Source organism: Leuciscus leuciscus (assembly GCF_965113295.1).
Source record: "Leuciscus leuciscus genome assembly, chromosome: 1".
Classification (NCBI taxonomy): Eukaryota; Metazoa; Chordata; class Actinopteri; order Cypriniformes; family Leuciscidae; genus Leuciscus; species Leuciscus leuciscus.
Window position 1 is genome coordinate 65,164,823 of NC_138725.1, and position 144,179 is coordinate 65,309,001.

Here is a 144,179-nt window from a genome sequence, read left to right on the forward strand (position 1 = left end):
ATATTAAATACACCTAAAAGTGACATTTTGCATTTTCAGTATAGTGGCCATTAACTGTGTTCTTCTAATGTCAGTTCCCTTTCAAAGGGAACTCGCGCTGCGTCGAGAATCAACACATTGGGGAATGCCTTCAGCGTGACGCGTCTGAAGTCTGTATAGAACTAGTCCAATCTTGATTGGTGTTGCGTCATGACGTCACTCATGACGTCGCATGTGATGGTGATGCGGAAGCTGTAAAAGGACGCCGGCACATAACAGCATCAGCTTCTGTTCTTCAGCAAGCGTTCTCTGTGAAACTGTCTTATTTGGTGTTGTTTTGTCTATCACACACAAGCACACACACATATATATATATATATATATATATATATATATATATATATATGGAACTGGATGCCATGGTGCAGGCGTGGACGAGGCGATGTCTGTACGCATTTCCCCCGATCGCTCCGCTCCCAGGGGTTCTAGAGAGGGTCCGGCGGTACGGGATCAGGCTGCTACTAGTAGCCCCGTACTGGCCGGCCCGAGTAAGGTTTTCGGACATCATAACTCTTCTAGCAGGCCCTCCGTGGTAAATCCCGATCAGGAGGGACCTTCTTTCTCAGGCCGAGGGCACAATATTTCACCCTCGGCTGGAGCTATGGAAACTGTGGGTCTGGCCCCTGAGGGGGACCAACTCATAAATGCTGGTCTCTCAACTGAGGTTGTGAGACCATCCTAAACTCTAGAGCCCCCTCCACGAGGAAACTGTATGCATTAAAATGGAATGTATTCAACTTATGGTGCAGAGAACATCAGTTGGACCCAGTTAACTGCCCAGTGGCTTCAGTGCTGGAGTTCCTCCAGAGTCGCTTCTCTGACGGGCTCTCCCCGTCCACGCTTAAGGTCTATGTGGCGGCCATAGCTGCCTTCCACACGCCTTTAGGGGTGGGCACCCTGGGGAGACACCCACTTATAATATGTTTCCTTCGTGGAGCAAGGAGGATGAGGCCTGTCGTCCAGTCCAGGGTCCCCACGTGGGACCTGGCTGTGGTTCTTGAGGGGTTATCCCTGGCACACTTCGAACCATTGGACACGGTGCCTGAGAAATTTCTATCTTTAAAACAAGCTTTCCTGCTCGCTATTACTTCCCTGAAAAGAGTCGGCGATCTGCGGGCGCTATCCGTTGCTCCCTCTTGCCTCGAGATCGCTCCTGGCAGAGTAAGAGTTATTCTCCACCCTAGACCCGGCTATGTGCCTAAGGTGCCTAGAAATGTGGCACGGTCTTTAATTCTTCAGGCATTTCATCCTCCACCGCATGTGTCCGATGAGCAAGCGAAGCTATATCTTTTATGCCCGGTCTGAGCCCTTGAGGCCTCTGTTCAGAGAACCTCGAGCTGGAGGAAGTCGGATCAGTTGTGTTCTTTGGGTCACTTAAGAAGGGTTCCCCTGCCTCTAAGCAAACTATCAGCAGATGGATAGTAGAAGCTCTTTCTTCAGCTTACGAGGCGCGCAGCTTGCCTTTGCCTCTTCTAATAAGAGCCCACTCAACCAGAGGATTCGATTCTCGATGCAGCGCGAGTTCCCTCGAAAGGGAACGTCTCGGGTTACGACTGTAACCCTTGTTCCCTGAGAAGGGAACGAGACGCTGCGTCCCTCGGCCACACTTCTCGTGCTCCTGAGAACGACTTGCTTCGACCAATCAGAAGCTGACGCTGTTATGTGCCGGCGTCCTTTTATAGCTTCCGCATCACTGTCACATGCGACGTCACGAGTGACGTCATGACGCAACACCAATCAAGATTGGACTAGTTCTATACAAACTTCAGACACGTCACGCTGAAGGCATTCCCCAATGTGTCGATTCCCTTCTCAGGGAACAAGGGTTACAGTCGTAACCGAGATGTTTTCTTTCAGGTCCATCACTATCTTGGAGAGTCCTGCTGACCAGGTTAAAGTTAGTTAAACATGTTTATAGCTAATTAAATAATAGCACATTCAGCTCAGATTTTTGACATAACTCTGTTGACCATTTGAGCACTGAGCACTTTAAATATGTGCAGTGGGATGAAGGCTGACGAATCTAGCCGTACTGGACAAAAATATACACTGTACCTCACTGGGTGTAAAATTGAAAGTGACTGAGTTCTTTTCTCCGGGCAATTGTGCACAAAGGAGAACGGGCAGATGGAGAGAGTGTGAGACCGAGAGAGACAGACAAACAGAAAGAGAGAGAACAAGAGATGGGGTCCTGCCTTTTGGTCACACAGAGGTAACACCCAACAGCACAATGACATAACGACACATAAAGCAATGCTCCCAGGTTGAGAGAACCAGCTCTAATGTAGAGAAGGTGTGCATGTGTGAAGGTCGGCCCAGTGGATTTATGACAGAAAACACTGTTAGTACTAGCGAAGTGTCTGCAGTGCAGTTGAGCGGTGAGTCTTTAAGTGTCCTGTGTTTCATGGTCTGTCACTGAAATGCACTCCAGACAGATGAATGCGATTTCAGATTAAAAACCCTGTTCAGTGAGCCTCTACTGATATTTATAGGAATTATGTCACTATTTACTCATCATTTTACCACGAGTATTGTTTAAAGTATTATTTTTGTTGAAGCACAAACGTATAAGTGTTAAAGGTCTCATTTCCATACAATGACTGTGGCAAGGGATGCTGGAGAATACAGCCCTAGTGTAAAAGAAGAACATTTTAGCATACTTAAAAAAAAAAAAAGAGTACTCACATTAACATTGCTAAAACTATTCCAAAAGTTGTCATGATCGAAATTCTGTTAGCTGCACTTTAGAGTGTTTTTTTGTTGTTGACACAATTAAGTGACTCAATGTGACTCAAGAACACATTTATATGTAATTTCATTATTACTTCTATTGTTTTTGAAATATGGTTAAAGTATCCTCTTTTTTAAAAGTGTAGGCCTACTTACATGCAAGTGTGTTAAGAAACAGTCACGAAAGTGTACTCTCATTAAGTACACTTATGTGGTCTTTCATTAATAGTATATTATTTGCCAGTACAAAAAAGCTAAAAAGCTTAAAAAAAATGCTATAAGTTTACATTAAAACCTCTTAAAAGCTATAAGTAACATTTAAAGTATACATTCAGTACAATTAAGCACACTTCTTTTTCACAAGGGACTAATATTGAAAAAGTTCCAATAAACTGAGTTTACTGTGAATTCATATTTACAAATGTGAACTAACCTACAACATGTGAATTAGTGCTAAAACAACGCGCACAGTGTGTGCGCATAAACAGTGCTGTTGGTTGCCACAATTAATTGTTATTGATTTACATTTTTTGTGAATTGTCTAGGGTAAACCAGGGCGTATGGTCACTCTATTTGGATCACAGTTAAGATTTCATTAGCTATCGTATTGCTCTCATGTTCACTTGATGAGTTACAATGAGAAATTTGTTAATCAGTCATTGTACAAACTGTCACTGGAGTGGTAATGAACAATAATGCATTCAACACACTGCTTACGGTATTACCTCACAATGACAGCAGTCACTGACATTTCTCTAGGGACCAGATATCAAGCAAATTTACAATTAATGATCAACCAACACAACAGAACAAACTCAGCCCACTTTATAAACAAAGAGTCAAATTAGGCCAGTTTATCTCAGAGAAAGAGGTTTAAGAGCATTATGTGTAAGAAGCGCCCCATAATCACATCATGAATGAGTCCATTAGGCTCTAATGGAACTGATAACAACCTGAGAGGAAGCAATGGTCCCATTATGAGCAATATTTATAGCCGAAATAAAATTGCCCCTCTATCATTGTCATTATAACTTTTGACAATTATGTCTGTACGTCATGAGCATAAAGAAATAAAGGGATGGAAATTGCACTTCACGCCGCCATTTCCAATATCATTTGATGGAGGGCACGGCTGCTCGTATTTATGCTATTTTTACCAGCAGCTGTAAACAACAGCTCTAAGTAAGCGTTTAAAGCTTTGTTCATCAAGGCACAGATGAGATTAATCAGCACAAATGATTTAAGTGCATAATGTGTGAACACAACAATTTCAGTTAAAGTTAATTCATCCACTTTTGTCCCTCAAGGGCTGAAATCTTGCATTAGGCTACTTATAAGAATTACTTATTAAATTGATGTGAAGTTAGGCTTCAAAGGAGCACCAAAAGTGAACTTAACGTTTTGGAGACTGGCTTATCCTTAAATCAAACTGAAATCAAAATTTGCTATTCAAAATCTGCACATTTGCCTGGAATTGACTGCACTCATTGGTACATCCACTAAATGGCAAAACTCACATTTGGGACATTCATGTTTAAAGGGATACTTCACCGTTTTTTCATATTAAACCATGTTATTCCCTTAACTAAGACGAGTTGATACATACCTCTCTCGTCTCAGTGCGTGCACTCAATCGCTCTGGCGCGCGGCGACACTTTGATAGCACTTAGCTTAGCCCAGTTCATTCATTAGGAACCAAACAGAGATAAAGTTAGAAGCGACCAAACACCTCCACGTTTTCCCTATTTAAATACAGTTACACGAGTAGTTACACCACCAAATATGGTGACACAAAATAAAACGTGGCGCTTTTCTAAGCGGGTAAAAAGGATAACTATAATGTATGGCGGAATAGCACTTGGGAGCACTTCGACTCGACGTAGTAAAAAGTCACGCCTGAAAAATCCTCTCCCTCTCACTTCTGTCATTAGAACCAACGTGACTTTTTACTGCGCCGAGTCGAAGTGCTCCCAAGTGCAATTCCGCCATACACTACATTATAGTTATCATATAGTTACCACTATAAATGCTGTATGTCACTGACATGGTGGTTTCCTCATTTTTATGGTGTTGTGATTAGTCTGTTGTGTAATGATATTCATATGTAATGACATTTGAACACATTTGTGGCATGAGGTACCGAATCCTTCATCTAAGCATATAGTTCAAGCGACTGCAATCCTGTTCCAAGTGCCATCTGCCCACAAACACCAGTAGAGCATGATGAATAGTGTGGAAATGATGTAGGGCCCGGTGGACAGAAGCGCTCAATAAAGGACCACCTCATTTGGATTACAGCACTCTTGAGTAGCAGTGCAGTTGCCAGGATATGCCAGGATAGAAGCAAACAAACAGTGTGGTTTGAAAACACAGAAAAGACTAACTAGACAGTTATGAAACAAGATCTTCCCAGCCACACCACATCAGACGACTGTGTGTTTCAAGCATTTCATTGGCCTCTAATAGTGAATCATAAATCATGATGTGAGGCGAACCAGTGTGGTGATATGATAAATGATGATTCATGCTAGCATTTAAAGCAGTATGTGATAACAATGCCCTTATCAGGTAATATTCCACCATCAGTCTCACATAAGCACAACAACAGTTCTCCAGAGCATCAACACCTCGACACGTCTGTTTTTCCATGCTGTGCCTCTTTCCCCTGCGCAACCAAGCTATAGAGGTGGGAAGCCTATGGTGAAACGGACAGGTTTGTTTTGTTAAAGGCAGGACAGAAGCTTGGCCTACGGCCTCAAAGAGGATTGAGATAAATAAACGGATTAGAAAATCAAGCACTGATGTACCGAATGGATTCATGTCTGCTTAACACTCCAGCCCAGTCCAAACACAGCATTTGTTTAGGCAGGTTTACAGCACTCGCTGTACTGAGAATATTAGAACATGGTGGGCTACATTTTCTAGGTGTTGATAAATATTTGATTGGGTCGTTGGGTTGGCTGTCTCCACTATTCCTAACCCTACTCTCCCAGAACACACTACCAACATCCTAGGAACCCCTCATATAGCTATCGTACCACTCAGTTTGAGCATGGTCAGTCGTAAGTATCAAATTACATTCATAATCAGCCTTACAGTCATTTACTGCCTTCCAACCAAACAGTACTCCCTAGCAACCACTTAGCAACCACCAAGATTCTCTTAACAACTGCCAAGCAGCCACTCAGAAAATCAACACCTTATGCTGGGCACCTTATGCCTTAACGACTAGCTGAAACATTCTAAGACTGAACTGAACACACTTACAGACTGTTTCCAATGACTGGAGCAGATTTTAAACACCGACTGTGAATACCGACTGAACCCGACTCGGTGCGTTTGAGCAAGATCAGTCGAAAGTATCAAATTACATTAATAATCGGCCTTACAGTCGTTAAGTGTGTCCCCAGCTTTAGAAAACTCAGAAATGTCCATCAACCTCTTAGAACACCTTAACTTCCCAACAGCGTTTTCTAAAAAAGTTTTTCCAGTCAGCGGCAAAAAATATATTTTAAAAAAATTATTTTCACAGAACTTTGATGACCCCTACAATATTTTGTTGTATTAATATGTAAACGTTGAATATATCTGAATAAAAACAGAGCCCCTGATTTTCTTTTGTATCAACAATTGAATGCAGATATGTTTCATAAAAAAAAAAAAATATATAATAATAAAAAATAGCTGAGAAAATTTGTAGATTGAGTCCATCAACACTCCCAAAGCTTCACAGTCCTGTACCTCTTTGTGGGTTTGACATTTCGTCAGGCAGTTTTAAATGTATATGCTGTTGAAAGTTTGATGATCACTGTAGAGTAATTGTGTGTAATAAATCTTCTATCTGCTCCTTCTGGTTTACGCAGATCTTCTTCTTAACTTGTTTTTGGATCTGGAAATGCTGAACTCTTTCAGAAGATGTGCAATAGCGCCCCCTACCATTTTACAGTAAAAACATGGAATGCCAGAAAAACACATCAATGGCGGGGAAAGAGTTAACAACCACCTAGCAACGCTTGCAATCCCTTCAAACTTGAAATAGTTTTTTTAGAGCTGCCTAATTGTCCAAATTGCACAAAGATTAGAGGTGCAGTAAGTGATTTCTGAGAAACAATGTTGATATCGGAAATCAAGCTACACAAACACCCCTCCCTTCATTGCTCCGCCCCCAAAATGGCGGCCTCAGCCTCTGATTCAGTCCCTCCAGCACTGGAAAGCTTTTCTAATTTTAAAGCAGGTCCTAAAGGTCTTGCCTTATCATAACCCTTCTTGTCCCAGTGAGCTTTTTTCTTTTGTAATGTCTCTCAGCCATCTCTCTTTCTACAGTCTTTCTTCAATTGTCCCTCTTACTCACTCTCTTTCCTCCCCCATCATGAGTGGATATGCCCCCTACTGTTGATTGGCTAACTTTCTTCATGTACTTCATTATAAGTACATGAAGCCTGTAGCGTTTATACGCCCACGTATAAATATAATTAATTATTATGCATAACGGATTATGATCAATAATCAATAATTTAATTATTTTCAGAATTTACTGTAGCAGAATCAATAGTATGATCATTTTATCAGTTCATCCAAGGAACAGAAAGCATAAACAATTATTAACTTTAGGAAATATAATATCTTCCTGGCCAAGAAAGAATAATCCCCAGCTAACAGTAAATAAAGAAATAGCCTAAATCAAGGGTAACCGCATAGGTAACTTAGATCGAAGTTCAAGACAATAAATTCGTAAGCACATAACACAAGTAACACTTCTCTTTAAAATACAAACAAGACTTTATTGATTATTCTAACACATAAAACTAATATCTAACACAAACACACGCACACACACATTCATACGAGTTGCAGAAAGGAAGAGAGTGAGGAAAGAGTGAGATGATGAGTGAGATGATGAAATCGCAAGATTCTATATGCACTTATAAGACATGACCCGAACGAACCATCAATCATTAATTAACCCTTCTATCGTTTCTTAGACAGGTTATTAAATTTATATCAATACACCAGTTCAGTTCAGACAAGTTACTTGCTTGTCTTTTGCTTTGGGGATTCCCTTCGAAGTTTGTTACGTGAAAGGGGTTTCCCAGGTCCGTTGGTTGGTGTCCTCGTGCTTGAATAGATGTCTGGGGCGGCCAATCACGTGGTGTTGGCGGATGAATGAAACGTCTTTGAAGTTGAAAGCGTGCGTTGCAGCCGTGAATCGCGGACCGAAACTTTGCAGCAAAACTTAACTTAAAACCGAGACTTTCAATCGGAAAAGAAAAAAGGAAAACTCAGAAAAGAAAGAAAATTGAGACGAGAGTAGTAAGATGGCTTGAATAAAGCTGTTGAACCCGTTCTTCTGATCTTAATTTGGGTTCGTTGTCTCTTCGCGTCTACATGGTTACTTGTCTGTCTTAGATCTTCATCTCCCGCTGCATTTTTGTTCTGCTCTCAACATTGTTGCTTTTTTCTAAGAGCACGCAGAGAAAGAGAGCGAGCTTTGTTTCGGGTCTAAGATTTTAAACTCAAAAGTTTGTCCCACCTCCTGAGGAGATCAGACCAATTAGACACTGGCTTTATTTGTCTCATCGTAAATCATGCATTATCTGGGATCTCCTTAGTCTCCAAGCTCTAGCAGAGAGTACAGAGGCCACAGTTTAGACATCATTACTATTATAAGAATACGAAACATTTTACACAGATTTCAATCAAGCCATCTTTTGAATTAAGAACATACGATCGTACTGATAGGAAGCACGACACACTTTCATTCAAGCATCTAATAGTTATAACAATTACATGACTTACATGGGATCTAAGCTTATTAAAAATGCATATAATTGGTAGAACAACGTAGGATTATGTTGTTGCATGAGGTTCGATTATAAGTCCATCGAAAATTGATCTTGAATGATTTTATGTATAGTTATAGGTAAAACCTCAGTTCTGTGGTTTGAAAAGATTTTACACCCTGAGGTCATTCAGAGGTCCTTAAGACAGATGGGGTCTGTTTTGTTCATTGCTCATGGGACCTTGATCCTTAAGAAAGACAGGGTCTGTTAGTCGCAGGGGTCAGGTGACCTCTTGGTAGGGCCCTGAGCAGTACCATTTCTGAACAGATCTGTCTTGCAAAATTATCAGACGTTGACAACGTTCTTCCTTAAAGTTAACCAATAAAAGTCTTTGGTTAGCCGACTCTCTGGAGCCGGTGGGTGATTTATGGCTCTGGGTTGCTGATTTGAGTTTGGAATGTGAAGACTCTGTGTGGGACCTTGGTCTCTGTCTTTCTCTTAACCAATCAGTATTCGGCAACAAAGAGAGTTTGAATTAATCTTCTGGAAGAAGATTAATCTGTGTTTGGTTCATACTCGCAGTCGTTACAAGCCGATGTAAATTTTAAACTAACCTTCAAACAGTGCTAAACATCTAGAGGCTTTATTAACCCAAAATTCACAGTACAAACCAACCTGATCTCATGAAAAAACAAGTGTTTTACGAGTTTATGCAATTTTGAAGGAATTTGTACGATGTGATTTGCATGGAAATGTACATGTTTAAAAAAGCAAGCATGAAGGTTTACCCCCTCAGTGCTAGTGATAACTTGACTGGGTCAATACGTTTTTATCTTTCAATGGCGAAAGGTTGTCTATCACAGCATATCGTCCCCTTGGAATTATAAGGTTCTATCTGACATTTTTGTCAAAATTTAGTTATTCACATATTCTTATTCTGTGACCACTTCTTTACATTATATGATGTTGTTTTTTAAGTTGTGTACATTTTGGAACTTTTTATTTAGAAAATAAAAAGGTTCTTTCTACACAGTCGAAACGAATGCAAAAACTTTAAAGCTCAATATCTCAAAACTGCTCAGAACGCAGATAGAACCTTATAATTCCAAGGGGACGATATGGTAGGATTGACATTCTCTACTGATTTGGTAACAGTGAAAGACAAACCACAAATACTTTTTTTACTTGAATTTATTTATTCACCACCTTCATATCATAATTAATGAAAAAAATTAAATAAAAATAAAAAACATTACACAAGCACATATTTTAATCTACAGCATGGCAGGCCTTCTCTGCTACACTCCCTGTCTGGCCAGCCATACTATCAGCCCACCTACAAAGCAAGCAAGCTACACAACACAACACTAGAGCACACCCGTTACAATGAGCAACGCTTCCACACTGTTCATTTGCTTTCATTGTGTCTTTGATTATAATGGGAGTGCTCTAAATGTACTGTTTTGCATCAGTCATTTGCAATGTAGCTGAGGTGTATGCTATGAAACACCAACACTGTGAAAAAAATTTAAAATAAAAATAATAAAAAAAACCTTGGGGAATCCTTACCGAGGAATTCACAATACATTCAACCAAAGACACTGCAGTCAGAGAATAGAGTGTAATTCAGGGGCAAACAGGATATTGTTATATATTTTGCAAGATGATTATTATTTTTTTTATATACTGGCATCTTTGTTTTTGAATTTTGCCAAAAACAAAACTTAAAAGGAATAGTTTGCTCAAAATGGAAAATTCGTTAACACTTTATTGTACACTGTCCTTATTACATCTTACATGTACTTATTATATAAATATCAGTAAATGATGCATAATTACATGCAAATAACTGTAAACCAAATCCTATTCATAATGATAAACCTATAGTTAAGTACATATTGTTTGATATTAATATTACAGAGTACTTAATTGTATAATTACACTGTAACAAGGACACTTTAAAATAAAGTGTAACCGAAAATGCTGATGACATTCCAAAACAAATTTTTTTCTTCCATATAACACAAAATGGGACATTATATGAAACGTCCAAGCTGCTCCCAAAAGTAAAAAGCACCATAAAAATGTGTCCATATGTCCATATGTGCTCTGTTCATGAAGCTTTCTGAAGTCATACAGTATGGCAATTTTGTGAGAGCAACACATTTAATATTAATATTCTCTTCTACATCATTGATCCTCATGTGTCATGTGACCAATTGCGACCCAATCTATTCAAGCTATTTAATATTGACTTTGTCAACATATTTAAATTTATTGATGTGACCTTATTACCGTTTAGAGGCTTAATAATCGGTTCAATTGATACAATGCATGTTTTGTTACATAGATTCAGCTTTCCATGTCTTCTGCATCCAAAGCATGGCTCTGGTTCTCCTGGGATACTTTTTGCAAGTTCATTCCTAGACATTGCAAGAGGGTCTGAAGTTTGAATGCAGATAGAGGAGCATGACAGGCACTTTGCTTCCCTCACTGAAGAATTTGGCATCCCTTCAGTTTGGCTGCAAGAAACAGAGGGCTTACGCTCACATGGAAATAGAAGACAGACCCATGCATGCATGATTTATCGACTTCCGCGATTACTCACATGCTTGGATAACATTAGATGATGGCAATTTTGAAAAATCTGTTTGAAATATTCAACAGGATTGTTTTGCTTTGGCAGACAACCTCAGGCAAATAAGATTGTGGCCTTTGATCCCTTGTGGCGATAAAGTATTTCCCTTTTTGGCAAAAATTCAACTGAATTTTCTAATGTTCTAGTCTTTCACCTGCAATTATTACAAATTAGCCACTGCTACCTCATCTTTAACTCAGAAGGACTGATTTATCTTAGCCAGTTTCACTCAAAAGGCAAACTGGTCTTGAGTGTTGCAAAAAATGCCAGCAATTCTTCTTCTAAGTTGACTGAACACTAAACCGGAACCTAAATATTTTTCTTACTCTCCACAAAGCACACACAAGCACAAAATACACACCATGTGCACAAATAGCAGACACCACAAAACAAAGTCATTACAAATCTCAACAGGCATTTACCAATATCTACAACAATTATAAATTAAAATTGTGCAAATTGCCCCACATAGTATCTGCGATAATTGTCGTCATGATCATCATGTGTTTGATGATCTAAAGAAAATATAAATGTGCATCATTATGCACACAAATGCCACAATATGGGGCATCAGCTGCTCATTGTCATTAAAGGTGAAGTATGTCATTTATACGCCATTATCGGCACTAAACAGAATTGCAAAAATGACAAATTTCAAACTCTTTTCAATATCTAGGGGAGACTCATTCATTAGCATTCTCATTCCTCTTAAATGCAGTTTCTCGACAACTATCATATAATAAAATATTTGCAATAAAAATGTATTTTGTCAGAATACACAGCTTCGTTTGAATGGCCGTCAATGAGGAAAAGAGCTTTTTTCCTTCATAATGATGTAGTTACTGGATTTAACAGAGCAAACTGCTGATATTAACCAGACAAAACTTGACCCCATGGTTCAGACAGAGAGTCCCACCCCAAACTCAAGGTATTGGTTGAATCAATGTTGTTATGTCCCAGTTGGGCCACTCAAACAAACGGTTTTAGTGGTGTTAATGTCACAGAAATTACACACTTAACCTTTGCCGCAACCTCATTTCAGTGACTTGCAGTTGTGTATTTTTATGGCATATCCTTGATCTGAGCATTAAAACATCCTCTGAGTGAGGAATCATTTTGATCGATGTCTTATGTTGGAATTTGTTCTAAATTCTGTCTTTGCTTTCTCGCTCTCGTCCTCTCAGTTCCTCCTACACATCCCGAAGCTCTATGGCAAAGGATTTGAATGCCTATTGGGAGTTGAGAAGTATGCGAGAGAAGAAGCAGTTGCTAACTAACACTGACTCTTGTACATGTCTTGTGGACAGTCATCTCCTCTGACCACTGACACAAGGGAATCAGATCTGGCATAATACTCCATTAAGGCACTGACCCAGACCCTTTGAAGTCTTCAACATATGGCTGCATTTTGCATGCTTGAGTATACCAAGCATGTTTCCTTGAAGGGAGCACATCATTAATAGTGATTAATAGTGGCACATTCATCTAATGTGTGCATGATATCCAGTTCACAATACAGAATCTGCTTTAAGCAATGTTCACCTCTGAAGATTGAGTCAGTGACTGATGGATTTGTACTTCACTTACTTTGTTTGGTCAATCTTTAGCCGCGTTTCCACTGTCTGGCCAAACCGTTCTTGTTACTTAACCGTTTTCCATTCTATGGTTTCATTTTCCACTGTGGGGCTAATGACAGAGCTCTTTGGAATATAATACAAACATGTCCGTCGCTACCTTGGTAATACAAGAGTTTACAGACGGTATGAGATTTAAATAGCGACCACATTATGGAGAATGATCAGATGTTTCTTTTAATATTATTATCAACTTGTATTTACTTTGCTCAAATGGCGTGCTTGGCAAGCTACAAAGAAACTAGCAGCCAGTCAACAACAAAGTGACCAATCCTGAGTGGCGACGTCACTGCATGCATTCTAGCCAATCATTCCGGTCTGAGAATGGTTTGTAATCGTGCCGTGTTGAACCAAGCTCAAGTGAAATATAACTGGAACTGTTCCTTACCATTATTATTATTTTATTTTTTTGGCCCAACGGTGGAAAAGCGGCTTTTGTGTTTTTGCTTTGATATTGGGGTCTATGACCTACAGAAAAAGGCACATGGGCAATACAGGGCTTGATCAGTCTATATCTATACCTTGCCTTGGCAATTCATTTCTAACAAATCCAAAGATGGTTTTAATGAAACTAAACACAAACAGCTTTACTTGTTACGTGTACCCAAAAGCATCAATTGATTCCAAAATATATGCAAACAAAAATGCTGGTGTGCTGGTTTCACCACAAGGCTTTTTCACTAACTTAACCAGCAGAATGTCCTTCACCAATCAGCTTCACCCGAAATATTTTTGCCGGTGGACAGCTTGGCTTTGCTGGTCCACCTGCCCCAAATTAGCATAAACTTGCATGGAAATTTGTGTAGGGTTCCTTCGGTTCAGTCCGAACTCACACACTTTGTAACGCATTAACCGGTTTGCTTAAGTTTTTGATGAGTTCAGTTAAGTGAATCTCTAATTTTCTGTCCATCCAGAGACACTGGTTGTAGATGTTTTTTTGCTGAACCGTTGCTGGTTCCATTTGGACCCTGCAGTGCAGATGGGTTTTTTCTACTAAATCATCAACATCACAGACAGCTATATTGTATAACACTAGAGTTAAGACTCTGTTTTCATCAAAGGGTTTGTTAACATGTACATTTGTGCAAATCTTTGTTAACATATGTCCACCTTCTGCTTGCCCATGTAACATAAGTTTTCTGCTGAGCTTCAGAGAGGGCAGCGCTCTCACAAACTCACACGGGTGCCAGGGACACACACATACATACACACGCCTCTCGCTCCAGCCAGGGCAAAGGGTTCAGGGCCCTCAGCCAGAGGAAGTGAGAGTGGTCGGGCCATGGGTCTTTCGGTGAGACACCTGGAATCTACTTCATCTCACATGTTTCTCTCAGCATTTCCCTGTGGAACGCTACAACACTTTCCTCTGTCCACCACCATTATTTCCTCTGTTATTGAACTGCAGGTGGAGCCATCCTGGGGTGTGGAGGTGAACTGCAGGCATCCCTGCCCAGTACCCATACCGTTTTGGTTGTTGGACACCAACATCTGCTTCTCTTCTGGACTCCCAAGCCGGGAGGTAGTGGTAGCGATATCAGGCAGCCGAGAGAGGTTGGAGGAATGGACCAGGATGCTGCCACTTTTCATCTGAATGGTCTGGCTGTAAGTGTGGCGGTACTCCTCCTCAATGTCCCTCCCAAGCTTCCAGCGTCTCCATTTCTTCAGAATCTCAGACTGAACCTGACCAATCAAGAAGATGCACAGAATGGAAAGGAAACATACTTGTGAATCCAGAACTACCTTTATGAAGTTGTGTACATTAAAGAAAAGAGTTGAACTCACCTCCTTGTTGACGAAGCAATATAAGATTGCTACCAGCAGCCCCTGTGAACATGTCAGAGCATGAATAAGCAAATCATTTATAGTCACCATGAAATCAAAACTGACAATTCAAATTTTTGCTTATTATAAATCCTTGCACATCATATTTTTTTCATTCATGTGCCCTCATTGTCTTTAATCAAAATAACTTCCTCTCCCTCTTGTAGCAACATCTCTTATTCTCTCTGATGACGTGTTTACTGGCGAGATGACAGGATAAACGATCGCAGCAATAGCAAACCACAACCATCCAATCAATTCCCCATGAGCACAATCATTTTTTCTTGTTCGAGAAGTGTTTCACTTCAAAAGACTATCAGAACTTTCATTTCATGCCGAATTTAAGATACACCTACAACAAGGTGGTATGGTATAAATGCACAACCTGAAAAGACCAGGGTTGTCGCTTAACTAAAATAGTATTTTGCCATTTTGAAGAATATGGGTAACCAAACAGTTGATGGACCCCATTGACTGCCATCAACTGTTTGAATGTACCGACATTCTTCAAAATATCTTCTTATATGTTCAGCAGAAGAAAGAAACTCATACAGTTTTGAAACAACTTGGAGGTGAGTAAATTGTGACAGAATTTTCATTTTTGAGTGAACTATCCCTTTAATGACGTCATGCAGGTGGTGGAGGAAAAACCTCTTCTAATGAATTGATACATATTTAAATATTTTGTACAAAAGCATGATAAGCATTACTTTTTAAGTCCATGTCATGCTAACAATAAACTAAGCTACAAACCATAGGTCGAGGGCAACATTCCTACAAACCCCGACTCTAACCCTACACTTAACCCTAATTTAAACCAGAACTAACAACCACTATAAACCAGCCTGGATTAGCAATTCAAGCTGTTCTCAAGGTGTAGCTCGACTAGTACAGTAAAATTAGCAATGCTAAGTTTATAGGTTTGATTCCCAGGGAACACACACTGCTAAACGTATACAATGAATGTCCAGCTTTTTTTTTACTGCAAAAACCCAACTAAACATCATGTTTTGTGGTTGTTCATAGTCAAACATTCTGTAAATAAAAACAAAGTGTTTTCAAAAATCTATAAAAGTAATAATCAGTCTATTTTGCGAATGAGCTAAACATGACAATATGAAAGAGACTTAGGGTTCAGTTAGTGCCATCTGCAGTAAAATATTCAAAAGCCAATAAGCATGAAGTGTCTGCAGATGGATAAATAACAGTCAAGCTTTATGTCCTCTCTCTCTCTTTCACTGAATCTTTACACATGTGAAAAGTCTCATCAGGGCAATTCCTCCAGGCAGATGATACAAACTCAACGCATTGCAGCTGTGCTCCACTTGAGTGTCATTATCAGTTTGTCAAAGGGTGAGTCAGCCAATTTGTAGCGCCTGCTCTCTCAAAGCAATTAGTCCTGACACAGTAAAATAAGCTACAAAATGTCTTTTTTTCTTCTTTTTTTTTTTTCTTTTTCAAAGCTGCTGCCCGATCAAGGGACATTTGAATGCATTGCTGATTTGCAGCATATGGGGCTTTCAGGGAGATTTTGGCAAGGTGAAGTGATTTCTCTCTGGCATATCAAGAACATAACAATGTTTCATTTGTTATTACATCTGAGCTTTGAGCTTGTTATCCATCTTTTTGTTGTGCATAATTCATAATTGAATTGAGAGTGCATCAAATTTCAATTAAATTCCTCATTTTGAATTGAGGTGACAAACAAGAAACAGAATTGTAAGATAAATAACATATTAAAGGGGAACATGGCAACTCTAGCCATTTATTTACTTTATCTGAATGAAATACATACACCTCTCTCACGTTTGCTTGCATGCCTGAGATAAACCCTCTGCGTGCCAGTGTTAGCACGCATGCCTTGGGTTGCCGACCCCTGGCATAGTGGATGTTTTGTTCCCATAGCATCAACTCATGATGCAGTGTAGAGTTCCACTTAGAAAGGTAACGTCTCAGGTTACAACTGTATACATGGTTCCATGAGAAGGGGAGACACTGCATCACTTTGCCATACTTTCGGGCATTCCTGTACATCTTCCTTCAAACAAAGCTGTTGATGTTCTTTCTAGCCGTCCTTATATACTTGAAAAGCGCAGATGTAACATCACATGACTGCAGTAGCCAATCAAGATTGGCACGCAACACATGCTTCAGACACCGGCTCACGAGCAGCGTTCCCGTAGCATCAACTCATGATGCAGTCTCGTTCCCCTTCTCAGGGAACCATGGTTACAGTCGTAACCTGAGACGTTTTTCTAATACTAATAAGCCTATAATAACGCCTCGGTTACGACTGTAACCTCGGTTCCCTGAAGAGGGAACGAGCGTTGCGTCGAAAAGCTGACGCTATGGGAACGCTTTGCGTGATGACGTCTTGAAGCACATGTAAAATCAGTCCAATGGTGTGGCGGAACGTCAGAGGCGAGTGACGTCACGTACCAGGAAGCTATAAAAGCCGGCCCGAAACAGAAAACGAAAGCTTCGTAAAGTCTGAAGTCGCGCTGACAGGCATGAAGGAGATATGGCAAGGCGACGCAACGCTCGTTCCCTCTTCAGGGAACCGAGGTTACAGTCGTAACCGAGGCGTTCCCTTTCAAGGGAACTCCCGTTGCGTCGAAAAGCTGACGCTATGGGAACGTCTATACCAACGCCTCCATAGCTACAAATGTCTGTCCTGTGTGTAATCATGTGAGCAGCACTAAGAAGACAAAACATGAGACCCTAGAGTAGAGTCTAAATCCAGAGAGTAGAACCTGACGAAGGTGTGCGGTGAGGACCAGCCTGCCGCATCACAGACGTCCTGTAACGATACTCCTGATATAAGGGCCTTAGAGGCCGCCATACTCCTAGTAGAGAGCGACCGGACAGCCAAAGGAGAAGGCTGTCCAGCCGCCTCATAAGCCAGTGAGATAGTCTCAACCACCCACTTGCTCATCCTTTGCTTAGACACTGGACCTCCCTTGTTAGGGGAGCAAAAGTCACTTTTACGCCACAGGGCAGCTCTGTGGACATACGCGTCTAACGCCCGAACAGGGCAAAGCAAATTATTCGCCTCCTGGTCCGATTTCGAAAGGGAGGAGGACCTCCAAGTGCCACGAAGGAAACGAGATACCAAGGGGTCTTTCCCCACAGACATTCCACCCAAAGGACTGTGGTAAGCACCTATGGCCGCCACATAGACCTTTAAAGTGGACGGGGTCAGATCTGCAGTGAACCGTTCCTGCAGGAACTCCAGCACTGTACCAATTGGGCAGTGGACTGGGTCCAACCGACGGTCACTACACCAAGAAGTGAATACTCTCCACTTCAGGGCATAAAGTTTCCTCGTGGAGGGAGCTCTGGACTGTAGAATGGTCTCAACAACCTCGGTTGAGAGACCTGACTCTATGAGCTGGGCCCCCTCAGAGGCCAAGCCCACAGGTTCCACAGTTCTGGCCGAGGGTGAAATATCGAGCCCTCTGCCTGGGACAGAAGGTCCCTCCTGACGGGTAACTCCAGAGGATGCCCGTCGAGGAGGGACACAATATCGGGAAACCATACTCTGCCCGGCCAGCGCGGGGCTATAAAAAGCAGGCAAACCCGGTCCCTGCGAACTCTTTCCAGAACTCCCGGGAGCAGAGCAACTGGGGGAAAGGCGTACAGACGTAGCCTCGGCCACGTCTGTACCATAGCATCCAGTCCCAGAGGAGCTGGATGCGTGAAGGAGAACCAAAGTGGACAGTGAGACGTCTCTCGAGACGCAAACAGATCCACTTATAATTTCCATATCAGCTCCACCACCTCGGGGGTGGAGCCACCATTCCCCGGGCCTCGGCCCCTGTCTCGACAGAGTGTCTGCTCCTATATTCTGGACCCCGGGGATGTAGGCTGCCTTGAGTGACAGCAACTTCCCCTGGGACCACAAGAGGATATGGCATGCCAGCGCAAACCCCCTTGATATAGGCGACTACCGACGTGTTGTCCGTATGTAGTACACATGGTGTCCCCTGAGACCTGTGATAAAGCTCCTCAGAGCCCGGAAGACAGCTAACATCTCTAGGCTATAGAATGCCAGGAACGATGATGGTCTTCCCACAGACCTTGAGATGAGCGACCCTCAGGATTGCTCCCCAACCCGTGAGGGAAGCATCCGTCGTTAGCAGTTTGCGACGACAAGGAGCTCCCAGCACTGGGCCCTGGGACAGGAACCAAGGTTTCTTCCACATAACCAAGGCACGTAGGCATCACCGCGTGACCTTGATTGTGCGAAATGGGTTGCCCCTCGGGGAAAAACCCTCTGGTCCTGAGCCACCACTGCAGGGGCCTCATGTGCAGCAGTCCAAAAGGTATCCCGTTGGAAGCTGCTGCCATGAAACCCAACAGTCTCTGGAACTGTTTGACAGTGAGTAGCTGGCCTAGCTTTACACTTCTCACAGCTGCCAGGATGGAATCGAAGCGTGGCGATGACAGGCGCGCCTGCATCGACACTGAATCCCAAACCACGCCTAAAAAAGTGGTCCTCTAAAATGGAGAAAGCACACTCTTCTTGGCGTTCAGCCGTAACCCCAACTCTTTCATATGGGCGAGAACAACATCTCGATGTTGAACCGCCATCTAATGCGACTGAGCTAAAATCAACCAATCGTCGATGTAGTTCGTGATGCGAATACCCCGGAGGCGCAGAGGCGCCAGAGCTGCATCCACGCATTTGGTGAAAGTGCGGGGTGATAAAGCTAGGCCGAATGGAAGAACTCGATATTGGTATGCTTTGCCCCCGAAAGCAAACCTCAGGAACTTCCAATGACACGGACGGATGGAAATATGCGTCCTTGAGGTCTATCGTGACAAACCAGTCCTCGGACCTGATCTGTGGCACGATTTGTCTCAAGGTTAACATTTTGAACTTGAGCTGCATGTACTCGTACAGAACTCGAAGATCTAAAATGGGACGCAATCCCCCGTCCTTTTTTGGAACTATGAAGTACCGGTTGTAAAACCCGGTTTCCCTGTTGGAGGGGGGTACATATTCTATGGCCCCTTTCTCTAACAGAGTGTTTACTTCCTGTTCCATAACCAGAACCTGCTCGGGGCCCACCACTGTGGGCAGGACCCCCATAAACCGCGGTGGGCGTTAATAGAATTGTATCTAATACCCTTTTTCCACGGTCTGCAGGACCCAACGAGAAACATTTGACAGTAGCTTCCACGCTGTCAAAGATTCTACTAGAGGTACCAGTCTCTCGAGACTGGTTTCTGGATTTTGTTGCTGTTGAGTAGTCGGTTCGTCGCCCTGTAACGGCGCACCGGCAGGGAACGACCAAACAGACTGCTCCAGCACCCTCCTCAGAGGGGGCGGGCATCCCGAGGCCACTACGTTTCCGGGTGGACCTTGAGATATGTGCTCGCCGGAGACCGCTGCGCCCTGTAACACCGGAGGCGGCAGGGTTGGCAGAACGGTCCCCTGAGGGCACCGAAGAGAGACGGCACCGTATTTTTCTCCTGCTGTTGAGTAGTCGGTTCGTCGCCCTGTAACGGCGCACCGGCAGGGAACGACCAAACAGACTGCTCTAGCACCCTCCTCAGAGGGGGCGGGCATCCCGAGGCCACTACGTTTCCGGGTGGACCTTGAGATATGTGCTCGCCGGAGACCGCTGCGCCCTGTAACACCAGAGGTGGCAGGGTTGGCAGAACGGTCCCCTGAGGGCACCGAAGAGAGACGGGCACCGTGAAAAGAGGTGTTAACCGCTCTGCTTCGGGGGGACTACCCTCATTTGTCCTGAGCCCTCAGACATCAGGACTTTTTCCCAGCAGCCTTCTTGGCGGTAATAACGGTCCGCAGATCCGTTTTACCCCTCGAAGACTGCTGGGTTTGAGAGCGCCCTCCGTGTCCCCGAGATTTTTGTGGGGGAGCACGAGAGGACACACTCTGTTTTTGAGTGGCACGATGTTCAGCGCTCTTTTTAGAGGAGTGAGGCTGCTCCCGCTCAGCAGCCTCAATGAAAGAACGGCGGGGGAGAAGTTTTTGTAATGCAGCTGCCTGTTTAGCAGCTTCCTGAGATTTAGCTACCGCACTGTTTACTGCATCACCAAATAAACCAACAGTGGAAACCGGAGCATCTAAGAGAACGTGCTTTTCTTTCTCTTTTATATCGCTCAAATTGAGCCACAGATGCCTCTCAGTGGCCACCAGGGCTGCCATAGACCGCCCGATTGATTTAGCGGTCTCCTTGGTGGCCCTGAGAGACAGATCTGTGGCTCTGCGTAGTTCAGCCACTGTGTCAGGACCAATTCCCCCGCCCTCCTCTAAATCCCCCAATAATTCTGCCTGATAGGCTTGCATAATAGACATCGTATGCAGACACGCTGCAGCTTGACCAGCGGCTGCATACGATTTATGAACCAGAGATGATGTGAATTTTACTGGCTTAGAGGGAAGTGAAGGAGCTTTCAGGGAAGATGCCGTTGCTGGAGAGAGATAGCTCGCAAGCGTCTCCTCCACCTTCGGCATCTCCCCATAACCATATTCTTTATATTTGTGAATGGAAGAATAGTGGGATGTTTGTGGTGCATACACTCTGTATGAAACCGGTTTTCCCCACGATTTCGACACCTCGGTGTGGAGATCGGGGAAAAACGGAAGGCTTCTTCGCTGAGGCTGTGTACGAGATGGCAGGAAGCGTTCGTCGAGCTTACTTTTCGAACGAACGTCCTGCCTATCCTCTGGCCACTCAATAGATAGTCTGTCAACTGCTCTAGTAATAACATCGAGCAGTTCCTCAAACGCATGAGACTGAGGTGGCGAATCCTCAGACTCAGCTTCAATACTCACAACATCCAACTCCTCAGAGCTGGACAGTTGCAGTATTGGTGCCTCCATCGGGGGGGAAGAAACCGCAGCGCGTGCTTCCACACCCTGATGAGAGGCACTGGATCTATCAGAAGGATGTTGAGATAAGGCAGAGCCCGTCTCAACATCCACTGATAGATCCATTTGCGAACCCCAGGTCTGTGATTGCCGCCGTGCCTCGGCAGCGGCGGGACCCGAGCCCTGGGGAACGCGATCGGGATCGGATCACGATCGCGGGATCGCGATCGTGAACCGAGCCAAGCGGGATCGGAGCGAACGCAATGGAAGCGCGTCGCAATGCACACAGTCACCACCCTCGAGTGCTGACTGGGCATGCTCCTCACCCAAACAAACAACACAAAGAGTGTGAGTATCACCTCCCGTTAAATAACGCGGGCAGGGATGGACACACACTCTAAACTGCTGCTTGCTCGCCATACTGAATATATATATATAATATAGACAGACAACACCAAATAACAAGGACAGATTCAACACAGAGCGCAACTGAAGACTCAGAAAGCTTCCGTTTTCTGTTTCGGGCCGGCTTTTATAGCTTCCTGGTACGTGACGTCACTCGCCTCTGACGTTCCGCCACACCATTGGACTGATTTTACATGTGCTTCAAGACGTCATCACGCAAAGCGTTCCCATAGCGTCAGCTTTTCGACGCAACGGGAGTTCCCTTGAAAGGGAACTAAAATTTTCAGTAGGTTTTCTAAAAATTTAATTATTCACATATGATCATTTGTAGATTTTTATTATATTTAATAGATTAATAAATTGGTTCATGGTGAAAGAGAATGCTCTACTCAGCATATTATATAATCAATAGATTAAATTTGGTGTCAATATCTATTTAAATAAAGTTAACTGAAAATAGTATTTGTTGGGCTAAATTGCTGTTGTGTGGCTGTGTTGAATTGATTTGAATTGAATGCAATTCAGTCAATTCATAGTCCTGTAATTCCACTGAAAATGCACAAAATGAAAGGAAGAGTGATGGTGTATTAAGGCTTTCTGACCTGGAAGGAGTTAAAGAAGAGGTCAATGAAGAGCTTTGTGAGGCGCAGGGGTAGAGCACCATGTGAGGTAGACTCGTCAGTAACGAACGAAAACAGGACCAAATGGATCCCCAGTAACGGAATCAGAGTGAGGGTGGACTTAGCAAGCCTGAAAAGGAGAGAAAAAAGAAAGATACACAGGTCATCCAGAAACAAACACACAATGTTGTGCAAATGCTTAATGAGACAGTTCACTCAAAAATGCAAATTCTGTCATCACTTACTCACCCTCATATTGTTCCAAACCTGTATGACTTTCTTTCTGTTGTTTTGAGGAATGTACTAAATGTTTTATGCAAGGGTTTTTCCTAATGGGGGTTCATGAGGGAACTGCAGAAGGTTCATGAGTTGGTGAAAAGCTAATAATGAAACAATGTGAAATTAAAATAGATAAACATTCTAATTATTAGAATCATGAAATATATATATATATTTTCAGGACAACTGTAATTTACAACAGTAGTAATATTACTTTTTATAAAAGAGGTCAAACAATATAATAATAATATGCCTTATTTATGTGCAACCCTATATATAAATAATTTGAAAATAAAAACAATAAAAAAAACAAAAAAAACTTACACCATGTCTACATTAGATGAAAGCGGCGTGAGGCGATACGAAAAAAGCAAATACAATAAATTATAATCATTGATGCTGTCTACACTGGATGCAGTGCGAAACGACATGACACATTTATGCACTACATCTGTCAAGAAGGACAAATGGACTTGCAACTGTCGCTTTGTTGCATCCAGTGTAGAGTCTCCGGTATGGACATGGTGTTTACTTGCATGTCATGTTACCATTAATCAACATCAGAGAACAATGAACATATGAATGCAAGACTGAAAATCCTTCGACTATATGGTGCAGGTCTCACATCTTGATCACGTTTGCATGCAAATTATTCAAATATGGTGGATATTGTGTATCAACACATCACATCCTATTTGCAAATGTCATTGGTTTTCAACTCTCTCATAACCAATTGTGATGCAAAATGTTTGAAGGCTCTGAATTGAAGGAGATTTGAAATTTTCAGCATATAACTAACTTAAATTTCAAGCTGTTCCTCTGAAGCAAAAGGTTTGGAATAAGCGTGAATAAATAATACCAGACATTCCACTTTTGGGTGAACTAACCCTTATAAATGCAGCACACCCACCGGAACTTGTAGTCAGTATATCTCATTTGGTGCGCCCTCAGTTTGGACACGAGGATCTTGATGATGTGTATGAATATGAAGAAGTTAATCTGAACAGAGAAGAAAACATCATAATGCCCTGGTTAAGACCATTATGTCATATTAGCAGGACAAAACTGACACAACAGTTCCCTCACAGCGCAACAAATGACTCAAGACGAGAGACTGGGGTGGCAAGAAGAGTGGGGGAAGGAAGTCAGCAATGCTTGGGAGAATCTGGAAATAGCAGTCGAACAGTCCAGCCCTATGATAATTCAAACATAGGAATTCCTGCCCACTACAGGAACACTTCTACAGTTATGTAGAAACATCAATGCACATTGCTTACTGCTCATCTGCACTTCACAGCCAATGTGAGCATTATGGATGCCAGATAATTTTACACAGTATTGCGCCTTTCCTCGCAATCATGTGGAAATAAAACACTGGAGTAGGCGAGAGCGATTCTTTGAAATCATAGCTGTAGACTCTAAAACACATTACGTGTAGTCGCCTCCTGATTTACTGAGAGTCGACATTATATGGCAATATGCTTTGTGCATAATGGAAATTACTTCAATTTTGAATGTTGTGTTTAATGCCAAAGGAAATGCAATGTAATTGGGTGTGACGGTGTGAGCATAAATGGAAACTGCAGGGCATAAAACAGCATAAAACATTTAACCTTCCTGTGTTCTTCATATTCCTTCTGTTATGTCAAATAATACAGTCAAGCCTGAGTCACAGTAATATCGTTAATATCATAATTCTTACTATGAATATGGAATATGGGCAAAATTCAGAACTTAAGAATAGCCTCTTTTCAGTTCATGAATGTGAATTTGAATTAAAATGGCCACAGGGTTTTGAATTTGTCTGACAGAGCAGGACTTTTATAACTAAATTGCATTAGTTTTGTGATTATATTGCTTTTAATATAGACTAATCATGCCTATTTAAGGAGCCCCTAAGGGACATGGTTGTGGAAAAAATATGGGATGGGAGGAAAAAATTCATTTCTAAGCTTTTGTGTTCTCTCAAAAAACTTTTGCATTTCTCCAAGAAACTTTCTGAATGCAAAATATTTTGCGAGCGGACACAAACTTTCTCTGGAGAATGCAGACATTAGTATAAGAACACAAAAACATTGACATAATTTTTCCTCGCATATCATAGATTTTTTCCTTCACCATGTCCCTTTAGGGGCTCTGTACCTATTTGTTCCCTAATACATATATTAGTTGGTAACCCTTTACAATAAGGTATCATTTGTTTACATTAGTTAGTTAACATGAACTAACAATAAACAATACTTCTAAAGAGTTTATTAATCTTAGTACATGTTAATTTCAACATTTACCAATATATTATTCAAATCAACATTTATATCAGTTAATATTATATTATAACAATGACCAGTAATATTTTTAGCAACTAATGTTAACAATAATCATTAACATCATTGCCATTGTTAGGTAATGCTAACAATGGTTAGTAAATAATAGGTACTTTATTGTAAAGTGCTCTTAAATTTGTTAAACGGAATCTTAAGCATGTGCAAGAACCATTGAGGTTTGTTCTCGTGTTTTCTTTGCAATTGAATACAAATGCGTCAGTCATTGCCTTGGTAACGCAAAAGTTTACAGATGATATGAGATTTAAATAGCGACAGATTAGACAGATTTGTGAACAATATTTGAGAGAAATAGGCCTTTTGTGTACATAGAAAAAGTCTTAGATCTTTGAGTTCAGCTCATGAAAAATGGGGCAAAAACAAAAGTGTTGCGTTTCTAATTTTGTTCAGTGTATTTACTGTCCTCTGAAAATAACTCAACATACAGTCATTATTGTCAAAATAGGTGGCAACAAAAGTGAGTACACCCTAAGTGAGCATGTCAAAACTGTGTCCTAAGTGTCAATATTTTGTGTGAGCACCATTGTTATCTAGCACTGCCTTAATCCTCTTAGGCATGGAATGCACCAGAGCTGCACAAGTTGTTGCTGGGATCCTCTTTCCACTCCTCCATAATGATATAATGGAGCCGATGGATTTTAGACACATGGCGCTTCTCCACTTTCCGCTTGAGGACGCCCCACAGGTGTTCAATAGGGTTCAGATCTGGAGACATACCTTCAGCTTCCTGAGCAAGGCAGTTGTCATCTTGGGGGTGTGTTTGGGGTCGTTATCTTGCCATTCGGCCCAGTTTCTGGAGGGAGGGCATCATGTTCTGCTTCAGAATGTCGCAGTACATGTTGGAATCCATGTTTCCCTCAATGAAGCACAGCTACCCAGTACCAGCAGCACTCATGCAGCCCCAGACCATGATGCTACCACTACCATGCTTGACTGTAGGCAAGATACAATTGTCTTGGTACTCCTCACCAGGGCGTCACCACACATGCTGGACACCATCTGAGCCAAACAAGTTTATCTTAGTCTCATCAGACCACAGGACATGGTTCCAGTAATTCATGCTCTTGGACAGGTTGCTTTCAGCAAACTGTTTGCGGGCTGTCTTGTGAGCCAGATTCAGAAAAGGCTTCCTTCTGGGACGACGGCCATGAAAACCGACTTGTTGCAGTGTGCGGTGTATGGTCTGAGCACTAACAAGAATCAGAATCAGAATCAGAATCAGAATCAGAAAGAGCTTTATTGCCAAGTATGCTTGCGCATACGAGGAATTTGTCTTGGTGACAGTAGCTTCCAGTACACATACAATATAAAGTGACAAGACAAGTAACATAGGTATAAATAAAAAATAGAAAAAAATAAAAATAAAATAAAAATAAAAAGATTATAAATTATAAATATATATAAAGTTATAAGGTGCTATAATGAAATGTCTGAGGGAAGTATTGCACATGTTTGTTCCACAGTAGCGGAACATTTAAGTGTTCATGAGGTAGATGGCCTGGGGAAAGAAACTTTTCCTGTGTCTGGTTGTTTTTGTGCTCGGTGCTCTGTAGCGTCGACCAGACGGTAACAGTTCAAACAGAAAGTGTGCTGGGTGTGACGGGTCCAGAGTGATTTTGCGAGCCCTTTTACTCACTCTGGATGAGTGCAGTACTTTGAGTGTGGGAAGGGTAGTGCCAGTGATTCGCTCAGCAGTCCGAACTATCCGCTGTAGTCTACGGAGGTCGGTTTTGGTAGCAGAGCCGAACCAGACGGTGATGGAAGTGCAGAGGATGGACTGGATGACAGCTGAGTAGAACTGTACGAGCAGCTCCTGTGGCAGGTTGAATTTCCTCAGCTGACGCAGGAAGTACAGTCTCTGTTGGGCTTTCTTCACAATAGAGTCTATGTGAGTGTCCCACTTCAGATCCTGAGAGATGGTGGTGCCCAGGAACCTGAATGACTCTACTGCAGTCACAGTGCTGTCCATGATGGTGAGTGAAGGGAGTGCAGGGGGGTTTCTCCTGAAGTCCACGATCATCTCCACTGTTTTGAGCGTGTTCAGCTCCAGGTTGTTATAACTGCACCAAAGAGCCAGCTGCTCCACCTCCTGTCTGTACGCAGACTCGTCACCGTTCCGGATGAGTCCGATAACAGTAGTGTCGTCCGCAAACTTCAGGAGCTTGACAGAGGTGTCTTTAGAGGTGCAGTCATTTGTGTACAGGGAGAAGAGCAGTGGTGAGAGAACACATCCCTGTGGAGCACCGGTGCTGATGGTGCGGCTGTCGGACGTGATTTTGCCCATTCTGACTAGCTGTTGTCTGTCTGTCAGAAAGCTGGTGATCCATTGACAGATGGAGCTAGGGACAGAGAGCTGGGTCAGTTTGGTCTGGAGCAGTGATGGGACGATGGTGTTGAAGGCAGAACTAAAGTCCACGAACAGAATCCTTGCATAGGTCCCTGGTTTGTCCAGATGTTGTAGGGTGTAATGCAGTCCCATATTGACCACATCATCCACAGACCGGTTTGCTCTGTAGGCAAACTGCAGGGGGTCCAGCAAGGGTCCAGTGATGTCCTTCAGATATGCTAACACCAGTCTTTCGAGTGACTTCATGGCCACAGATGTTAAGGCAACAGGTCTGTAGTCATTGAGTCCTGTGATCTTTGGTTTCTTCGGGATTGGGATGATGGTGGAGCGTTTAAAGCAGAAAGGGACTTTGCACTGCTCCAGTGATCTGTTGAAGATCAGTGAGAAGATAGAGGCCAGCTGGTCAGCACAGGTTTTCAGACAGGCTGGTGAAACACCGTCTGGGCCTGGTGCTTTCCTTCTCTTCTGTTTCCTGAAGATCTGACGCACATTATCCTCACTGATCTGAAGTGCAGGGGGGGAGGGGAGGGGGATGGCTGGAGGTGTTGATGGCTGTGTAGAGAGATGGTCAGGGCGGGTATGGGGTGTCTGATCGGGGGTCTCAAATCTACAGTAAAAGACATTCAGCTCGTTCGCAAGATGCTTATTGCTGTCGATGCTGGGGGATGGTGTATTGTAGTTGGTAATGTCTTTCAGGCCTTTCCACACTGATGCAGGGTCGTTGGAGGAAAACTGGTTTTCCAGCTTTTTGGCATAGCTCTTCTTAGCCACTTCAATCTCCTTTGTCAATGTGTTCCTGGCCTGATTATACAAGATCCTATCCCCACTCCTGTAGGCATCTTCTTTGACCTGACGAAGCTGTCTGAGTTTTGGTGTGAACCATGGTTTATCATTGTTGAATGATAAGTAAGTCCTGGTAGGGATGCATAAATCCTCACAGAAACTGATGTATGATGTTACAGTCTCTGTGAGCTCGTCCAGATCGCTGGCAGCAGCTTCAAAAACACTCCAGTCAGTGCATTCAAAACAGGCTTGTAAGACCTGCTCTGTGTCGTTGGTCCATCTCTTTACAGTCCTTATTACTGGCTTAGCAGTTTTAAGTTTTTGCCTGTAAGTTGGTAGAAGATGAACCAGGCAGTGATCGGAAAGTCCTAGAGCTGCTCTGGCGACGGAGCGATATGCATCCTTTGTTGTGGTGTAGCAATGGTCCAAAATATTATTGTCTCTGGTGGGGCATGTAATGTGCTGTTTGAATTTAGGCAGTTCACGTGTGAGTTTTGCCTGATTAAAGTCTCCGAGAATGATAAGAACAGAGTCCGGGTGTTGTTGTTCTGTTTCTGTGATCAGATCAGCCAGCTGTTGCAGCGCCGTACTCACGTGTGCTTGCGGTGGAATGTAAACACTGATGAGAACGAGCGAGGAAAACTCCCGCGGCGAGTAGAACGGCTTACAGTTAATGAAAAGCACTTCCACATCAGGACAGCACATCTTCCTTAACACAGTTACATCAGTACACCACCTTCTGTTGATGTAAAAGCATGTCCCACCACCGCGCGTTTTCCCCGTTGACTCCATATCGCGATCCGCTCTGAACAGCTGAAAGTCCGGTAGATGTAACGCGCTGTCCGGAATGGCTTCGTTCAGCCAGGTTTCCGTGAAACACAGAGCAGCAGAGTTGGTAAAGTCCTTGTTTTTGCGTGAGAGCAGAAGTAGTTTGTCCATTTTGTTAGGGAGAGAGCGGACATTCGCCAGATGGATGCTAGGCAGCGCCGTTCTGAATCCGCGCTGCCTGAGCTTAACGAGTGTGCCGGCTCGCTTCCCACGCCTGCGCGTCTTATACTGTTTCCACAGTGCAGCGGCACAACCGACGACAATGTTCCGCAAAACGCCAGAAGAATCAAAAACTGGTTGGTGATCAGTTGGTGTGCACTGCCGAATGTTCAGCAGTTCGTCCCTGGTATAACTGATAGCGAATGACAAACATAAAACAGGACAAACTAACAAAAACAGTGTAACAACTGGAGAGCTCAACACCGAGGCAGCCATCCGCGGCGCCATCTTGGATCTGGGAACAAGCTGACCTACCGCTTCTGCAACCTCTAAAGCATTGCTGGCAGCACTCATGCGTCTGTTTTTTGAAGCCAGCTTCTGCACCTGACGCACAGCACGGGGACTCAACTTCTTTGATTGACCCTTGCAAGGCCTGTTCCAAGTCGAACCCGTCTTGTAAAACCTCTGTATGACCCTGGCCAGAATTCTAACTCAGTTTCAGGGTGTTACCAATCTTCTTATAGCCTAGGTCAACTTTGTGGAGAGCAACGATTCTAATTCTCAAATCCTTACAGAGTTCTTTACCATGAGGTGCCATGTTGAACATCCAGTGGTCAGTATGAGAGAATTGTACTCAAAGCACAAATTTTAACGGCTCTAATACAATATACACACATTTTTATGGTCCTTTCAAGCAGACAAAAACATGAAAAGGATGAATAGGACATGTGGCTTTGCATGGTGTCACGAATCCGGTCTGTTGCCTTCCGCCCGATAACCACCAGAGATCGCTTCTCCATCATATTGACTCTCACACCACACAACACACTGGACTGCATTTCCCATCATCCATTGCACGGACGACACACACAGCTGATTACACTAATCACGCTCACAGCTGAGAACTATCTCACAATCACTGTCATCCAATCACACACTCTTTATAAGCCTTGGACTTTCTCTCTGTGATCGCCGAGTATTGTATAGCGGCAGCGCATATCCTAGTGATAGCTACTCTACGGAGCACACTCGTTGTTTTAAGTCTTGCCTGGCCTGTTTTCTTGTGTTTTGATATCTGCCTGTGTTTCCAGGATTAACCCTTTGCCTTGCCCTTCGGACTCTGTTTGCCCCTCGTTTGGATCCTTGCTTGTGTACCTGGATTATCTCTCTGCCTTGCCCTGTTGGATATTGTTCACCGATCGTAGACCCACGCTTGCCCTAGGATCTCTCTTGTGTCTTGCCCGTACCATACCTGTTTACCGTTATCTGACCCTTGCCTGTTTACTATGTTTATAAATAAAAGCTTGCACATGGATCCGCACGCCTCACGTCTTGTTCGCCCCGTTACACATGGTTAAACGACACACAGCTATTATCACTTAGGGTGTACTCACTTTTGTTGCCAGCTATTTTGACAATAATGGCTGTATGTTGAGTTATTTTCAGAGGACAGTAAATATATACTGCTATACAAGCAGCACACTGACTACTCTAAAATATATCCAAGTTTAATTTCTATAGTATTGTCCCTTGAGAAGAAATACTAAAATGTTTGCTGAAATATGAGGGGTGTAGCTAAAAAAACAGCTAATACTGATTAATCGTGTTTTGTGTTGTACCACATTCATTCTTCATAATTAGTGGTATTGTAACTGTGTGGTCATCACTCTGCAATTACACTAATACAACTTGTTTTAGTACTACACACTTTTTTATTGCATTATTTCTAAATCTGCCAGTCCTTTTCTTTTTAAACACTGGGTCACTGAAGTTGTAAAAACATGCATTTCTGAGTGGAAAAGAATATTCAATGACGAAAAATATATGAGAATCTTACCCACTGATTGATTGATTGATTGATTGATTGATTGGGATTTGTGACATAAGCACAAATTAAATATTTAAATGATGTTTAAATGATGTTAAATGATTACAAAAACAACATAAAAGAGGTAATAAAGGTTGGTAATATTGTGTGTGCAGGTCCTGAATCCATTCCCCCTCTTTCCTTCTACTTTCCTGTCCAATCTCCAGATAATCAGGGCAAAAAAGCCATTTTGGTTTCATGTTGACTTCAAGGGTGGAGGTAAAGTGGCATTACAGGAGGTGAAGTGTCATTAACAGTGCTCTGGATGTGGGAGACTCAGACTGATAAGTACAGCTAAGAGAGGCTGAAGAGGGACATGAACGAGTCTCTCACTCACCAACACGGCCAGCAGGATGGGAGAGCGAATAATCCACCAGTACTCCATGTGAATATTCTGCATCCAGCATCTGATCAACAACGAGAGATCAAATACATCACAGTAAATGAGCAAATGAGGCCTACTTGTGTTCATCAAATATACTCAACACACACAAAATCATCTCTTATAATGAACATTTACTGGACTGAGGCAACTTAGGTTTACTTGATTATACATATTTTCTAAGAAAAAAAAAATCATGTTAACGTGTGTATCAAATATGATACATCAGGCTTTTGAGGATTATTTATAAATCTTTTGTCTGAAGTTTCAATAAACTGTTCCATTAAAAAAAAAAAAAAAAGGGGGGGAAATATGTCAGACTTTACGGGGTTGATATAGTCTAAATGTATAACGTTTTATGTTACACTTTATTTTAAGGTGTCATTATTACAGTGTAATTACACAAATAAGTACTGAATAATATTAATTAAAGGCACACTTTGCAACTTTTTTGTTCAAAATTAACACTATTTAAATCCTTCTTTCAAAATGTGTGTTTTTGTGTGTGTGTGCCTTACCATGATTCACTATGGTAAGCCTATTATATATGTTTATATTTTAGACCTAGCGGGAAGGTTTTCATGGGAAACTGTGTACATGCGTCACTCGTCCGTGTGTGTCTCGTCATATCCGTATATAGACAAAAGTTATGGCTACTTTGACAAGTATTTGGTGTGGGAGTGATTAGTTGTCATAATGAGCGAGAGAGTTTACATACATGGAGTAGCTAAATCTCCAACCCCCGGGGAATCCCCAGTTTTAAAAAACATTGGTGAATAGAGGAAAGTCTGCTAGCAAAAAAAAAAAAAGAACGTGAGAGAGGTTCTGGCAGACAGTTTGATTTAGGGTTTGTTGCTTAAAATGATGCATAATTTACTCTTATTGCTCTATAAGTACATGTAATGTGTAACAAGGACACTGTAAAATACCAGGTTTTAATATAGCCAGAATTAAAAGTACATTTAATGCCACTGAAGAAAATATTATCTAGAAAGGAATACCAGCTTACTTTTTACTGGATACTGTACATGCACTGTATGATGCTTAATATTTAAAAAGCTAGTAAAAACACAGCCCATTATTTACTGTGCTAATTTGTTGTCATATGACTCCATCGTGCATATTTGTTTTAATTCAGTAAATCAGTGAGACCATTAAGTTATCACTTTAATGTAAATCCATTTTGATTGTTTTTACACTCCAATTTTGTGTATTTTGTGTATTTATTTTTTGCCACTTCTATTAAATAATGCAACAAGATGTTTACAGTTGTGGCTCATATTACTTCTGGTTCATTCATCACACTAGAAATTTAATCATTGTGTTATATTGCATACTGCATATTTTGACAAATACAGTTTCAATGCATACCGGAAATCTGCAAACTGAAAATGCAGCATTATTTCAGTATCTGGAGTGATAGTGTGCAAAAAACGTGACAGACGACATGCTGTCTGGTGAGAGTGGAAATGATGTGCAGCTTATCAACAGGAAAGAGTGATTCTTTTATCTTCCCAATACAGCAGGATGGACGGGGTGATGAGTGTGAGAGAGTATGAACCTTTCCTCAACCCCAGCAGAGCATGACACATTCAAGATATACAACCTACATGGCTTATATCAGTCACTGTGCCTGCTGGTGAGGTATAGGAAAGTGAATAAAAAACACTTAACTGAATGTTTATTGCAATTAAAAGGAAATATATTATATTTTAAATGTATTAAATCCAATTAGCTGAACTTTAAAGGGTTTTTGGACCCACTTAAGTAGGACTTGAGTACATCTATGTAATTTCAAAATTAACTTAAAGTTTACTGCTGAATGTACTGACAAGCATTTATAGTAGACTAAAATATACTATATTCTATTGAAACTTGCATGTCATGTATTTAAATATATCTGTAACTACACATTTGTAATGATGAAGGTGCAATTTATATTTAACTTATATTAACTTTAAAGCCAGTGATTATAGTTTATAAAGTCATAAATATGGATATTTTTCACACAAAAAATAAATAAATAAATGCATCGCTTCACTTCAGAAGGCCTTTATTAACCCCCTGGAGCCGTATGGATTACTTTTATGATGGATGGATACGCTTTTTTGGGCTTCAAAAACTGCAAAGTGCATTTAAATTTCATATTTGAAATCGCCAATGAAATCTGACAACAACTGACTCATAAATTTAGTTTCTAAACGCTCAAATCATGACAACAAAAACAAACAAAAAATTTTTTCATGCTGGATCAGCCAATGCACATGTGCGCGTCTCAGAACACTGACTGTTTCTATAGCAAAAGGATATTCTAACGGCAGCTGCAGTGACGCAATGACTTTACTAATCAGCGATTGGCTCTTTTATTTCGAAGGCGGGTCTTATTCCGCCATTTTGTGCGTTAGACTTTCTCCCATTCATAGTAATACGTGTGCGTGCACCATCTTTGTATATCTAAAGTTTTTGGTTCTACTTACATTTGATGTATAGCAATGTAACTTATGGGGATTATGTAATGCAGTCAGGTTTTAAAATATGGATGAAATAGATACTATTATACAGTACAGGCCAAAAGTTTTGACACATTACTATTTTTAATGATTTTGAAAGAAATTTCTTCTGCTCATCAAGCCTGCATTTATTTGATCAAAAATACAGAATTTTTTTTAATATTGTGATATATTATTACAATTTAAAATAATTGGTTTTCAATTTATTATACTTTAAATTATCATTTATTTCTGTGATGCAAAGCTGAATTTTCAAGATCATTACTCCAGTCTATCACATGATCCTTTAGAAATCATTCTTATATGATGATTCATTATCAAAGTTGGAAACAGTTCTGCTGCTTAATATTTTTTCATAACCTGTGATACTTTTTTAGGATACTTTGATGAAAAAAAAGAAAAAGAAAAAAAGAAGCAAATGTTTTAAAAATAGAAATCTTTTGTAACAACAATATACACTACTCGTCAGTAATTTGGAGTCAATAATTTGTTTTTTTTTTTTTTGAAATAAATCAATACTTTTATTCAGCAAGGATGTGTTAAATTGATTAAAAAAAAAGTGATAGTAAAGAAGATTTATATTATTAGAAAATATTTTTTTATTTTGAATAAATGCAGTTCTTTTTAACCTTTTATTAATCAAAAATATTAGGCAGCAGAACTGTTTCCAACACTCATAATAAATCAGAATATTAGAATGATTTCTAAAGGATCATGTGATAGACTGGATGTCACATGTGACACTGAAGACTGGAGAAATGATCCTGAAAATTCAGCTTTGCATCAGAAAATAAATGATAATTTAAAGTATAATAAATTGAAAACTAATTATTTTAAATTGTAATAATATATCACAATATTACTTTTTTTTTTTCTGTATTTTTGATCAAATAAATGCAGGCTTGATGAGCAGAAGAAACTTCTTTCAAAAACATTACAAATAGTAATGTGTCCAAACTTTTGGCCTGTACTGTATACAGTATGTAACATCAACAGACCCAAAGGGTCATTAATATAAATGTACATCTTGAAAGCCCTTTCAAGAATAGCAGCGGCTAAATGAATGATTTAGAGTACAATATTGTACAACGCACTGTGCAAATTTAAGGACAATGCAATGCGTTGGCTGCTACAGGCACAACCCAAAAGACTGGAGTGGATGTTGCAGGTACATAAAAGTGCTCAATACTCATCTATCATATAGAAGCTGAATCTCTGCATAGCATCAGAGCTTTTGACATCTGGATTAAAGGTAGCTTGTGTTCACAATTTATGTATTTGATTTGTTATAAAACAAACGCTACAGTGACAGAGTACTGATGTCTGCCAACTCTCCAACCGCAAAAACACACTGACTGCTCCACGAGCGCTGGCTTTCATCAGTCTGCCCCGACGCAAACACACTCATCCCATGTGGCTCCAGAGAACTTACTCTTCATTCTCGTACCAGTACTTCACAATCACCCACGGCAGCACGACTATCAGAGGGGCGCCTGAGGGAGAAAGAGAGAGAGAGAGCTTGTGAGATGAGGCATAAACCATCTGCCATGCTCTGTATGAGGAAACTCTTCAACCCTGTTAATGAGGTCACGCCGTAAAAGCTTTGAACCTCTCACCCCAGCCAATGCACAGGTAGATGCCGAATAAATTTCTCTCTGTCAAGACTGTGACGACCAGAAGGCTGTGGAGGTAGATGCCCTCCACCAGCAGCCAGTAGCTGTTAGCAAGTATGCTGTATTGCATCATCACCACAGCAACTCTGCAGCCGACCGCCGTCTGAAACACATACACGTTGACGTGTTTTTGGGTCACTGAAAGCTTTAGGCTCAATTTTAACCTGCCGCCTCTATTCAGTAAACAGGTATTTAAGCTTTATCTATACAAACATGCATTTCAAGGAATATTCCCGGTCATTCCTGGTCATGGACGGCATTTTAGCATGGAAAATGATTTACACTAAAGAGTTTAAAAGCAGAAAGCAGAAGCTGTTTATTAAAGCACTTCCATGAAATCTTCATTACATTAAATGTACAGTATATACTGCATGTTAACATTAGTTCACACAATAGATATCACAAACTAACAACGAACAAATATTTTACAGACAATTTCCATGTTTGTTATATAGTGTTTCATTTTTACCAAGAATAATGTTCTATATGCGGAATGTAGGTAAAATATTAATAATAATTCTTCCGTTAGTTTTAGGGACACTAATTCTAACAAATTGCATTAAATCTATCCTTTAAAAGTAGAATGGTGCTTTTAATACTTTTTTCTATAAAATATCCGACAGGAAAAGAAAGTTCCCCTAATTGAAGAATTCCCAACATGCCGTCCATAGACATTAAATTGTAAATAACCCTGAATATTTCTTTAAAGTAAGTACAGTTGAGGATAGCATTATTGATACCCCTGGTAAATATGAACGAAGATGGCTGTAAAAAAAAATCTGCATTGTTTATCCTTTTGATCTTTAAAAAAATAAGAACATAAAACATATTCGCAACAATCTAACCTTTCATTGAAGTAAAAGAATTGAAAGCGGGGGGAAAATCACATTATGAAATAAATGTTTTTTTTTTCTTTCTCCAAAACACCTTGGTCACAATTATTGCCACCCTTTATCAGTAAAATATCTCTTAAGTATATTCCCATTAATATTGACATTTTTAACACACCAGGGTGACTAGGAACATGAAATTGTCCAGCCATAACTTCCTGTTCCACCGGAGTATAAATATGAGGAAACACAAAGGCTAAGTTCCCTTAATCATCCATCACAATGAGTAAAACCAAAGAATATAGTTCTGATGTGCTAAAAAAAGATTGTTGAACTTCACAGAATAGTAAGAAAATAGATAAAGCATTAAAAAATCCCATTTCTTCCATCAAAATCAACACAAAAATGTGTCACTGAGCACAAAATGAAGCTTCTGCTATGACCATCCCAGTCCGCTGACCTGAACCCTAGAGAAAACTGAAGAGAAGAAGCACCAACATGGATCTGGGAATCTGAAGGATCTGGAGAGATTCTGTATGGAGGAATGGTCTCTGGTCTCTTGTCAGGTGTTCTCCAAACTCATCAGGCATTATAGGAGAAGACTCAGAGCTGTTATCTTGGCAAAAGGAGGTTGCAAAAAGTATTTAATAAAAGGGTGCCAATAATTATGGTCAACGTGTTTTGGAGAAAAACATTTATTTCATAATGTGATTTTCCCCCCACTTTAAATTTTTTTTACTTCAATGAAAGGTTAGATTTTTGCCATTTTTTTGAAAGAAAGATCAAAAGGATAAACAATGCAGATTTAGTTTTTTACAGCCATCTTTGATGATATTTACCAGGGGTGCCAATCATTCTGACCACAACTGTCCAATAGGCATAGGACTATTTAAAATATCCATGAATCCATAGATATACACTACTGTTCAAAGGTTTGGGTTAGTATTTTTTATTTATGAAATGTATACTTTTATTTAACGAGGATGCATTACATTTTCAAGACTTTCATCTTTCATGATACTTAATTAGATGTTAATTCCAATTCAAAGGAAAATGTATTTTAGTTTAAATTTATATTAGTAAACTTTTAGTATAAATTTATAGTGCTTTTTGAGCTTTATATTCAATAAAGAATCCTGAAGAAATGTACCACGGTTTTCACAACAATATAAAGCACCACAACTGTTTTCAACACTGATAATAATCAGAAATGTTTCTTGAGCATCAAATCAGCATATTAGAATGATTTCTGAATCATGTGACACTGAAGACTGGAGTAACCGTCACTGGAATAAATTACATTTTAAACTTTATTCAAATAAAAAATGGTTATTTGAAATTGTAATTTGAAATGCTTCGTCAGCAGAAGAGACTAAAACATTGAAAAATGTTTGAACGGCAGTGTATTATTATCATTTCATAACAAATCATAAAGAAAGACAGCAGGTTATTGGACCTCGTTTTTAACCATCCACTCCACCTCCAGTTCAGTGGTGATGTCCTGACCAACATGGAAGGTATCAGGCCTTTCCAACATGGCATCTTTGATGAGGATAGAAGAGGCTCGCAGGATAAAGGAGGCAAACAAGTTCATGTGGATGTTGTTTCTCATGCAGTGCAGCTTCCTGCAGGGTCCAAAGAGCAATGATTGAACAGTCAGAAAGCTGTTCATTGTTCACACAAAGAAAACCAACTCCTTAACCATAAACGCTTTCAAAGATCCAAAAACTGATGCAAAAACACGTTTTCAATTTAAAATGTAAGCAGAAGGAAAAGATGACTTGAATGTTACCTAAAGGCCACAAGTATGCCCAACGCCAGCACCAGCGCCCCGAGAGACAGAGAATATCCAACGGTGTACATGGTCCGAAACTGACTGAGGATCCGTCCGTAATGTTGCTGCACGCAGACATACAAATACATTTGATCAGACAATGACGCAAATGCACACAAATTATTAATATCCAATAGTCTCTAAAGCAACTTCTAATGTAATACTTTGATGTGCTTTTATATTAGGAGCATGCAGGTTAAATTCTTTGATAATATGTCTACGTTTATACAGTAAATGATCGCAGTTCACACAGCATCTGAATTCAGTCGTCAGATCTGTATTTGAGTCTATAATATGGCTACGTTCACACACAGTTCAGTTATTTACGAGAGTTTCAATCACATTCTATAACCGAACTCAGAGGACTCAAAGCCGCAATGTGTGAATGGAACCGGACTGGGGTGTGAATGGAACCGGACTGGGGTGCGTTTCCCAAAAGCATCGTTAGCCAACTATGTTTGCAAGTTTCGTCATTATCAGCATAGTTCAACGAGTCGGTGTTTCCCGAAACCATCGTTCTAACGAACATTCGCAAACAGCATCGCAAACTTGCGTGGTTGGATCTACAACTCTCGACTTGTGGTTAGAAGCAGAGTTTCTGGTTTGCATGACACGTGGACTCAATATATCCTTATCTTAAGCAAAATAAGCAAGCTGACATTCAGTACAACCTGTGTCTTTTATTTAGAATACATAAAAATATAATTTACGTCTTTTAGTTTGTCAAGAGTTTTAAAGCGTCGTTTTTGAAGACTGCGCATGTGTGAACGTGCTCTACTATATAAGAACGAGCCTATGACTGAATCTGGAAATAAAGCAAAATAACTGAGAAAAATGAGAAATAGTCCTCAGATGCCATGTCTGTAATTTATAGCAAAACATCTAGCGTTAATTCAATCTCAAACAGATTCATTAAAAGAAGTTATTACTCCACCACGTTGCGTGACGTCATAAACCAACGTGGTTGAACGATCACTTTGTGACAATACGGTTTCGGGAAACAGTCGTGCCTAGCAAGTTGATTTCTTTAACGATGCATCGTACTATGGTAGTGAAGCAGCGAGTTACGTCATTGTTAACGCACCCCTCGACAACCAGTTAGTGACTAAATTGAAAAAGACATTTTGGTAACACTTTACAATAAGGTTTCATTTGTTTACATTTGTTAACTACATTAGTTAACCACTGTAAAAAGCGATCAGTTGACTTAACTAAAAAAAATAAAAAAAAGTGAGGAAACCCGTTGCCTTAAAATGAAGTAATAAACTTCATGCGTAATAAAAAAAATAAATAAAAAAAAAGTTATGTGCACTTGACAATTCCATATAACTTAATTTTTTCAATTACACATAAAAGTTTATTTGCTTTATAATTTTAAGCCAACGGGTTTCCTTACTTATTTTAAGTCGTCAACTGATCACTTTTAATGAAAAATAATAAAGAATTATTAATCTTAGTTAAATGTTAATTTCAACATTAACTAATGCATTGTTAAAATCTGAAGTTGTATCTGTTAATATTATTTAATTGACCTGAGCTGACATGAACAGTATTTTGTTCATATAAATACTATAACAAATTATTATTAATTGTTAGTTAATGCATTTAAAGTGTTACCAACATTGTTTTTTAAGACACGAACTGTGTACAACTAAACTGCATTAAGGATGAAATACATTACATGTCATTTTAGCTCAAACTTTTACACTGATCTGCAGTCGGGTTGAATTGATACTAGTTGCAACCAGTCAGAGCCAGTCTGCAGATTTTGACAGATTTCTGACACATGTCTGATATCTTGTGCCGACTTTAGAGGGGAATATGTTTTAAGATTTTAAAAGTTGTTTAGTGTATTCCCACCTTTAGTGGTGCAGAATTGAGCATAAATGATCTTAAAAATGTTTAAGATCTTATAGATATTTATAATAACAATCACTTATTTCTCACATACCATGTTGATTTGCGTGGGGTCACGTGACAGACATTCGCTGGCATTCCTCTGCTTGCTATACTGTCCGTCTGCATCACACTCCAGATACACGAGCCCATGTCGAACTGACACACAAGCACATTCACAGATGGAGTGGTCACACAGGGTGCATAAGAGAATACTCCATATGGAGAAATGTGTTCAAATAGTGGAAGAAGATGAGCTAAGCTAAAAGAAGTGCATTATGTAAACTGCAGCCACAAATAATACATTTTTTACAGTCTTTTAATCATTGAAATTGCAACAAATGATGTTTTATAAACAAAGTTCGGGAGGAGCACGTTCAAATAATCAATCCAATCTACTCGTCATCAAACAATTATGTCTACCCTAATCAGCATGACAAGAAGTATATATATATACACACTGTCAACTCACCTAATATTCCTTGACAGTTTTCCAGCATCCCTCCACCACCCCGACTCCTCACTCTTGGCTTAATCTTTTACAGCCAGGAATACGGGGGGAGTACTCTGGGTTCGGGCCGAATACCGAGCCCGGAGCCCTCTCCTCGGACAGCACGCCAAATACGCATTTATTCTATCTAACTTATTTGTAAGTGTGAACTAGTGAATCATATTTAATGTCAAGCTTGAACAAGTGTAAATAGATCTTAAGTTTGATTTATGCTTTTTGCAATCTGAAAACAGTTTATGTTTTCTACCCCCGAGAAAGTTTTCTACCCCCCCCCCCACACCAATTGTTGCAATGTAAATAACGCTTTATAGTCCTATAATAAATAAATGTAAATGTTATATTTACAGTACCTTCCTTGTGCCAGGGCAGGTACCAGGGACAAGCCACACTCACTGTAGTATTGGGCAAAGCATCCGGCCAGCAGGCATACTTATCAAACGTTCGGTTGCACACGACACCTGGAAAAAAAAACATTGATGTTAAAGTCTGCTAGTCTTTGCTTGTTGTGCTGGACATAATCTGTATGTGACATGACTCCTAATCTGAGGGCTCAGCAGTGTTTTCTAACACACATACCTTAACAGCACTGTGCACTTTTATCATCGCTGGACTATGATCCAAGCCTTATGGAAGGACAATAACAAATCACCTGTCATTGGCGGTTCTCTGCTGATATTTTGAAAACATTCATCTCGGTACTTCATCCATCTTGCCATCAAAGTTTTGAGGGATACGGCAGATGACACCTGTAAGATCCAATTAGTGAATTTATTTTTCTATAAAACATAAAAGAAATTAGCTAGCAGAATTTCAAGGCTGTATGTTGTAATACAGTGAAAGTAGATGGTGAAGCTTTTGTGTTGTGTTGGTTTAGATGGAGTGTTAAAAAATAACCATAAAACACAGTAACCGCTGAACTTCTGCAAGCTGGGATTCATTAATGAACCTGTGTGATGGTATATTATTTTGTTTTATTTCCTCACATGAATATGCTGAATTAATGCCTAATCTAATCTTTAGTGAGTTGCATAACGCTCAGACTCTTAGCCAACTTGAAAAAGAGCTGAAAGGTGCATGTTGCATTTCTATTTGTTTTCTGCTTTTTAAGACATAACTGACTAAAGGTTTACACAAAATTAATTATCCCAAAAAAGTAGTTGCAGCACACAAATAAAAAAGGTAGAAATAAAAAACATTAAATTTCAGTTTGAGTAAATCTACTTAGGGTTCAGAGTATTTATTTTTTCCCACATTAATTTCCCATGTCTAGTACAATTATGTGGTGAACTATGACAACATGCCCCATAGGTGGGGCACACTGTAACATGACCATATGACAGCTTAAAATGCTATCTGATCTAATCAAAAAATATAGAAGACAAACTAAAATATTTTCTCAATAAAGTACAATTATTAACTTTTTCATATAAAATAATGCCATTTTTTAATAAAAAAAATTTTTTTTTGTGAGTTTGACAACGAACACACAGCAATACAATATAGTTCAAAACATAATAATAATTAATAATTTCTGAACATTGACTCTTAGGGCCCTATCTTGCACCCAGCGCAAGTGACTTTGTACACCGACGCATGTATCATTCCTATTTTGCACCCGCGCAAAGCAGACTTTTCCCTCCACAGAAGCACGTCGGTAAGTTAGGAAATACACTTGCGCTCCCGGGGGCGGTTCAGCACAAAGAGGAGGCGTGTTCCGGCGCAAACGTTCCCTCATACTATTTTGCAGGTTTAGAAAACAATTGCGCCACTAACCAGGAAAAAATTGTTTAAAGTCAGTGGCGCGTTGCGCATGTTATTCATATGCTATTTTAAGGGCGCATGCTTGGCCATAATCAATGTAGCGTGTGCACAACGCGCATACACTTTGATTCTCTCATCTACACAGAAGCAGCAGTTTTCATTTTTGCAAATCATACATTATTACGATAGATAGATAGATAGATAGATAGATAGATAGATAGATAGATAGATAGATAGATAGATAGATAGATAGATAGATAGATAGATAGATAGATAGATAGATAGATAGATAGATAGATAGATAGACAATTTATTATAAAAGCATACATCTAGCTTACACATTTACCCAAATTATCATACGCCTGTTTAACCGAAGTTCATTTGGGTGGGTTTCTCCATTTCAATATAACTTCTCTCTTTTACGGCCGTGACGAGAACGTCGGTCTCCTCGGCTGTGAACCGCTCCTGGCGTGTTATAATAGCAATCCGCCGTTATAATAGCAATCCGCTATGGAAAAAGCGCTCCTGCTCTTAAAGGGAATGTGAGATGACGCTCTGATTGGTTTATTTCACGTTACGCCCAAACCACACCTATGAATAATGAAGCTACTTCAGACCAACCCCTTTTAGATTTGCGCCTGGCGCAAGAGTCATTTACCCCGCCGGGAAAATAGCAACAGCGCCGAGACCCGCCCACAAAGTTACTTGTGCTTTGCGCTTGACACTTGCGTTTCAGATCGTTAAAATAGGGCCCTTAGTCTTTATTCACCTTTTTCTCATGTTTTCTCAACAGAATTCATAAAAGTATAGAATAGAATAGAATAGAATAGAATAGAATAGAATAGAATAGAATAGAATAGAATACAATAGAATAGAATAGTTTAGTTCTAATAGGGGCACATTGTAACACAGTTTTATAATGTTCCCCATCTGTGCAACATGAGATTTAAACCTCGCTAGTGTCTTCTGCTAGTTAGCGAAGCATTAAAGAACCATATCAACTGTTAAATAACATATTGGAGATTAAAATAATATCAGATTTGTCTAATTTAAAATAAACACAAAAAATAGAGATGAAAAATTAACACAAGTAAGAAATGTACTTTTGCTATGGTTAAATAAATATTCAGTGATATCTTCTATAGATTTCTGAATTTTGTCGCTATTTTTTTTCTATATAGTGTTGATATGGCAACTAGTAAATACACTAAGTTTCGTCATGCTAGCATGTGGAAGTAGCAAGGGTGTTACAGCCGGCCCCGCGTTAGTTTGTGCCCCGCTCTCCCCTACCTGATTATAATTTGAACGGTACTGTGATAGCTTGTTACTTTTAAAGTTACTAAATTGCAACTTTATAATTACAAATATATTTAAATACATGACATACAAGTTTCAATAGAAATGACATTAAAGTATATTTATATTTACAGTAAGTGGGTCAGCAAATTGCATTTAACATACATTTTAAGTACAACACATTTTTATTTAAGTGCACTTAACATTCAATTAGGTGTCTGAAAACATAACGTTCATTTTAAATATTCTCTTAAAGTATATTATTTTCATATTAAGTATGCTGAAGTGCTATACTTCTTTTTCACAAAAGGGCTAGTCAAGCCCCTGTTCGGGAGACAGGTTGGGTGACCAGATGTCCAGATAAAATCAGGACAGTCTCGATTATACTAGCCATGCCCCACGTCCTGATGGAGCTACAGGGCGACGTTTGTCCCGATAATTAGTGTTAGCTTTATTCTGATTGTATAAAAAAATGCTTTAAACTGAAATTGGTAACAGTATTATACAAAGAAGTATACAACCACTGATTCCTCTTCAGAATACTGAGAGCTGCGTAACAAACATGCAGTGAGTAACTGCACAAATGACGGAATAATTTTTTCACGGTCATCTGGTCACTTTAAGAGATGGCGAGAGAATAAAGAGAGGAGGGGGGATAATCTCTGACCTGGATGCAGGAGGAGAAACTGAGTAGGGTCAGAAGGAGGAATACTTGTGACATCCCTTAGTCCTGCTGCTGCTGGCACTGGGAGGGGAGCCGAGGGTCCAAAGGGATATGCTCACCTCATAGGAAGGCTTCAGCTGTCACCACACAACCTAAACCACAGACAGACAGACAAACAGACAGAGAGTCAGAGATCAACATGTTATCAAACAGCAAACCATGATCTGTGATATACAGTATACAACATACATTTAGTCTACTACAAATTGTGATTTTAAAAATACCTCATAAAGCAGAAAACTAGTGTACACACTATAAGTGAAAAATAAGGGTACGTTTACACGACACCGATGTACCAAAAAGAGAAAAGGTTTTCCTTTGTGTTTTTCGCATGCGTACGACAACGCTGTCAAAATTATCCCGTTCGCCAAGGATCCGCGAAATTGACTGAAAACCCTGTATTATTCATGCCAGGCCAGTAGTTGGCGATGTGACTGTACATAAACACTACGCATCTCTAGACTGAACACATAATATGCATGCGCATGATGTCACCGTTTTCACAAATTCGCATTTTCGTACTTTACACAGATGAAGAGACGAAGAACGGCCAAAACGCATAACATTTTTCAGTTTTTAGTTGAAAACAGTTTCGTGTTCAAGGCTCCATTTATTTGAACACTAATATTGTGAAATAATTTAAAATAACTGTTTCTATTTGAATATATTTTTAAAATGTAATTTATTCATGCGATCAAAGCTGAATTTCCAGCATCATTACTCCAGTCTTCAGTGTCACATGATCCTTCAGATCCTTCTGATATGATGATTCGATGCTCAAGCAACATTTCTGATTATTATCAGTGTTGAAAACAGTTGTGCTTCTTCATATTTTTGTGGAAATGTAATGTATGTTTTTACAGGATAAAAAAAAAAAAAAAAAATGTATGAAATGAAGTGATGAATATAGACAGCTAACAATATAAAATTATCATAACACAACATAATATTTAGCTAATTTTCCCCATCCTCCCAAAACAAGCCTGGGAACCAGAACTGATGTTGGCTCTTGAGTAATAATGCGAGAAGTGTGGGCCTCATTGGCTCCCTAAACTTATTTCACTGTTTGCTAAATGTAAGCAATCAGGATAGCATACAGAACAAAGAATGTTTGCAGTGCAATTAAGGCATGGACTACTGGTCTACAGTATAAAAACAACAGGCTCATTATCCCAGAGTGAAGAAGCCTCTGGGAAAAGGAAGGTCACAGACTGTTGACCATGTCACGGTCTTTGCTCCAAGCTCTTGCTTGCGTGATGAAGCAGATAGTTGTGGATAGGATACACTAACACTTACACTGCATTCAGCTCAATTACTAGCATGCTTTAGAGAGAGGTGATGTTAGAACTGAACATGATGGTAACAGATATGATCACAGTACAGATATAGACTCTAGTAAGCTGCCTACATACTATAGGCTGCAAATTAAATGGATAGTTTACCCAAAAATGATAATTATGTAATCATTTGCTCAACCTCATGTTGTTTCAAACCTGTATGACTTTTTTCTTCTGTTGAATATAAAATAATACATTTGTAACCAAACTGTTCTGGTAACCATTGACTTTGTATTGACAAAAAACACTGAGATATTTCTCACCATTTCTTCTTTTATGTTCCCCACAAAGAGTTGCTCTACTGTCTGTTTCAAGTATGATGCTGCCTTTGTAGTAAACAGCAAGGTACTGTAGCTCACTGATGTTGGCAACCCAAAGTGTAGTAACAGTTACTCACCTGGTTACTGATCCACATCCCACCCCTACTTCAGCTGTAGTCGGAGAACAGAACGAAATCTGAAACGTTTCTGCAAAAAACACCTTTACCATGGAAACATTTTTGGCTAAAACGTTTCAAATTCCATTCTGTTCCAGTCTGGGCAGGTTGGGACAGGCATGTCACTGAAATGATCTTTTGACCTTATTGTGGTTAATACACAAAAAATAACAAACAGCAGCACTAGCCAATAGCTCCAGGAATAAATTAAATAAAAAATTACATCAATTTGACATTTATCTTAAATTTTTTTTTATTGCATCCGATGGCAGTTGCTCTGCTATCAGATGGCACCTTCTGGAAATACACAATTTACACTCTGCAGAATGTTTTGAGTCAATTTATTATATATATAAGGCTGGAATTAAAATATATACTGATATGCATGGACAAATCATTTATAATAAATGCTGCAATATTCCATAAATGTAGGAATTGTTAAAGGGGTCATATGATGGTTCTAAAAAGAACATAATTTGGTGTATTTGGTTTAATGCAATGTGTTTACGCGGTTTTAGGTAAAACAAATAAAAATTATTATTATTTTACACATACTGTACATTACTGTATTGTTGCTCCTCTATGCCCCGCCTTTCTGAAACGAGTCGATTTTGACAAAGCTCATCGTTCTGAAAAGAGTGGTGTGCTCTGATTGGCTAGCGATCTAGTGCATTGTGATTGGCCCAAATCCCTTAAGCATCAGCTCCCAAAGCAATACTGACAGGTGATAACGACGGTCAATTCAATATCAATAACTACCTTATCAATTCAAGCCGAATCTGATCCGGAAAATGCAGATGTCCAAGCTGAACGATCAACTTTGCCAGCGCGATTGGACCAGAACGTATCAGATTGGTAAGGTTTTATTCAATTGGGGACATAATTACTGATTATAATGACTTCTACCATATTTTTACGCGTCATGCCGCGTTACGGGTGTGAGAAAACTATGTAAACATAAAACTATGTCTGCATTTGTGATCGTAGAAACGACAAGCAAGCACTACTCTATACTGATCAAAACTCGCATTTGAATAGTCAGTAGCAAATTCTTAAAATATGAAAACTTACTTACAGGCTGTGTGAATCAGAAACGCCAGAATGTACTTGCAAAGATGGAATTGCCCCACTTTTTAAGGTGATGATACACAGGGCAACTTTTTGAGCAATGTTGCTGGCAATGTTGCCGTCAACGGGCAACCAAATGAGACACAGGGCCCACGACCGATCTAAATGATCCAGATAGAAATTGATTGCCCCCACACACTGACATACATGTAGATTTGTGGGGGCATGTTTGAACGAAGCATTTTAGGAAGGTGTGGCTGAGCCTTACATTTTATAAAGAATATCTCAATGGGTTTGAGACTTTGAGCTTTGTAAATATGCAGATCTTATACTTGCACTAACAGCTATAACACACTAAAGAAAAAGGAAAACAAGAAATCGCATCATATGACCCCTTTAATTTTGTTTAATAAATCCTGACAGATACCACACTATCCCAATTTCATGTTGATTTCAGAATGATGATTTAATGACTGACAATTTTGCAGAGGTTTTAGACTTTAATAACACTGTGTGCATTCAAAGTAACCATGCTACTACAGATTCAGTATCATTATTTAACTTCACGCTAAGTAGAAAATGTTGTTGTTATTAATAACAGCAGTTAAGATGGTTCATGGAGAGGTACAGAAAAATTAGAGTGACACATGCCCGAAGCATTTCTTCCGCACACCCCATCCACTGCTGGAAGCTCAGGATGGTCTGTCAGTGAAATGAGCTTCCGCAACATGGCACAGGACAGAAACGATTAGAGAGGATTCTGCATATCTGAATGCTATGGTTTTGATGATGAACATACAGAGCAAGGGACAAAAGACTAAATCCGTGTGAAATTAGTTTCTGGTCTTGCATCCTAAGTGAGCTGCAGTGCAAATAAATAAATAAAATAAATAATAATAATTTCTTAATCAGTATTTTAGACTTTCATTAAAACATATCCAAAAATCCTTAAAACAAGATGAATTTACATTAATTGCTAAAATGTATTTTCTATTGGCAGGTAAGTTAATATATTTATTTTTATTTTTTTATTTTTTTTGCAGTGTAACATGACTGTCTGTCACTCACTTCGATGTGGTGTTGATGACTGACACTAGGAGTCCCACTCGGGAGCCCCAAAACACCTCTGACACTTTGAGAGAAAGACCAATGAGAATTAGTGAGTGTAATTTGCATGTCACTACCCCGGACATCCGGGTATAAAAGGGTGAAGGCGTGCATCACTCATTCAGATTTGCTCTTCGGAGCCAAACGATTGTCATTTCTACACAAGCTCATTTCATTCACCTCTGGAAGAAGAGAGTTGCATTTCAAAAGAGTGAAGTGACGTGAAGGCCAAGTATGGTAACCCATACTCAAAATTTGTCCTCTGCATTTAATCCATCCAAGTTAGTGCACACACATTAGGAGCAGTAAAGACACACACTGCAAACTGTGGACACACACGGCCGGAGCACCCGGGGATGCACGGTGGGTGCCTTTCTCAAGGGAACCTCAGTCGTGGCTATTGAGGGTGGAGATAGCGATGTTCATTCACTCCCCCACCTACATTTTTACTTCCGGTATTGAGGATCGAACCGGCAACCTTTGGGTTACAAGTCTGACTCTCTAACCATTAGGCCAAAACTGCCTAAAAATGTGCCCACAAACTTCATCATCCTGGTCCTGGTGATCCACACATCAATCCCCACGGGCCTCCTGTTTGTCCCTTGTATTGCATATTCTGCCCGGTGGAATTCCCGAATGGCTTTGACGTTGTGTCACATGGTGCAACTGATTTCTCACTCGAGGCTCCAGATTAGGATGATAGCACCATCAGAGGGTGGTCTTATTGCCTTCCGACGCTGAGGACTCGGCTGGTCTCCCACCCTAGGGTGTGGTAGCTCAGTCTGAGTCTGATGCAGAGTTGTCAGCCATACTTGTCCTGGCCATCGAAAACATGGAGCTGGAAAGGGATCCTCCATCCTGTCCTGAGCGTTCGTGGCTGGATGATTGGTATCTGGGCTCGGAACGTGACTCACAGCCGTGCCCAGCCCCAGTGCCTTTCTTCCGGGAAGTGTATGAAGAACTGACAAAGTCATGGAGGGCATCTTTCACTGCCCAGTCCTACTTCATAAGCTCTAGTTCTGAGCCGGGATTGATGCAGGAACTATGCTTGGGAACCGACTTTACTCTCGGCCAGAGCTCTTGCTCCTTGCGACAGCCCCTCTCTGGTGAATCCCCCTGAGGAAGGACCTTCTTTGTCAGGGACAGGGCACAATCTGGCATCTACGCTCAGACCTCAGGAACCTCCATGTCTGGCCTCTGGACAGGATGCGGAAGGCTTGAGTGGGCTATCACTAGCGGTTATAAACACCATCACTCAGGCTAGAGCCCCCTCTACGAGGCGGGCCTATGCCTTGAAGGAGTCTGTTCCCCCAAGGTGAAGACCCACAGAGGTGCACAGTCAGGTCATTGCTTTCTTTCCAGCAGAAGAGATTGGAAATGTGCCTTGAGATCTGTCTGGAATACTCTCACATGATCCTCAGACCCCAGCCGGGCTACGTGCAAATTCCCACTTCCCTTTTAGGGAGCAAGTGGTGAGCTTGCAAGCACTGTCTCGGGATGAGGCAGACTCAGCTTTGTCATTGCTGTGTCCAGTACGCACGCTGCATGTTTTCTTGGACCACACGCAGAGCTTCAAAAGCTCTGAGCAGTTCTTTGTCTGTTTTGGAGGACAGCAAAAGGGGAAGGCTGTGGATGCCATTGCCTTGGCATACCAGGCCCAAGGTGTGCTGTGCCCCTTAAGAGTGCATGCACACTCCACAAGAAGTGTTGCATCCTCCTGGGCTCCAGCAAACGGCATCTCTCTAACAGACATCTGTAGAGCGGCAGGCTGAGCGACACCCAAAACCCTTCGTGAGATTTTATAATTTGTGGGTTGAGCCATTTTCGTCCCATGAGCTATTGAGTATGAACAGGTAAGTTATGGACAATGGGCCGGGTGTACTGCTTGCACACAGAGCCTTTCCCCTCCCTGTGGTCATCATGTGCGCTTTTTTGTCCATGTGACTTTCCTGGACTGGCGAACCCTGGAAGTGATATTTTTTCCCCCTCAGCAGTCGAGTCCAGTGGAGGAATACAACGCCAGGTCCAGTCCTCGTGATGAATACTCTTTTTCTGGTCAGTCCGTATACTTGGTGCTAGGTGCTCCATACGTAGTGGTTCCCTAATGTTAATCTCATATTATGTATTCTCCACGATACGGTTTTCCTAACGGTAACCCTGTGTCTTCCCCTAGGCAGAGCTCCGTCTCTGCCGCCAGTTGCTACGTTTCTAGTAGTTCCACTCTTTTCAGGTAGGACCTACTCCAGGGACCTTTTTTTTTTACGAGTGGTACTTCCTGGTTGGTAAGTCCATGTGATATATTCTCCACATATTAACCTCTCTTATGGCATGATGTTTTTTCCGTAGTGAGAGAGCGCTTCCCCAGCACTAATTCTGGTCTGCATAGCTGTGAGCTTCTTTTTTTAAAACAGAAAGAGAGAAAAGGTCAAAAAGACCAGCTGAAGCGACCTTTTCCCATTGTAAATACTGTCCTCTCTGTCCCCACGTGGTACAAATGTCTACAGGGCTTATGTGGGGCGTTGGGTAGGTTTTATGTTGCAAGTGCGCTTGTTACCCAGCAAGTAGGGCTTGCCGAAATCTGCAACGGCAAAACCTTGTCACACAGTTTAGCTATTGCGTTTACTATTGTAACCTCTGTTCCCTGATGGAAGGAACAAAGCATGGTGTCCCTCCTGCCGCAGCACTGAACTGCCCGCTGAAATGGCCAGGGACACTGTCTTAGCTCTTCAGCACAAACCTGAATGAGTGATGCATGCTATCTCCCTTTTATGCTCGGGGGAGTAACTTTAAAGAGGCTCTCCAGTGTGTTCATGTTTTTACTGGCAGACGTCAGGCCTTGACGGACTCCACATAGGAAATGAACCAGAGAAGATTTCCACATCAAAGAAGGCAGAGCCTCAGAGCCACACCTACCTATAATGTTATTGACACCGACCAATGGTAGTTTGAAGGTGTTTACCAGCCAGAGTGAACTTTTCCATAAAGTTCGCTTTGGCAAGCTGTTTCGAACTCCCGAAACAAACACCAAGTGAACTTCGTTTTGGCCTGATTTTGTTCGAGATGACATCACAACAGTTCATTCTTCGATTTCGCTTAACGTATATCAGGGCCTTTTGAATCACAAAAAGTTGCTGCAAAACCCCTGAGTCCTGACCATTGGGAAGAGGGGGGAAAACGGTTTGCTGTGTCATCTTTTACTTTACTTTGATTTTCCAGGTGATTTTACATTTGGAGAAAAGCCAAAGCCTGTCTTAAACTCACAAACTATGTTGCAACTCCTGAGGGATGAGCAGTTTTTTCACTAAACTAAAGTTGCATGCACCATTTTCCAAATTTAAATAATTTCAGTGAGTTTTGAGAAAAAAATTCATTTAAATTCTGCAATTGTTCCATTATATTGGCCATTACACACAAAGCTCTCCTCCATACTAAAGCCTCCAATAGATCACAGAAATGCATTATGTGCACTCTACCCAAAATCTAAATTCTTGTCTTCTTGCAGAAATCCATCAGAATGATTAGTAAGGCAGTGTGAGGCCAAATCAAAACTCTTCCAGAGAGAGGAGGACAAAAGTTAAACCCAGACACACAGACAGATAATTACTGTATGGACAGTTGGTCATACTGGCAGTATAATCATTAACCAAACCAATTGGCAATGGATGTCAAGGTTATGTATAATTATGTAAAATGTACACTGAAAAAAAAGTGAAACAAGCATGTTATTTATTTAAAATGTATTTTTATATTGGTCTAATTGAAAAATTGTGGTTTCTGGTTTCATGAATTGAGAAATACAAATTTTCTAGATCTTTTGACGTATAAGAGGTCATTGTACTATATATAAAAATAAAAAAACGTCTGAACGTTTCAGAACTCAAAACGTCCTCATTAGACCAAAAACAGTTTTATTGAAACCAAGTTGGAAAAACGACTCGTTTAAAATTTCCCTCGCCCACTGATTCGTGCATGTCATGTAGTGGTAAAAATGAGAGAGACGCAAACACAGGATTTCTCCAGCAATTACTCTGTATTTTTTCATTTTTCACTTTGCAACGAACAGGCTTAGTGCAATATATTCTTATTAATGCAATATTATTTTTGTACTGTATGTAATATTGTTTGTGTTTGTTGTATTTTTTCGGCACCAAGGGAAGCACTTCCTAATTTCGTTGTATGTGAGTATAATGACCATAAATACTTTCTATTCTATTCTATTCTATTCTATTCTATTCTATTCTATTCTATTCTATTCTATTCTATTCTATTCTATTCTATTCTATTCTATTCTATTCTATTCTATTCTATTCAACAGAACAATAGAGATGCCTCAGAGGATTACAAGAACTTTTGAAGTGCCAAGTTGTGGAAAAACTAAATATTTGCATTGCCGTCCTTGTGATCCTATTAAGAAAGCATGAATGATCTTCAGTAAACAAGTAATTTCAGTAAGACATTTTGTTTGTTTGCTTAATTTGACTGTGGATTCATTTTTAAACAGGACACCATTTGGTGCAGGCTTTTCAGAGAACCTGAAAATAAAAGATGATGCAGTGCAGACTATATTGGATCCGACAGTAATGGCAAAACACTCAAGTGTGTGTACCAGTGTTTTTTTTTTTTTACCATGTGTCACTATTGCTGATACAGATTGTTTGATATGTACTTGAGTATTTATACTTTAGCGCCGCAGTCAAACCGTGAATAGTTGTGATTTGCTGTTCTCCTTTGCTTCAGCATTTATGGGTTTAATGCGGGGGGTTCCCAGATACGGAAGAAAGCACATAGACAATGCTGCTTTTGTTATTGTTCTGATCTAAGCCAATTACTGCAATCCTTTTCAAAACAATTCCACACATGTAATGGTGGGGACGTTGAAAATTATTTTAAAATGCAAAACTGTTTCCCAATCATAGCAGTGGCCATTTACTTCCAAGTCTTGATTGGGGAGTGTTTGAAAGAAAGGGGTCAACATTAAGATAGAAAAGAGCTCATTACTTCTAAAATAGGATATTTTTTAAGTTAAAATCTTGGTAAAACTATAAGTGGACCTCAGAGAACATTATAAAAAAAAAAAAAAAAAAAAAAAAAACCTGCTTTGTTCAGTTTGGCTGAAAAACACTCCCCAATAGAGGGCAGGAACAACCTGTCACTCACATGAGATTGACCAATAGCAATTGACCACAACCATTTAACCATTTAATCAATTCCCGAAATCCCACAAAATCAAGTCCTGGAGTAAATTTGTTCTTGTTCAAGAAGCTGTTTCAATTGGATGTACGTCACAATAGAGATAAAAAGACAATCGAAACTTCATTTAAGCTGACTTTAAGGTTTGATCCACAATTCTGGCAAGAACTGCCTACTTTCTTTCTGACCAACATGTGCAAGTCACAGCTCCATTTTGTTACATGCTGTTAAAGCAACTTTAAAATCAGGCAGTGGGTCAGGAAAAAGTACACCAGAGGCACTTTTTAAATTCATTCCCCACACTGTTGCCTCAGACACCACTAACACTGAGTGACAGATTCAACACCTGAGACCTTGCCTCACACACACGCTGCAATTCTGTTGGTAGGAGTTTGTTGCGGATGGGGAATATTGCCTAGGAATAGAACTTGAGTCCTATTAGGCTAATCTCACTTAACAAGACTAAGTAAAAATTGACAAAGGGATATCTTCAAGCCTATCTAAAGCTGCAACTTTAGCCAACTCTCATATCACATCTTAAGCCAATTTCTGAAAACAATAGCTAAAAAAGTGACAAGGGCACAGATGCGCTTTTAGCAAATTAGATGAGGCCATGCTTAAAATTGGATGTGAAAATTGCAAAATAATGACTAGTGGCACAGAGGCCGAAGGTAATGAGATACTGTATAAAGACAAAACGCCATTAGCAGAATGTGAGCTGTATGCATGCAGTTCAGGGTTTTCTTTCCAGCTCTTACAATCTGTCAGCGTATAAATCTCTCTTTTGATTCATTTAAATAAATCTATATATTCTAGTTTGTTGGGTAACAAGAATGACAGAAGCTAATTATTTTAGTAGTACTATTCAAGCAAATATCACACTAGTTATGAAATAATAAGTTATGACTGGTTGATATAATTTAGTAACAAGCATTTGACCTGTTTCAAATAATGAAAATGTAGAAACTGCAAACACTCAGACATATTAAATATGTAATAATCTAGTCTCCCTTATTGTAAGTCTATTAATGGTACATTTACTTTTGGTACATAAATGCTATACTAAAATATGTCTTTAGTCATCAGTGTCATGAATAATTGTTTTGTGGAAAACGTGATGCACATTATTTTCAGGATTCTTTAATGAAAATAATGTTAGAAAGTTCACAAGAACATCATTTATTTGAAATATTTTACAATTTAAATGACTTTACTGTCAGTACTATGCTGAATAAAAGTATTAATTTCTTCAAATAAAAACTGAACGGTAGTGTATAATACTAGTTCATTAGTAATAATAATAAATAAGTAATAATTGTCACTGTGTTTAAATTCACTGCATAATTTAATTACAGAGGAGACTGTAAATGTCTCTCAACAAACAAAGCAGCAACGCATTGAGCATTCACTCATAATTTACAAGAGCCACACAAAAACCATTGACTATTTGTATTTAAGGGCTCACTTTAATCCTGGCATTTTGCACAATGGAAACATTGACTGTCATGAAAGAGAAAACAAACCTCTCTGACTGAAGAGCACAATGCAGGGCTGCTCTCGTGCCCCTCTGAAGAGTGCAGTGAGAGTTTGGTGGACACATGGGCAGTGTGTATTTACAGCCATGCCATTGTTGTGTGGTCTCGCATGAATGACCCAAATCTAAGTGGATCCATCGGTGAAACATTTAATAGAACAGTGATGGTCAAACAGACTGAGATCTGACATATATACACGGGCGAATATGCAATAAGCTTTAAAGGTGCACTGAATACCACTTTCCCAGTGAAATGAGGCTGGTGAATCTGAAGTTTCAATTGACTTTAAAGCCAAATTATGACATGACAATGTTACTACATACAATAATATGCCCGCAAACAAACACTTCACAATTTTTTTTTTTTTTAAGTCAACATAAAACCTATTTTAGTTATCATTTCTGAGTGAAACAGAAAATTCAGCAAGACAAAATGTAAGATAGGAAATTATAATATATCAGGAACTGATTAGATTGTGAAATAGACATACTGTCCCTGAAGAGTATGATGTCAGCAAGTCATACCACATTTTGATAAAAGATAAGGAAGACATACAGTTTTTTGCATTGTGCACAATAACAGAGTCACACATTAAGCATAAAAAGGCAAATAAATAAATAAATAAATAAAAAATGTTTGTTAAGGCCAGTGATATGACTGAAATGTTAATCTTATGTAAATTTACAACATGTTAAACATAAACATTTGTTATAGGCACTATTTATTTTTTTATGTTTTAAGATGTAAAACTTTTAAGAAAAAAAAAATTATGCACTTTGCAGATGCAGATATTCATTACTCGTTTGTTTTATATCTTTAAAAATGCATTTAAAATTAAATAAGAGGGTTCACATTATAAATGTATAATTACCTATAGTAGGTCGAATTCAATAAGTACTGTTTTTGTAAGCAATAATCTGCGAGGGGCTGTGCTATGGTGAATAAGTCACGGCTGAAGGTGACTCATTCATCATACATCATACATTCATCAAATGGTTACCACACAATGCAAATATTAAAGCAAAACATTTATAATCGCTACTTTCATTAAGTAAAATCACTAAATGCCTTCCTTCTGCTGAATTTTTCTTAAAATGAGAACAAACATATGTTTATGTTACTAAGGGTGGTTGCTAAGGGTGTTGCGCAGTGATACACAGAACCGCAGGGTATATATAGTCATAGCTTTATTGTGAATAAAACACAGCTATTGACCAATCAGAATTAAGGTCTGGAACTAACCATTTTTTAATAGCATGTAGGCAATAACAGCCAGCCAGACAGTGTGACCCCAAAAGACTGTCCCACTATCCCTTTTTTTACCCCATTAAACTGGGGTAAGAGAACAAGTGCAGTTCCCAGAGCGCCTCTTCCTCACTGGGACGTGACAGTTCGGAGCCCATGATCTGATTAGGAGGTCACATACGCTTCAGAGATACCATTGTCATGAACCAGCATGTTGGCAAGGTTGTATGCCAATGAGGAACGCGGTAGGAAACGTCTGAGAGTGCCAGTGCTGCACACCCCTGTCACATCACACCCCAAATGCTGTCACTTGATGGAGGTTCAGATTAATGTCACTGAGCCTGTGTCAGCAGCGATACTCACTGACTACCGCTGACTCCATCTGCAACTCTTACTCTACCACACCATTTCCATCAACACCATGTCGGATATGCCACAGATGAGACTCAGTGGTTCTGTTTCAAAACCAACTGAGCTGACTGTTTGCTGTCTACAGTACATAGGCAGCATCCTAAATCAAGTAACTGGTTTGGAACACTAAATAGGAAGCAACTCTTTGTGTCACAAAAATATCAATTTATTTCACATAGATATTCACAAAAAAAAATCTATTTTAATAAGAATGAACTATTTTTATTACCAGTATTTATAATTGAAATTATGCCCACTCACTTCATCCACCATGTTGGATAAATATGATGTATGATAAATAAAAATACACTGTAAAAAAAAATTACATCCCCAAGTCAAAAATTTCAAGTGACCGATGACATCTAAATTTTTCAATTAGTCTGACGTATTATTTCTCATTGAGCCAATGTTAACAGACTATTGCAACAAGAATTTCACTTGGGCCAATTGAAAATTTTTGATGTTATCGGTCACTTGAAATTTTTGATTTGGGAGGGTTAGAAATTTTTTACAGTGTATGGTACAAATTATATTCTGTTTAATGTTGTTGCGGAGCTGCGTAGGTCTGATTTCATTGGATGTTAATGCAGCTTTCGACACAATTGATCATGCCGTTCCTATTGAAAAACTTAAACAAGACATTGGTATTCATGGTGTTGCCCTATGGTGGTGTTCCACAATGTTTTATACTGGGACCATGTTTATTTGCTTTATTTAATATACACCTCAGTTACATTTTTTCAAAAACATGCCATCTTGTATATCACTGCTATGCGGATGATAAATGTGCCTTCCTGTAAAGTCAGGGGATGATGCCACTTTAAATTCTCTCTTTGATTGTCCTTAGGATGTTCAAATCTTTGGCCAAAATAACTTATTTTACTTTTGGAACAGCCTTTTGCTTCCACGGTGTGTTTATGATGCATAACTATGTAGGCAGCACACTAGGTTTTGGAACAGAGTCTGGATTTATGATCTTCATTCATCCTCTTTCTTCCACTATATCATGCTGTCTTTACAGATCTCTGAATTTGTAGTGGACAAGCGGACACAAACAACTTCAGCTGTGAAAAGCATGCCTTGCTTAGAAAACACAAAAATAAATGTTTATATGATTCATCGCTTATGTTAGCTTGAGCATCAATTGCGAAATTTTTTACAATAGAAGTCAATATTGTTATACGCCTACACAACTGCTTTAGTTTGAAAACAGCTCAGGCTAAAGCAGTTGTGTAGGTGTCTTACAATGTAGGTTTCTGTTGTAATAAAGGGGTTTTCAAAACCACTAGCACTTAGTATTAAACTCATCCTGGAGCGATTAAGCTACAAACATAAATGATGCCTCAAATCATGCAGGCTGTTGAGAAGAGGTGGGCTGTTTATAAACGATATAACTGAAGATTTTAGAAAATCTATGAATATCATCTTTTTACTTTTTTAGCCAGTAAGCCAAAGATCACCCTATAGCAACATGATAAAATCCCCACCAACACCCTATCGTTGTTAGAGCAAGTTTTGCACCAGCAAATCTCTTTCATATCACTTTATAAAAAAAAAAAAATATAGAGTCAATCCTGTATAACCTCCTGAACCTCCCAGTAACGTTGCTGTACATAACCAAAGGAAAAGCATTATAAGGAATGATGGAATTCCCTTGTGAAAAAGAAGTACACTTTAGAATACACTTTAGCAAAAGAGAATATTACCGATATAATATAGGAATATTCTTAAGTACATGTATATTCTTTATTTAAGTACACTTAGGTGGTCTTTTATGTTTTATGTTATGTTTTAAAAATATATATATACTTTTAAGATTTGAAGTACACTAAAAGTGCACATTCAAAACAAATAAGCGTACACAAAATGTATTGCTTTGTGAACTAAATTTGTGAATCAAAGTGGTTGGCATGTGTGCGGATGGTGACTGAGGGAATGTTTTATTTTACATGACAGTGTTTTAATTTTGTGTAATAACGCTCAACAGTAATTGTATTAATGTTGCTGTAGGTTCTGCATATTCATTTCAGCAACCCTGCAGTAAGGTATTAGAAACCCTATATCAGTCAGTGCTTCTTTTAGTAACCCATGCTTAAAGTGATTCAGTGATGAAAAAAAGAATACATGCTTGTGTAAGACTGAAAAAAAAAAAAAAAAAAAAAAAAAAAAACTGGAAGAGAGGGCAACTCTCTGAGAGAACAAAGGAAATTAACATTTGAACTCACTCTTGTGCATCATTCGAGACTCAAGTTCTCTTTCCCTCTTCCCTCATTCCTTCTCTCTCATGCTGAGATCACCAAAATTCACCCAAGAATCTATATGGTTTAATGTGAATAATTATCATACAGTATTACACGTTTGGTATTATTTGAAATGTCTCAGTGTGACTGGTACAATGGTCTCATTCCCAAAGAAGTAAACCAAAAGGTAATAAGGTTTTTAAGAGGTTAGAGATAACTCGCACACAGAGGAGGTTGTGTCTTCCAGGCAAATGGCCTCCTGCTCCCAAAAGGTGTAAACTCTAAATGCAAATTTCCATTGTTAGCAAATGTTTCCATGTAAAAGAAGTTTCTGTCTTGGTCTTATAATGAATTACAACAAGAGGCTCGGGGCGATTTGTAACTCAAATTAGCCTGTGATGCTGAGTGTATGCAAAACTTTGCATGTATTTTATATGTCAGGTTCGCATCTTCTCTCTTTATTCCAGAGCATTTGATGTTTTGTATTTATTATCTTTGAACTGATTATGAAATTGGTGTTGGAGCTATTTTGCACTTTGATTATTTTCTTGTTTATTTACATTGTCGTTTATTGGTCACGTGGTGCTATGTTAATTTGCATAAATAGGTCAAGGTGGGAGGAACTAGGAGGGCTGCGAGGGCATATGGTTTTTTACCACAGCGTGAGAGAGGCAACAGGAAATGTCTGTGAGCTTGCTTATATGTGTAAATAAACCTCCTCGAACTCATCTTTTGTATGGACATTAGTTTATTTTGGTACCTCTAACCATGAGTAAAGCCTAACCCATGACGTAGCCTCAGTGGCCATTTGAGAAGTTTGGTATTATTAGTTTTGTTTAAGTTTATGGACAAATAGCCACTACATTAAGTAAAAAACCCGCCCCTGGATGTATATCGTTGGTTTACCTGGAAATTGGACTCGTTGTTTGCTGGATTACCCTTTTGAAAGTGGATTACTCACCTGGATGCTCGAGACAATGCTGGGCCTAGGAGTGGTGGAGGCGCGGGCTGGATACAGCGCAAACATCAAGTAATCCGACCCATCCGACAGTGTAAAGTTTCCCTGGACACCGTACTGGATAACGGTGACGCTACTGGAGCGCTGGAGCTGCATTTACGGAGTGGAGGATAGATGTTTGTTGCAATCGGATTCGCAAAAGCTGGCCCAAAGCCTTCACAGGTGACGCGCACGGCCGCGCGCAACAACAATCACTGCGCGCATTCAACTCCGTGCGCAAAGGCAACCACCGCTGCAAACAAAGTTCCGCAAGGTACGTGCTTTATTCAACCTTTGCAAATAACTGTGTGTGCACCTGGCCAACATCAATAGAAAGTAAAAATGTCTGACGTTGCATCCAAAGCCACAAGTGACACGGCGCTTTCGATAAGGAGGCGCACAAGTTTTACTGCTAAAGGAATTATGTTTTTCATGCAAACGTGTCAGGAAAAGAGATCGACGAAATGCAGACAAGCCAAATTGTGCATGAATCAAATGGATAAATTGATGCATTCTGCAGACAATATTGATGCAGTCAAGTCTCTTTTGGATCAAATGATAACATGTGTTAATGAGGCAAAACAACATCATTTGTCATTTGTGTCACTGAACATACCTCAGGATGAAAAGGAAAACCAAGATAAATATTTTGAACAAAAGGAAAATTTGTTTTCAAACTTTATTGATGATGTCAAAGGGTGGTTATCAAATGCAGGCCATTCATATGAACTTCCAATCAAACCACCTGACAATCAAACTGATATTAGGCCTGAGGACAGTGTATCCAATAAAGGTTCTGCAGCGCGCTCAAAAGCTGGCTCTAAACTGTCAAGAACTTCATCCAGTGCATCTGCAAAAATATTAGCGCAAGCAGATAAAGCAGTATTACAGGAGCGCATGGCTGCTCTAAAACAAAAGCACATTTTGGAGGCGCAGGAGGAACAAATAAGACTTGAACAAGAGGAATCAAGAAGGAAACAGGAAAAGGACCAAGAGGAATTACGGAAGAAACGGGAACGTTTAAGGAGAGAAAAGGAACAACTTGCTCTGGAGGCAGAATTAAAGGTGACAAATGCAAAATTGAAGGTTCTGGAAATAAATTCAAAGTGTGGCTCTAAAGTGTCAAAATGTGCATCTACAACATCAGATGGCATGAACTCTTACTTGGAAAGGTCAGAAACTCCAGGAAAATATGAATTAAATCCAAATGCTGAATGTTTTGTGTCCACCAATGAAAACTTTGAACCTTCCTCCAGTCGCTTATTAAATTCTGTTTCTGCTGGTGTTAAACCCAAACATGTTGTAATACAACCACCCATACCTAATGTCATTCCTGTTTCTCAAAGACAAAGTACACGACCACTGGTTTTGCAAAATGCTCATGACAACCAATCCACCAACTCTCCGGACATTTTGAACATCATGCAGCGTCAAAATGAAATTACTGCCCTGTTGGTCCAACAAAACACAGCCTCTGCTCTGCCTATGAGAAATATACCTGTATTTGATGGTGATCCCCTGTATTTCAAATCTTTTCTCAGAGCCTTTGAAAATTGTATTGAGGATAAAACTCAAAATTTCAGTGATTGTTTGTACTTCCTAGAACAGTACACTAGGGGGCAACCAAGAAACATTGTAAGAAGTTGTCAGCATCTGCCCTCTGAACCTGGTTACCAAAGAGCAAAAACACTTTTGATTGAACATTTTGGCAGTGAACACAAAATCTCTTCTGCTTATATGGACAAAATCAACAACTGGCCCTCAATAAAACCTGAGGATGTTAACGCTCTGCAGTCATTTGCTTTGTTCCTTCGAGGTTGCTCCAATATAGTACATCATATAAAGTACATGAAGGAGTTGGACATGCCAGCTAACCTCAGGACAATCCTAATGAAACTCCCATACAAACTGAGGGAAAAGTGGAGAAATGTGGCATGTGACATACTGGAACAAACTGGAAGCAGAGCAGTGTTTGTTGATTTTGTAAATTTTATTGAAAAACAAGTCAAAATTGTTTCAGACCCGCTGTTTGGAAATATTAATGATGTTTCCCCAGCCAGCCACACAAAGCTATCCACTCAAGTTAAGCAGAAAAGAAAAAGTGGTACCTTTGCCACCAGCATCAATGCAATAAAGGATGGACACAAAGAAAAGGAAAACTTAACAGTTCACAGTAACCAGCTCAAATGTCTGTTCTGCCATTTCACCAATCACACTCTGGAAAAATGCTTTCAGTTTAAAAGAAAGACACAACAGGACAAGATTCACTTTCTAAAGGAGAAAGGTGTTTGTTTTGGGTGCTTGAAATATGGACACACAAGCAAAGACTGTAGGAGTCGTTTGGATTGTGAAGTGTGTCACAGGAAACACCCATCTGTCCTGCATGTGGAGAAGGAGGATACTTCAAGGATAACCTCCAAAGAAACTGTGAGCATTGTACCCGAGCAGCAGCAGACGTGTGGTCATATTGGGGCTGGTGAAGAGGATACTGCTGTTTTCTCCATTGTGGCTGTGCAGGTGAAAAGTCAGAAAAGTAATAAAGTTGTGCACACTTACGCTTTCTTGGACCCTGGGAGCTCTGGTACCTTCTGCACTGCAAGTCTGGCTGAAAGGCTGGGAGTATCAGGTAAAAACTGTAACATACTATTAAGGACAATGGGACAGACTAAAACCATTAATACCACTGTGATAATTGGTCTGGAGGTGTCTGGTTTTGACACCGAGGATTTTATTGAGCTGCCATCTGTTCTGACACAAACAGAAATGCCTGTATCCAAAGTCAATGTGCCATGTCAGGATGATGTTGCCAAGTGGGCGTATTTGAGTAGCATTAGGCTACATGAAGTAGATGCAGATGTGGACTTGCTCATTGGAACTGACTCTCCCAAAGTTTTGGAGCCATGGGAACTAATAAATAGTCAATGTGGTGGACCGTATGCAGTGAGGACCAGAGTTGGCTGGGTCATAAACGGGCCTCTTCGTGTTGGAGACTCTGGAGGTGCTGGTGTCAAATCAGGATGCACTGTTGTAACTGCTAATCATATATCTGTGGAGCACTTGGAAAATATGTTGATGCAGCAGTACAATCATGGCTTTGCTGAAAGAATATATGATGAACAACTTGAGATGTCAAGAGAGGACATTAAATTCATGAAAATTGTGAAGGATACAACAGTGCTTAACAATGAACATTATTGCATTGACTTACCTTTCAGAGTTGAAGATCCTGTTTTGCCAAACAATCGCTGCATTGCATTACAACGACTCCAAAGTTTGAAGAGGAGATTTAACAGAGATATTTCATTCAAAGCCCGATACGTTGATTTCCTCAACAACATGTTGGAGCAAGGATATGCAGAAAAGGTTCCCACAAATGAGCCCACTCCAAAACAAGGAAAGGTGTGGTACATTCCCCACCATGGTGTACATCACCCAACCAAAGGGAAATTGCGTGTTGTGTTCGATTGCGGCTGTACTTACAAAGGTACATCATTAAACAGCCAGCTCCTGCAGGGCCCAGACTTCACTAACACGCTTATTGGTGTCCTCCTCCGGTTTAGAGAAGAGCCCATTGCTGTTATGGCTGACATCAACGCCATGTTCCATCAGGTCCGGGTCCCACACAAGCATGTCAACTTCTTGCGCTTTTTATGGTGGCCCAATGGAGACGTTACAACGGAGCCAGAGGAATACAGGATGTGCGTGCATTTGTTTGGAGCTGTATCCTCTCCAAGCTGCTCAAACTATGCACTGAGAAGAACAGCTGAGGATAATGCACTGCAATCCTCACCCGACGTCCTCAGCACAGTCAAAACAAATTTCTATGTGGATGACTGTCTCAAGTCCACTGTGACAGAGGAAGATGCAGTGAAACTCATACATGGACTAACATCTCTCTGTAAAAAGGGCGGCTTCCATCTCCAAAAGTGGGTCACAAATAGCCAAAAGGTGTTTGCACTTATTCCCATTAATATCAGAGCAGTGGGTTTGGAGAACATGGATTTGGACAGGGACCAACTCCCTGTGGAAAGAGCTCTGGGGATGCAATGGTGTGTTCAAGGAGACACGTTCAGCTTCAGGACTGCAGTGCAGGAACGTCCACACACCAGGAGGGGCATCCTTTCTGTGGTGAGCTCTCTCTATGATCCATTGGGTTTTCTGTCTCCTTTCATAATCCCTGCCAAGTTACTGTTACAGGAGTTGTGTAGAATGAACTTCAAATGGGATGAGCCAGTCCCCAGTGCCGTCTCCAGACATTGGTCTGAGTGGCTCTCTGAACTTCAGCATATGAGTGGATTTAAAGTGGAACGGTGCCTCAAACCCAAGAACTTTGGAACACAAGTGAAAGCAGAACTGCATCATTTTTCAGATGCCAGTCAATCAGGATATGGCACTGTTTCATACTTGAGATTGGAGAGTACTGACAGTGTGCATGTTTCATTCATCACAGGCAAGGCTCGTGTTGCTCCTCTAAAGCAACTAACCATCCCACGCCTTGAGCTTGCTGCAGCTGTGCTTGCGGTTCGAGTGAACACGATGCTGTTGAAGGAGTTACAGTTGCCATTGCAAAGGTCATTTTTCTGGACTGATAGCACTACTGTTCTCAAGTACATCTTCAATGAAACAAAGCGCTTTCACACATATGTTGCCAACCGTGTCAGCACCATAAGAGAAGCCACGCACAAAGATCAGTGGAGGTATGTAAACACCAAAGATAATCCTGCAGATGAAGCATCTCGAGGACTAAGAGCTCAGGAGTTTGGGAAAGGAAAATGGCTAAAAGGACCAGACTTTTTGCATTTGTCTTCCACCGAATGGCCAAAACTCGACTTGTACTCCTCCTCCATCCCATCTGATGATCCAGAGGTAAAAAGGGAACTTAAAGTGAATGCTGTTACAACACACAGTGACAATCCCCTCAGTTGGCTCATTCACTATTTCTCATCCTGGAGAAAGCTTAAAACATCAGTGGCCTGGTTGTTGGAGCTGAAAGAAAGACTTTTACTTTTGAGCCAAAAGAGGAAAGAATATGTGGTCAAGCAGAATGAAAATGTGGAAAAGGAGCTTAAAAAATTCAAAGCCGCACTTGGAAGATCCAGCTTGACATCAGAGCGCTTGGAGGAAGCCGAAAAGGCAATAATTCAGTTTGCACAAAACCAAAGATTCAGCACTGAAATTTCCTCACTAAAACACGACCCAAAGACTGTTTCCAAAGATAGCCCTCTGTATCGCCTCGACCCCTTCATCAAAGATGGCATCCTCAGAGTTGGTGGACGCCTGTCTAAATCTGCCCTGCCGTTGGAGGTAAAGCATCCTGTGATTCTATCGAAGGATCTGCATGTTTCCCAGCTCATATTACGTTACATCCATTACCAACTTGGACATGCTGGACGCAATCACATGCTGCACAGATTGAGACAGAAGTATTGGATTATAAATGCCAACTCTGCGGCCAGGAAGATTCTCTCACAATGTATAGTGTGCAGAAGGTACAGAGGAAAACTTGGAGAACAAAAAATGTCCGATTTACCAGAGGAACGAGTTGTGCCTGATAACGCACCCTTTACAAATGCGGGAGTGGACTATTTTGGACCACTGGATGTGAGGAGAGGGAGAACTGTGCTGAAGCGATATGGAGTGATATTTACCTGTCTGAGCAGCCGCGCAATACATCTGGAGGTGGCGAACTCCCTCGACACAGACTCCTGCATCAATGCTGTGCGAAGATTTATCTGCAGAAGAGGACCTGTGACAAGTATGAGGTCAGATAACGGCACAAATTTTGTTGGTGCGAAGAAGGAGCTGAGGCAGGCTCTGGCTGCTTTAAATCACTCTAAAATTGAAAGGACTTTTGTGCAGGAAGGAGTGACGTGGAGTTTTAACACCCCAGCTGCATCTCACCAAGGTGGCGTTTGGGAGCGTCTGATTCGCTCTGTGCGCAGTGTACTTACCTCTGTTGTTGGACATCAACTGCTGGACGAGGAAGGCCTGCAAACACTGTTTTGTGAGGTAGAAGCAATACTCAATGACCGGCCAATAACTAAGGTCTCAGAAGATCCCAATGACTTGGAAGCGCTCACTCCAAATCACATTCTCCTGCTGAAAGGCAAGCCCATTCTGCCACCAGGTCTGTTCGAAAAATCTGACCTGTACATTAAGAGGAGATGGAGGCAAGTGCAGTACGTTGCGGAGCTTTTCTGGAAAAGGTGGACATCAGAGTATTTGCTTGTAATGCAAGAAAGACAAAAATGGACAAAGCAAAAAAGAAATTTCATCCCAGGAGATATTGTTGTAATCGCTGATGCTACAGCTCCAAGAGGCTCATGGATGATGGGCAGAGTTCTAAGTATCACAGCTGACTCAAGAGGACTGGTCCGCTCTGTGAAGGTCCAAACGAAGACCAGCATCCTGGACAGACCAATAACCAAGCTCTGTCTTCTCTTGGAGGCTAACAATTGACTATGCATCTCATTCTCTCTCCTATCTCTGTTTTCTTTCTATCTATTTGTTTTTTTTTTGCAGGCATGGAAAATCTGAAGATGCAAGATTCAAGCTTAGTGCTTAGGTTATAATCAGGAAATAGCTCCTTTGTGCTAAAAGCTAAGGTTAATTGTGGGTAAATTATCGTCACAATTAGGGGCTGGGTTGTTGGAGCTATTTTGCACTTTGATTATTTTCTTGTTTATTTACATTGTCGTTTATTGGTCACGTGGTGCTATGTTAATTTGCATAAATAGGTCAAGGTGGGAGGAACTAGGAGGGCTGCGAGGGCATATGGTTTTTTACCACAGCGTGAGAGAGGCAACAGGAAATGTCTGTGAGCTTGCTTATATGTGTAAATAAACCTCCTCGAACTCATCTTTTGCTATGGACATTAGTTTATTTTGGTACCTCTAACCATGAGTAAAGCCTAACCCATGACGTAGCCTCAGTGGCCATTTGAGAAGTTTGGTATTATTAGTTTTGTTTAAGTTTATGGACAAATAGCCACTACAATTGGCATGATACATTTACCTGAATTGTTACATTTGATTTTATTCCAACTGACTCTGAAAATGTTTTCCCAATTTGATTAAACGGATTCGTATGTTCCTGCAAGTGATGGATGGACAATTAATTTCTTTCCAAACAGCAAACAGCAAAGGTATTTTATATAGATGTTCACATGGATAATGACTGAAAAGAAAAATCTTCCTATTAGGTTTTCAATCACTGCACCTGAACAACAACCAATTTACTGGGTGAGTGAACTTGCTTATAGATGCATTGCTTATGTGTGTGTGTGTGTGTGTGTGTGTGTGTGTGTGTGTGTGTGTGTGTGTGTGTGTGTGTGTGTGTGTGTGTGTGTGTGTGTGTGTGTGTGTGTGTGTGTGTGTGTGTGTCAGATTTTGCCTACACTGGAAGGACTAAAATGTCCCCATAGGGATTTTAAAACTTTAAACCACCTACATGTTTGTGAGCAGCTAGAAGTCCAGATAAGAAAAATGGCTTAATAAACACTCAAAATAATATCTTAATGAAAGTGTAAAATGCAGAAAAGCCACTGTGATGTATGGGATAAAAAAGAAATGGTAACACTTTCTATTAAGTGCATGCTTATAATGATTTATAGCTCCATTTATACTTATTTATAAGCATTACTATTCTATAAATATATGAATAAAGACTCATTAAGACCTATACTGCATTGTAAGAACAGTCATAGTTACATTTATATAGTTTTTTATAATTACTTATAAGTAATGCATTTGCTTTTTTAATGTGCATGCTCATAATCCATTATTCACTGATTTATAAATTATATATAAAAATAGTTCCAGAGACACTTGTTTATTAATTTTGTAATTTTATAATTTTATAATTTAGTTTTAGTAATTTTGATTTGTTAAAATCTATTTCTCCTCAGGCATATGCATGGAATGTCTTATAGCAGTTTGAAATGATACTTTAAAAAATATTGTTGCATTGTTTTGCTAGTATGTAACATATATATATATTATTTTTTTTATCAACTGTTTGCATGAATGATTTCTGTGTTTCCCCCATTATTTTTTTACAGAAATGATTGTTCATTAGTTAAATAAAGGAAACAACTTAGAATGTATAATAAGCACATCTTCAAGATTTCTTAACATTTGTTTTCACTTTACTTAAAAGCCATCAATGATGCATTTATAGAGGTTAGTAACTGTATTATTACTTACAATAAGTATTTATAAGAACACAACATCGCTATTAATGGCAATTTATTCACTTATTTGACAAATAAATCTGAATTACTAAAAAGTATGACTATACTATAATATCATTATAGCATTTTAAATACATTTATAAATACATTCATGGAACCATACGTCTGACTAATTAATACTTTTTAATCAGTATTAATTTATTAATACTAATGAATCAGTTTATAATGGATTATGAGTGTGTGCATTGAAAAAGCAAATGCATGACTTATAAGTTATTATAAAAATAATATAAATGTAACTATAACTGTTCTTATAATGCAGTACAGGTCTTCATTAATATATTTAAAGAATAGTATTACTTGCTTATAAATACTGATAAATGGAGTTATAATTCATTATAAGGATGGACTATATATATATATATATATATATATATATATATATATATATTACTAGCTCAGTATAAAATAATAGAGGTCAATGCCAAGTCCTCATCATGGCAGAAAAACAAATGTGTGTGTGTGTTTGTTACGGTTAAGTGGCTGGATGATTAATGTGACTGGTGTGTTGGCCTTAACCTCAGAATACCTATAAGGCATTTTCTTTTATATCCTAAAATAGTAATATCAACACTTTAATCCACATCGACAGCCCTGTCAACTCCCTGACAACATGCATTGTCTGAATACCATCTGAAGGCATGACATGGATATGGGTTTTAGAGGGCAGAGGAAACACCATGAAACTACTTTCCTTTGTCAACATGACTCATTAATATTTCACACGACTGAATTAATAGCTGCTTTTCCACCATCTTGCCGAATGGTTTTCATTGTGGAAACATGCTGTTTCATGTCAATTTGGGTCAGCTGTTCTTTTTTCACTGCACTGCTGCCACTGGGGAGGAACACACCGAAAATTAAAAGTATCCATACTAGCTATAAAGTACATTAATTGGCATAATATGATATAAGAAATATATGGATGTTTTAGGTTTAATGTGTTCACTAGCACTTTAAACCTCGCTGACGAAAAGGTGTGTAGAAAAATACTGTACAATGGCATCAAAAATTCAACGTAAAGACGCAATGCCACATAAACATCAGACTAAATTAAAGCTGCAAGCAACGATGAAAGGGCCCTCGCACCGTTGCCAGCTGGTGTCGCTATCACTGTAACTCAATTTTAGCTTTTATTTTGTGTTCATAACAATAACATGAAAAATGCTGCAATGCAAAAATACCAAAGTTATCCAGAAAGTAAAAAAGCCTTGACATCAGACAACGTAGCTACATGCAATAAATGGTTTGATATGAAGGTATGTTCTTGGAGATTTGGAACACTCTGTCATTTTGTCTGCAAGAATCCATTAACAGCCCATTTGCAGCGATTTTCTGGGATTTCTGTCTGTGCCTGCAGATGCTTCACATGGTTTTACCTTTCACATCATCCCATAAGCTGAACATCTGGAGGTTTTCAAGTATTTATGTGAGGCTTTAAACTGAATTCATCTTGTTCATTAGAAATATTCCATAGGCATTAAGTAAAAAAAATAAAATAAAAAAAAGCCAGAATGTTCCTTCAATATTATCATGAACCTGTGATTTGTTGTTTAGACACCGTCATTGTCGAACCTTCAGTGCATCTATAGTTGAGAGACAGAATTAGTTCTGCCAGTGCTCTTTATGCTTATAGTGCTGATAATGTGTAATGTGCTCGCTAATGCACTGAATGAATGCTATATGATAAAGAGAACATTGATTATTCAAAATATCTATATTTTCAAGAATATAATTGCATTACCACCAGGCAAACACACATGGGGTTTGCTTAAGGCTCTTTAGCCCAAGTCATCAATATTTAACATAGCTGCCATTAGCATCACTTAGTCTCCGGTGATTTTTGTGCACAATTAAGTAAAATATGGATGCGTGAAATGTGCATTAAAGAGTCTGACGAAGAGCGAGGAGAACAGATGGCAAAAGAGAGAAAGTATATTGTATTAATGATCATTCATATGTTAAATAGAGAGGTACTTAATCAAGGGAGAATTTATGATGTTAATGCACAGAACTAATGACGAATGATGTAAAAATGGCTAATCTAATTATCATTAAAACTGCTCAAAAGAGGAAGCAGCCAACTTAAAGCCACAATCAGAAGTTGTTGCTAGCTTTTAAGGGCACACCATAGTCACAATACGGTTCTGAGTGGAAGAAAGATCTCTACAAGCTCTCATAACAATATCCTTCCAAAAAAGCGCAGAGGAGCACACAGTTACACTCAACATTCAGAGCGAGCAGGGCTGGACTTACTCAAAGGTTACAGGTCCCCTGTCAAATGCCAGGAAGATTTTCCAGAACCACAGGAAAGGGTAGCATAAGCAGTGTTTCCACCGAAATTACCCGCCACAATTTGTCCCAGGAACTTTTTTACCAGGAACTTTTTTTCCCCCCAGACCTGTTGCTAGCCGCGTTTCCACCGCGGTCTAAAGTACCATGAAGATTAGGCAAATAGTCCGGTGACGTAGGACTGCGCGCGACTTTACAGTTCCCACTGGATTTCATCCCTCTGAATTTAAGCTTAATAAAGCCCGAACCTCGTTGTCGGTCCATCTGTCGTATTTTTTAAACTCCACTGTTGATTCGAATAGCAGACGACTGTTACTGCAACAGATGGTGTTTGAATAAAATGCTGCTTGGAGTCAACCAATCAAAATGCGGCATGAACTCAACCAATCAGCATGTTTAGCGCCCAAGTCCCTGCCCTGAAAGTTCCTGAACTTTGAAAAAGTACTATCTCACGGACAGGGACATTTTCGGAGGGGGAAATATTTCCCCGGAACTTCATCTAGACCAGTGGTGTAAACAACACCGAGTACCACCCCAAAGTCCCTAGTTCCTGGGGAAAGTTCCTGCGGTGGAAACGTGGCTATACTGAGTCATTTTTACAGAGGTAGGAAGGCAACACAGCACGTCCGAATCCAATCATCTATTGAGATACCTTTAGCTGAGTTATTTTATATATACGGTTTTTCCTACCACTGCTATGCTGATGACACACAGCTCTTCCTCTCCTTTCAACCAGATGATCCCACAGTAGCTGCACGGGTCTCAAGCTGTCTGGCGGACATCTCCACATGGATGAAGGAACACCACCTGCAGCTCAACCTGGCAAAGACTGAGCTTCTCGTCCTCCCTGCCAATCCGTCTCTACAGCACGACTTCACCATCCAGCTAGAGTCATCATTAATCACCCCATCAAGATCGGTCAGAAATCTTGGAGTAACGTTTGATGACCAGCTGACCTTCACAGATCACATTTCAAAGACAGCTCGATCATGCAGGTTTGCACTGCACAACATCAGGAAGATCAGGCCTTTCCTAACTGAGCATGCAACACAACTTATCGTCCAGGCCCTGGTCATCTCTAGGCTCGACTACTGCAATGCCCTTCTGGCTGGACTCCCAGCATGTGCGACCAAACCCCTACAGATGATCCAGAATGCTGCAGCTCGTCTTGTCTTCAACGAGCCCAAGAGGGCCCACGTCACTCCTCTGTTCATCTCTCTGCACTGGCTACCTCTAGCTGCTCGCATCAAGTTCAAGGCACTGACGCTTGCTTACAGAACTATCACAGGCTCAGCTCCCTCCTACTTTCACTCACTCCTACGAGTCTACATCCCTACCAGACACCTACGATCGGTCAACGAGCGACGTCTCGTGGTTCCATCACAGAAAGCCACAAAATCACTTTCCAGAACATTCTCATTTACAGTTCCATGCTGGTGGAACGCTCTCCCCACCCTCATCCGGAATGCAGAATCCCTGACAACATTCAAAAAACAGCTGAAAACCAATCTCTTCCGCGAGCACTTAACCTTATAGAAAAAAAAAAAAAAAAAAAAAAAAAATTCCTTTCCCTTTGAAACATCACTTATCAGGCTTATGCTACTCTGAATAATACCTGAACTTCGTATTTTGAGCACTTCCTGCGTTGTTGTTGCTTTTGCCTCTTTATGATGACTCGCTGAACTTAGTCCTACTTTGTAAGTCGCTTTGGATAAGGGCGTCTGCTAAATGACTAAATGTAAATGTAAATGTAAATATGTTATGGGTAGGGTTAGGTTTAGGGGTAGGGATATGGTTAAGACTAGATTTTCAGACAGTAATGTTGTTCCAGAATCAACAAAATACTGTGTGTCTTACTTGGCTAAATCAAGGCTCCTTGTGTAGTGTGAGCATCACTGTGAATCAGATCTTGATTCACAAGAATGTTATAACCAAATGTTTTTTGCTCCCCATTGACTTCCATAGTATGATATGTTTGTTATATAAAATACTATGGAAGGCAATGGAGACCACAAACCGCTTAGTTACCAACATTCTTCAAAATATCTCATTTTGTGTTCAACAGAACAAATGAACTCCTACAGGTTTAAATGATGTAAATGATGACAAAGGCAGCCAAGATTTCAACTTTAGAGAGACTTTTTGGCTTTGGGGACATGGGTTGCACCCTGATCTGATTTGTCAAATATGATCTTCCACATTCTCATCGGACCTGCATTTCTATTTGTTTGCAATGTAGCTCCCAAAAGTTGTCTCTCAAACTACTACTAAATGGTGGAAATACTTAACGACAATAATTAACCAAACTCAGACTTATAAATATAATATTATGCATTTATACACTATCATTCAAAACTTTGAGGCCAGTAAGATTTTCAAATGTTTTTGAAAGTCTCTTATGCTCACCAAGGCTGCATTTATTTGATAAAAAAAAAAAAAAAACATAATTATTGTGAAATATTATTATAATTTAAAATAACTGCTTTATATTTACATATATTTCAAAATGTAATTTATTCCTGTGAAGGAAAAACTGAATTTTCAGCATCATTACTCCAGTCTTCAATGCCATTGTAATATGCTGATCTGATGCTCAGTTAGTCTATTAAGCGCTTTGAGTGCAGATGAAAGCGCTATATAAATGTAATTAATTAATTAATTAATTATTATTATTATCATCATCAATGCAGCCTTGGTGAACATAAGAGACTTCTTTCAAAAACATAAAAACATCTAAATTATTCCAAACCTTTGACCAGTAGTGTACAGGAGAGAAAGAAGCAAAGATGTGCAGAATGGTTATGGGATGGCAGTAGTAAAGCTGAGAGGAATAAGCAGTGTGTGTGTGTGTGTGTGTGTGTGGTTTCCAGTGGTCTACAAAAATCATTCCCCTCTGGTCTCCTTGGATTTAGTGACTTTAATTCAGTCATGCCCAGGACAGAGTGCCAGAAAAAGCCTCTAGCAGTCGATCTGGTAATGAAAACGGAACAAGACCTGCAGCCCAGACGGCTTTTGTGACCTTTTGAGCTCAGCTCAGACTCCCAGGCACCCTGGTTTCTTCACTAAACTGGAGTTGTTCTTCACCTGCTGATTACTCAACACAAAACCTCGAATGACTCAGACACATGCTGATCTGAGATTGTTGAATATACAGAAGAAACACATCGATTCAGAGTGCACCTGTTTACACCTGCATTCTCTGATTAGCAAGCGCTTCCGTCCAGGTCACTTTGTCATTGTATGCATGTTGTGACTTTTACTACACTTATATTGACAAGAAATAAGAGACGACGGGGTGTTTTATTCCAGTGATCCACCATAAAGAGAAAAAATAACAGATTATCAAGCACACAGCTTGATGTCTCAATGTTTTTCTGTATCCAGTAGAGAAATCTGCGAGGCTGTGGATTATAAGGGTGAACTCAGATGCCCTCTGGGGTTACCAACAGGAGAAGCTTTGATAACATATTGCACAAGCTTACGGTCTGAGCAGATGGGCTTCAGTGCTAAAGGTGAACCATGGGGCCGTTGGGATAGTGTTTTTACATTACAAAGGTCCAGGGCCTGAGAGCATAAATCTCCGTAAGACCTTTCTGAATTCATCTAGCCTCATCTGCTCTTTTCCTCAAAGCGGCAGGCTAAACTAGATTTGCATTTCACCAGGGGAATACTGCACCAGTGCATGCAAGGCGGTAAAGTTTTATGTAAGTTTAGGTCTTAGACTGGTTCTATGTTAATGCAATGCAGTCAATCAGCATTTTTGAACAAATCTTTTAATTGAACAAATAATTCCTGTTCATTTTCATGCGCTGACTTCCAAGTCTCTCTCTTTTGAAGCGCATGACTTCTTTGGTGGCCTATTCCAGCAAATAGGTTCAGGGCTGAATTTAATTGCAAAAGTTTATGGAGCTATTCAGAACAAATCCCAATGTGAATGTTTGAGGAATATTCATATGACACTGCCTTGCAAGCACTATAAAAAAAATTGATAGGATGCTCTGACAAAGTGTCGTTCTCTTATAACTCTTTTATTTTCAAACAGGTTGAACAAACAGTTAGTACCGCCTAAAACTCATGCTATTGGTTGAGTCTGATGTTCAATCAAACAAAAAATCTCATCGTTTACACAACAACGATATGCTTAAAAGTTTTTGTAGTTTTTCCTTTGAGTTTTCTGCATACAGATGACACCATTGTCAAAACAATCCCCATTCACACGAACCCGCGAAAACGTCTAAAAACACTGTATTCTGCTGCCACTGCCAGGCCATTAGATGGCGATGAAACACTATAGACTGAACACGTAATATATAGACTGAACACGTAATATGCATGTACATGACGTCATCGTCTTCAGAGATTTGCGTTTTTGTTGTTTACACAGAGACCGTTTTCAAAAACTTGGCACCCAAACCGCTGTTGTCGTGTAAACGAACGGCCAAAGCGCATAAAAAGTTTTACGTTTTTAGTTTAAAAAGGTGCTGTGTAATGTGCCCCTCAAGGAGAGCCAGTCATATTTTATATTTTTCGGAAAAATTCACCTATGAATGGATGATAGTTTATATCTCATAATTCTGACTTTTTCTTGCAATAGCGAGTATATATCCCACAATTCTGACTTTATAACTCATTATTGCGACTTTATATTACACAATTCTGTGAAAAAAGTCAGAATTTTAAGAAATAAAGTCAGAATTGTGAGATAAAAACTTGCGACTGAGAAAAAAAAGTCATAATTGCGAGTTTATATTCTGACTTTATAACTCGCAATTGCGACTTTATACTGTATCTTGAAAATTCTGAAAAAAATATGTCTGAATTGTGAGATAAAAAGTTGCAGTTATCTTTTAAATTTGTTTTAGTCCATGGCGGAAACAAGCTTGCATAACAGTCTACTGAGATGTATAGTATTTTAGTATTTTAACACACTTCAGCTTTAAATTTCACACAGAAACAGCAATTCAGAATGAGAGTATCACAATACTGAAGCGCTATCAAATCATTCTAATCACTCAAGGAATGTTCCAGGAAAAGAGGATTTCAGGACACCGAATGCACAATAATATAGTCAGAGGAGGGATGTGTGCAAATGCTTTCTAGCATTAACTGGGTAGACTATCAGAAAATAGATAAAAATTTGCAAGGTACAATGTTTCATCTTTAATTGAACAGTGTTTCAAAATTAAACGGTGCCTTCCAAAATTAAGTGACATGCAAAAACACAATCAAATATGCTCACAAACAAACTGTGGTTCTTGGACAGGGACCCGGGGCCATATAAACTTAAATTAATTTAAAATAATACAATATTCCAACTTCAAACTGAATTGCAATGCTAAAAAAGCTTAACATTTTTTTATAATGTGATCATGTACTGCAGAAGGTCAGTTCACACCTGGTCAAAGCTGGCAGCGCTGTGAGAATAATGTTCTTTGATTTCTCCAGTGCCTTCAACAACGTTCAGTCAACATTACTGGGAAGGAAGCTAGAAGTAATGCAGGTTGATGCCTCTTGCGTCACTTGGGCTCTCGCTGGCTGTTAAGTTTGGATGCAGTTTTTCTTGGATTATTTAAAATAAAAATGATATATTATGTTTGGGATCTGAATCTAGGTCCCTGTATTTGGCAGAGGCGTTATCCAGAATCCCAATCTCTGTCCAAAATCGCATACTAGGTACCACATTTAGTTTGAAACTTACTTCACAAAAGTACTTTCTTTATAGGAAACTACATAAGTACTATGTACTACATTCGCCATGTTGTCAATGTCATGTGACATACAGTGTCACTTCACTGCCATTCATAACTCCTCTCCCGGTGGCTTCATGAGAGAGTGAAGTGTCCATCAGATGTGCACTTCAGAATCTCAGTGGAAGTAGTAGGTACTTTTCAACCAGGTCTCATAGGAAATATGTACGAAACACGTTTACGATTGCGTTTGTATGTCACATTTGCTTTTGTTAAGACTATCGGGTAGGTTTAGGGTTTAGTGTAGGTGTACATTATTTTAAAACGGAGCATTTCAATTCAGAACTGCGGTGATACGTACAAACTCCAACGTAATAAAACGCTGCCATATTCACGTTCATCTGTTCCGGAAAAAGTAAACACGCTTTTAGTGCCACTCACTGGAAATTTCACTTTGAAACTGTCGCGAAACGTACACGACGCGGCGTATTTTGCGTTTTGCTCAAATGGCACCATAGGTTTTTCTAATGAGGCCAGGCTGGTACTTTTTGACTACTGTTTTAAGAATACTATGAATTTGGACATCTTTTTTCATCTTCTACAGTATATACTATGGAAAAAGCATATTCAGATGCAGTACTAGTGTAATATACACATTTAGCCAGTATGTGAATTGCCTGGGAAACAAACTGTTCCCATTAATAGCGCCTTGCTCTTGCTTATTTCCTCTGTCTGTATGTATAGAGTAAAACACTAATCTCACTGTAAGTGAACACTAACGCTACCCGAGCTGCCAGCAGCCTGTGTTTGTGTCAGATGACACATCATTTTTTAAACAGTGCTTGTTTTAAACAAAATACCATAGTAATCCCATGTTCCAGTGTCTAATGATACTGGTCTTCATCAAACACAGAGCCACTTGCCCGGACTGTGACTGTGTTGAGTATGAACAAAGTCCCTTTAAGGAAAATCAGTTCCCTGTAAAGCTTTTTTTCTATCTAGGCAACAAAGAGGTAGAGCTCTTAGCTCCTCCAATGCGGAATGAACAAAATCTCCAAAATTGTAAGCAAAGATTATTTGAAAAACAAAATCTGGACACAATATGATAGCAATAGTTAAATCAGTCTAACTGTTATTAAAATGATGTGATGATGCAAAACAACAGGCCTCATTTTCATTATGCAAAGTACATGCAATGAAACCTGGGGATGTTCCAGTGAGATTTTCCCATGTGTGTTTGTTACTAATACATCAGAATCCATAATTAATAACATGCAGTTAACAAAAGAAATGATCAGTAAATAAAGCTCAATCTATCTGCACTATGTTGCACTGTATGTCAGGAACAAGAAATAGTTTTTTACTATATACCTTTTACACTCCATATACATTATTTATGGTAAAATGTCAGACCAGGATCAAGGGATGAATACATCAAGTTGAGAGCAGGTATAAGGATATGCTGAGATGACAAGGACCCAAAGAAATCACCCTGACTGACCACCAGTGGAACGAGACCCAGAAAAAAGGGAAGTTGTAGGAGGAACAAGCTGTTTAAAGATTGGGCTGGTAGGCAAAAGGTAACATGTTTGAAACCAAATTATGATTATGTGGCCATAAAAAGATTTTTTTTTTGCATTCTGCAGCTGGAGAAACAGAGCCACGACGAACATGTACAAGCACACACACATGCACGCACACAGGCGCGCGCGCACACACACACACACACACAGACAGACAGACAGAGAGAGAGAGAGAGAGAGAGAGAGTGAGAGAGAGAGAGAGAGAGAGAGAGAGAGAGAGAGAGAGAGAGAGAGAGAGAGAGAGAGAGAGAGAGAGAGAGAGAGAGAGAGAGAGAGAGAGAGAGAGAGAGAGAGAGAAACACTTACTGTAGGTGTTAGGTGAACCACATCTTATTTTCAAGTTAGCTAGGACTTTTTTTTTTTTTTTAAGATCTCTGTGTTATTCTGTCTCTATTTGTGGAAAAAGAGTGCCTAATTGTAATGAATGTGCAGTGTACTTTAAATCTTTAAAGTTTATTTAAAAATTAGTGTATTTAAAAATAATTTCATGACTATGTTTCTTAGTCTTTTAAAAAGTGCACTTTGTAATAATGTCAAATCAAAGGTTTTACTTTCAAATACATTTGAAATCATTGTTTTAATATTCTTTTGTCATGCTTTAAAGTACACTTTTCGATGTGTTGACTAACATACTAAAGCACATGTAACATTTATATTTTAACAGTAGTGTGCTATATGTTTATATTTTCACTGACAGACGTCAGGGCAGTGTTTGGACGGCTATTAGACGTATTTTAAACGTAAAATTGCCTGCTGGGAACACAGTACACCCCTAATCAACAACAATTTACAGGGAAAGATGGACTAAAGGTTCTGTATATGCACTCCTTGTGCTCCTGAAGTCTTTGTAAATCACCCTGCATTGACATGTAAAGAGGAGGTTTCAGGGCCTTGAACTGTCTGACATGCCCAGAGCTCCCATTGGCTGGAATATCTAAATTCCCATTTGGATCTCTCACTTACACTTCTGTGGAATAATAAAATTGCTTCCTCTGCTTTTTGTTTCATTTTGTCTTTTCTTTGTAAGTGGGTTCTCCTCTCCTGTCTTTCTCATTTTGTGTTTCCCTGAATCACACTTCCACTTTTTTAAAAACATGCTCCCATATGCCCTGCCAGATGCTCTCACACACACACTTATGTAAACCACATCAAATTGCCCGGGGGCTCTTGGACTTCCATTCTTATTTTGGGCAGAGAGGAAGGTCTCATTTGTTCCCAAATGTTTTGGAGAGAAGCATAGTTTAGGGTGACACTGCGCCGTGTCTCTCCAATGAAGTTTTCAGAAGCTGGCATACAAGCGCCTCAGAACATAAATAATGGATTTATCAAGTTAAGCATCCAGCCATGCAGCTAAGCAACGTTATCTTCCCAGCCATCATATAATTTATCTCCCCCAAGCACAAACTAGTGCTAAAAGCAACTGAGAATGGAATTTTCCTTTAATAAAGGTAGAGGACTATGGCAGAGCAACCTTCTTTTAACCTAATGGTTCTTGAGGGTTTGTGATCAAGAAATTGCTATTTTCTGACAAAGGTCATGCAAAGCAAGGAAAAACAATACTCTAAGTTCAAATAACAAGATACATTTAAGGATACAATCATAGGACACTATCTGCTGTACTTTACTGGGACTATACAGAATCACTCCATCACTGAAGTCAACCAGTATTTCTTATTCATCGCACCCAAATCTGAGTGAACCTTGAAAGCTCCACTGAGCTTGAAGGGCATTAAGGAATTTAAGAAATAAATGGGGACAAAAAGTGACAGGTCAGATCAGGTTAGCTTCTTACCCGCGTAGCTTCCAATGATAGTTTATTTACTGTAAATGTCCCATTTGGTTACATACACTGAAGCTATGGATCAACTAAAGCATAATGATAGCAACAACAATGTCATAAGTTCAACTCCATGGGAACACACTACAGTTAAAAAGTTTGGGGTCTCTTATCCTCACCAAGGTTGCATTTATTTGATGGAAAATACAGTAAAAACTGTAATACGGTGAAATATTGTTACCAATTTTAAATTACATTTTCATTGTGATATATCTTCATTTCAATATCTTAAAACGTTTTATTGTTCCATTAGTGATGGCGACGCTTAATTTTCAGCATTATTACAGTCTTCATATTTGTTTTTAACATGCATTTTTTTAAATGTATAATTCCCTTTATCCTCTAAGCATGGCGTTGCTTGTTGAGGATGGCTTCAGTTTCCAACTGCGATTACATTTCACTGCAACAAGAAAGATTGCTGATGGCGAAACTCTTGCCTAGGTGAGCCGACCATCCTTCACATGGATGGATAAGCACACTTCCACTAGGGGCGACAGTCCAAAGATGGCCAGTCTGACATGAAACGTGAAGAGTGTAAGCTAGTGTGACAGTGAAACGTGTTTGCATTCATTTATGCTAATTCGCTGGGATGTATTCCAGAGCAAGTCTGGAAAAAATATGACAGAGCTAGACACACATAGTAAGAATCAGATAAAGCAGAAAGGACTGAATGCAATCAACCATAACAAAGTTCTCCACTAATTTATGCAGGTATCTCAGAAATGTGCGGTAAATAGAAAGAGGGTGTGAGAAATGCTGCCCTTATTTTAATCAAACTAGGCGGTTTGAAATAGTTATAGGCTCATTAGGAAAATTTGCCTCTACCTACATTTTTGCAAAACTACAAAAATATATATGATATATTTATATATCAGTGGCGGGCTGTGCATTTTAACACCTAGGCCTTCAGTGGTGTCCTACTGTTAAAAATAACTTTTAATAGTGTAGCAGCGCACAGACTCTCTATAATTGTTGTGAAATTGCTGTTTTTATTTTGCACCGGCAGTTATTGGGTTAATGCGGTGAGTTCGGAAAAGGTCGGGTAGAGAGAAACAAGCGAGTGAGTTCCTCTTGTGTTGTGTGTTAGTGTGCAGTTGTTCTTGTGTTCCGATTATAAGTTCAGAAACGGAGCCTCCCTTGTCTTGTCGTTCAAGGGTCACAATAGTCCCTTGTCAGATGTTACAATAGTAATGCTTCGATCATAAATTTACAAGAAAAATTAAGAAGAAAATCATATTATTATACTCACCAAAACTACTGATTATTTTTTACACAAAATCCATCTAATTTCTTTCCTCAAAAAGACTTCAATTACTCTGTTGTACAGGTTATCTGTGCGTTTCAGTTCCAACAATAAGTCTTTTCTATAGAGGCTAATGCTAAAAGTCGAGTCTGTCCTGTTGTATTTCTGGCATAAGTTTTAATTCAAAATCAGACGTGGCATACATTACACTCAGTTCTGTTTCTACCCGGACGCGATATTTTTTTTCCCAGGATGGTAGGGGAAGACTCATGAATATTCATTAGGGAAGTCATCCCTGATTGGTCTGATGACCTACCCCTAAACCTACCCGTCACTGGGGGTATTATGACCTCCCTAACCCCACCCCTAAACCTACCAGTCACTGGGGTTAAGACCAATCAGTGATGACTTCCCTAATGAATATTCATTAGTCTTCCCCTACCATAGAGACAGAGCGCAACGCGTCATAATCTGAAGACCACGCCCACCAAGGGGGAAAACAAAGCAACTGTCTCCATTGACTTTGCATTGCGAGAGGCTGCCTCCTTGTCATTTCTTGCTTCTAAGAAAAGACAGAATAATGCCTAAAAGCTGCTATGTGACAAGGTGTACAGCAAACAAGCTAAGAAACCCAGAAATAAGTTTTCATAAGCTGTCGACCCCAAAAAACGAGCGTTTGAGGACATAAAAGTGGATACAGGCTGGAACGAATGGGTAAATTGTGGGATCCTGACACTCAGTATGCAATAAAAATACACCACGTGTGCAGTAAGTTAAACATTTGGTCACTGGTGAGCCAAATATCCAAATGTCAGTTTTATATATTATATTTCTGTAAGATAAACTATCCTGTGTTGCCGATTAGTGTCTCCTCCAGCGGATATACGTTAGTTCTCAGAGTAATGAGACACGTGACGCTCTGTCTCAACTGCCTGTATCCACTTTTATGTCCTAAACACTCGTTTTTTGGGGTCGAGAGCTAATAAAAACTTATTTCTGGGTTTTTTAGCTTCTTTGCTGTACACCTTGTCACACAGCAGTTTTTAGGCATTTTTCTGTCTTTTGTTAGAAGCAAGAAATGACAAGGAGGCAGCCTCTCGCAATGCAAAGTCAATGGAGACAGTTGGTTTGTTTTCCCCCTGGGTGTGGGCGTGGCCTAAATACGCTCTGTCTCTATCCTGGGAAAAAAAATATCGCTGGCCAGATCGAATAGAGCTCCGTGACTCTGCGTTAAGCTGGATAAGGCTGAACACGTTTTTTTTCCGGTAGGTTTGAACCTGCTGGAGGTCGAGGAGGGAAAGCAACATTCATTTGTGGGTTGAAAAACTATTGAATCTACAGGAATATATTTTAGTTTATGAAGTTCGCTACAGATGCAGTTTGCTAGCTCTGACTAGTAATAGTACGCGCTCTGACCATCCAATCAAAGGACGTGAAAATGCCGACGCCTGCTAGATGGCCCCGGTGCAGTCAAATCGAAATCTGATTGGCTGATTAAATCTGACTGATTATCTGATTGGTTAAAGCAACAGTTTCACTGCCATTCATTTTAAGCTACATGCAGGCGCCCGCATTATTGATTCTGAAGGCCTCAAGGCAGATTTATTTGGCCATGGCAACACATGATGGCAGAAATATAATTGGATAAAAGCTCTAACATAAACATACACTACAGGAAGCAGCGCAACCAAGAGCAAAGATATGAAATTAAGAGAATGGACTACTGGGAATAATTTAATACTCATTAATGGAAAAATATATATATTAAAGTGCAAGTCAGTGATCCTGATAGTGTTTAGGCCAGCAGAGAAGGCCTTACTGGCCCTGACGGCCCACCACTGAATATATACACCTTGCTAGTACCGGGTTGGACCCCCTTTTGTTAAAATAAGAGCATCATATGCATCTGCAGCTCTTAAAGTGGCGCTTTAATGTCTTTAGCGGGAGAGAGAAGCAACATTCACGGAACCAGAAGGGCTTGAATGAAGTGCGTTTGGCTCTAGATAAAAATATTAGAGAATATAGTCATTACCAAAAGGTCATTACCATAAATGACCACGAGCACTTGTGGTGTGAACCGCTCCGTTGTTTTGAGACGCGGCTCACTTCAAACTGTAGAAACGGTAAAATGGTGCTACCATTGTCATAATATTTCGTGGTCCTGCCAAGCCAGGGTCCGGAACCGGACTGCGGTCTGCTATTTGAAGACTCCTGACATACTGTACATAAACATGAGAAACTAAAATAATTATAATAATAATTATAATATTTATAATAATAATTTCTATTTGGTACATACATGTAAATATAATAAAAAATGTCTCAGACAACAAGTTTTGATAAATATTGCACACAAAAAAATTTATAAAAAAAGAAAGAAAGAAGGAAATGAACCTTTCCTCTCATTTGCCTTTCCACTAATATAAACCACCACCCAAGCCATCAGATTACAGAACCAGATCACAGTGTGTGTCAGGACAGGGTTCTGCTCTATAGTCTGCACTGAGCAAAACTGTGCCTCAAATTAATCATGTGTGATATTTATTCATTTTAGTTCACAAAACCTGCAGCTTTAATACCCTCATGCAATAAACCCATGCAAACATTTTGTGTGGCGTCTTATGATTGATTATAAAAACCTAACAAATTTCAGTGCATTCAACAGAGAGGCTATACCGCAGGAAGTGCGTGTCTAAGAAATACAGTTTATTAAACTCGCTCCTGAATGAAAGCTTGAATTGACAGGATTTAATTTTTCATTCAGAAGTGAGTTCAATAAATTTGCACCTACACTGTAAAAACTAAAGGAGCCTCAAATATCCTGTCGGATACTCAAGGAACTTCAAAATGTAATTTAAGTGCCTCAAAGCTCTTTCTCCTATAGTAGGGTTACTGGAGGAGCATTGACAATCTTTGAGGTTCTTGCTGGAACTTATGGGATCCTTTAAGCACTTTGTATTTAGTTCAGAGGTTCTGGAGTCACCTTTTCATTACCATGAGACCTCGAAGTGCTTTGAGGGAAAATAGAGGAACTTGAATGCGATAAAAGGGTTATTGGAAGATCTTTTAACATTTAAGTGGTTCCTGGAAGATCTCTTATGTTAAAGCCAGCATCTGGAGGAACCCAATGGTTCAGTGAGGCCAGAATAAGATTATTATTATCCTATTATTATTATTATTATAGGCTACTTAAGTTTGATTCAGTATACATGCCCAGGTGAAAAAGACGTAGGCTACTATTAAAAATGTACTTGAGTGTGTTTTTAGTAGGCCTACAATACAAATATACTTTAATACATTTTTAATACATTTAACAGTAGCCTACGTCTTTTTCACCTAGGTAGCTTACATTTATTTAGTATATATAGGCCTATTTTATTGATTAATTTAAACCTTAAACAATAACACTAAATTATAATAATATTAATAATAAGAATTCATTAATTATTATTGAATAAATAATAGTAATAAATTAATAATTTTACCTACTTCTTTATAAATTATTATTTGAAGAAGCAGCAACTAGGAGGAGAAAAGTTTTATTCTGTCACGAAACTGCTGCTATTCCTCTGCTGTGTCGTCGCTTCAGTGATGCTCGCGCTGCTCGCGCGCAACAAAGCTCAGCTGATCGACGTCATCGGGTAACGGCTCCGTCCTCTCATCAAAGCTTCCGCCGTTTGTTCGGCTCTCCGATACAAGGTTTGTAAACTCGCCAAATAAATATAAATACAGAGTCAACTCACTATATATTCAAACACACACATATAAACTAAATTTATTATACATTACTACTTTTTTACAGTGTTTACCACTCGTTTATTGCACAGTATCTGGTATGAAGGTTTTAGCCGCGATGCTAACTACGTTGATCTAACGTAAGTTAATGAACAAATGGAAATTATTGACTTATTGTTTTAGATTGATTTAGTCATTCAATTCAACATATTCTGTACAACTGTGTCTTCAAATTGCTGATATAGCCTAACTAATGTAGCTGATTCCTGCTGTCATCATTGGCGTTTGTTATGAGTAACAAAAGCCGGTTAATATAGTTTGGTCTGTTTTTGTTTAGCCTAACTTTACTTACTACAGAAAGCCATTTACTGGTCAATAAATATTATGTTGTGAATAATCAGCTTTGTTCTTTTGTTTCCCCAGAACAACCAGTACATTTCTAAAATAATCTGAACATTTCAGAGGCAACATTGAATTACAGTAAGTTACCTATACACCACATGCAAGTACTTTATTACTATGAACTTTCTCTGGGCCCTATTTTAACGATCTGAAACGCAAGTGTCAAAGCGCAAAGCGCAAGTAACTTTGTGGGCGGGTCTCGGCGCTGTTGCTATTTTCCCGGCGGGATAAATGACTATTGCGCCAGGCGCAAATCTAAAATGGGTTGGTCTGAAGTAGCTTCATTATTCATAGGTGTGGTTTGGGCGTAACGTGAAATAAACCAATCAGAGCGTCATCTCACATTCCCTTTAAGAGCAAACGCGCTTTTTCCACAGCGGATTGCTATTGAAACGGCGGATTTGCCAGGCGCGCGCCAGGAGCGGTTCACAGCCAAGGAGAGCAACGCTCTCGTCACGGCCGTAAAAGAGAGAAGTTACATTGAAATGGAGAAACCCACCCAAATTAACTTCGGTTAAACAGGCGTATGATAATTTGGGTAAATGTGTAAGCTAGATGTATGCTTTTATAATAAATAGTCTATCTATCTATCTATCTATCTATCTATCTATCTATCTATCGTAATAATGTATGATTTGCAAAAATGAAAACTGCTGCTTCTGTGTAGATGAGAGAATCAAAGTGTAGCCTATGCGCATTGTGCACACGCTACATTGATTATGGCCAAGCATGCGCCCTTAAAATAGCATATGAATAACATGCGCAACGCGCCACTGACTTTAAACAATTTTTTCCTGGTTAGTGGCGCAATTGTTTTCTAAACCTGCAAAATAGCATGAGGGAACGTTTGCGCCGGAACACGCCTCCTCTTTGCGCTGAACCGCCCCCGGGAGCGCAAGTGTATTTCCTAACTTACCGACGTGCTTCTGTGGAGGGAAAAGTCCGCTTTGCGCGGGTGCAAAATAGGAATGATACATGCGTCGGTGTACAAAGTCACTTGCGCTGGGTGCAAGATAGGGCCCCTTGTGTGAAATTGTATTGTTTGACTGTGTACTTTTTTAATCAGTTATTCTCTGAAAATCTTCCCTCATGCTCTCAAATCTCATTCATGTTACTCAGAAAAATAATATCACAGGTTTGGAGCCAATAATGCTATGCATTTTTTATAGGCTATACCTTAATCATATGCATTTGAATATAAGACATTTGAACCCTGAATTATAACTTCAAGTTTAGTCTTTTTCGAAAAGAAAAAAAAGGAAAAAGCTATTATATGGCTTCATAAGACTTACAACACAACCCATAACACATGAGTTGTGAACTCATTGATTATTTTTAGGATCTTTTCTGGGACTTTTTTGGAGCTTAACCATTTTTACATAAATTGTTGCATTGAATTGAACTAGACAAGTGTACATAAGAATAGTTTCATGAATGAATTACACAATTTTTTTATGCTTGTGTTTCATGCAGTGATATTGAATGGTGACGGGTTGCATTATGCCTGAGATCTGCTTTCGGGTTCCACAGACAGAAAGTCAAACAGGTTTGGAACGTCACAAGGCTGAGGAAATTATTTAAATTTCCCAACTATCACTTTAATAACCTTACTAACAGTAAATGTTGTACTTTGCAGGGATCTCGGTAAGCTGAAATACAAGTTTGATCAAGAATAAAAATCCTCCTGTAGACCTGAAAATCACTGAAGTGCCTGGACCATCCACCAGAAAAGAGGAAAAACAAACAGGAAAATGAAGCTGATGCACCTTTTCACTTTTCTAACTCGTTAAGTACCTCACGTGTCCCTTGTGAAGATTTTATAACTGATTGCATTTTATGTTGCAGCGAGTAAAGGTGCATCACATTTGTGAATTTCGTGAAATTCCGCAGGCAAAAATGTCCATTGACCGTTGTCAGCAGTGTAGCGATGTAATGTATGAAGCACCACACAAAATTGCTGATCGTGTGGATTCTTATTGAAATGACTGAATTCACCAGTGAACATTCACAGAACAACAGATCATTTTACTGCACCTTAAATCTGTTAAAATGGAAAATGTTTTCTGCTTGTTGTGACATAAGGAATTCTGTTTCCGGGTCGAAGCCTCTACTTCTACTTTCTCTATCTTGTTTCTAGATATTGAGAATACTCAACAACCATTTATGGGAACTGTTGATTCAAATCACACATTTAAGCTTTTCAAAAGCCATAGTGTACATAACAGTCTCCAGTCTCACGGCATCCCAGACTTCAACATTTTATGATTCAAAATAGCTGAATAACTAAACCATCTGAGATTCGGAATAGAGATAAAGGTTAGGATAATAATTTTCAGGAATATTACAGCACAATGAGTGTATTAGCACTGTTTGTTGTTTGTTTTTGGCATCTGATAGAGCTTTTGGACTTGGAAACAGTGACGTCAGACTTAACAAGCGGACTGAAACATGTTTTAAAATTAAGTGAAGGTGGACATTTTTAATTAGTCAAAATTGTTATTTTTTACATTGATTTATTACTTGGAACATGTTTTTTCCATGCATTTGGTTGATATGTCTTTTCTTGTGTAGCTTATTGTATACACATGGTTGATTATTCATTATGTATTATACAATTTTTTTGTGTGTGTGTGTATTCATTGATATTAATCTATTACTAGCTTTTTTTTCCAAGTGCATGGAAGTGTATGTATTAAAATGGATCTAAAATATGTAATAAACAATTCTTATTTTGTATTTGGTTCAGTTTGTTTATTATAATAGAAGTTAATGGTGGTAACCATAGTAACAACATGAAATTAATTTAATACAAATAAAATAAAATTGAAATTTGGTTCCTGGAGGCACCACACAGTGCCTAATATAAGAGTTCCTCAGGAAACCTGTGTGGTAACCGCCCCTTTTTAAAGGGTGTCTAGAGGATCTACAGACGGTTCCGCCGGTGTGGCAAAGTGAAGAACCCCAAAAGGTTCCTCCAGGCACCTTTTATTTTTACAGTGTAGTAGGTTTATCTTAATGTTTATTCCACCAGAGTTATTCAACAAAGAATAATAACTGTACCAACCTGTCTCATTCTCATCATGCTGTTAAATGCAGATGCCATAGATTTGTTTGATATGTGCAGACGTGTGCAAACAACTTGAAAGTGGAGGGGACATACCAAGGATTGATTATATCAATATATTTATAATAATAATAATAATTTATAATTCTTGTTGTTATGTACTATTTTATACTTTTTTTTTAACTTTTTTTATTATAAATGCTTAAGTAAAGCTTTTTTTTCTGCTGACCTTCATATAACATTTGATGCCTTTTAAAGGGGTCATGACATGAGAAATGATATTTGCCTTGACATATATCATTGACATCTTTTTTGACATACATATAGGTTATTGTACCATTAAAACATCCTGCAAGTTTCATAGCTTAAATGTCCTCCCCATTATAAACAAATAATTAATTTCATCATGATCCAAAAATGGCTCGTTTTGATATCATAGGATCTGTGATGTCACACAGGCAAACACATTTGCATATGACCGCCTCCAGAGCAAGATGTCGATGAATGGTTATACATCATCACACCACAGGCTCCGCCCACAGCGGACACGTGAATAAACTGGATGTGAGCGTCGCGTCAAAAGCAGAAACTATTATAATCAGTGGATACATTATCCAGATCTGTGTTCAGTTGCTGACATACTCCACGCACTTGAGTCTTCCGACAACAGGACAAATGGAAGAGTAAAAGAACGCTTGCTTTGACGCGTCCAGTTTAAACAGCTTGTTTGCGTCTCTGTACAGACTTCAGAAGGATCCCAGCATTAAAAAAAAGTGTCTCCATTTGACAACTTACAGCACTTGATTTGACAATGAAAATGAATGGAGGGTCTTGTGCTTCTCGTCACATTTCAGGCACGTTTGGTGTCAGTGTGCAACTCTATGAAACTCTAAACAAGAAACTAGTATAGCAGAGGGCAGAGGAAGCCTCTGTACATAGAGAGTGTGTGTTTGAGTCCAGCAGATCAGAGTTCAGCCGTCAGCACGTAGGGCATAGATCAAGGTCAGCTCTTTCTGTTTGTTTACACAATAACACAGAACACGCTAAACACACGGACATCAGGAGCCCACACCGATGACGCAAGTCACCGTGATGTTTGTCAGCCTCTTGCTGAGTGCCACTCATGGAAGTCCAATTTAACTGAATAAATGCCACGCGCGATGACAGAAACACTTCAGTCTGTGCAAGAGCTCCGGTGCATTGACAGGTTCGCACACAATTAAATGCACAGGTAATTAATTTGAGCCAGAGACAGGATGACCGTTATTCATCATGCTGTTCATGAATAATGGGTTCAATTATTTAAAAAACAAAAAACAATGGCTTACAATTTATCAAGTATTTTGGCATTTCGGAAAAGTGCCGTACATGCACTCAAAACAAGACCACGGCTCCATCATTTTCAATGTTTTAAGCATTACAAATTTTAAGATGAAATAAAATGGTCATGCTTAAGTCATGCTTAAAGTAATAGTTTACCCAAAATTAAATAATGACTTAAATCTCAGCCTATACGGGTCATATGGAATACTTTTGTGATACTATAATGGCGTTTTTTCAAGCTTGACAGCCTGTGGTTACTATGAAATGTTGTAGCATAGAAAGAGGTGCATGATGCTTCATTAAAACATCTTGTGCTCAATAGAAGTGTCTTGACTATGTACTAACATTTAAATCCTCCATAGGATACAATGCACTGTAAATACTGTGCAATCGTACATACATGATTTTGCATTGTTCTTACATTTAAAAATAATACCTAAAAGTAATTAGCTGTAATTAATTTATGTAGTTACATCGATAATTACACAGTTATAATTATTTAATTACACTCTTCCATTACCCTTTAACCCACCGTTAAACCAACCCATACCACCAAATCTCTTGAACCTTATATCCCATCTCAATAGCAGCACTAGTGTTTTACAACACAACATCAACACAATAGGCACACCTAATATAAAGTGTGACCTAAAAAAATAAAAGCATACATGTTACAGTGTTACAGTGTGTCTCATAAAATCATTATAGCTGTAAACGGTCCAGTCACTCCCTCAAGGCAAGATATGATCCTAATAAAACAACAATTGCCCTTTAACAGAGCCATACAGTATTGTGCATATGCATTACAATGTACAATATTGCCGTACTGACAGCATCTTAAATGTAAATAATTCATGAACAACTTTACAGATGCTTAACGAATGCTTAAAATCCTTTTTTATTCTATGAATATTTCATTCACGCAATTAATGGGTTGATTATTTTGTATTTATTATCAAAGTTGCCTCATTCACTTCATTTGAAATGATAACATTTCATTCTGTTCTGTGTGACTACAGAAAGGATCGCATAATTTTACAACACTACACTTTAAAATCTAAAAATAAATCTGAAATCGTTTAGCCATGGCCCATGATCAAATAAATGGCCATAAAATGCACGACAAATGACCTTTAATTTGATCATAAAATGAATTATTACGCTGTAATCACATAATTGCATTGTGTGCGGGAACAGAACCAAATTCATGCCTTTATTCAAGAATCTTCATCTCCATCTTTAAGAAGTGTTGGTTTCACCTTAGAGATAGCAATGATCGCTGGCTCTCGATTTCTTTGTCCCTGACTGCGACATGCCATGTTTTGGGTGATGTATGCCTTCACGGAGTGGATCCGGATAAGATTTTCAACGATTATCATCTTACATTTTACTCTGTACCTCATACAAAACTATTGTAATACTACCAAAGAACACTTTGAATGAAACACATTGTCATTTGGTCTACGTTTATACACTGTAAAAAATGTGGCTGCGATTTAGTTATAACAACTTAAAATTTGTTGAGATAACTTAAATATCCAACTTAACTAAAGTTAACTAAACTTAATATTTTAAGTCAAGCATGAACACATACTTTTTAAAGTTGAAGCAATGTTGGATTTTAAGTTGTGATAAATAATCGCAGCATTTTTTTTACAGTGTACTGCTTTTTCTGATTTGATTACATATGTCTGTTGCGTTTTTTTTAGTTTTTTTATATTGTATGTATTTTAAGAAATGGTTATGGTTTGGTTTAAAAGTGGGAATGGGATTAGTGGCTCTAAAGTAAGGTACTGAAATTATTGTCATTTTAAAATTGTCTCCCAGACAGCAACATAGTGTCGGCCCAGATCAGGCCCAAATCTGGTGCGTGTTGAATCCACTGTACCAGATGTGGGCCGGATATGGGCCGACACTATGTTGCTGTCTGGGCTGGCAGTTCCATTTTTTATATATATTGTTGAAAAGTTGTTATGTTTACGTTAGAACATAGGTTATCTAAAACATGTCAATAAAATGGTAAAAATGTAACTATATAAATATATTTTTGATATAAAGGATTTAATGTTATGTCAATGTTATGTATTAATTCCTACGTATAAACATTGAGACCAGGCTGGTATTTTTGTTGTGAAAGTTACTTTTAACAAAAGTAAAAGTATTTTAACACTTTTAACACTTTTGCGACGACTATGAAAATAAAAATGCTTTTTTGGGGTCAAATACAACTCTTCTGTTGTTCACATCATCAGTACTCAGGAAGTTTACTGTCTGTCAGCACCAGCAAAGACTATAAGATGGTGCACTCATATTACTATGAATGGGTGACATAATTGTGTCACTGCAAGTGCTGTTAGAATATCTGGTTGCCAGAAACAGTCAGTGTCCTGCACATGCTCATTGGCTGGACCAACCTGAAATACTATGCTTTTTAAGGAGAGCAAACAACATTTATCGGTCAGTTCATGTCAAATTTGATTGATTTCAGGATTTCTGTGGTAAATATGGCTGCGAGTGAATTGACTTTCCTTGAAACAGACTTTGGTGCCAGTGGCTCTTAGTGCACAAACCATGTCAGGAGAAGCTGGGGTCATGAACATTCATTAGTTTATGTGATGTTTATGCTGAACGACAGACACTGGTACGTGAGTGTGCTAGCCAAAAGTGGGATTACCTTGTACCTCTTGCACATCCGTTCAGCATTCATTTTAAAATGAGTTTCTTTAGACTCTTGTATCACAAAATGACAACAACAAAAAAAATTGCACAAAAAAAAAAATATATATATATATATTATTTTTTATTTTATTTTTTTTCATGGCTTGCACCTTGGAACCTATTTGTGACCCTGGACCACAAAACCAGTCACATGGGTAAATTTGAGGGTCCAAAAAAATCGAAACATTGAGAAAATCGACTTTCAATTTGTCCATTTATGTTCGTGTTTTGCTGCATCCACTCACAAAAATAAATGTTTTATATATTTACGGTTGGAAATTTACAAAATATCTTTATGGAACATGATCTTTACTTAATAGCCTAATGATTTTTGCCATAAAAGAAAAAAACGATAATTTTGACCCATACAATGTATTGTTGGATATTAAATGAAGGTTTGATAAATCACATTAAGTTGATAAAACCTCTGTATAAGAGTAATCTCACACTTGCAAAGGTGATGTTGTTCTGGATGTCATCGTGGTTGTGATTACGCACCCGAATCAGTCACACACTGATATTCAACACATCATGACTGCGGATGTGAAATTGCTTGCAAATTTGATACACTGTCAGGGTTTGTTTTGTAATAATGACTGGAAAGTTTCACTCTTTTTTTAGTTACATCAGAAGCTCCCCTTGGTTGTAACATGAGGCATGTGTTTATTGATGCAACAACAATCTCTTTACAAATGAAATGTGTTGGGAAAAGTTCACAGCAATGATAACAGATGTTATGTGTCCCGAGGACAGATGAGAGAGTAACTCTCAGTGTACTCCTGTAGAGCCTACAATATGTGATGCTGCGTAGTTTTCTCTTTGAGCTTCCTGTAAATGGAGAATATAAGTTATTGAATCCAGAGGATTTGTCCCATCATGCCCATTTGCGGGAATGCTTAAACTGGTTTAGATTTTTAATAGAAACAATTACGTTTCTCTTGGTGAGAAACTAAGGTAATATCTTATTTTTAATGTTTTTTTATGTCATTTGATGACTTACAGTGCAACATTAATTAGATTTTTAAGTAATGAGTTCTAGCCCACCCTCATATATCTTTTTACACTGGTAAACCAGAGTTCTCGCGAGAGCACAAGTTGAATTTGCTCAGCGAGTTACTCTGGTGTCGAGCAATGGAGCTCATTAAATATGCCCCTCGATCTGAGCTGCACCAATCACATCGGGTTATCTGATATAGGCGGGCCAGAGGCGAGCTAAACAGATGACGACAGCGCTGTGACATCGAAGTCATCAGTAAACATTGCAAGATGCCTATGGATGAATAGCAGTGGTTTGAAACGGCTTTGGCCGCTACAATGAACGAGTTAGACTTGGCTTTTTCCCAAAAGAGGAACAGAAGACGCCGCTCGAATCGTTCCTTTGCAAGAAGGGTGTTTTTGCTGTTTTGCCGACCGGAAGAGTCTAATCTACCAGTTAGCTCCGCTGGTAGCTAAGCGTATGGGGTTTATTGTTGTGATTGGTCGTAGTGTTATCCAATTGTGTGCTGTGAGATTTTCAAATGCATGCTTGGTGCCGCCCCTCGAGCCGGCCGATTCTCATTGATCGACACCAGACCATTAATCTTTTAGATTTAGGTCTGGATTTCCAGGCTAATATCTTTTATTTTAATAAATCAAAATTGCATCAGTATGTCAGTGGATCAAGAGCAGGGACCAAATTAGTTTGCACTTTGTTTAGTGATCTCACTGTATAGCGGGCCGCCACTGTCGCTTCCAGACACTGATAACATGCATTTCGGGAGAGGATGACTACTATGACATGGTTATGGATGCAATCAAAACACAATTAATTTTCACAGAGACGGGAGGCTGCAGCGTGCAAGAAAGCAGGATAATCTATTGAAACTGATCCAAAGGATCATGGTGAACGATATTTGAGCCTCTATACTGTCAGGATCAGCCACTGGCGCTACATAGTTTAGCTATCATTTTTTCTTTAAACAAATTGTCTATTTTTTTATTCTTGGGGATTTTGTACATTATTTATAGGAAATTAGAGTGAGAAATCAGGGTGTGACCCAGGTCAGAAATAAGACTCAAACCTTGTGAGCAAACAGTTCCAGAGTCTGTGCAGAGCTCTGATGAACAAAATTGTGCGTTAACTTTTCCATGATTTTGACAGTATAAATTTGTATCATTTTTATTAAAAATATTTTTTTGTTGTAATGGGCTTTCAGCTGTTTTCCTTAAAGTGTCCCTATTATGCTATTTTAAATGTTCCTAATTTTGTTTCGGAGGTCTCCAAAACAACAGGTTTACATGCATCCAAGGTCAAAAAACATAATTTTCTTAAAATATAAATATACAGCATCACCTCATTTCTCACAGTGACTGAAACGGTTTGATAAAGGATTCAGTCTCAAAATCCCTCCTTTCTGAGAGCTTCCTCTGCTCTGATTGGTCAGATGACTCAGTCTGTTGTGATTGGTCTTAGGGATGGGCATTCGATTAAATTGTATTAGTCGATCGTCGGGAGAATTAACGATCGACTATCGATTAATCATTAATATTTTTATATTGAAATTTATTATTTCTTTAACTTTTTATAAATTAAAAATGCAATGAAAATACAAAAATACAGTTTGTTTGTCCTCGATGAGATCTTTATTACAAGAAGATCAACTTGTGGCAGTGAAACTGGACGTTCGGTAGACTTGAAGATTCCTGCGGTGCTCTAAACCAGCGGAACCTGCAGCTGCGAGCACCCATGGCCACTTCATCCGTTTTCTGTGATCGGATAGCTATCCGGTCGTGAAAAGACCAAATCTAAATGCCCTCCGAAACGCATTCGAGACGGATTTAAATCCGATCGCTCAAACCACTTTATACTTTATATCTGAGACGCATTCCAGACGAAACTGGACAAGAGTAAATGCATCTGGTTGTTGAAACCACATATGTAAATTTGACTTATCCCAAAAATGATAAGAAATAAACGTGTGAGAGCGTGTTATAGGCTATATGTCATGTTATATCCAGATATGACGACGCTACTTCAACACGCATCACCACAGATGAGCATCTATTCATCAAGCTAACGTGCAAACTATCGCAAATCAAAGTGAAAGTCATTCATCAACACACAATCATCTTCATTAAAAGTAAAGAACCGAAATGATCTTACCAGGGCTGTTGCCGCAATATCTTGTTGCGGTCTTTGATTTAGAAATTTTCGCTGATGATCAATAAAATGCAGCTCATATCAGTTGCATTCGATGACGTGCAACAATTTAAATATGCATATAGCGCGGGAATTCAAGATCGGATTTATATCCGTTTTGCAAAAACACATTTATGTGACCAGGTGTAAATGGAATCGTTTTGATAAATCAGATAGCTATCCGATCTGAGAAAACGCATGAAGTTCCCATAGAACTTCTGCACCAGTCTACTGATTTCTGTTGAGAAAGATAAGCATGTTGACATGATCTGGGATCAGACGCGACCGCAACCTGGTGACAGCCAGTCCAGCCGCCGAAAACACCCGCTCTGAGCAGCCCGGTCTCACCCCAAAACGTCATATACTGACGCGTCTTGACCATGCGTCAACATACGACGAAAAGGGTACCCCCAGAGAATGTCTAATATGGCGAGAAGTTTCACTCTCACTACACTTCCGGCTTTTGAACTGGTTGCAGTTCCACTCTGATTCCATATGAGGGCGCTCACAGGACGAGTGCAGAATGAATGGAGGTCAATGGCGGTATACCCCTCAAAATCCACTTTTCTCAGGATATAATTTTTTGTCTAGTAATTTGAATGTTGTATTCGAAAGGAGATGCAAAGAAATTACACATTGCTGGGTGTTAGATTTTTTAGAGTCACTTATTTGCTTTAAAAAAGTCTTTCAAAATGTCAGTGACGTCAGAATGCTGACGTCATTAGCAGAATGCTAGCGTGTTATGGGCAACAACAACTCAACCTGTAAGAAATCAAAACGACATAAGTACTCGTTCATTCAACTTTCGACCTAAAACCCATGTTGAACTTGCAAAATCTACAATCACATCTGAGATTTCTCAACGGCAATCGGGTGAAAGAGACAAATTTAGCCGTCTAGCCCCATTGACTCCCATTCATTTTGCACTCATGGCAAGCGCCCCCAGTGGAACTCTGGTGGTACTACAACCAAAATTCGGTACAATAGGGCTTAATAGGGAGTGGACAGGCTCTCCGTAGACGGGCTCTGGTACCCCTTTAACGTCAATGTGAGACGCAGACAGAAGCGCACCAGCAGCGCCTCCTAGCGGTACCCTAACGCATACCTAAACCTACCCATAACCCGAATCGTCACACATGGACGTTATGGGGGTACCCTTTTCGTCGTATGTTGACGCATGGTCAAGACGCGTCAGTATATGACGTTTTGGGGTGAGACTGTCAAGCCGGGGCAGCCGGGGACTGACGTTGCCGGGATGCACAGGTACCTCCGCGCTAAAATTAATTCCATTGCTTCAAGACACACTACGCAACGCAACCTGCATTAGTTTAATCGATAACAAATAAACGTGATCGACGAAATTCTTAACGATCAATTATCGATCGTCGATTAATCATGCCCATCCCTAATTGGTCTACTCTGCTCTGATTGTTCAGATGACCAAGTCTGTTGTGATTGGTCTACTCTGCTTTAATTGGTCAGATGACCCAGTCTGTTGTGATTGGTCTACTCTGCTCTGATTGGTCAGATGGCCCAGTCTGTTGTGATTGGTCTACTTTGCTCTGATTGGTCAAATGGCCCAGTCTGTTGTGATTGGTCTACTCTGCTCTGATTGGTCAGATGGCCCAGTCTGTTGTAATTGGTCTACTATGCTCTGATTGGTCAGATGACTCAGTCTGTTGTGATTGGTCTACTCTGTTCTGATTGGTTAGATGGCCCAGTCTGTTGTGATTGATCTATTCTGCTTTGATTGGTCAGATGGTCTATTCTTTTGTGATTGATCTACTCTGCTCTTATTGGTCAGATCAGATGGCTTAGTCTTTTGTGTTTGATCTACTCTGCTCTAATTGGTCAGATGGCTCAGTCTGTTGTGATTGGTCTACTCTGATCTGATTGGTCAGATGGCCCAGTCAGTTGTGATTGGTCTACTCTTCTCGGATTGGTCAGATGGCTCAGTCGGTTGTGATTGGTCTACTCTGCTCTGATTGGTCAGATGGCCCAGTCTGTTGTGATTGGTCTACTCTGATCTGACCTACACCATCACATACATAATGAGCCTCCATCTCTATGTCAAACTGACACAAAAACTTGAAGACATAGTTATTTAGTTACTTATACATTTAGATTTTCCAGTTCTGGAAAAATCCTTAATTCGCCAAGTCAATAGAGGCGGAATATAAAACGATATACAACTGTATATCATTATTTTTTATTATTATTACATCAAAAATCCAACTCCACATAACTGTACATTAAACATCAGACAAGTCCTGTTCAGCTCTGATAGTGTCATCTCTGCATACTCGCTTTCAGTTTGGATGGATGAATCACTTGTAGCTGAACACTTGTCGCGTCACGCCTGGTTAAGACTGATTAAGCTACAGATGACAGAGGCAGATTGTGTTAACGTCATGAGTGTCTGTCCGTCCACAGGACAAATGACAGCAGTAATGTGATTTCACAGGGAGATAAAGAGCATGTGTGTTTGAGAACGTTTTATTAAATGAGCCCTGACCAGCATCTAGCTTCATGCGCAGTGTTTCATGTACTTGGACAGATTTAATAAACTCAGAGCTGATCCGTTTAACACACCACAAGAAGGAAAGCAGGAATGATTGGCAATAAAATTTGAGCTGGTTAAAAACAGAGAAGTCAATGCTAATTCAGTAAGTGAAGGGTTATTGTTTCCTACAGCTCTCAGGCACTGTTTGTACTTGTTGAACACCTGTAAGTACACATAGAGCACACATGAACACTGGGAAACATGATGCTGTAATTATCACCGGGTATGTGTGCTGCAGCACGTGTGATCACTGAACTTGTAATGAAACTCTAGGTGAACTTGTGAACCCCTACGCTGTAGGACAACTGGTGCTAACAACCTCTCACAACACCATGTTACACCCAATTTCAATCGAATGATTAAACTGTTTTAACAGCAGTGAGGTCCACCCTAGTTAGTAACGTTTGTCCCAATGCCTCAAACATACCACATGCAAAAATGACAAGCCCTTTTTCAATCTGGCAAGATTAAATCTGATTGTTTTTCCAACTAACCAGGGTTGAAAATCTGAGACTAAATTAAGTACTGTGTCATGTTCTGTTTTTAGGCTATGTTCAGACAAACAGGAACTATTTTTATGATTTTTTTGTTTTTGTTTTTTGCATATTACTTATATTACACAGAACAAAAAAACATAGTACGTAAATTGAAATCTGATTAAAATTGGAGTCTAGAATGTTTCAGTCTAAAAGATCAGATCAGTAAAGAAGTAACAGACACTTTAGCATTACAACAAGATCTCACGATGATAGTCCTTCTCATCCCAAATCAGAATTGAGTGCAATCTGAAGTGAACACCACTATTGACATTTTTCTTTGTGTATTTGACATTTTGTAAAAGGAAAATTAACAGTGTCTGGACAGAATATATGGCACAAAGGATAAAATCTTCCCCTCTATCTTCCCCTTTGCTGTGTTACCTGATTTGGTTCTATGATTCAGACATGGAAAGATCTTTTTAAAATATCCTCTTTGCTGCTTTAAATGGGAGAACTAAAAATACCCTAGATATTATGCATAGGCTGGTAGCAATGAGAAAACTGCCTTCAGAAAGGTGAAAAACAACAAGAAACATCACAGGCTTAATGTGATGCTTCCCACCTCACAAACTGATATATCAGCCTAAAGCCGGGTGCACACTTTTACGATAGTCATTTTCGACTGTTGCTTGTCAGACTGTACGATCCCCGCTGTGAGCCATGTCACACTGTGTTGTCATTAATGTCAGACTGTACAGCAGTCAAGACGCATTACAAACGGATGCACACAAGAAGACTCGTATGGAGTTTTACATCATCAATCCGTGACATGTTCAGTGATGTGTGCATTTACATACGGGATTGAAATGGTGGCTCGCAAGCAAAAACAATTTCCAGAGTTTGATCATGACTTCTTTTGGAAAAAACTAAACTGGGAAAAAACGAACACGACGTGTGCGGAGCAAGTGGTGGTTTGTTGTTGTTGTCAAGCTAAAAATCAAAGACTTCAGATTTTGGCCTCAGGATCTGAGGAATCCTTTAGGATACACAAAATTGGTCTCAGATGGCCAAATCATGCAAAATCTTATAGTACAACCCAGCCTAAAGGTCCCTGCACACTGAGTCAGAAATTTTCGAATGCTTTTTTTTATTGTATTTGTCATTCGGTGGCTCTGAATTGTCAAAACACCATTCAAAATACTTGCTACGGATGTGAAAAACGCAGAAATCGAACCCGATACAATTTTTATGACGGACGAAAGTTTCGGAGGCAGGGTGTAAATGTGATTGACACAAAGTGAGGTCGTATTTATTTTTTAACGTGCAAAAATTTCAAACGAGAATTTCTGAGTCAGTGTGCAAGGACCTTAAGGCATCTCTACTCCAGGAATAGAGGCACAGATATTGATTAAAACATGAACTATTCTTATAATTCCCACAACCACTGTGGTTTCCACACTTTGCATCCATGCCTTCAGACTTCTTGTGAACAAATCCTATAATAAATGTATGGGCTAAATTATTAAATGATTTATTTTCTTATGTCCAAGCACTAACTCCTTAGTCCCTACTTAAAAGTCTGAAAAAATATGCATTTCATTGATTGGACAAGCTTACACTTTCTACATTACTGGAATTCATAATTTATTTATTTCAGCCATGGGCATCGCTAGACATGAATTACATAGTACATTAATGGGGCTTTGTACGTTAATGCCATAACATGATGCAAATCTACCTACAAGCATAAATAATTAAATTGGTTCGATGGAAACACCAAAAGCCGAACATCCCCAAGTAGGACGAAAATCGAAAACCAAAATGAGCAGTGCAGCTCCAACCAATTATGTGCATGACAATTGTGTTTTGTCTCCGTCTCATGTCTGTATACTTGGTTGCGCTGATGCCATCACTATCATGTGTTAGTCTGAAGCCCTGGGTTTACTTTTGGCTTTTGGAACTTTTTTGGACGCCATTAAATAAAAAGCATTTGTTCACTAAATTAGGCAAAGCCAAGAAATTTAAAATGACTCCTACGCCCATGAAAAATGATGGCGCCATCAGGGCATGTGAAGAAATTTATGTCTGTAGTCTCTTGAGGTTTCCATTTAAAGAACAACCGAAAGGTCCCCAGTTACGCACGTTTTCATCATTAGACCATGTAGGAGACTCAGCCTTCATGTTCAGCCACAGCAAGTGATGCATATGCAAGATGTAACTTGTCCTAAAGGTCTATATAATAAGCAAAATTCATAAGAAATGAGGTCTGGTTTTCAATGGGAAGAGAATATGAGAGTCAAACAACACAAAATTTTTGTCACATACTGTCACTATCCCAGCTTGTGAATTTAAATAAAATGTAAATTGCTGAAAATTATTCAAGTATAGCATGCCTTGAGGTTTATACCCTATGATCCGAAAGACCATTTCTCTAGTACTTAATTGCTTGTTATGAAATGCTATCTTGGCTTGTAACAGCTTCTGTGTGATGCTGTAGCCGGTAGAAAAACCTATAAATGTCTAAGTGCATTAATGGTTCACGGCCACTTCAGGTCTCCTCAAGCATTAAAACAATCTGGATGGGTTTATGTTTGCATTGCAAACATAGTAAACATGTGTAAACTTCTCATAGATAATTCTGATTTTTTTTCCCCTCATACTTCCCTCCAACAGTGACAAAGCAGATGTTGAGTCCAGATACACATGACGTGGAAGCAACCAGTGTTGCCAGCTTGACTGGTTATCCGCTCAATTAGGCTGGTTTTAAACAAGTAAGTCTATAATACATGGAGAGAGCTATCCATTAGCATTCCCAGGAAGAACGCGACTGTGACAGTGCCATCTTTTCTTCATGTGCATTCAGCTCCAGAAAGAGTCATAAGTGTTTGTTTGTTTTTTTCAGTCCATACACTGTTAAAAAAAAGTTGCTGTCAACTTCGGTCAACTCGGATGTTTAAGTCATTTCAACTTAAATGACATTAAACTGACTTAAAAATGAGTTGAATCATGTATAACTTATAAAAAACAGTTGAAAATTCCTGAACTTATTTTGATGAGTTAAAGCAATGTAAAAATAAAAATAGGTTGTCGTAACTTTTTGATCATATACATTTTTATTTTATTTTATATTATCATTAAGTTATGACAACATATGTTTTTACATTGCTTAGTTTTAATCATCAAATAAGTTCAGGAATTTTCACATAAAAAAAAAAAAAAAATTATACAAGATTCACCTTATTTTTAAAAGTCAGTTTAATGTAATTTAAGGTGAAATTACTTAAACTTCCAAGTTGATTGCAGTTTTGGACCCAATTGATTTTCATTATATGGACAAAAACATTTAAACATTCTTCCAAATATCATCTTTTGTGTTCATCGTGAAGTTTTGAAAGGCCTCAGTCATCTTTTTTTGTTCTGCATGCAACAAAGTCTAACAGGTTTGGAATGGCATTAGAGTTAGTAAATTATGGCACAAATTTAATTTCTGTCATGACAACTCTCAGGGTATTTGGCATGGCAATGGATATGACAATATTAATATGTTTGGTCTTGGTGGAATAGATCTGCTGCTGCTTTTGGTTATTGCTACTGTTGCAGAGCAAATATGGGACTTGCTACTGCTAATACACACAAAAAACACAGCTGTAAGCAAATAAGACATTCTGCTGCTGTCACCGGCGGCACCAGGGGGGGTCTTGGGGGGTCTCAAGTCAAGACCCTCCCAAAAAACGCCTTGACCCCCCATTTGACCCCCCACCCCCTTCCTGATTAAAATATAAATATCCGGTATAAAGGTTTAAAAATGTTTCTCTTCAAACTACGCAGAACAATAATAATTAATAATTTATTCGACATAAAAGATATAAACATAAGAATCACTGCGACGCCCCATGAACGTCGCTGCGCCTTCGGTCATTGCGTTCAAGCCGCTTCCGCTGCCGCGAGCCCGCAAGGGGTGCTACAGCTATAGCTTGAAGCTAAAAATGGATCGCTTTGTTGGACAAAAGAGGAGCAGAGAAGATGCCAGGGGGAAACTGGACAGAAGAAGGGCAATCAAAAGGTGGTGAGAGTATGATAATTATGGAAGCTTGTTTCCGCCACAGAATAAAACATTTTAAAAGATAATTGCGACTTTTTATCTCACAATTGCGAGTTTACATTCGCAATTCTGTCTTTATTTCTCAGAATTGGGAGATATAAAGTCAGAATTGCATGAAATAAAGTTGCAATTGCGTGTTATAAAGTCAGAATTGCGTGAAATAAAGTCCAATTCTAAGGGGAAAAAAGACGGACTTTTTATTTTATTTATTTTTTTACCTCAGAATAGTTTATATCTCACAATTCTGACTTTATAACACGCAATTGCGACTTTATATCATGCAATTCTGACTTTATATCTCCCAATTGTGAGAAAAAAAGTCAGAATTGTGAGATAAAAAGTCGCAATTATTATTATTTATTTATTATTCAGTGGCGGAAACAAGCTTCCATAGAGAATAATATTTTGTAAATATGTTTTCTGCCATAGGTGTGGCTATGGCAATTAAAGTTCGAGCATATTGTTTGCAAACTGCAATTGATTAATTAATTAAAAACAAAGTAGTTGATATGCTGTCTTGTTTTTGTTGTTTAGTACCAGTAATATGCAGTTATTAGCCGTGTCCACTGTATTTTCTGTTGGTTTTCATGAGACCCCCCTTGAAATGACCGGGACCCCCCATTACCCCCCCAATCAAAATTGTCTGGAGCCGCCACTGGCTGCTGTACAATATGGCACACTTACCCGTATAGCAGAACTATACAGGTGGAGCTGGGGAAGGTGCAGGGTTTCTGAAAGCATGCTGAAACTGCAACATCAAATGCAGACCAAGTATTTGTAGGTTGAGCAGCGAGCACATTGGCTACTGATACAGCAGGAACCAATCAGCTGTGCGCTATAGAGAATGATGTGATTGCAGCAGAATGAGTTAAGGACCTATCAGCCTGCACCATCAAGAGTTTCATGACAGAACTTTGTATTATTGGGTGAACTGTTCCTTTAAAGGGGGTCACACATTGGACAAAAAAGCACCATGCCACATTGTGTCACAATTAGGACAAAGTGCAGGTCTTGCACATAGAATGTGTTGTTCTGTTCGGGTGAGCTCAAGTTAAAAACAGTACTACTACAAAAAATCTACTCACTCTACAAACAAAACTTGCATACAAATATTTTTGCACTTCAATGAGTTTCCAGGTGGCTGTATGAAAAAAGTGTAACAGCACAAACTGAAAAAGTAAACTATTTGGGAAAATGTACAAATGATTTGAGTGGTGCTCTGTGGTGTGGCAGACTGGCAGTTTTTAAAAGGCCTCTGAAGTCATAGCTGGGAACAGATAACTGAGCGACAGAACCCGATTGGTAGCACAGAAAACAATGGTTTCAAATTTTCTGTTCCGAATTGTCCTCAAGTCCATTTCACACTGTTCAGAGCATTACAACAACAACAACAACAACAACAACAACAAATCAATTCATTTGAAATCTGAAGGCTTGTGGGGTCTGTGCATTGATTGGTGACAAGCAAAATGTATGTTTCTTTTGGAACTTTTTTCATTGACCCATATATAAAATGGCCAAAATGTCTGACATGTAAATTATTCAATGTCTTGTTAATGAAACTGTTGTTTAAAAGCAAGTTGTGGTACTCAAAAGCTGCTCAGATGTAATTACCTGCAGCCGAACCATGACTATATTTTAGGTTAGTGGTGGTGCTTATGCTTTTTTATTGTAATCAAAGATGGATGAGAGATAAACTCTTTTAGACAGTTGAAGTGCAGGTGTGTGAAGACTGACAGAAGAGAACAAATAGCCAACCAGCAAAACCGTGGAAACTTCTGTAGTGACAGACATCCTACCGTTTCCAGTACAAATCGATAAAGAAACATTTCAGTAGGAATGAGTTTTAACAATCAGTACAAAAAATGAGAGAGGCATTTTCAGCTTAGCAAATAATCACCAAAGACGCGAAGCGCGAGCTGGAATAACTGAGGGATCACTTGCAGATTAAATGTGGCGATATAAAAAAAAATGTTTGGCTAAATATCGCCACATTTAATATTCCAGCTCGCGCTTCGCGTCTTTGGTGATTATTTGCTAAACTGGTTATTCACTCGAAAATGCCTCTCTCATTTTTTGTCACCCGTGGATTCAATTCAATGGGATATAATCTATAGTAGGCTATCTAATAAACAACTATAGAATTTAATTTAATTGCTTTCATTTACTGTAGGCCAACATGCAAAATAGACATGTGAAAGTTAGGCTCTTCATGTTCGCATACGACGCAAAAAAGAAAAGGAAAAAAATAACATCATTCAGGAAATATTATTTTTGGCTATTGTTTTCTCTGGGTAGTCTATATGGTTACATAACTTAGCTGTTTTGTCCTATCACAGTCTCCTGTATGATAAGAATGAGTTAAGCAATCAGACAGCCTGTTTTTAAGTTATCTTTCGCAAGAGTAACCTACATTAAACCGATAGATTTTTATTTTATTTTTTTACTTTAGGTGATAGGCTACTTATTTTTCTCCACCAAATATAACAGTTTTATGTTAATATGCGCATATCATATCGATAAGAGCTACACATGTTGCTTTTACTGAACTTCAACTTCCATTTCTCTGAAACACAAAGCAAAAGATGCAACTTTGTGTAGTTTAACTATCCAGGACACAACTTCAAAGGTCGCAAAGGTCAGGAATAAATCAAAAGTGTTTTACCTTTAGCTCGTTTAATTCTGCGAAAGTCCCCAATCTGCGATCCACAAGCGGGCATCTTCAGATGAACAAAACTGAATCCCAGTGCAGGATTAAACACGTAATCCAATCCTGAATGGACTGATGCGAGATGAAACCTTCGGAGAATATCAGTCTGCTCTGCAGGTTTGGTGTGACTGGTCTATGGTGACACACACACTCGCGCACACACACACATAGTTCCGGCGCACGAGCAGAATGAAGCGCTCAAAGTGAAGCTGCGGAGCGCGTGTCTGCATGATCATCATCAGCCTGACGTCAACACTCAGCCCATGCAGCGACCACTGCTAACTGAATTACAATTAATTAAAGGATAGTGCAACGCTATCAATGAGACGAATGTATTCTACAAATATGATACTTAATGTGACATATAGGTCTATACTTTTATTTTACACACTACTTGTTTTGTTTTTTTCTCTTCCAAGTGGCTACTAAAACATGTTTACTAGACAGTGAAAAAACAACAACTGAATAATGCTTTTTTTTTATTATTTTATTATTTTTTTTTTTATGAATCTTGTTTATAATCTTAATTGTTTAATTTACAACTTACAACTTTTTAACAACTGTATAATTTTACAACTATTTCTCAGGCTAAGTTTATTTTTAAGGTAATTTATGCAAAGCACCAATATTGTCCAAGAAAGAACAAAAAGATACAGGACTCTACAGGACACAAAACAGGTTACCCTTTTGTGACAACATGTCCCAATTGCAGGACATGTTGTTACACTGTATGGGGTAAGTTGTCACAATGAAACCTTCCTAATAGACTTTTTTTTCCCTGCAAAATTTCAACAGCTTCAATGCAAAAGGTAACAAAAGTATCAAACCATTGTTTTGGCCAAAATAAACTATTCCTGTAAATACATCATTGTATAAAATGAAAACATCTAAAATAGATGTGACCAGACCACCTGACATTTATGAAAACTACCCTTGTCCCGAGGACTCTTTGTTTATATCTGATATAGTTGACTGTTATCTGAGTGTCAGTGTGGGTTTATCCAACAGCTATATCAAACGAATGGTATGTGACAACACTTAGACACCGAAAGCTTTAATGAAATTGACTGGTCTGTAAATATAATAAAGTGCATGACTGAATAAACACAAATAAACTCTGCATTTTGGGAAAATCCAGGCAGTGCTGTAACTCACTCATCATATATACATTGTCATGGCACAAACACAATCCCATAATGTCCTCTGTATGTGATCATGTTTGTCAACCTAAAGATTAGGATATGGAAACATACACCATCACAAAGTCATCATGCAACAAACACACTGTGAATGAGACCCATTGCTGTGTTTCGTCTGTGGAAATCTGCTCCCCTCTGCTGTGTGATTTATTTTTGTGTGTGAAGAATCACTGGGAGGTCCATCATTACACTGAAAGCCTGACACACAGCAACTGCAATGTTCGCTTAGTCACACAATTAAATGTAAAACCCAGAATTCAGCATCTGTCACTAGCGTCAACAAACAAAAATGTTTATATATATATATATATATATTTTTTTTTTCTTTTTTTTTTTTTCTGTGATTTCTCCTGTGATCTATCGTTTGGTTAAAAAATAAAGTGTTTCTTTTGGACTTTCCATCGTCGTGCTATCATTACAGCCACACCCTGACAATGTACAGATGTCAAAAAAGATTCCTATTTCAAATAAATGCTAAATAAATTTTATTAATATAAATAAATTGAAAGAAATCTTGAACTTTCTATTCATCAAAGAATCCTGAAAAAATCCTGGGAAAAAAAGTATCACAATTTTCATAAAAATATCAGAATATCAGCAAATTTCAACACTGATAATAATCAGAAATGTTTCTTGAGCATTAAATCATTCATATTAGAATGATTTCTGAAGGATCATGTGACACTGAAGACTGGACTAATAATGCTGAAAATTCTGTTTTACCATTACAGGAATAAATTACATTTGAATATATATTAAAATAGAAAACAATTATTTTAAATTGTAATAATATATATATATTATTTTTTTAAATAAATGCAGCCTTGGTGAGCAAAATAGATATCATTCAAAAACCTTAAAAAATCTCACTGATCCCAAACTTTTGGTAGAGAGAGAATGTGTGTGTGTGTGTGTGTGTGTGTGTGTGTGTGTGTGTGTGTGTGTGTGTGTGTGTGTGTGTGTGTGTGTGTGTGTGTGTGTGTGTGTGTGTGTGTGTGTGTGTGTGTGTGTGTGTGTGTGTGTGTGTGTGAAGTGTTTGAAGTAGCACCAGTTTCTCAACCAATGGCATGAGTTGTGGGTGGGACTATCTGTTTGTTTGACCAATGGTAGAATTAGGTCATTAATTTTTCTTTGTTGACCCTAGTGACAGATGCTGAATTCGACATACCATCAAATGCATCCCAGACAGCAACATAGCATCTGGCACATATGGATTCAAAGCGTACCAGACGTGGGCCGGACCTGGGCCGACACTATGTTGCTGTCTGGGATACTACTCAAACTATTTCTGCCAGAAAGATATGGTAAAAGTAGTACACTACTAGTGCGCAGTTCCAAATTCAGCAATAGCCATTACACAATGTAAGCCTATATGGAAAAGAGTTTTGTAAAAATTCTTGAAGATTCTCGTGAATTTTCCTTTTGTGTTCTATGGAAAAATAACAACATACAGGCTTGGAGTGACAAAAGAGTGAGGAAAAAATGGCAGAATTGTTGTCATTCACTTAAAATATGACTGAAAAACGTTTGACTAGACACTTCCCTCCAACAGTTCTTCCTTTAACCCTGACTAACAGCCTCCTCATAAAGCTCCCCTGACTCCACTCAACCCGTACGCTGTCCTTCTGCTTCAAGCCATTCACGTGTAGAATCCTGATCCCTTGCTTACGGTGACACCGCAGTAATCGTCGCTGTGTGGGAGTCATCAGGCCCACGGATGCATCTGTTAGTGAGTGCCACTGAAATGCCAAGCATAAATAAATACCGCTGTCAAGGGTTATTGACCTCATGATGAGTGACTTTCCTACTAGGGAAGTATTAATAATTACCAAGCAAGCATGTTAATTTGAGAGGACAGGCTGTGTCTCAGTTCAAGTGATTCAATTCAAACAATGTGTTTTCACTTGGATTCATTATGATCCAAGGGTCTGGGTTTTGGGGTATAGACTATAGATTTAAATGTTTAAGTACTCAGTATTCATTTTTCATTTGCCCAGAGATGACGCTGAAACATATGGTGGCACTTAATCAAATCCAGGAAAAGTTGCAGTATATAATTCAGAGACTTAATTTTTCATATCTATGTAGGCCTACTATAAATCCCTCTATGTACTATAATGGGCGATCCACTGGAATATTTGTATTGTTTTTCTGAGTGTTCGCTGCGGTTGTCATAAGCAGTGGATTTCATTAAGCGGCAATGTTTTCTCCCCCAGACACGCACATCCATTTATCTATTGCTCATCGCATTTATCCACTGACCCGCAAAATACTGAGACAGATGTAAGTGTGATGCTATCAAATAAAACACATGTTTGTGTCCTTGAATTTATGATCAAAAAGAATGCTGGCATCCAAAACTCAATCTTATCATATGGATGTCATTGCAATTACTGTTACAGTTATTTGTTTGTTTGCTGACATTCCCGTTTTGATAAATGACTAAATTGTCTACTTAAGCCTGACCTTCAGACCAATAACAAAAACAAAAGCATCACATGACTATGTATCAAAACTTGTTACATCATGTCATATTTGAGGAGCAGTGGCACGTCTGATATTGCATCACAATGGAAAGTTGGCATGATGGTACGCAAACTAAGCTAATTCATATTCATGAGATAAGCTTTTGCATTGCTGTGACCCCACCTCCTCTTAAAACACAGTGACACTCATGCACTGAAGGATAAAAAAACAACATAGGAAAACTTCAAAAGACATGTTTTTCCTCCCCAGCTCCTAGATGCCCCTGTTTACTGTGAACTCTGTCCCAATGCAAAGTTCACTGCCCAACTTTGAAGATAAGCTTTGGTGAGTCAAATGAGTAAACAACAGAGGTCACTTTTTATTCTTTCAGTATTTCTCCCTAAAAGAAAGACAGTTATGATTAAACTTTAAAGAGCAAGAATGATTTTTACAGCCAAACCAAATGTTAACAGTCAACACATAATTTATTTTCCAAAAATCTATAATATATGAACTTATAAAGATATTGGGGAGGAGCTAGTTACATTGTCAACATTTCAGCAAAAAAGTCAAAAGTCCAATAACACAAATGTTTGTTTAACTCTAGCTATGGATTTGGTTTCATGTTCAGCATTGGGGCATAAATTGTCTCAAAAGTTTAGAGTGTGTTTAATGAGATGTTCAGTAGTTTTATATAGTCAATTATAGTCAAGTTTTCAAAAATATATCTACTCTAAGAAACAGCATGAGAGCTAGCCCCAATCTGCCCTGTATAATATCATTTTACACATTGGTGCTCCTCCCGTGGCAGTCAAAAATGACTTTTTTTTGTGTTTAATTTCTATGAAAATTTAGGGGGGGGGGGGGGGGGGGGATTTTGTGGTATTGAATTATATTTATGCTGTATATATAATCCATTTATTCGCTTTTTGAGCATAGACCTGAAAATAAATGTACTTAACTAAACTTAAACCGTGGTAAATATTGAATGCTTTGAGCACAGACTTAGATTTGATCTCTTTTTAAAGATGACACTTGGCAAATTATTGCTGAAGTGATTATTTATTTATTTTTTTGTTACATAATTGTACTTTTATTGTTATGAAAATGCACAAAAATACTTATATTTACAGTATATTATCAAAATATTTATATTATCTTAAATATTTTCAAAAACGTGTTTTACTCTAAAACTGCAAGGAAATCAAAGTCATAAATCTAAACAAGTTGTGTTCCAAATTTGAGAGCGATATCTAAAAAAATGAGCTTTCAGTAAGATTTTGTTTGGCCGCAATACCCAAATGTTTTCACTAGATGAAATTCGTCTCCCATTAATTAACGCAGTCATTTTTGACACAAGTGTGACTATTTATTTAATTTTTTCAGGATCATTTAACCTTTTCGAATCATGTCTCTGTTTTGTTTTTTGTTTTTTACATAGCAATTGCCAAAACCTTTACCAAGTGTTGTACCATTCCGATGAAGTAAAAAATAAACGTTAAATTTTTCGAAGAGCACCAGATGATTGCAAGTAAATAATACAGAATAATTATTCCAGGATCAACAACTTTAATGATCCTGGAACATTTCAATCAACCAATCAGATTTGAGGCACAAGTTTACAGTTTATGTCAAGTTTAGGCTTACAACCAGGGTTAGGTGCTTCTACATCAGTGTTATTCACCATCATTTCCCTCTGATTTTAGGGATAACTTTGAGGGATTTTGTTAGGATTACATTTTCAAAGGATTTTAGGAATGTTGTCAAGGATCAACTGATTTCAGGGTTTAGAAAGTAAAATCTATAAATTACCATATCATTTACAGTTAAAAATAGTAAAGGTCCATTCCCAGAAGTCCCTGTGTGACACATCACATATGATTTTATTTAAATTGTTTGTTTTTTTCTTATTATTTTTGTAATGCGCAAAGGGTTTTGTGTTGTTTAGTTAACTTTTATTGCATTTTTAGAGTCATGTGTGATACCATGATGTTTAGTCTATGTGTGTATGACCTTGTGCACCGTCTACATAAAAGTACTGACCATGTTTTATGGACAATTAACTCATTCATTATGTGGTTTTCTATTGTAGCACCTGTATTATTATGGTGGTTATAAGTAGATTTTAAGGTGGATAGCAGATTTCGGTAGTTCAGATTTAGTATATTAACAGTAACGTAATGAAATATACAGTTGTATGTTGTAAAATATACAGGCACCAATGTGCCATCCCCATAACACCTGAATTTCTGGCCCACACAGCAGCCAATTTTTCACTGTAAATTTAACAGGTTATTTTTAACAGGGCACTTATGCTAATTGGCCAAGCAGGCAAAATTCCCCCAACATAAAAAAACAAAAACAAAGTAATACTAGCAAATTAATCTATTTCTACTCAGGAAAGCCAAAAGTTTTTCTCTCTGGTCCAATATTTTGAATAGACGTTGACCTTCAGCCAGCGTGAACAGTAGTCGAATGGGAACTGACTATTCCCTGAGGTGTATTTTCTGGCAGGTCCAGCTGTCCAGTCTCCCATGCACACCAAAGCCAGCAGTGAACTGTGAAAAAAAAAAAAGTGACTTCTCTCAGGCCTGATAAAAAGCTACAGGAGCCATAGAACCGAACGTGACATTGACCGATTACAACTGTACTTGCAGATCAAGGCGTCAGTAAATGAATGTCTTCTGTTTTTTAAAGGATTACAGAGTTCTTTGGACTGACGGTGGGTGTTAAAGTACGAGATTCCTTATAAATGGTGCTGAGTAGTTCCAGAGTCTGAGCTAAAGGTCCAGAACTGTGCCAGTTTTCTGTGAAAATCCATCATCAGGCCTGAGCCATTAAGGATATTACGCTCAGTTCTGAAAGAAAAGCTTTTTGAATTGGATAAATGCTTCTTCCAAAGCCTTCCAGAGATCAGTGTATCAAATTGCTTTGGGCTTTTTGAGTCATTCCCCGGAATAGACTGATTAATCTACAATGTTCTTTGAAAAAGGCTCTCTCATATGGGAAGCGTGTTGCAATAGCAGCCAGGTAAATTATATAAATGTAATTTTCAGAGGCATTGGTACTGAAGACATTAACATTGCCCTTGTGTCCTTTGTTGCACAAATTACAAATTGTAGTACAAGCGCCACCTGATAAATAAAGCTTTGGTTTGCAATGCAAGTCAGCTTTTCTGTTTTGCTTTCATATATCTCAATTTGCATGTCAAAAACAGTGTTATCCTGCCAAATGCATAAATAGTGTCTGGGTTAAATGCATTAGAGTACTGAGGTGTGTAAGATAAGCTCATTTGAATCTGTTTAAAGGCAAGTTCGATTCAGCACAGCAACAAGTAAATTGAATTTGTCGTACATACACTTACTCATTGATTCCTGACATTTGTAGTCCCATCCGTGCATAGAAGGATACATTTTCTAAACTCTACTTAACATTGTCCTCATATGGCTCCACAGCAAAGAAATCAAAAACGACCTGTGAACGTTAAGCACATCCCATTATTCCTGAGTTTTTGTGTCATGTGGAGTTCATTGGAAACTTCAAATCAACAGAATCTCAAAATGGTTTGGAAATTGCAATTGGAAAGGCTGAATGGTCACAATGATCTTTTTAGTATTGGCACTGCAATGGAAGTGTAAGCGGCTCAAATTGTCAAAGCAGATGGTAAAATAAACAGACAAGAGATCTTTGGAGGAACGAAAAAGACGTGAATTATGTTAAGTGACTAAGTGTTGAAACTCAGTGACTGTAGAGATGTATTTATAAAGCAGAATTAGAGCATATACTGAGTCCCCCTGAGAATTTCACCTCCTGTGAGGAGAAAGATAAGATAAAATGTCCTTCATCCAAACTGCAATTCAGAAATGTGCTGCCAGGGGGAGCTACTGGGCCAACAAGTTACAAAAAGTCTAACGTGTTTTGCTAACAAACTCTCTCTTCAAAACCCTTCACTTCAATGATGCTTGCCAACCTGACAGACAGAGAATTTCTGTTTCCGTCCAAGGTTTGAGTTCTTAGGACACACATTTCAGTGATTTCTGTCTGGTAGTGGGAATTACATGGGGGGAAATCATTTAAAGTACCCTTGAGGCAGTGAAATATGACTGGAAGGCAGTACTGCACGCATTCAAGCATTTTATTGTATTGTTGGCTTGAGAATATCAATCAAGAGAAGTGTTGGCCAGACATCAGTTTTTAATACTTCAAAGAACCCTGAAGAGTTTTATAAATGCAAGTTTAAAGTTCTTAAAAAAATGGGTCCTGGCAGAATATATGATTAAAATGAATTTGTATCAAAGGCCAAATAATACATTCCCGAAACAAACTTTACCAGATTGTAACAGATCATTTGCAAATGAATTTGTCTCACAACATGTTTTTTTTTTTTGGAAAGAATTATTCTCCACTCTATATCCTCGCCAGGGAATGTGTCTTTCATTTAAAATGTTGGCAGATGAGCAACCCAACAACTGAGCTCAACTTACACACTACTGTATGAAAAGAAAGCCAGGACTCCCTCTCTTTTTTAAAACAAGGCTTTTCATGTTATTAATTAAGCAGTAATTCAAGCATGTAAAGGATGCAACATGTTAAAGTGCAGAAGTCCCATGGAAACAATTGTATTTTGATTATGAAATTAACCTTTGTAAAAAAAAAATAAAAAAAAAACATTTTCACAATTTTAGGAAGATTAAAAGCCTTGAACAGTGAGCACATATATGAATATTTGATAGTTTTAACCAACCAACCCAACCAAGCAATTCAATTGTTCATATCTATCTATCTATCTATCTATCTATCTATCTATCTATCTATCTATCTATCTATCTATCTATCTATCTATCTATCTATCTATCTATCTATCTATCTATCTATCTATCTATCTATCTATCATCTATCTATCTATCTATAAAGAACATTTTTTATTTTATTTTTTTAATGCATGTATTTTTCTTTTCTGATTTACATTATATAGCACTCATATAATATTTTTTTTTTTTTTTTTTTTTACCAACAGGCTAACTAAGGTCATGTCAGAATAAGAATGTGGACGGCTGGTGCAAATGAGCGTGTATCAACATGAGGGATAAACATTGAGTGTTCTGGATGGCTTGGCTAAAAGAAGGCATCAGGGCTTTTTGCTCTAATTATCATGTTTTCACATAACTGCAATTCTGAGTGATTTCTCTGCCTCTCAGCTTCTGCGTTCTCCTCGAGCATCAAAGCAACCTGTCATGCAATCTAAAGGGAACAATTAGTTAAACTAAAGAGATTCACTGCATTAATATTCAAAAAGTAAACCCCCTTGTGGTCTGTATCATTAGTCAGTACAAGAAAGCATAAAGCTGTGTTTTTAGATGGATGGTTTCATTTATGATCTCTTTTGGGAGGAGCTGGTAAGGGACACAGAGAAAACGTTAATTTGTCTGCATCAAGGAGATATGAGAAAAAGCATTTTAGATGGGTGTGCAAAATCAAAGTGAATGGACTATTTGATCCTTTATCTGTGTGCTGTCTATTTTATTATGTAAATTATATTTTTACGCTATAATTAAAAAATTGGAAGAAATCCCCAACTCTCATTGAAAATACACAATGTAATGTGGATTTGTCACTGTAAATCACTGCCAGTGCAAACCGCCATATACTTTACGCGGATCAATATGAGACTGATTCAATGTCATGTGAAATTGTGCAATAATAGTCTCACTGAATCCTCTTGATTATCAAAATGTTTACAGTTTTTCTCAGTCGCTTTGGTGCATTTCTCACATCACCATTTACATTTGCACAACAGTCAATGCAGTTCTCAAAACAATTAGTACAAACTGCAAAACCTAGTTGATAACCTGCAAAAGCGTGTCACTTGCTCAAAATGGATAGCTCATTCCTCAAAAGCAAGTATTCATGTCAATGAAAGTGTCAGTGTCATCGAGATGAAAAGTCCTGACACCATTGTTTATGAACAAGATAGTCAAATGGCTTTGTCATGTTTTTGTCATGATTCTGCCATCTTGTTCTTGGTTTTCTCTCGTCTTGCGGCAGAATCATGACAGGCCCTTGTTTTCATGTGCAGCACATGGCCATTTGTTTGGCCATGTGCTTGCGTTGTCTCGTCATGTAACCCCGCCCCCTTGTTACCCTTGGTTAGTCATTATTGTTTCATCTGTGTCACCTGCTGTCTTCATTAGTTTCTCCCTATTTAATCCCCTTGTGTTTGCTGTCCTGTGTTGGTTCATTGTTAAACCTGCTATGGTGTTACATGTTATCTGTGATCCTTCATTGTGAGACTTTGTGCATTCCTGTGAGTACCCTGTCAAGAGTGTCATCAAGAGAAAGTTCTGTTTCTGTATTCGCTATTTGTTTGTAGTCAAGTCACAGTCTAGATTAGTCACTCGTTGTCCTGTCTAGTCTTGTTTTTCCCCCTCGTGGGCTTTGTTTTCCCTTTTATTTGTATATAATAAACCTTGTGTGTCCTGCAAACTGTCTGCGATTGGGTTCAACCTCATAACAGTTTTCATTATGACAGTTTACTCTGTAAATGTTTTCCAATGCAAACAAGTCAGATCTTGGTGACACTACCTGGAAATGCTCAAGACAGCACTATAAACTATTTGCACAGCCATTTGAAAAATACAGTAAAGTTACACATTACTGTATTTAGTGAGGTAACTGAGTACAAGACACTGAATATGTATGTTTCACATTTTTACTGCATATGCTCTTTGCAATTCTAATTTGTTCACAGCATTGTGCAAAAGAAAAAATACACCCTTATTTTCAACAAACATAAACTCCCTTTGGGTAGAGCTGTGCACAACTGGAAACAATATTGCAGGTCATATTGGAACTGAACATTGGTTGCAACTAATGCTTCACACACACCTTCTCATCAGTGAAAGCTGAGATTCACCTTAGAGAAATTGTTCAATTTAGGAGACATTTTCAGAAATTTTTTTGTAAAATTTGCTTGACCGATTTTGACAGCTAGTTCAACATTTTTGTATGTAATGACTCAAGCAATGAAATGAGGACTATTTGTTTTATATGGAATGACTATTCAGCATTCACAAGTATAGTTAATTTTGACTGACATGACATAAGCAAATGATAATGTTATAAAACAGCAGAGAGTTGTATGAAAGCAATTGATGCATGTCCAAAAGCGTTTGCAATTTGTTGGAAGGATTGAGAAACTGCTACTATGATGTGCACAAATGACTAAATGTTGTGGAGGTTGAACTAACTGTTGTGCAAATGTAAATAGTGATGTGAGAAATGCACCAAAGCGACACAGAAAAACTGTAAATGCATCATAATTCAGCCGTCTGTGTCACATCAGTGTAACGGTATAGGTCATTTGCTGTTTAATGATTTCATATTTAGAGATTCATTTGTACACTGTAAACAATTATTTTCATGATTTGTTATCTCAACTTTTTTCTTCTGTCAAAACAACTTCGATAATTAATGTGGTTCAGATAATCTCAATTACCAATCTCCTTTATTGTATGAACTAAAACAACTTATTTCAATGAACTCAAAACTTTAAGGCAACCAGTTAACATTCTTTTTTTCTTTTTTTACTTAAACCAACAATGCTTTTTTTTTCTTTCTTTTTTTACAGTGCAAATAACCATATTAGATTGAAAAAATGTTTTGAAAATGTACATCACCAAAATAGTGAACATTTTGGTTTGACTAAAGCAGTGTGAATTGAACAGATACAATATATTAGATAAACTATTACCTAATAAACTTATCCTATAATGAAAAGTAGCTAGTACATCAAGTGTCCAAATCGCCTCAAAATCATGATTGTGGCGTGTTCCACCTCAGAATTCATGACCTTATCATCATTTCGACCAGATCTTTTAAATTCATATCCAATTCATTGGAATAAAAACTACTTTTCAGGTATACATTCGTCAAGCTATTCAATCATGTTACCCACATAATAAATAAAATATATAGAAATATAAACAAATATCTCACATCAATTAATGAGAAGTGCATGACATTTTTATCTAAATCTGCAACACTTTTAGTTGCAACCTTGTTACCCTGGCATAATATTTTTGTCTCCATTTAATTCAAACCTCATTTAAAATACATTGAGCAATAAAATGTCATATAATATTTAGTTTCCCTAAAGGTGTCCCTCCTTGACCCTTTGTTGAAAAATATCACAATAACTTCTTAAGAGATTCAGGCCCTATTCTGTTCCCCTATAAATGAAAAGTGTGAGTCGCTGATGAGGTTTATGTCCATCAATCATGGAACCACCCGAGTTCAAACCTCCTGTTATTCACACTTCTGTGCTCCTGAACGCCATTGTTTTACAAAACTAGACAAATCCATCACATGCTCTATGCCATCAAATAGCAATAGGGTGCTAGTACACTCACACACCCCATTTATTTGAGTCTTCAGTCACGCTTAGCAAGACACTTAGGGATGAGGAAATATGGCAGACTGTGTCTTCTGACCCACTTTATCTCCTTCTGTTTCTTCCCCCATCCCTTCTTCCTCTTCCTCCTCCTCATCACTTTTAAATTGAATATACGAATATAAAACAGTGCATTAACTAATGTTAACAAATACAACTTCTGATTTTAATCATGCATTAGTAAATGCTGATATTAACATTAACTAAGATTAATAAATGTAGAAGTATTGGTCATTGTTATTTCATGTTAAATTATTAACATTACTTTTCACAAAAAGTAACTAAGTAACACAATTAGTAAAGCAATATTGAACCCGTTACTTTTAAAAATAACTTTCCCCAACACTGGTATAGAGCGTGATATGTTGGTGTGAGTGGCGAAAGGTTGTAAAGGAAAAGCTTCACAAAAGCTCCTATATGGAGATGGTTTAGGTGTTGTTGCTCCCTTACCAAACTCTACATTCAATAACATTAGAACAAGATAAGTAACAAATTCAAGTGCTGACGCACAGGCTGTGAAATAGGCAGATATTTTACGTGAGAAGTTTTCCAGTATAAATATGAACAATCCACGCAATTATTAGTGAATCAGACCCATTTTCCAAAAGAGAAACGACCATTATAATATTCACCAAATGCACTAGACGAGAGAAGGCTAACATTTTTCCAATTCTTATTTTAAAGAATTTTGCCAATGGTTATGTTGCAGTTAAAATAAATATGCACAAACAAAACCCTCCATGAGCTGAAGGTCACGGGCCTTTGAAGTGTTTGTCCAATAACATGGCGAAATGAATGTTTCAGATTGCGGTACAGATAAAGAGTAGCAGTGGTAACAGAGGAAAAGAATGTGTTCTCTCTGACAGGAAGCTCTCAAACAGTGCAGTGTATAATCATTTTGAGAGTCTGGGCAGGTGTTTATGTTAAGAGACAGCAGAGGGACAATGCTATCCCATCTTGGCCAGTGGTTGAGGTCTTGGCCCCGGCCCACATGCCTGGAAGTAAAAATAACCCGCGGCTCCAGTGCACGTCTCCTGTCATCTGTCACAACACACTAGAGTGACAAGAGCTCATTCCCACATGTACTCATATGCCCACATTCCCTGCCTTTTCCATTATCAGACTACTTATAATTATTTCTACAGCCTGACGGTAATGCACTTTATCCATTATAAAAATAAATGCATGTTCTGTAAGTCTCTTGCCTATGTATTTTTTAAAAATAGCATGACAATATATTTTGCTTTTTAAAACTTTCAGTCATCAACAGGAAAAACATTTGTATTACCTAAAATAAACTAGACTAAAAAACAACTTAATCGTTCACTCTGAACTTTACGTATAGTCCATATTACAGTTTTTTTCGATTGCTAAACGACAGTGAGCACAACTGGAGCTACATGTGCAAAACTCTAACAACAGTCTGCACTACCAACAGTCACCTGAGCTAAACAGTTCACATCACCTGCAAAACTCACTCCAAGCAACACAACTCTTAACACACGGCTCAAAACAGGCTCAGTGCAGCAAACACTATACACAACCCTCACTGAGATAACACACACTGTCACTCAGAACACACTGAGAGGAAACACACTAGCATCAAACACCAATACAGAAAATACAAACTTTTCATCTTTACAGTTTGAACAATTTCAGTGACTTCATACAAAGTAAAATTTTCTTCAAAGAAAAGAGTGACATTCTTTCACATGATTTATTTAAATTTTTAGAACATAACAATTATTTAAGGTAAATGAAAATTAGCAGTTTGCTTCAATAGTCTGTAGTAATTTACGGAATTACAGTAATGAGAAAAAAAAACGTAGAAACTAAAAGTACATACTGTAATTCAAACAAATAATTGAGGGGCTAATCCTGCCTCTCTCTAGCGTCAGGCCACAGGTTTTCATCAACATCACATCTAATGTTCTCTCTTGCCATGCACCTGTGGAAGAACCTTCTGGAGTGCATTATCCATCCCTGGCAGTCCTCTGGACTCGTGTCCTCACATCCGGCACGCATCCGCCCTCTCCCTGCCACCCTTCTCCCTCCACGAACCCGTCTTCCTTGTTCCATTTCCAAAATTAGTATTTCTGAGCTCTACCTATATATATGTGTGTGTGGCTGGTGTGTGTGTGTGTGTGTGTGTGTGTGTGTGCGTGCGTGCGTGCGTGCGTGCGTGCGTGCGTGCGTGCGTGTGTGTGTGTGCACTAACAAGTCTAAAACCTGACCCCTGCTTAACCTTTCAGCTGAAATTGCAGTCATCAGTGTTTGAAAGGCACAAGGCTGAAATCTATTCTGTTTTGAATGTGTGGTTCACACACAGTTTTGACAGCAGTGTGTTAGCATTTGAACAAAGTGCTGTAAATCCACAGTGTTGTGCAGGTTGTGGTTAAAGTCATGGGATAAGTGTGTAGAGTTTTGAAAACTGTGTTCAAGCAATGAAAAACGAACTAGAGTTTGGTCCACATGAACTGCTGCTGTGCAGACTATAGTTAGAGTTTTGCACATGTGACTCCAGTTGTGCCCACTGTCGTTTAGCAGTCGAAAAAAACTTTAAGGGTTTTTCCATGCCATCTGAGCTCTTCAAGCTTAAAGTACAACCTTCATGTTTCTTCAAGTGTGCAATCACCACAGTTCAGCTGCTATAGGCATCATGTCTCACCGAACCATACAGAACGAGTGAGGAGTCGCTCACACAGGACTCGGTTTTACATCAAACACAGTTAGATGGAGTGCAGTTCAATGAGAAAGAAAACAAGGGACTTAAGACGCTTGAAGTTTTAGAGATAAAGCAATCAAACATAAATATTCGGTCACTTGGATGAATTGTTATTTTTACACACACTCCTTTTTAATCTAGTTCATTACCTCTTGATTTTATAAAGTGGATTTGTTATTGCTTATACCGTCATATTGAATGTTAGACCACTTAAGGTTTGAATGCTATTTATGTAAGCCTTTTTTCAAGGAAGGGTCATTTTCTTGTATCATTTTTGTGATGACTGATTGAAGTGAGTGCCTAAGCAATGGTTATGCACTGTGAATGTTTTAATATTTCCAGGGTTTAATTTGAATTTCTGAAAATTGCATTTCTTATTGGTCTTTGCATCTAATGCCACTCTCTAGAAATGCTTTTAAGGAGCAGGTGACCAGTTCTGCGTGTGTGTGTGTGTGTGTGTGTGTGTGTGTGTGTGTGTGTGTGTGTGTGTGTGTGTGTGTGTGTGTGTGTGTGTGTGTGTGTGTGTGTGTGTGTGTGTGTGTGTGTGTGTGTGTGTGTGTGTGTGTGTGTGTGTGTGTGTGTGTGCGTGTGCGCAGCATGCAGTACATTTATACAATCTAACAAAGAAAATTCGCTTCAAACAACAAAACGAATAACACCCCCTTCACTCCACACAGAGAAAGATGGATAGAGACTGAATTAAATAGCCTAAATTCCCTCCAGTTACTCAGCAGGATCTTGATGAAACCAACAATAATTGTAATAATGAACACCAAATAATAAAAATGAATGAGCAAATATTTTAAACATGCAGTAAAGTGGTGCAGGGGTTGAAATTATCTTTTACATAACCATAATATTTAGATGAATACAAATGATGTTATTATTTGTGAGTAATTATTGAAATCCAGGCAATGCATTCCAGGATTAACTGCTCCATTCATAGTTAGAAATAAATTCTTAATTTTATGAAACTGCAATGACTTCTTTTTTTTTTTTTTTTTTGCTGACTGAACTGCTTCACCCTCTAAATTCACAAATAAATGTTGCTTTCACAGAAGTCAATTTAGCCACAGGCAAAAGCACATACTTTTTGCTCTCACCCATTGTGTCTGATGTTATAAATGAGACTATTTCCCTCCAAAAGGTTGCTTAAGGACATTGTGAACAAGAAAATACTTTAGCACTACAGCTCTTATAAGTATATACATATAGCTAGTATTTTAATGATTTTAGCATAATTACAGTACATCAGTAACACATATCTTGTGTCGTATTGCCTTACTTAGTCTTTTCTTGTTTTTCCAGAGTATTTGTTTCCTGAAGTTCTACCTCTCTCTCTCTCTCTCTCTCTCATACCTTTAGCTTTTTTCATTTCACTATGCTTTAGGCCATATTTATCATTATGCTAGGCATGATGTTCATACTGCCCATCCTGCATCATAATTAAAATGCAGCCCATGAGATTCAAGAGTGTATTGAAATGAAAGCAATTACTCAGTGCCAGAGAAAGGTGAATGACACTGGAGGATTACTTTTAGATATTTAATAATCTACAAGAAAATATTTCAGCAACAAGCTTATTATATAACGTAATGTTAGCGTAATACAGATGTTTGAGGACACACAAAATGTGAAGACAAACCACAGGATTCTGATTCTCCTGATTTATGGCTAATACTTATGGCTAATGAACTAATTATGCAGTCGCAATTACGACGTGATGTGCATTCAAGTGATTTTAGTCCATGTTATATATATATATATATATATATATATATATATATTTAGCACTATTGCAATAAACTGAAGATCAAACGATGCTTGATATGCAGTAGGTGTAACTGAATAAATGTCATTTATCACTCCTGGTCAGCCACAGAGAATGTTTGAGGATTGTCACCCAAGCCTATATTCTTGCTCTAGCAAACTCTGAAAGCCTGAAAATCAGTGGTGATATATGTGGGTGCGCTGCTTTCTGCTCGCCCATGATAAAGTGAATGAAGAAGTTCAGCTGAGTGGAAACCCACACTGCTGTTCCAGACCAGAGCAGCTCTTCTTACTTAAAGTGAGGACGAAAATGTACTTTTTGCAAACAATTGGTGTACTGGAGTATCTGCATTGCCAAATCTGACCGGAAAAATAATCCAATGGATTTTCTTCAGCAGTGTCAAATTCTATCCAATTTAAAATGCCCAGAAGTATCATGATCCACATTGTGTTTCACTGACCCGAAGCTTCTCCATTAGAGTAATTACTGTCTAATAGACATTGGAAACTTCAGGATATATTAAATTACAGCTCTTGTATAGGAAGTACATGGTGCATGCTTCGAAATGCAAGTAGTGTTTTGCCATTAATGTTATTGAAATATTTGTTGAATCTAAATAATCTTTGGAAATGTCATACCAGTCCTCTCTTACAAGTGCCCTCTTGTTGCTTTTTATCCAGAAATGTCATGTCCTTTAACAGTTTCCAAGTGTTTTGGCGTTACCCTCTAATCATGCTTTGGGCTCTAAATGACACAATGAAATCAAGGGAGGCAAAAGGAAAGCAACGTCTCTCTGAAACTTTACTTCCTGGGGTTTCTGTAATGAGTGAATGTGCAAAAAGTAAATATTTTATGTAAAAAATTATATTTATGTTATTATACAGGTCTATTTTGAATGGCTGCTAATGAAGAAGGATGCATTTACCTCCATAATGGTGTAGTTACAACATCTACCAGCAGAGACTATAGTTAACTAGTCAAATCCTGACATTATGTTGCTATTTCTGAGGTGCTGATTCGCCCCGCCCACTCACTGGTCCAAAGTCCCGTTCCTCATATACTTACCATTAAAAAATGCTCTAATTGGAAAAATTTTACCTACATATTCAAACACACTCTTAGCTTAGAACAATTTTCTCCAGCATGTTGTTTTGCAGAACCATTTAAAATCTAACCAGGACACCTCTCCTCGTGCTAGATAGCGCTGATTGACTTCTTGTAGCTTCTCCCCAGTGGAGCCGGTGAATTAAATGCGTAATTGAAATAGGAAGTGATTATGTGCATGTCCCTGTTTTGGTTCAGAGAGGGAAGTGACCTCCTGACCTGTTCTTATAGTAATGAGGAGGTAAGCGGTCCCCATGCTGCCATTCGGCAATGACTAATGCTAACTGCAGCCATGATTGCCCATATTTGTAGAGGCCAGAGTACGTGGAAAACAATTTCCGCGTAACAGCCGCCTTCCATCTAACGCGAGAGAACATATTGTGAAAGTAATGGCAGGGTTTCAGACGTCAGAGCTGTTCTGTCCCCGCCTAATCAGATGCAACCAGTAGGACTATTTTGGCACAACAGACTTTATTGGAAATGGCTCAATACCCACAGTTCCACCAACCTATGTATTCATACATATAAATGCAATGTTCTCCTGCTCATATGGCAGATTAATTTCCTCCTCCCAAATGGCACCAGCAATTGGCCCCATGACACAAGGAGGAAACCAACTATATGAAAGACACGTCCTCCTAATGTGTATGAATACAAACATCACAACAGTCGTTGAATGTAGTAATAGACAGAGGTCAGTCCACAAGCACGTACCTCAGAGCTCTGGGCTGCGAGAGAACAGAGCGACAGATGGCCGAGCCACATCTGTAACAGCAGTAAGGACATCATGTTGAAGGTAGCAAATGAATGGCTATTAGCTGACTTTGCTCATTTAGAGCTTTGCCGATTTAAGGCCACTATATAAGTGGTTCTTAATTGTTTTTGCTTGATGATTTTACACTGGACAAGTAATTTTACATAGGACAATTTTTTTTTTTTTTTTTACAAAAGTAACAAAATTATATTTTCTTATATGACTTTTAATATATATATATATATATATATATATATATATATATATATATATATATATATATATATTCAGCAAGGATGCATTAATTTGATCAGTAACAGTAAAGGTATTAAGGTGACAAGTAAAGGCATTCATAATGTTACAAATTTTATAAATGCTGTTCTTTTAAACTTTGTATCCATCAAAGAATCCTTTATCATAGTTTCCACAAAAATATGAAACAGCAAAACTGTTTTCAACATTGATAAATGTTTTTTGATCATTAAATCATCATATTAGAATGATATCTGAAGGATCATATGACACTGAAGACTGGAGTAATGATGCTGAAAATTCAGATTTACATCACAGGAATAAATTACATTTCACAATACATTGAAATAGAAAACCGTTATTATAAATTTTTATAATATTTCACAATATTGGTATTTTACTGTGTTTTGGTAAGCATAAGATAATTTAAATTACACACACACACACACACACACACACACACACACACACACACACACACACACATATATATACACATACACATGTGTGTGTGCGTGTGTGTGTGTTGGTGTGTACGTGTGTAATTTAAATTAACTTTAGTTAAAAAAAGTTAATTTTGTTGGCAGCTCTAACTTCATGTAGGCCTCGGCTTTCAAGAATACATTTAGTAAAAATAAAACAGTCAAATACATGGAACAAACACATGCGCATAGCCATATTAGCAAGTGACTGATGAATTTGAGTTTATTTGGGAATTTGAGTCTCATAACATAGGTAAATTCACATATAGGTTGTTTTAATGGATGTGCACACTGTTTTAAATGGTTAGACAAAATGATGCCCTCATAAACAGACCATATTGTTATGTATTAAAAGTTATTTTGTCTCATTTAAGTGGTGGGCAGTTTGTGTTGATCGCTGGATGCTTGTTAATCTAAAGTGAATGTTGTGTTTGGACTGGTCTTGTAATGGAGAAACTGGCCTGCTAGTTCAGCAAGAAATGGTGGTCTTTAACTAGTTTATAACCAAAAGTCACTTTATAAGCAATGGCTGGTGTGTATTGTGTTCATCCTGTGGGAAAATATTCCCCGTCAAGGTTCACTAACCACAGTGTGGTTTAATAAGGCTTGTTACCACCAGCTAAAGGGTCGACTGGCTGTTCCCCAAAGGCTTTCACAGCATTATGTAATAAGACAGAGCATATACTCTCCCAGACACACTAGATATTTTTCATAGCTTTGAGAAAAACTGTCTTCTGCCCTTGGGATGTTGAGCCAGAAGACAGGGAAGAGAATTTTCCGAAGAGCATTCTTTCTCTATCACACACACACACACACACACACACACACACACACACACACACACACACACACACACACACACACACACACACACACACACACACACACACACACACACACACACACACACACACACACACACACACACACACACACACACACACACACTGGTCATTTGCTCCTTAAAGGGATACTTCACCTCTGGAAAGATGAATGTGTATTTAAAAAAGGTCATTTATGTAGAAGAAATGTGAAATTATTTTTGAATTTGGAGCTTTCTAGACTGAGAAAAGCCAGAAAATGTATTTTTGGCTTATGTGGATGAAAGACAACAACTCCCAGTTGTCCCAGCTTCGCTGCCCTAGGAGGCCACTCCCAAGCCACGCCTACCGGTTAGAGAGCGCAGATGAAAACAAGAAGGCTAGGCTACTAGTGAGATTCCGTGACGAGTTTGCCTGGTATTTCGAGATCGCCCAAAATGTCCGGGATTCGGCTTTTGCGTTCTACAGTCGCCATTCATTATGTTTACTGTGGCGAGCAGGACGAGGCTGAGGGGCGCGGGAGAACGGCTCGAGGCCGGTGGCGTGATTACTGAGACGCTGCGGTCTCATATCTCTCACGGAGGAGCGGGAATTTTCTTAGCAATGTTAAAACGCACATCAACCGATCACTTGTTTAGCGTTCATGTAAACGCTACATTCAGATTCACCAATCGGAATGAATTCAGTTAGATTAAAACAAAAGGTGTGCATGTAAACAATGAATGGCGACTGCAGAAAGCAAAAGCCGAATCCCAGACATTTTGGACGATCTCGACGGCCGGACATGTCTAGGGAAAAAAGGGTGGTAACCCCTACTACTCAGCTTTCTCCACAGAACAAGAGCCTGTTAGCTTAGCTTCCAAAGAAAGACGGCTGATACTATGTGTACATTCTGTGAGTGAGATCCCACCTCCTATGCACTGAAAAAAATGATTCTGACCCCTTGTAAATGTTACATGTTTTAATCTGAAATTACTTATAAAATATAAGTACAACCAATGTACAAAATATAAGTACACTCAACTTAAAAAAATATATCTGGATTTAGATTAATTTATTTCGTGCAACCCCTTGACGTAATAAAATTAAGGAAAGTCAACATAAATTTTTTTTTCAGTGTGGGCGGGCTGAAAACATGTGGGACAGCCCCTCCTACTGGCTGTAGTCTTTAGACTCAGGCCAAAAAATCCTCAGATGACGCAAAATGACGATTTCAGATTAATTATATTCATAATTTTAGCTAAACTATTTTGAGTTGAATTGACAAAATTTTTTCAGGAATCAGCCTATGAATCTCAACAATGGTGACAATTTTAAAGCATGTTGTAGTGCATTCTGTGTGCCACCAATCAAAACTCATTCATGGCTCCCATCATGCATTGCTGCATGAATAAATAATGAGCTTATGATCAGAGGTGATCTGTTTGTCACCATTGCTGAGATTCATACGCTAATTCTTGATGTCTGTGTGTGCCAACGTTAAAAGAAAATGTTGACGTTTTTTTTATTGATTTGATCATTTGGATTTCATTGAAAAGGCTAAAAATATTATCGGAGGATTTTTTCCAGACAAAAAATACATAAATCTCTCATCTCAGGGGGATATGAGTGTAGAAAGCACGGTAATTCGAAAATACTACAGGTTTTCTACTAATACAAAGCTTAATGCTAAATCCTGAAGTCTCCCTTTAAGAGCATTTCTAGAGAGTGGCATTAGATGCAAAGACCAATAAGAAACGCAATTTTCAGAAATTCTAATTAAACCCTGGAAATATAAACATTCACAGTGCATAACCATTGCTTAGGCACTCACTTCAATCAGTCATCACAAAAATGATACAAGAAAATGACCCTTCCTTGAAAAAAGGCTTACATAAATAGCATTCAAACCTTAAGTGGTCTAACATTCAATATCCATGTGATGGTATAAGCAATAACAAATCCACTTTAAAATCAAGAGGTAATGAACTAGATTAAAAAGGAGTGTGTGTAAAAATACCAATTCATCCATCTAAGTGACCGAATATTAATGTTTGATTGCTTTATCTCTAAAACTGGAGGAGCAGAGAAATGAAAGCATTAACTCTAAAACTGGAAGCGCATCAGAATTAATCTTCGGGGAGATGAGAAATGGATGGACGGCAAAATGAGAAAGAAAATAACAACATGAATTTACCAAATTAGGCATAACCTAAAAATATACAACAGATTGTAGTATACAGTAAGGCCTGGACAAGTTACAAAAGACAGCAGAGCTCTGTGAAATCCCTATGAATGTATAAAGCAGGAGGAGCACATCAACTAGAAAGACCCAGAGGAACTATATGTTTTCAGAGACACCAGTTACAGATTTTGGATTATTAGGGCCCGAGCACCGATGGTGTGAGGACCCTCTTGGAATTGCTCTGTTTATTATTATTATTCTTCTCCGCATTTAATTGCATTTTTGAGGGCCTAAACATGCTCGAAAACTCACAAAACTTTGCACACGCGTCAGAACTGGCGAAAATTTACATCTGATATAGGTTTCAGAATTGGACGGGGCAAAATGGCTCGATAGCGCCACCTATAAAAGTTCAACGGAGTGCGCCTCCCGCAACGTTCCACGTACGTGCACGAAATTCGGTACATACATGTAATGACCTAATACCTACAAAAAAGTCTCTTGGAGCATAGCCCTAAACACAACAGGAAGTCAGCCATTTTGAACTTCCTCTCAGATTTTTGTGCAGTTTTTGCCATTTTCAGGCCTCGTACTTTAACGAACTCCTCCTACAGTTTTAATCTGATCATCTTCAAATTTGGTGAGTGTAATCTTAAGGCCTTTGCGACGTTAAATTGCGAAGATCTTGAGTTTTCGTCGAAGGGCGGGTCCTCGGCGGCCTAACAAATTTCGATGTTTCGCCATGAAACAGGAAGTTGCTGTAACTCAGGCATGGAATGTCCAATCTGCCCCGAACTTCACACGTTTGATAAGCGTTCTGTCCTGAACACATGACCATGCTCATATTCAGTTATAGTCATAGCGCCACCTGCTGGCAACAGGAAGTGACATGTTTAACACTGTTATGGACTCCTAATAACATATAAAAAAGTGCCAGCAAGTGCTAAACATGCTAACAACATACTAGAAGCATGCTAAAACATGCTAGCAAACTCTTAGCTAAGTGCTAAAGCATGCTATTTTTGCAATTAAATAGGAATTTGCTGTAACTCAGGCATGGAATGTCCAATCTGCCCCAAACTTCACACTTTTGATAATCGTTCTGTCCTGAACACATCTACATGAGAATATTCAGTTATAGTAATAGCGCCACCTACTGGTAACAGGAAGTGTCATGTTTAACACGTTGATGCCATTCTAGCAACATGTTAAAAATGCCATTGACTTCTAAACATGCTAGAAACATGTTAAAACATGCTAGCAATACTTAGCTAAGTGCTAAAGCATGCTAATTCAATGAAACAGGATGTTGTTGTTACTCAAGAAGGCAATGTCCAATCTGCGCCAAACTTCACACTTTTGATAAGCGTTCTGTCCTGGACACATGACCATGCTCATATTCAGTTACAGTCATAGCGCCACCTGCTGGCAACAGGAAGTGACATGTTTAACACTGTTGTGAACTCCTGATAACATATAAAAAAGTTCCAGCATGTGCTAAACATGCTAACAACATACTAGAAACATGTTAAAACATGCTAGCAAATACTTAGCTTAGTGCTAAAGCATGCTAATACTGCAATTAAATAGGAATTTGCTGTAACACAGGCACGGAATGTCCAGTCTGCCCCAAACTTCACACGTTTGATAAGAGGCATGGCCTGAACACATCTACATGAGAATATTCAGTTATAGTAATAGCGCCACCTACTGGTAACAGGAAGTGTCATGTTTAACACGTTGATGCCGTTCTAGCAACATGTTAAAAATGCCATTGACTTCTAAACATGCTAGAAACATGTTAAAACATGCTAGCAATACTTAGCTAAGTGCTAAAGCATGCTAATTCAATGAAACAGGATGTTGTTGTTACTCAAGAAGGCAATGTCCAATCTGCGCCAAACTTCACACTTTTGATAAACGTTCTGTCCTGAACACATGACCATGCTCATATTCAGTTACAGTCATAGCGCCACCTGCTGTCAACAGGAAGTGACATGTTAAACACTGTTGTGGACATATAAAAACATTAAAAAGTGCCAGCAAGTGTTAAACATGCTAACAACATACTAGAAACATGCTAAAACATGCTAGCAAACACTTAGCTAAGTGCTAAAGCATGCTATTGCTGCAATTAAATAGGAATTTGCTGTAACACAGGCATGCAATGTCGAATCTGCCCCAAACTTAATATGTAACATGCAAGAAACATGCTAGCAACACATAGCTAAGTTCTAAATCATGCTAGAAATGCTAAAGAAAGTTGTTGTAACTTAAGCATACAATGTCCAATCTACCCCAAACTTCACACGTTTGATAAGAATTATCTCCTGAACACAAGTCCATGCTCATATTCAGATATAGTCATAGCGCCGCCTGCTGGCAACAGGAAGTGATGTTTAACATTGTTCTGGACTCCTAATAACATATAAAAAAGTGCCACCAACTGCTAAACATGTTAGCAACATACTAGAAACATGCTATCAAATACTTAGCTAAGTGTTAAAGCATGCTATTACTGCAATTAAATATGAATTTGCTGTAACTCAGGCATGCAATGTCCAATCTACCCCAAAATTAATATGTAATATGCTATAAACATCATAAAATATGCAAGAAATGCTAAAGGAAGTTGTTGTAACTCAAGCATACAATGTCCAATCTGCCCCAAACTTCACATGTTTGATAAAAGTCCTGCACTGAACACATCTACATAGCGATATTCAGATGTAGACATAGCCCCACCTACTGGCAACAGAAACTGACATGATTAAAACAGTAATGCAGTACTAACCACATAACTATTGTGTACTAAGCATGCTAGAAACATACTAAACATGCTAGCAACTACTATATATACCTCCTTAAATGCACATTGCCCAACCATGCTCTGTCTTTCTAAAGCCACCGAGTGACGATGGCACGAGTGCGAGGGCCCTTTCATCGCTGCTTGCAGCTTTAATACTCAACATGAAATCGTAATGAACCCTATTTACTTTCTTCATGCACTTTCCTGTTTGTATTTTGCACGACTGATCTGTGTATATTATTCTAATGGTGAATTCCAAATGGCATTGTTGCTCCCTTGAAGGACACTTCGGGAAGGGGGCGCTATTTGAAGGTGCGTTCCAAACCAAAGTGAACAACTGAATCCCTTCTCGAAGAGCCCTTCCACAAGTCTGTTGGTGAAGGGTACAGAGTCACACTTCAAGGAAGTAATTTGACCGTTTATGGTTATCTGAGACAGGGTGGCGAATCCTCATGATTAATTTTAAAGCTTTCGTTGCTCCCTTCAGCAAGTGCCTTCTAAGCGGCTACATTATGACACGCAAGTGCCCTGCTCCCTCAAGACTCCCCACTTCGAGGGCTCTGCCCTTCAGAGCGAGAATGAAGCAGGGATGCTAACCAAGGTTATTATAGTTTTATTATAGTATTTTAATATCATTTTCAAATTGCCTATACATTTTTGTTTAGTTTTAGTTAGATTCATTAATAGTTTTGTTAGTTTTAGTTTATTTTTTATTTTGTGAACATATTTCTATTTAGTTCCCTTTCGAGGGAACTCGCGCTGCATCGAAAGATGACACTTTGAGGAACGCCTCCGGCGTGATAGCATCTGAAGTACGTATGGAACTAGTCCAATCTCAATTGGTGTTGCATCATGTGACGGCGTAGCGGAAGCTATAAAGGGACGCCGGCTCATAACAGTGTCAGCTTCTGGTCTTCAGCAAGCTTTTTTTGCACCCTGTGTGTCTTATTTGGTGTTGTTTGTCTCCTAAATCATATAAAAGCAATGGCGAGCCAAAAGAAAGTCTTCAGGCAGTTTTGCATGTGTTATATGAGCGAGGGTGACACACACTCGCTCTGTGTCATGTATTTGGGAGTGGAGCATGCACAGGCACGTTCGACTGTGATTTGCTGCCTCTCTGGACGCTCCGCTTCCGGCTGGCCTTGTTCGATGAAAAAGGCAGGCTCGCGCTCCTGGTGGTTCTGGATCCGTGTTTTCGAGGCAGCACGGCGTTCATGGGGATCGCAGATGGCCAGCTCCACTGGTCTCGTTCAGAAGTCGGAAGCCCGTTCTGCGGCTTCTTCCGCTCAGGACAAGGACCCGATGCTCGAATTATCTGGCTATGAGGAGTTCGATGTTTTGGGCTTCGAGACAGGAGAATCAGAGGACTTGCCACCTCATTCCCCTGCCTTTGAGGAGCTGCTGGAGGTTGTGACCAGAGCTGTGGCCAAATTAAACATTGAGTGGCCATCAGAAAAGCAGGAATCGCAGAAAAAAAGTAAGCTTGATGGGCGCTTCCTGCAAGCACGGTCACAGCCTTCGTGCCATAGTCTTCCCTTTTTCACTGATCTCCACACAGAGGTGTCGAGATTGTGGAATAAGCCGTTCTTTTGAGCCCAAGCATACACGTTTATTCCTCCATCCTGGGCTCGAAAGAGAACAGCTATGGGGTGATGCCGCGGGACGAAGAGACATTAACATCATATCTCTCACAAGACGCTGCGTCATCCCTTTAGTCTCCGGCGCTGCCCTCCAAACCCTGCCGTACAACATCAGCTTTGGTGGGCAAAGTATATGGTGGCAGGTTGGGCCGGTGCATGCTTGCACATGATGGGTATCATGTAGGCATACCAGGCCGACCCACTAAAAGAAATGGATGACAGTGGGGAGGTCGAGCTCAAAGACGTTAAAGAGCTACGTCAAGCAGCAGGCCTGCCTCTCCGTGATACTAAGGAGACGGCCCGTGCCATCGGCCAATCTATATTTAATATATACAGTGAAGACTGAAGAATATGCAGTGTTATTATACACTAATTTGTTTTTTTAATTTATTTCTGTGCCTGAAAACTTAGACCTACCTGAAAAACCTTAAAAGCACTGAATATTTCATTTGTGTCCTTGTTTTATTGTATGTATTTGTGCTATTGCTTGTAATTTCGTTATCTGGTTAATCGAATTGGAAGTAAAAAGTACTGGTACAAACGGTCAACAAACAAACTAAAAGTCCATGATAATGAAACTAACTGAACATAATTTGACAGTATCATTGGCTATGAGAATCGATATCATACTGTATCGTGATGAACCATATCTGATTTACACCCCTATTGTATCTTTTAATAGCATATACTCAGTTATACTCATATTAAAGTAGAGAAAGTAGAAAAATAAAGTAGAGCAGTGGAATGGAATGGAAAAACGAACATTTCCGGTAAAGAGTGAGAGCTGGCGCAATATATATATATATATTTGTTATTTAAAGAGCGCGTTAGTAATGTGCGCCTATAGGCAGGTCCACAACACGCGTACACTTTGTCCCGTAGATGGTCTGCTCGCACGTTTTAACCTCGTCCACAAGCAGCTCCGTTTCCTCGCTAGAGAAGCGTTCAGTTTTTCCGCTTGCAAATTCCACCATGTAAATAGCGAATCTGCCATGGCGCGAACGCAACTGGCTTTTGAAGGGAATTGGAAATGAGACTCTGATTGGTTTATTGCACGTTACACCCAAAACACACCCATTACTCATTAAGAGATAGGAACAACCCTTTTAGACCATGTGCTGGGCGCACCAACCATTTTCCCGCTGTTAAACTAGCAAAAGTGGATTCAAATAGAAATCCCAGCCCAGTTTTCGATAAATTTAAGTTTGTCTAAATAAAAAGAAACAAGTCAATAAAACTCAAAACAATGAAACAATTCAGATTACTTAAAATGTGTCGGTTTTGTGAACTCAAAAGAAAAAGAAAGTTCTATATTCTCATAAAAGTTAATTTGATTGAACTAATTGTTTAAGTTAAGTTTATCCTACTCAAACTTGTTTGAGCATCAGGGTTTACAGCAAACAATGAAATGACGTGGAGGTGCGTTTATTATTTGCCTCCTAAAGTCCCCAGACTAACCTGTGATCCTGTTTTTTCATGTTGAAAGAAGAGGTATATCAGAGTTTGTGGTTGAAGCACTTTATGCCTGAAAGCATCCAAAATTGAGACAACACCCTTTAGACTTTAACTGCACAAACCCGGTCAAATAATTTTCGGTCACACTTTTTATTAGGGGTACTTACATAAAAAGAAAAGGTAAATGTACTTATTATGTTTGATGTTGTTTGGCAAAACACTTGGGATACAGGTTTGGTGATATAGGTGTAAGACTGGGTTAAGGTATAAGGGAAGGTCAACAGCATAGATGTAATTACAGAAATTAAATTATGGCTGTAATTACATGCAGGCATTTTTTTAAAATATACAAATAAAACCATGTATATACACAATACGTGCACTGTATCAAAAGATGAATTGAAATGTTAGTACATAGTAGTTGAAGTGGGACCAAATTTAATTTGGTTTAGTATAAACAGAAGAATCATGCAAAATATAATTTGTCTTCACTATCAAAATGAAATTACTCTGTGGTGGTAAAAAATTCTGCAAAAAAAGAAAAAGAAAAAAAAAAAGCCTAACAGTGTACAAGTCTGGACATGAGGATGATTAAATAATGACATATTTTAATGTTTAGGTGAACTGATCTTTTAATGCTATATGTGTCTGAGAATTCTGTCTGTAAAATATGACTTTCCAGCACAAACCTTATGATTTAGCCCAAATTAATTAATAGATATTGCCAACTAATACATCAAAAACAACTGAAAAGAGAAATTATTTTAAATTACATACACAGTAGATACGGGATAAGTCTGTGTGAAACGCATATCAAACAAGTATTCTTGACAAATTGTTGTACGTCTTTCCTTCATTCTCCTTAGGGGTGTCATGTAAATATTTGTGACTCAGATTAGCATGCAACTTGACTCCAAAGGTTATTATGCAGAATCTGGATTTCCTCAATTTCTGGCCTTTTACCCTCCAAAATCCTGTGTGTACTGCAGCATGAAAAGATTTATAATTTTCATAGCTCATCTAGGTTTCCTGGGGACATACAAGGTATGTGTCACGAATCACGATACAGAGGGAAGCAGACAAGTAAGTGATACGTAAAAAGTTTTATTAAGCAGTGGCACGGATCCGAACAGTGCAGACAGGTGAGCTTGTGGCAGAGAGACAGAATGGATGAAGGGCTTAGCTGGATGATAATACTGGTCTGTGTCATGTAGATGAACGGAGAGAGAGCAGCAGGCTGTAGGCGGATGACAGGTGGCTGAAGATGGAGTTCGGGTAAGGAATCCTTGAGGCGGGTAAGTACATGTAGGTTTCAGGGTAGAGTCTGTATGCGTTCGTAGGGACGAGGCCAGACAAGGGAGTGAAGGAGAAGAGAGTCTATATAGTGTGCACTGATGATGATGTGCAGAGGGAATCAGAATTCTGGGGAGAGTGAACGAGAGGGTGACGCCATTACAGTATGGAGTGCCACTGACTCATCGGCTTGCTTTGCTGGATTATTATGAGATTTTAATGGCTTGCCAAGTCCTTTTTGAAGTATCTTGAGTGGTTCAAGTTATCTGTATGAAATTGTGTGGGTCATTTATCATTCTAATTGAGATCTAGTTCTTTATCTCTTTCTCACACTTTTATCACAAACAGAATCAAATTAGTGTGGAATTAATCAGATTAACACAAATTAGAAAATTAGCTGGATTGGGTCAAGAGTTCATGCTCTGAACATTTTAAAATATCAAATTATAAGCACATAGCTCTGACCATAGCATTTGATGAAATCGCCAAATGAAGAGAAAAGGGACAAAACTTTTATAATTTTAATAACTGGCACACTTTCATTTCGCTTTCATTTTTCTTTTTATTAAACATGACTGCTGTTTAAATCATTATTTTCACATTATCTGAAGCAAATGTGAGCAATTGTCAGTTGCCAGGGTGTTGCTATGCAGTTTCTAAGGTGTGCTGTGGTTTTTAGTGCATTGCTATGTGGTTTCTAGAACTCAAAGACTAACTGGTGTGATCGTATATTAGTGTCCATGGGAAAAGGGAAACAAAGGAACACAGGAAAACAGGTGACTAAACATACTGGGAGAAAATTACATCAAACTTGTTTCAAAATGTGACAAATACATTAAAAAAAATTTAAATATGCAATCTACTCCACTTTGCTGCAATCCTGTAGATTTAAAGTTTGCATTCTTTTAATTCAGCTAAAATGTTACATTGTGACTTTTTAATCTTCCCACACATTTTATGAATTCGCAGGTCAGAGTTCAACAAACTTAAACTTTTATTATTATTATTATTATATTATAATATTATTATATAATATTGTGCATAACTGTTTCAACATTGGTAATAATAAGAAATGTTTCTTGAGCATCAAATCTTCACATTAGAATGATTTCTGAAGGTAGAATGAATAATGATGCTGAAAAATTCAGCTTCGATCACAGGAAAAAAAATATTTTAAAATATATTAAAATAGAAAAGTTATTTTAAATTTAAATTATATTTACATTATTGTTGTTTTTTTACTGTTTTTTTGATCAAATAAATGGGTAAGGTTCATTAGTTAATATTAATGAACTGCACTTATACAGCATTTGTTAATCTTTGTTAATGTTAATTTAAACATTTACTAATACTTTATTAAAATCTTGTTAACATTAGTTAATGCACTAACATGAACAAACAATGAACAGCTGTATTTTTATTAACTAATTTTACAAAAACAGTAATGTATTGCTCATCGTTATTTCATGTTAGTTAATTAATGTTTAATAAATGAACCTTATTGTAAAGTGTTACCAATAGATGTAACCTTGTTGAGAATAAGAGACTTCTTTCAAAAACTTGGTATGTAATGATTCATGTCTGTGTTCCTCTGTCTTGTCCCGTGTTTAGCAGTTCCCCATTATGTTGATTAGTCTCCCCAGGTGTTTCTTATTTACCACGCCCCCTTGTTATCTTGTTTAGCTTGTTTGCCTGTGTATTTAAACCTCTGTGCTTCAGTTGTTGTTTGTCGGTCGTTGTAGCTGTTTCCATGTTCCTGTCCTGAGTTCTGTGTTCCTTTGTTTGCCCTGGAGTTCCTTTGTTTCATTAAAATAGTTTTGCGTATGGATTCTCTCTCTGCTTTGTCCTTGCCTCATTGTAACAATTACAAGCTTTAATATTAATACAATACAAAATCAAGCATGTACACAATAACTGCATTATATCAAATGATTAATTTAAATGTTATTACATAAAAGTTAAAGACACTTTAGGGTCCCTTAGGCCTATAATAAAAATGCATCTTTTTCTATCACAGCCAAAGTAATGGTGAAAGTGATTTAGCCACCTCAGTCAATGTTTACTCTATTTTGAAAATGCAAGAAAGACAAAACAAGCTCTGCTTTCCCATCAAAACTCACCAGAACAATGCAAGTGTGTTCTGGGTGGCTGCCACTTGGACTTCATGCAAGCTATTTAGTCTTCTAAAAAATTCCTTCTTTAGAGGCATGTAAGTCACTGAATTCAGCTGATGGTACTACTGCTGTGCAGTTTTGCTGCTTGATCATCCATAAAGTTACCATCTCTTTCAATAAAGTGTAAGCATTTTTATTTTCATGAAACAAGGTGTAAGAAATGCTTAGTTTGGACTTCTAGGAAGATCAATAAACATCAAAACACAGCAAATTTATTTTTAGACCATTTCTTTTTATCGCTTGAAAGCTGAAGGGAATGAGAGAGAGCTAAAATTAAACGTTACATTTAATATACATATTAATATAAATGTCAGGAGTAAGGGCTTGGGCACTGTAGAGGACCGATATCAAATAGGGGCAATGGGAACAAATCTACCTTAAGGGTGGGGTTATGGGTGGGACTCAGCTCCAGGATGTCCAGTTATACAGATGGCTCCCACTCCGCAACTAACCGGTCAACGGGCTCTGGCTCCGGGATGAAGGGTCTGTGGCGGGCGATTGGCAAGCATCATCCTCCTCCACCTCGCCATAAGTTAAAGAGGAACGGCAAGCAATCACTAATTTAACAAAATCCTTAAACTTCCCTCAAGAACCATCAACAGAGAGTGGAACTAGATGTTTAATGTGATCATTAAGTCCAGTCCAAAAAAGTGATTAGTGAGCGGTCAGGGTAGTGTGTTTGGTATGCAAGGTTCGAGAACTCGCTGGTGTTGTCCTCGAAGGGCCGATCATCCTGGGTGAGGAGGCAAACGGCTGGAAGATCCATTTTAATATCTTTTCTAGGTCCTGTATTCTGTTACGTTATGCAGGCGAAGGAAAGGTGGATCTTATGTTTTACTGATAAAAAACAAATTGGGTATTAAAACAAGAAACCAAACTAGAGTGCAGGAGAGAACAGAACAGCTAGCATTAACATACAATACAGGACAAAGAACTATAACAAACTAAGGGCTTAAATACACACAGGATACTGAGAACTAAACAAGACACAGATGAACTTAATCAGTAACCATGGAACCTAACTAGAAACATTAACACAGGAAACAGGAACTTAACTACAGGGAAACAGGGGGTGCTTCTCAATTTTAAAATGGATGCTTCCTCGTTTCCTTGTACCTTCGTCCTCAAGCCTGTGACCTGGAAACTGATCACTAATTAGACAGTCGGATAGTTTGGCATCCACCAATCACATAACATATGTATTTTTTCAGCCACACCATTTTGACCTCTCCACTTCATAAATGTTGCTGCTATTGTTCCAAAAATACTCATGCTTTTTCCTTCTCTGCACCTTGTTAATTTTGTGAAGTTGCACCAGAACAACCATACAATGGACCATATGGATCCTATGCCGAAGTCTTTCTTGTTGAAAAATCTGACACACGTATATAAATTCTCCTCCCCTTTCACATCTGTCACAATAATTTTAATTTATGTTGTAAAATAAACCATCCATAAACCATAAATAGACCATACATCTTGCTGATGACACTTTGAAGTGACGTCCAATATACAAGGGGGTGGAGCTGAGACGCGAGGAAAGGAACCAAGGAAAGGAACCAAGGATGCGCAAATAATTAATGAGAAGCACCAAGGAACTAACATAAAAGTCCTCGGAAAAGGAAACTGAGATCAGGCTACACGTTACAGCATTTTGAGTTTTGGTGGAATACCATAAATTTGAATATCAAAAAATGAGCTTATTTGATTAGTGACCAAATAGTGCAAAATCTTAAATATTTCCAATTAAAACTTTTCTTTGTTAAAATTCTAAAAGTTGTATTTATTTATTTATTTCTAGTTTTAAATGGCACATAAATGCCAGATTGTCAAAGTGGCCTCAGACTTTTGGACCTCACTGTCACTCAGATTAAACGGGCCAATAGAAGTGCCTATTGCAGATCACTGTCTGTAACCTAAAAGCTAACAGTCTTTTCATGTTTCCTCTGGCAGCTTTACCAGATGGGGTGTAAGGGTTATTTTGGCCAGCTGAAATGGGTCAGTGACGGACAGGGACACAGCAGAAATCCAGCCACATCCAGGCCTCTATATTGGCTCTTCGGACTGGAACAGTTTTGCATGTCTGCTGTAGAGTCATCTTTCAGCAGAGCTGTGAAGTGTTGCCAGAGCTCCCCTGGAACACAGTCAGACACAAGAGCCAGAGACACTGAGAACTGAGATGCCACTGGTTTAGGCTGAGTACAAGTCATACTTGTTGCAAAACAAATGAATACATAACTGAATACATAAATAAATAAATAAATAAATAAATAAATAAATAAATAAATAAGTATGAATATTTAAGTCAGGTTTCACATGTGTGCACAGACTCAGATTTCCATTTCTGTAAAATTACCTTATTTGCTAAGATCATGCATAATGAAATGGCTTGTGACAACTCGCAGTTTCCCCCCAAAAATGCCCATTTTTGCCAAATCAATTTTACAAATAAATTGTGAACCAAAAATAAGTTTAGTAGCACATATAAAACCAACAAGAATCAAGAAACTCCATATCATAACCTATTTGTGCCGCAATGCATGCTGGGTACCTTCCAACGCATTCTCATCCCAAGTCGTCATATACTGACGCTTTGGACATTTCGTCTACATCGAACGCACATGGCACCCTTTAGCATCAATATGAGACGCACAGAGCTTTGTTCGGTTATATGCACTGTAGAAATAGAGTATGATATTGTAGATTTTACAAGAAATTTCCAAGAGTTCAGTTAGATACAAGAGAAGTCCTACTGTGGAATTACTGTGAAAGTCATGCAATTATTACCCTGGAATATATTGTAATTTCACACAAAAATGTTTAACAGTGTAGTTTGGTCCTCGAATAATGAAGCCTGTGGATAACTTTGAATTGAATCACAATGTGCCTAGCGTTAATAGAGCATTATTTTGTGAATTTATTGTATTTTATTAAGACAACATTTCCATGAATCACTAGACAATTCTATAGCAAGTTAATTTTCCCATTCTTGTATGATATATTAAAGAAAGAGACAGTGCCGTGTTCCTTTGGCCTGCGATTACTTAGAGCTTCAAGAGTTTGATGCATAGATACTTTAAAACCTGTGAAACTTTTCCTAGTAAAATCCCTAATTTTTAAATACCGGAAAAAGTCTCTTATGGAAATTAAATCCTTTTGCTTCCATTGGGAAAAAACATTGTTTTGTAAGCCTGGATTGAAGGCATGAATTGGACAGTCCAAATGTGGAAGATCCAAAAAGGATTTAATCCGCTTCCATATTTTAAGGGAATTATTTATTACTATATTCTCAATATAAAACCTTGACTATTTTTTTTCTGGACTATTCAACAAAGCTTCTAAAGATGTACTATGATTGGATGACTAGGACAAGGTTTGTTTTTCTAGTTTTGCAAGAATTTATGCTTAAAAGCTCCAGACACGAGAGAAAGAGACAGATAAGATAAATGCTGTTTACTGAAGGAAGTCTTGAGAATAACAGAGATTTCTAAATATGGGAGTTAATAGTGTTTCTTCATAATTATAAATAGCATGATAAATAAAATTAGCAGTTCTAGCTAGATATTTGTTTGTCTTGTATGCGTGGGCCAGATTGTGCTATCTTTGTGGTAACCAAATTTCCCAAAAAGGATAAAACCTGAAATACCCATCAGTGACAGGAGCACCCAAGAGTTGTCACAAGGACACCAGCTTAAAGTCGACATGAGATGGAAGTTGCGATAGTCTTTTCTTTCATATTGTGACATACATCAAAGTGAAACAGCTTCTTCAACAACAAAATGTTGGCCGGGACTTGATTTTCTGGTTGGATGGCTGTGGTTTGCTATTGGTGGATCTGATGTGAGTGACAGGTTGCTCCGCCCTCACGCCAGTAAACACATCATCAAAGAAGAGAAGAGATGAGCTGCAAGAGGGAGGGGAAGTTATTTTTGATTAACGATTATGAAGCACATGAAAAAATAACAATAAATGGTGCACACGGATTAATCATTTATACTGCTATATTCCATTAAAAATAAGAATTGTCAGTTTTGATTTAATTGTGGCTTTAAAGGTGCTGTCAACAATGTCAGCCGTTCATAAACCTGAGAGAATGAGCAAATATTGGTCACTGAATTAGGTAGAAGCCCTTAGCTCTCTCCAGCGATAAAAAAAGATTTACCGGCCTCTTTTATTTCTTTTTTCTTTTTAATTATTTTAGCACGTTTGGCGATGTAGGTCAGCTTCCCATATATGGACTAAGAAAGCACTTGAAAAGTGTTCTGATTGGCTGAAGAATGCAGTGTGTCTTAAACTTTTTCTTTTTAATTATTTTAGCACGTTTGGCGATGTAGGTCAGCTTCCCATATATGGACTAAGAAAGCACTTGAAAAGTGTTCTGATTGGCTGAAGAATGCAGTGTGTCTTAAACTTTTTCTTTTTAATTATTTTAGCACGTTTGGCGATGTAGGTCAGCTTCCCATATATGGACTAAGAAAGCACTTGAAAAGTGTTCTGATTGGCTGAAGAATGCAGAGTGTCTTAAACTTTTGAATGTCTGAAACCTTTCAATGTTGAAAATATAAATTATTTTGCAAACTAATAAAATACTGGTGTAACTAACCATCTATTCATAGAAAGTGGCAAGCAGTCCATCCATCACTAAATCCATTCCACTATATAACATAAAATCATATGAAATTGTAACAACATTGTAGTAAACAATTAATATATTTAAAGTACTTCAACGTGAGTTAAGAGGTTTCTGTATATGGGTTTAGTGGTAGGTGTAGAAAATATAGCAAAGATAAAGATCAAAACAGTTAACGAGCCAGACAGATTGGAATGGAGATTAGCCCATCTTTCACAGTATCTCATATATCTCTCACATTAGAGCACATGTCTCAATGTAAATCTCAGTGTTCCACACAATTGCCTTGAATGCGAAAACAAGATCCCACAGATGTCACTAAGGGAAACAATGGAATTCCCATACTTTGGCAAAGATCTGGGAATGGAAAATGCAAACAAAACACATGAACAGGGCTCTGGGGAACATGTCACCACATAGTATGAGCACATGTTCAACATTGATGGAAGTATAGGGTTTATCTTATATCTTATATCTTATATCTTCAAGCATTTATCTCTGTTCTTTTCAGTGAGATAATACTGTGTGGAGCGCTGATGGCCTGGTCAAACACCACAGCACACCTAACTTCAAATAAAGCACATTCCCAACAGCTGTACCACTTGGTATTTCAGTATTAAATTAATACATACAATAGTATATACATATGCCAGATCCTTGATTCGGATGCTTTCAAGACCCCATGAAATTAAAATGGAATTTTGTAGCTTAAAGCTTGTCTATTAGCTTTGAGGTCATCTATAATAGGCTAGTGTACTCCGTAAAATCTAATGGACATTTAGCAGAAATTCACTTTTAAAATATACAGTCATTGTCTTCAGGAAAACAGCCCAACAATGTTTATGATTCATCTGTTTTTGACCAATCAAATGTGAGAAGGTGAGAAGGTAAACTTAAGGCTATAGAACGCTGCAGTGATTATCAATTTTTTTGTTGGCCAACCTATAATTTTGCATCACCTTGGTTTGCTTAACAAAAAACCCAAGAGGATTTTACATTGGCTTTTGGATTATTGCAGAAAATAAGCATTTAATATGAATCCCAAATACAATCATCTGAAGTAAAAAGCTTTACTTGTAGACTATCAACGAACTACAGCACGGTCGCATGACTTCAATGTCGCCACAATTTAGCTTCCTATTGCTTCCTTTCAGTCTTTATTTTGTATATATATAAAAAATTCCTGAAAGTTCAAGTAATAATAGTTTGCAAGAGCGTGACTATAAACAGTGAGGCTGTATATAATAAATAGCATAAACTATATATAATTGCATCTTAGTAAGACATGTCAACATTTGAACCACCAAGAACTCACTAAAAATCCGACTGACTTCAAGATAATGATAGTGTAAGTGCTAAAATCTGAACTTGTTTCTGGGTTGCAGCACTCTATTGGCTAAATAGTAAAGCAGAACCCCGTCCTGAATCAGAAACCACTGTATCCAATTAAGAGTTAGTTTTTGTTTTTTTCTCAGAAAACAGTTTGACTCTTTGACCCATCAATTACTCACTTCAATAAACATCTTTGCAAAACCATAATCAAACTTGTACCATAAGTATAGAATAAATACAGACAAGAATGCTGATTGCTGTAATTGTGTCATCATATCTCAAAGGCATGGATATTAAACAGACACTTTCCCCCTCCAAAAACATATTATGTTTGGAATGCTGTTGGATGATTAAAAAAAAAATCTATCCCCCGGTTTCACAGACAAAGCTTAAGCTAGTCCCAGACTAAAATGCATGTTTGAACTGTTTTAACTAAAAGCAACTTGCACTGACATTTCTTAAAATATGTCAGTGGCATAGTTTTGTCTCAAGATGCACACCAGTAATGTTTTTTTCTAAGGCATGTTTAAAAAAGCTACTTAAATGTCCTAATTGATCTAAGGCCTAATCCTGGCTTAATCTAAACCAGGTCTGTAAAACCAGGCCTATATATATTTTATTAATGTAATGTTGATTCTGGGCAAATTTTTCATTCATAAATGCATATGTATGAAGATGAAACCTTATTTTTCTGTATTCAAAAGAGACTTTATTTGTAATTACTTTCCATCGTTGGAATGGATGAAAATTAAAAAGGCCCAGAATTTTGTCAGAATAATAAGAGACCTTGGTCTCTTACAAGAGGAATGAAAAGACCCCTTCTTTCTTTTGTTTCCTTCTTTTTTTATTAATTTCTTCAAATATATGAAAATTTCTTTTTTTTTTTTCTTTTTTTTTTTTTTTTTACTGATGCGTGCCCTGCTTAATACTTGTTTATCTGTATTTATTAATGCCATTGTAGATGTATATTTTATTTTTGTTCTTGGTGTTGAATAAAACTTTTTTTTTTTTAAACGTTCCCCCTCCATGACAGTGTGAGTTAACGCACACGCCATTGAGTTGCAGTGATAAAGCAGCACTGACACCTGTCGGACATTATATGTATTACATTATTTATTGAAAAAAAAAAAAAAAAAGAAAAAACGTTTTTTATGGTTTATGGCGGGTCCTCAAATAATAGAACACACAAAAGGTCAAACATTAAAGTCCCCCTGTAGTCAATAATTGTATCCCTTAAAACTCATCTTTGGTCACCAAAATTACATATTTAAACGTTTTTTTTTTTTTTTTTTTTTTTTTTTTTAAATCTTCATGCCTTAAAATAGCTTGAATGTAACTCTCCACCCTTGCCTCATTTCAAGGGCCGGATTAACAATTTCCTGTGCCCTGGGCA

At 38.6% G+C, this 144,179-nt stretch overlaps 1 protein-coding gene and 1 long non-coding RNA gene across 5 annotated transcripts; one reads left to right on the top strand and one right to left on the bottom strand.

The window, feature by feature from the left end:
• Nucleotides 1-9,684: 9,684 nt before the first annotated feature.
• Nucleotides 9,685-105,472, bottom strand: gcgra (glucagon receptor a). 3 transcript variants are annotated; one of them, XM_082179382.1, is made up of 14 exons: nt 105,222-105,472; nt 44,477-44,625; nt 41,402-41,498; nt 41,103-41,210; nt 40,297-40,400; nt 38,304-38,410; nt 37,992-38,136; nt 35,625-35,784; nt 35,441-35,501; nt 31,454-31,523; nt 23,701-23,789; nt 22,494-22,641; nt 14,604-14,645; nt 9,685-14,501 (listed from the first exon to the last, which is right to left on the bottom strand). In XM_082179382.1, exons 2-14 carry the CDS (start codon nt 44,528-44,530, stop codon nt 14,139-14,141), a joined length of 1,548 nt encoding a protein of 515 aa, XP_082035508.1. In that variant the 5' UTR covers nt 44,531-44,625; nt 105,222-105,472; the 3' UTR covers nt 9,685-14,138. The 3 variants fall into 3 exon arrangements, with proteins under 3 accessions (XP_082035508.1, XP_082035507.1, XP_082035506.1); XM_082179381.1 differs by lacking the exon at nt 105,222-105,472 and adding an exon at nt 46,268-46,302 and having other exon boundaries at nt 37,968-38,136; XM_082179380.1 differs by having other exon boundaries at nt 9,686-14,501; nt 37,968-38,136.
• LOC309506131 lies at nt 84,569-87,978 on the top strand. Of its 2 annotated transcripts, none has more exons than XR_014208648.1 (4): nt 84,569-84,691; nt 85,151-85,207; nt 86,603-86,675; nt 86,766-87,978. It is a non-coding gene; the product is annotated as an uncharacterized lncRNA (long non-coding RNA). The 2 variants fall into 2 exon arrangements; XR_014208649.1 differs by lacking the exon at nt 85,151-85,207 and adding an exon at nt 84,795-84,867 and having other exon boundaries at nt 84,611-84,691.
• Nucleotides 105,473-144,179: the final 38,707 nt, after the last annotated feature.

What these genes read in the sequence shown, in the direction of transcription:
- gcgra (XM_082179381.1), bottom strand. Translation starts at nt 44,530, where the DNA reads ATGTCACAAGTATTCCTCCTTCTGACCCTACTCAGTTTCTCCTCCTGC. An exon ending in CAGAGAACCGCCAATGACAG is followed by an intron (nt 41,211 to 41,401) that starts GTGATTTGTTAT and finishes TTTTTTTTCCAG; the next exon opens with GTGTCGTGTGCAACCGAACG. An exon ending in CTACCTGTGCATTGGCTGGG is followed by an intron (nt 35,502 to 35,624) that starts GTGAGAGGTTCA and finishes TTTCTCCCTCAG; the next exon opens with GCGCCCCTCTGATAGTCGTG.